Source organism: Podarcis muralis, chromosome 2 (genome assembly GCF_964188315.1).
Source record: "Podarcis muralis chromosome 2, rPodMur119.hap1.1, whole genome shotgun sequence".
Lineage (NCBI taxonomy): Eukaryota > Metazoa > Chordata > Lepidosauria > Squamata > Lacertidae > Podarcis > Podarcis muralis.
This window is the reverse complement of record NC_135656.1, coordinates 120,592,355-120,735,980: the sequence shown is the minus strand read 5'-3', so window position 1 is coordinate 120,735,980 and position 143,626 is coordinate 120,592,355. Positions and strand designations below refer to the sequence as shown.

At 43.4% G+C, this 143,626-nt stretch overlaps 5 protein-coding genes and 2 pseudogenes across 5 annotated transcripts; 2 read left to right on the top strand and 5 right to left on the bottom strand.

Annotated features, from left to right (window-relative positions):
* Nucleotides 1–5,011: 5,011 nt before the first annotated feature.
* On the bottom strand, nucleotides 5,012–16,882 carry LOC114592458 (uncharacterized). The gene is made up of 7 exons (XM_077925278.1): nucleotides 16,739–16,882; nucleotides 10,394–12,044; nucleotides 9,469–9,595; nucleotides 9,246–9,349; nucleotides 9,014–9,140; nucleotides 7,732–7,821; nucleotides 5,012–6,612 (listed from the first exon to the last, which is right to left on the bottom strand). The coding sequence occupies exons 2-7, from the start codon at nucleotides 11,993–11,995 to the stop codon at nucleotides 6,044–6,046; spliced, it is 2,619 nt and encodes an 872-aa protein (XP_077781404.1). The 5' UTR covers nucleotides 11,996–12,044; nucleotides 16,739–16,882; the 3' UTR covers nucleotides 5,012–6,043.
* Nucleotides 16,883–33,692: 16,810 nt separating this feature from the next.
* Nucleotides 33,693–48,241, bottom strand: LOC114589803 (vomeronasal type-2 receptor 26-like). The gene is made up of 6 exons (XM_077925277.1): nucleotides 47,907–48,241; nucleotides 47,223–47,514; nucleotides 41,298–42,110; nucleotides 40,587–40,814; nucleotides 39,896–40,022; nucleotides 33,693–34,591 (listed from the first exon to the last, which is right to left on the bottom strand). The coding sequence occupies exons 1-6, from the start codon at nucleotides 48,239–48,241 to the stop codon at nucleotides 33,693–33,695; spliced, it is 2,694 nt and encodes an 897-aa protein (XP_077781403.1).
* Nucleotides 48,242–62,659: 14,418 nt separating this feature from the next.
* LOC114591169 (vomeronasal type-2 receptor 26-like) lies at nucleotides 62,660–66,165 on the top strand (annotated as a pseudogene).
* Nucleotides 66,166–71,953: 5,788 nt separating this feature from the next.
* LOC144327063 (vomeronasal type-2 receptor 26-like) lies at nucleotides 71,954–82,019 on the bottom strand (annotated as a pseudogene).
* A 537-nt stretch (nucleotides 82,020–82,556) lies between these two features.
* Nucleotides 82,557–97,914, bottom strand: LOC114591152 (vomeronasal type-2 receptor 26-like). The gene is made up of 8 exons (XM_077925276.1): nucleotides 97,691–97,914; nucleotides 97,005–97,296; nucleotides 94,930–95,742; nucleotides 94,143–94,370; nucleotides 93,430–93,556; nucleotides 92,099–92,858; nucleotides 83,276–83,546; nucleotides 82,557–82,583 (listed from the first exon to the last, which is right to left on the bottom strand). The coding sequence occupies exons 1-8, from the start codon at nucleotides 97,912–97,914 to the stop codon at nucleotides 82,557–82,559; spliced, it is 2,742 nt and encodes a 913-aa protein (XP_077781402.1).
* Nucleotides 97,915–101,116: 3,202 nt separating this feature from the next.
* On the bottom strand, nucleotides 101,117–106,895 carry LOC114591167 (vomeronasal type-2 receptor 26-like). Its single transcript, XM_077923409.1, has 3 exons — nucleotides 106,674–106,895; nucleotides 102,596–102,722; nucleotides 101,117–102,015 (listed from the first exon to the last, which is right to left on the bottom strand). The coding sequence occupies exons 1-3, from the start codon at nucleotides 106,857–106,859 to the stop codon at nucleotides 101,117–101,119; spliced, it is 1,212 nt and encodes a 403-aa protein (XP_077779535.1). The 5' UTR covers nucleotides 106,860–106,895.
* A 27,881-nt stretch (nucleotides 106,896–134,776) lies between these two features.
* LOC114589802 (vomeronasal type-2 receptor 26-like) lies at nucleotides 134,777–138,635 on the top strand. The gene is made up of 3 exons (XM_077923361.1): nucleotides 134,777–134,962; nucleotides 135,577–135,703; nucleotides 137,737–138,635. Exons 1-3 carry the CDS (start codon nucleotides 134,777–134,779, stop codon nucleotides 138,633–138,635), a joined length of 1,212 nt encoding a protein of 403 aa, XP_077779487.1.
* The last annotated feature ends 4,991 nt before the right edge of the window (nucleotides 138,636–143,626 follow it).

The following is a 143,626-nucleotide window of genomic DNA, read 5'->3' as shown; positions in this document are numbered from 1 at the left end:
TCTTTATTTATTATTTTATTTTATTTTATTTTATTTTATTTTATTTTATTTTATTTATTTATTTCCTGCCTTTTCCACCAAGAAGCAAAAAAGTTGGCATGCAGGGCTTTTCACATTTAATCACCAACAACAACCCTGTGAAGTAGGTAGGGCTGAGAGTGAGGATTTGAACCCAGGTCCTGCACTACCCCCTGGCTCTTTCAATCATAGAATCGGAAGGGGTCACCAAGGGTCATCTAGTCCAACCCACTGCAATGTAGGAATCTCAGCTGTGGTCTAAAAACCACTGAGGCCAAGGCTTGCCGATCAGAAGGTTGGCAGTTCGAATCCCCGCGACGGGGTGAGCTCCCGTTGCTCGGTCCCTGCTCCTGCCAACCTAGCAGTTCGAAAGCACGTCAAAGTGCAAGTAGATAAATAGGTACCGCTCCGGCGGGAAGGTAAACGGCGTTTCCGTGCGCTGCTCTGGTTCGCCAGAAGCGGCTTAGTCATGCTGGCCACATGACGCAGAAGCTGTACGCCGGCTCCGTCGGCCAGTAAAGTGAGATGAGCGTCGCAACCCCAGAGTCGGTCACGACTGGACCTAACGGTCAGGGGTCCCTTTACCTTTTACCTTTACAGCTGAAGCATCCATGACAGAGGGCCATCCAGCCTCTGCTTATAAACCTCCATGGAAGCAATCCATAACATTCCCAGGTAGTCCGCTGTTGAACTGCTCTTACTAAGAATTGCAGAGTTGGAAGGGACCATTAGGGTCATCTAGTCAAACCCACTGCAATGCAGGAATCTTTTGCCTTAGATGGAGCTTGAACCCAAAACCCTGAGATTAAGAGTCTAGAGCATGGGTAGGCAAACTAAGGCCCGGGGGCTGGATCAGGCCCCATCGCCTTCTAAATCCGGCCTGGGAATCAGCGTGTTTTTACATGAGTAAAATGTGTGCTTTTATTTAAAATGCATCTCTGGGTTATTTGTGGGGCATAGGAATTCATTCATATTTTTTTTCCAAAATATAGTCCGGCCCCCCACAAGGTCTGAGGGACAGTGGACCGGCCCCCTGCTGAAAAAGTTTGCTGACGCCTGGAGCTCTACCAACTAAGCTGAAGTTTAAGTCAGAAGCTTCAGCCACAGTGACTCTGTCACTAAGCATAAAATAGCTCACACAGTGGACAAACCTTAGAATCATATTGTTATTATAGTCATACCTCGGGTTACAGCCGCTTCAGGTTGCGTTTTTTCGGGTTGCAGACCACCGGAACCTGGAAGTACCGGAACAGGTGACTTCCGGGTTTCGGCGGTTGTACATGCGCAGAAGCGCTAAATTGCACTTTGCGCATGCACAGAAGCACCGAAATCAACCCGCGTGTGCACAGATGCTGCTTTGGGAGGTCACTTCAGTGCTGCTATTGCAGCAGTTTGACTTCACCCCTGCAAGGCCACTCCATTGTCTTTCGAGTTAGACGGATGCCAATGACAAACAAACTTAGTTCCTGGTTGCGGGCTTCCACCGTGAAAACTAGATAGGCCACTGGCCTGATCCAGCAGGCATTCCTGCATTGCAGGGTGTTGGGCTAGATGACCCCCTGGGGTCTCTTCCAACTCTACAATTCTATGATTCTTCCTGCCTTCTTATGTGTGTTTGTGCTTCTGATATTTGTTTGTATATTTATTGCCTCTGCTCATACAATTTCTCAGGAAGGTGATTTATTTGCATGAAAAATAAATAATTGCAAATTCCACAAAGAAATAATAATAATAATAATAATAATAATAATAATAATAATAATACATGAATAATGGAATGTCACCATCAGTTCACATTATGGATACAGTAAGCATAAATACAAGCCCTCTAAGATGCCCATATATGCACCTACATGAAATTGACCTCTATATTAAATATTTCCAAATGCAGCCAGGTCAGTGAAAAATGCCATTGTTTATTTAATGTGTGTGTTGAATAAATATTCTCTGTTAACATTCCTTTACAAAACTAAAAGGAAATATTTCATTTCATTTTTAATTTGTATACCTCTACACTGATGTATAAAAGGCAGTCTGTAAGCCCCAGAAATGGCAAAATGATTCATTTCTCCAATTCTCAATTTCTCAATTTATATACTGCTTGTTCGACACAAAAACCTCTCAGAGTGGTTTACAAGAAGAATAAAATAATGTTCTTGTGACTTGTAACACCTGGAGTGTTGAAACTTCAAACACACCCTGCCTTGCAGAGGGTAGAAAGAATCTTCAGTTATATCCAGACACACTCCTGACTAAACTTAAAAGAAAAAAATATTCCTTCCAGTAGGAGCTACTGGAAGGAATATTTTTTTGTTTTGACTATGGCAGACCAACACGGCTACCTATCTGTAAACTTAAAAGGACTCCCAGGTTGGCAAAAGCTGTGAGGCTATGGCTGTGAAACTGAACTAATCCAATTAATCACTAACTTGACCCCTGGGGGTCTGGATGGCAACAAGTCTTTGACTTTGAGGGCAGAAAAGTAGGTCACCAGCCTCACCTTCATCTGCTTATCAATGGGGAATGCCCTGGGCAATTACCTGGCTTGATTGGCTTCATTTGCAAATGTAAAAGGGGTGGGGTGGAGAGGAAAGAAGCCAAGGCTGGCAAAACCTATGTAATCTATATGCATGTATCTACAGTAGCAATTATAATTATTCAACCACCCACTGAAAATCAAGTTGATTATCAACATTTACAGACTTTCAGCTGTTTGCAATGAGGAAATAAACAAAAGCAATGGAAATGGCTCAACACAAGGAATGCTTCAAGTGGTTCCCGCAAATTCAGCTGAAATTGCAATTTATATATGCAATGTCTTATATATATATATATCGCACAGAATTACAGAACTGCAGAGTTGAAAGGGCTGCAAAGGATCGAATTCTGATTCCTGCATTGCAGGAAACTTTATTTCAGAAATCTTATATACCCCTGGATTGTAAACAGCAGAGAAGTCTCTGTCTCATCTTTATCAAATTATATACAAGGGAAAACACCAGGTGTCCTTTCCTAATGTGGAAGCAATCTTGCAGCTATTTCTTAGCCCTATGGTCACTTGCTGCTCAGGAGAGAGGATTTTTTTCAAGACTCAAAAGAATTAAAAATCAATTAAGGGCCACAATGTCTCAAGAAAGGTTGTCCACACTGAGCATTCTGTATACTGAAAGTGACAAACTTAGACAAACAAATTTTGATGAAGATTTTCCTATGAGGAAGGCTAGGAGAGGAAAACATTTTAGCCTTACTGTATTTGATGGTTGTAGTTTACTTCTTAATATGTATTTTAAAACTGACTTTTTAATGACAACGTAAAGTAAGGTGCTACTGGAAGGATTTTTTTTTTGTTTTAACGTAAAGTAAATTCTAGAAGTGCCACACTGTCAGCTAATCATGATCATATTATTTACACTTCCCAGGCAATATAATTTGTAAACTCAAGGTGTGTGGTTTTTTTAAAGAATGACATTGCAACTTCATTTTCCTAAAAAATAATGCTTCTTCCTCAAAAGGTTTACGAAGTTCAGGTACTGCAAAAGTTTTTCAGTGTTAATTTTTTTTCATTTTTAAAAAATCACCATGGCGTTTAACAATAACATCTTATGTCCTTTGGAGGAGAAATTGAGAATTGCAGAATTTTAAATACCCTTGAGCATCCTTGTCTTCATTCAGTACTGTTTATAACACTCTTTCATTATCTTTTAGCTGTGAGGGTGGGGAGGGGCCTCACAAGTGGAGCAGCCCAGGGCCTCTCTTCTTCTAAATCCAGCCCTGATTAACTGATTGCCTTATCTCTAGTAGCTAACCTTTCATCATGTGATGAAAGTATTTCAGACACCAAATGTGTTCCCCCCCCCCCCCAAGCCGGTGCCTTCTATGGTGCTGCTCATCTTTTAATCAGGTGGGTTAGGATTTTTTTTAACCAATTTTATTTTTTATATTTTTCAATTAGATTTATATGCCATCTCTCATCAAAAGATCTCAGGGCAGTTCTGGGATAAAATAAAAATAAAAGCAAACTATAAATACAAGATCCATAAAGAAGGCTGATCGCCGAAGAATGGATGCTTTTGAATTAGGGTGCTGGAGAAGACTCTTGAGAGTCCCATGGACTGCAAGAAGATCAGACCTCTCCATTCTGAAGGAAATCAGCCCTGAGTGCTCACTGGAAGGACAGATCCTGAAGCTGAGGCTCCAATACTTTGGCCACCTCACGAGAAGAGAAGACTCCCTGGAAAAGACCCTGATGTTGGGAAAGATGGAGGGCACAAGGAGAAGCTTGGACAGTGTTCTCGAAGCTACCAGCATGAGTCTGACCAAACTGCGGGAGGCAGTGGAAGACAGGAGTGCCTGGCGTGCTCTGGTCCATGGGGTCACAAAGAGTCCTAATCGACTAAACAACTAAACAACAACAAATAAATACAAGATAAAAGCATGGATGCTGCCGGATGAGCATTTTAGGTGTTTTTAATTATTTAATTAATTATTAGGTGTTTTAGTTTATCTGGTTAGGTTGCTCTGAGACTCTTTTTTTTCCACTAAGAAAAAGTGTCTGACAAATGCAGTAAACATAATAACTCCAAAATAGAGTGATTACATTTAAAATTGTTTTGATCCAGCAACTGAGAGATAGGAGTGTCCGTAATAGGGAATCCTGAAGACCAAGGGCAAGGTTTCCAGGAGATATGGAAGCTCAAAGAGGAAGGGATAGAGAAGGAAGGGATGTCCTTCTCTTCTGAAGGGCAAGAGAATGTGTTGCAAGAGAATCTAGCCTGTGGACCGTTTTGCCAGAGTGGTGCATGCTCTGGTCATCTCCTGCTTGGACTACCGCAATGCGCTCTACGTGGGGCTACCTTTGAAGGTGACCCGGAAACTGCAACTAATCCAGAATTCGGCAGCTAGACTGGTGACTGGGAGTGCCTGCCGAGATCATATAACACAATTCCCCCCCCCCAAAATTTTGTTTCATTTAAAAAAACCGTTTATTTGCAAATTCAACAGATAAAAAATAACCTTATATAACAAATACAAATAGTAACAAAATAAGAATACACATAACACATTATATACATAGTGCTCATCACATTAAGGACTCGGCTAGGCTAGTAAAGAAAAAGTGTTGTGTATGCAATATAACACTGTGCCACCAGATGGCGCTGTGGAGTCCCATCTTTCCCTCCCGGATTTCCCTGTTTAAATTTACAACACATTTAACTGAAACTCTTCTTTGATGTGTTCCAAATCCAGTCTAGATATCCAAAAGGCATCCGCACAAAACTGGCATCTCCAAGACCTATTTTCAAATGTCGCCAAGGCAATGCAAAAGGTTGTTATTTATCAAAATGTGTGTGCTGTGTACAAAACTAAGCAGAAAGAGCTCATTGCATTGCATTTGTGGTTTAGTACGCTCGCCTTTCTGCACTGCTACACCTGAGGCAGCCCAGGAGCCGCAGAAACGATGAAAAACCTCACATCCTACTGCAATGCAATGCCAGTAAGTCATAATGAGGGGGAAACGTGACTCTAGAAATAAACAAGTCAATCAAAGTGCTGTCCAATAGTTCCTTTCAAACACAACGGGACAGTGATAAAAGTATCGTAGCTCCAGGTTGGTGCAAATCCTATGTGGTTGTTCTGTATTTTGGTGGGAAGGTGGATTTTTGCTACAAAATACCAAACACCACCCATGTTCTTTGGGGGAACCCAGTGGCTGTGATGCACGCGGCCGATGAGAATTGTAGTCCAAAACATTTGGAGGGCATCAGATTGTGAAGGTTGCTGTAATTATTCATGTGCTTTCTCCTGAAGGGATACCAGAATATCCACGCTCCACTATCCAGGCATAGGCAAACTTGGCCCCCCAGGTATTTTGGAACTACAACTCCCATCATCCCTAGTTAACAGGACCAGTGGTCAGGGATGATGGGAAGTGTAGTCCCAAAACAGCTGGAGGGCCGTTGAGTTTCTCCCAAGTGCAAGTTTTGTAATGCGAATTAACGTATGTATTCCACCAAAACCTCGATGTTTATAAAGTGCGTTCACCTCCGTGAATTCTCTGGTGAAGTTTAAGGCTTGATCCGTGACGGAAACTCTTCTCACACTGGGAACATTGATACGGCTTCTCCCCTGTGTGGATTCTGTGGTGCCTGTTGAGGTTTCCGCTCCAGCCGAAGCTCTTTCCGCACTCGAAGCATTTGTACGGCTTCTCCCCTGTGTGAATTCTTTTATGCACTCGCAGGTACGTGCTCTGAACAAAGCTCTTTCCACACTCTGAGCATTTATAGGGCTTTGTGCCAACATGGAATCCCTGGTCTGAGCTGCGAGAGAATGGCTTCCTGTTCTCTGAGTATTCATGTGGTTTTTCTCCCATGTGGATTCTCTGATGTTTAGTAAGGTTCTTCCAGCCAATGAAACCCTTTCCACACTCTGAGCACATCAACAGCCTCTCTCCATTCTCAATATTCCTTTTGTTTCCTGCATGACGTTCTGCCAGTATTGGAACTCCACGGAAGCCAGTCCCTACAGACGTCAAGCGCTTCTTCTGCTTCTGCTTTCTTTGAGGACTGTTTTCCTCATCACTATCACTCCCATCACCTGAAAGAATCGAGAGAGAAATCAGGAACAGGTCCTCAAATAAGGAAGGAAACTCAAAGAAATCAAAGAAAGCAGAAAATATTAAGTGGGGAGGCAGATCCCTTTCAATTCCATCAAACAGCCTCTGATGGTGAAAAGGAAATAATAACCGATACTGTTGCACATGCCACATAATATGTTCCGCATTTTGGGGAAATTGATATTTTAGTATGGCAGTCTCTATACTTCGGAACTCCCTGCATATTGTGCCTTCACTGTACTCTTTTTGGGGCCTGCTAAAAACGTTTTTTGCTCAGGCAAGTCTACCCAGATATCTAGAATACTGATGTGTTTGTAGTTTATTACCATTTTTAATGATTTGAATTTACCCTTGGTTTCTGTTTTAACTCTGAAGCACAACCCAAATCCTGCAAGGAAATAGCTGTAGTTCGATGATACAACATGTGCCTTGCTTTGAGGTTTTTCTATAATCAAGTGCTAAGTATTTTTGTGCGTGAAATAAGTAGCATAAATTATTAGCATTAGTAAATCTATTACGCACCCTCTGCCAGCAGGTCCTGGGGTGGTTTACAACAATCTAAAATTTGTAGTTTTAAAAAGAATTTTAAAAATTACAGTCCTGGGAAAGGGGCAGGCTCTCAAAACATGTCTCAGGTCTCAAGGCCAGGGTAGAGAGCTACCTCTTCGGCATTCAGTTACAGGTAAGAGAAAACAGGTAAGCTTTTATAAAGACTTTCTTAAACTGAGGGGAGCCCCTGTTGTATATCTTTTCAGAAATTAATTCCAGAGTGCAGGAGACACTACCAAAAAGGTCCTGCCCAGTGGCGTAGCGTGGGTTGTCAGCACCCGGGGCAAGACAAGTAATTTGCGCCCCCTAACCCGTGGATTTGCGCCCCCTAACCCATGGATTTGCCCTAACCCCAGATGTTGCGCCCGGTGCGGCCGGCCCCCCCTGCACCCCCCACGCTACGCCACTGGTCCTGCCTGCCTCTGGTGCCCACCAGTTGAATTAAGGAGGGCACGGGAGTCTGGTCACACAGAAATAAAAATGTCTGCCAGGTGTTTGCATAGCTTGCTAGGCTAAAAATGCAGGGAGCCTCATGTCAATTCAGCTCCTACCTGCTAATTTCTCCTCTTCTTCACAGCCCTCAGTGAATGCATTTTCCCATTCTTTCTGCAAAGCGATGTCAGATCTGGAAACTGGTAGTCCTTTTTTAAGAGAAAGAAGATATTATTAGGGCGGTGTACAACATTAAAACACATTACGCAGCATCAATGACAAAAACATAATAAAGAGCATTCTAACAGACAACCTAATTATAATAATAGTCCCCACACTTTTACAGATCATAGATTATTTAATAGCCATAGGCCTGGGTAATGGTATAATGCTGTCTTAAATGTATAGCTTGGATGGGGCCAGAGCTTATTTAACTGACTATTTATTTATTTGAATTTTTTTGATTTGCACTTTCATAGCATATATCAAGGCAGCTCGTTAAATCAGTCAATAAATATCTGTAAAATGGTCAGCCAGTAAGCTTATTGGGAAATGATATATAATGAATTGAAGAGGATGTTCAAAATAACCTTTGTAAGAAAGAAAAAAAACCAGAAGCTTCTCTTTTGGAAATTTAGGGACAGAACTACCTAAATTGTATAGAAATTTATTTATGTATGCGACTACAATAGCAAGGATGCAAAAACTTATGGACTATGCAGAAATGGCGAAATTTACCGGAAGAATAAGAAATCAAGATAAACTTTTTATAAAAGAATGGAAATGGCTTAGTGAATATTTACTGATAAATTGCAAACAGATAAAAACATTGGCAGGGTTAGTGCAATAACCTGCAGTTTCATTCGAGTTTATATTTAAAGTAGATAATTAAATGAGCAAATTAAATGTGTTTGTATATGCAGAAGATATTAAAAAAATAAATTTAAGGAACCGTCGAAAGGGGGGGGGGGGCGGAGGAAGCCAAACTTTGAAATGTTAAAACGATTGTGAAATTAATGAAATGTATGAATTTGAAAAGTATAAATAAACTTTAAAATAATGAAAATTAATATCTGTAAAACGTGTTTACAAACATCAGTAAAACAGCAACAGATACTAGCTGGCTGAAGGGGAGGGGAAATCCATATTGTAAAGATGAGACTAAAAAGTAAAGTTTTTAAGAGACGCATAGCTGCCAACGTTTCCCTTTTTTAAAGGGAAATTCCCTTATTCCGAATAGGATTCCTCACAAGAAAAGGGAAAAGTTGACAGCTATGTAGACGTCTGAAAGAAGGCCCTGTCACACGCCGTGACGTTTCCCACAATGCACTGCCGCATACAAAGAGCAGCAACTATTCCTGCTTTCAGGATCTAGCAGCCAAAACCAAGGAGGAGCCTTACCTAGAGATACCAGACTCGCATAATTCTCCTCCATGACTTCTTTGTGCAGCGCTCTCTGCTCCGGATCCAGCAGAGCCCATTCATCCTCTTTGAAATGCACTGCCACCTCCTCAAGGGACACGGGAGCCTGAAAGGAGGATGTCCCATCAAATCCCACACCTCTTGCAGGGTCTGAAAAAGGAACCTGGATGGTCCCCTGCCCATCTCCCCAACTATTCCACCCACCCCATACCTGTTCCAACTGAGCAGAAGCCATTTCCAGTCCACCACAAAGAGGAGGAGGCCTAGAAGGAACCTCTGGGGCCATCTCGCTGTCTCCAAACGTTGTTTGACATCCTACGGAGAAGACAAAGAAAACGGGGAGGCGTTTTAGGCTCCGTAATTTAACCACAGGATCCAGGCATATTCAAGAGAAGGAGAGGCTATGTTGAAGCCTGCTCCGTTATGGTCCTTACCCAGAAAGGTGGTGCCCATGTCAGCCTCCTGCTTGATCTCCCTGAAGAGCGGCCTCTCGGTGGCATCTGGCAGGGTGTTCTCTGCCTCCATGAAACGTGAGGTTGCTTTGGATGACATCTCCTGCGCCTGAGATAGGAACCCATGCAAGAAAGTGTGGGGGGGGGGGGAGAGAGAGAGAGAGAGACAGGAAACAGGTCAGGCAAAGGCCAGGGGTGCCATTAAATAACGCAAGATGAATCAATGTTCAAGTATTAAGTTATTATTACCGTATTGGCCCGTATATAAGCCGCACTTTCCCCCCAAATTCCGACCGTGAAAAGTTAAAAGTGCAGCTTATATTCACGACCTTACAAAAATTATCCAGTATGCAGCCAGGAGCACAGCAAAGTGGTGCCTGTCCCACGCGTAGTCCCATGTCCTCTCCCCCAAGGCCGGGAAGGGAGAAAGCGAGGAAGGGAGCGGCTTATATTCGGGCCAATACGGTATCATCATCATTAATAATTATTATTTACCCTCCCTTTCACTCTAAGGTCCCAGGGCAGGTTGCAGCAGTAAAACACAATACTAAAAACAATTCAAAAATTGGATTCATAGAAGGCGAGTCCTAAAGGCATACACCTCAAAAGCCAGGGCAAAAATGAGCGTCATCAGCATTCGCTGGAAGCCGTATAATGTAGGTACCAGATGTGCCTCTGTGGGGAAGGAGTGCCACAGCTTAGGGGCCACCACAGAGAAGGCCTTCTGCCACCCACCAAACCCCTGAGGGTGCAGGACTACCAAGAGGGCCCCATCTGCAGATCTCAGCACCTGAGAGGGTCTAATTTATCAGCTAGAAGATTGATCAGCACTTCGCGAGGCAGTGAATCCAAATGCAAATAAAGGATTTTAGGGCCTCGGAATTACCAGAGCAAAACAGTCTCTCACCTCAGCCTCCTTCTGGTCTTCCGCTTGGCTCATGAGAAAACCTTCAGCCAGGGCCACTGCCTCGGCGCTGGTCTCCGGCCCACAATCTTTGACCCAGCTCTGCATCTCCGGGGGGAGGGCAGCCAGGAACTGCTCCAGGATCACCAGGTCCAGCATCTGAGCCTTGGTGAGTCTCCTCGGCTTCAGCCACTGTTGGCAGAGGCGGTGGAATTGGCTGCAAACCTCTCGGGGCCCCTCGGCCTCCTGGTAGCGGAAATGCCTGAAACGTTGGCGCCGAGCGTCAGAGCCAAGGACGTCCTCCTCGCCCAGGATCTCCTGTGCGGTTCTCTTTGAGGCTGCCACACTGTCCCTCGCCTGGACAAAGTGAGGAGCCACCCTTGCTCTTTCCCCTGCGTCAGTTGCCACAGAGCCTAGCTCTTCCATCTTTCCTCCACAGAGCCGGTCATTTGCCTTTTCTTTCTGCCTAGGAGGGAAGGAGCGTGTTGTACTGCTGCTTCTTTCGGCCTTGTCAGCCACATCTCTGTGCCATTTCATGAGGTGGCTGTTCATTGTGGTGGCTCCCACCTGCTGGCAGCCGCTGGGCTTCCCAAGACTAACAGTTTGACTGCAACGGGCCGCAAATTTGCTATTGGCATCCTTGGCGAAGAGTTTCCACACAAAAGACGTTTCCCCACGATGGGCTGATGGTTCCATGTTGGCGGCAACCTTTTGAAGTGGGTTCTTTTGGGGCCTTTTGAAGCCAGAGGCTCCTCCTTCCTTGAGTCCTGGTAGTGCCCTTGCCTTTGCACAGTCCTCCGGTACCAGCATAGTGTTGCCATCTCTGGACTCAAAATCTTGGCTGCTGTTGCTCTCTAGCAAAGTGACTTCCATTGGCTGGCATGCCACACAGGTCGGCGGAGTGGACTGCAATCTAGAACTGCCTGACATGGACCGAGTGTGAGGCCTGGAGGGTGTCATCTGGCCACTTCCTGCTACCTCATTAAGAGCGGAGTGAGACCTCAAGGTGCCTGAGACAGACCGGGTTCGAGGCCTGGAAGATGCAGTCTTGCCACTTTCTGACGCCTTGTCAAGGACGTCTCTGTGCTTTCGCATCATGTGACTGTGCATTGCCGTGGTTCCCACCAGTTGGCAACCATCAGGCCTCCCAAGGCGAACGGCCCTATGGCAGACACGGCACTGGACCACAAATTTACTTGTTGTCGTGAAGTATCTCCACACAAAAGAGATCCTCTGCCTTTTTGCTGGTGGCTCCATAGTGGTGGTGTCCTCTGGCTCAAGGGAGGAGGACTGTCTTAGGAGGCGCCTGCTTCTACGCAGCTTTGGGACCTCGCCTGGGGTGCTGTTCAGGGGAACCTGGACACAATGTGCTTCTGCTTGCGCTGGAAGCGGCAAGTTCAGCACGTCAGAACTGGACGGTTCCTTCTCTTCTTCCATGCTGCTCTCCAATGCCAGGACAAAATTCTTATCATCCTCTTGGGAAGGCTCCAGTGGAGATTCTTCCATAGGGTTTTGGGAACCACTCCATGCCTCTTTCATGCTGAACTGTGGTCCCAACCAGTTCCTTTCGTTTGTCCTCTCCATCTTATTCTGCAGGTTGCCCATTCTGCAAGAGGCAGTCACTGTGAAGCAATCCAGCAGAGTCTAGTTTTTTCTGGTGGGAGAGAAAGAGAGAGAAAATCAATCAATCACTGCTTTTCAATAGAAGCACCCATTGAAATTTAATGGAAGGCAATTTGTATGAGCTTAAATGTGCACTGTAGTTTTTGGATTCATCCAAGTTGCTGGAAACTCCTTATTTCCCAAGTCAGAACCTGCAGGTTCTGTACTGATCCCCAAGGTCTTTTGGACCTCATAGTGATTGCAACTCACAACAAGGTGCAGATGATTTGCAGAAAAGTTGATTTTATTCTCTGCAAGTTTGTCACTTACTCTTCTCCAAACCATGTGTTTCCCCCCACACACACACATACAATTTTTTCCTGTTGCTGCACTTTCTTCCACAAGCAAAAGCCTCACATCAGAAATAGGAAACATGTGTGGTCATGGCACTGTTTCAGAAACTATTGGAAATATAGCATTAATTTATTTCATAGAATTTCTATACTGCTTGGGTTTTTTGTGTGTGCTTTTTAAAAGCCTCAAATCAATTTAAAAAAGATAATACTGTAACATCAAGGGAGGGTACCCCATTGCATTTTGAAACATTTTTTCGAAAAAACTAAAACTTATTAAAATTCCCTCAACCGTAAAAGCGCCGTAAAAGCGCTTGATCAGAAGGCAAGTAGAGTAGGTGCTACAACACTAAACAAGGCAGGATCTACATTTCTAACCTTCCTTTCACATTACAGAACAGGCAACTGTGGTGTGATTGAAATTTAGAATGGCGTAACATTATTAAATGTCTGGATGTGAAAAAAAAGAACATTTTTTAAAAACACAGAACTTATAACTCCCATGATCCCTAGTTAGCAGGACCAGTGGTCAGGGATGATGGCTATAATCTGTAAATCTAACCAAATAAACCCAATGTCCAAAACATCTGGAGGGCCGAGTTTGCCTATGCCTGTTCTAGCGATCCCAGTTTGATGTATTACTATGAACCAGGGGCTAGTCAATTACACGGTTCAGGGGCAGTGCGAAAGGATTGCAAAACTTTGGCACCAGTTTGGAGGGGCCCCCAAATTTCAGGGTTTGCAGTTAATGAAGCTCCAGACCATGTTTTGCAGTGAGTCTGCATATAAGCACCTATTTAGCTACTAAGAGGGCAAATAGCACCAGCACTTTGCAGTGGTGAGGCAGAAGTCGCCTTTGGGGTGCTGGGGCTCCTGGGATGCTGTCTTAGGGACCCTGCTCCCCAAAACGTAATGGGTCTACCACCCACTCGCCCCCTGCAACCCCAGACAACTGCACCCCAGATGAGACTGACCAATGGCCCCTCCCAAAAATATACATAGAACAATTTAAATACAGGTGAGCAAAAAGAGGTGCTAAATTGATGCAGGGTGTGGTAACACCTAAACTTTGGAACTGCCTGTCTATTGACACCAAACAGGCATCCTTGCTGAATTATTTTCAGCACCCACTTAAAACATTTTTGTTTAGGCAAGCCTATCCAGACATTTATTTTTTTAATAAAGAAAGATAAAAATGACTGGTTTTTTTGCAGTACATTTCTAGAGCTAATTTAACTTTACCTCAGAGGAAAACCATTTGTTGAACATCTCTTTTTCTCCCTTAACTTTATGTGTAATGCATTTAGCGGGGGGGGGGGGGGCAACAAATTTTTAGAAATTTTCCATTAATTTCTGTAACACACCATGTAATCCTGACATGTAGAAGTGTTTCCTTTCTTACTAACTGCCCTGGATTTTAATCTTCTGAATGTTTTCAATATTTGCTTTTAACTACAGTGGTACCTGGGTTTGCAAACAGTCTGGTTTGCATACGTTTTGGATTACAAACACGTCAAACCCCGAAGTGCGTGTCCCAGTTTGCAACCTTTTTTTGGATTACAACCCTTTTTTTATTATTACGAGAGAAAAAATATTTGGAGGCCCCATTGGCGAAAGCATGCCTTGGGTTACAACCTGTTTTGGTTTACAAACAGACCTCCAGAACACATTATGGTTGTAAACCAAGGTACCACTACAAATTTGTTCGTTTTACACACTTGAGCTGTGTATATATTTTGTGTTTACACTTGCACACACAGTCACACATAACCTCCCATTACACAATAAATAATAATAGTGCCAAAGCAATTTGCAACTAACGTACAAATATGGCGTTGTGCCCAATGCTAGTCCTACTCAGAGTAGGCCCCACAGAAGTTCATAGGTTTCTTAATTTCAGCAGGTTTGCTCAGAGGAGACCTGCTGGAATTAAGAAAGCTATGAACTACTTGTTCTTAGTTGGATACAAACTGGAGTAATAAAAATGGACACTGGCATGTTTAAAAGTCAGGATGGGAATATAGTATCATGAGAAGGGTTCATGCCTTTGATGGAGGGGGAGTTGACTATGAAATAGCTCTAAAGGGGGCTGGGAGCAAAGATCTTCCCTGCTTCTAATTGAAAGTTGCCCATTCAGTTTTCTCCCAACGGGATGCAAAAGGGGTTTCTCAGCATTCAAGGGCAGAACATCTTAAGAGAGGGGTCAGCAAACCTTTTCAGCAGGGGACCGGACCACTGTCCCTCAGACCCTGGGGGGGAGACTATATTTGGGGGGGGGAGGGAATGAACGAATTCCTATGCCCCACAAATAACCCAGAGATGCATTTTAAATAAAACTGCACATTCTACTCATGTAAAAATACGCCGATTCCGCGACCGTCCGGAAGGCAACTGGGCCTTAAGTTTGCCTACCCACGTCTTAAGATTTCAAAGAGCGAGAAACGGAGCCTAGATAGGTCGCGTGCATGAGCGAGGGGGGGCCGAAGGGCTGTCGTTACGCAGAAGTTTCCCTGAAGCATTTCCTTTTCAACCTCACAATCTTTTGCATGCATGGGCGCAGCCGGCGTGGTGGGGGGGGGGGGTGGCAGCTGCCCGAACCCAAGCAAGAAAAACGCATAGCAAACAAAAATCCTGAATAAGCCCATGAGTGCAGACAAATTTTTCCCCAGGGCTTTCGCCTCCCCGCTTTCCAAACACACATTTTTACAGCTTCTTGCTGCTGTGCCGCTTTGCCCGTCTCCTTCCCGTCCTCTCCCCTGCTTGCTTGCTTGCTTGCCTGCCTTCTCCAGCCGGGAGCGCGCAGCAGCAGCAGCTCCCGCCTTCCCCTGGCTGTAGGCGCGGGAGTCACGGGCAGGCGGTGCGCAATTGCCCCGGGCTCAGGGCTGGAAGAGGCAGGCAAGCAAGCAGGGGAGAGAGCGGGAAGGAAGCCGGATTGATGGGTGCGCGCGCGTCTCCTTCCCGTCCTGCTTGCTTGCCTGCCTTCCCCAGCCGGGAGCGCGCAGCAGCAGCAGCTCTCGCCTTCCCCTGACTGTAGGCGCGGGAGTCACGGGCAGGCGGTGCGCAATTGCCCCGCGCTCAGGGCTGGAGGAGGCAGGCAAGCAAGCAGGGGAGAGAGCGGGAAGGAAGCCGGATCGGTGGGTGCGCGCGCGTCTCCTTCCCGTCCTGCTTGCTTGCCTGCCTTCCCCAGCCGGGAGCGCGCAGCAGCAGCAGCTCTCGCCTTCCCCTGGCTGTAGGCGCGGGAGTCACGGGCAGGTGGTGCGCAATTGCCCCGCGCTCAGAGCTGGAGGAGGCAGGCAAGCAAGCAAGGGAGAGAGCGGGAAGGAAGCCGGATCGGTGGGTGCGCGCGCGCGGCTATCCCGCGCCTGGGAGCGCACTCTCCGCGCCCCTCGGAGCGCGCCCCCCGCGCCCCTTGGGAACGCGCCTGCCCTGGGCAGCGACGGCATATGCTGCGCCACTGACCCTTCTTGCAATGCAGTCCGCCCCTGGTTCCCCAACGTGCCAAACATCCCTTTTTGGCGACGGCGGTGTCGGGAGAGAGAGAAAAGAGTTTCTGGTTGCCGGCAAAAGTTTTCAGAAAACTCCCCTCTCTGTCCAGGCCCCCAATCCCGCTACTCCCATCTCTATTTGATTTTTAAAGATCGGATCTATCAATTGGGACAGAGCCACACACACTCCGCTTTTCCCCGGAGCAAATCCCTGCGTCAACGGGAGCGCACGCCAAGTTGCTAGACCTCTGGAGGTTTCGCATTACGAAAGGTAGTCGCAGTCATCGAAAGGGCAAGCCGATGCTGTTATTTGCAGAACATAATTTCAAATAACTGCAACGGCTTGCCCTCTGGATGTTTTGGACTGCCTTTCGTAATGCGAAAATATATAACATTTTACTAGGTTTTATACAGAATAAAAACACACAGTAACAAAAAATGAAAAATACAAAAATATACTAAAGCAATATTAAACCGCCCGCCCCCCCGGGATTCCCTGAATCCCGTGACTTTCCTCCCCCCCTCCTGGTTCCTTTACCATATTTTTTTCCTTCAGATTTTCTATAGTGTCCCTAAAATTACAAGTTACAGGTAGGTAGCCTGTATTTTGATTTTTAATCAAAATCAAAAATTATTTTGCCGTAGTCGAAGCAAAATAATAATAAAAAAATCCTTCCAGTAGCAGCACCTTCGATTCCAACTAAATTTGTTATTACTAAAATTACAAGTGTTCTTAAAATCCTGCCAATGCGTTAACGTGTTTACAGTGCGCAATTGTGTTTTTCAAATCGCCGCTGCAGCCATGTCTCGCTTAAACCCAGTACAACCGAGCGGTTTAAGCTAAATCTGGCTACGTGGGCAATTTGAAGAAAAAAAAGACTTCATAGCAATTGTAAAAAGGAACCAACCTCAGGGTTTTAGGCAGACGATCCTACTCTCTGTAGCCAAAGGGGCGCTGCTGGAAGCTGGACGAAAGATGATTTCCAGTACAGTAATCCACACGTTCCCCAGAGAAGAAAAGACAGCGATCTATCCTCGACCCCGCAAACGCGTGTGAGAAAGCTTTGCAAACTAAGGGTATAAATAGTCACGGCTGCCGAAAAGAAGGGTGGGGTCGTTGCAGGGCAGGAGGCGTGGCGACCTCCCAAGTCGTCGCCCCCTCTCCTACCCCCACCCAACCACGGAATGGAGAGCTTTGACCTTGTTCGGATCAAAGCGGGAGACTTGAGAGAGTTTAACGCCCCAGGCTGGTTTTCAGATCCCGAGCACGCTATTTGAAAAATATGGGCGCTGTTTGTTTATTGCATTTATCTAATTCACTTCTCTATTTTTCCCCCATCCAAGGAGCTTCTTGTAGGGGGGTGAATTAGATGAGCCTTTGGTTCCAACGCTGCAACCCGATGATTCTGTGAATGTCAGTTGCCAGGAATTGCAGATGGGGAGAGGGATGTTGGGCTCAGGTACCATTTGCAGACCGCACTTGGGGGGGGGGGTCTGTCTTTATTTTATTTTATTTTATTTTATTTTATTTATTTCCTGCCTTTTCCACCAAGAAGCAAAAAAGTTGGCATGCAGGGCTTTTCACATTTAATCACCAACAACAACCCTGTGAAGTAGGTAGGGCTGAGAGTGAGGATTTGAACCCAGGTCCTGCACTACCCCCTGGCTCTTTCAATCATAGAATCATAGAGTTCTAAGGGGTCACCAAGGGTCATCTAGTCCAACCCACTGCAATGTAGGAATCTCAGCTGTGGTCTAAAAACCACTGAGGCCAAGGCTTGCCGATCAGAAGGTTGGCAGTTTGAATCCCCGCGACGGGGTGAGCTCCCGTTGCTCGGTCCCTGCTCCTGCCAACCTAGCAGTTCGAAAGCACGTCAAAGTGCAAGTAGATAAATAGGTACCGCTCTGGTGGGAAGGTAAACGGCGTTTCCGTGCGCTGCTCTGGTTCGCCAGAAGCGGCTTAGTCATGCTGGCCACATGACGCAGAAGCTGTACGCCGGCTCCGTCGGCCAGTAAAGTGAGATGAGCGTCGCAACCCCAGAGTCGGTCATGACTGGACCTAACGGTCAGGGGTCCCTTTACCTTTTACCTTTACAGCTGAAGCATCCATGACAGAGGGCCATCCAGCCTCTGCTTATAAACCTCCATGGAAGCAATCCATAACATTCCCAGGTAGTCCGCTGTTGAACTGCTCTTACTAAGAATTGCAGAGTTGGAAGGGACCATTAGGGTCATCTAGTCAAACCCACTGCAATGCAGGAATCTTTTGCCTTAGATGGAGCTTGAACCCAAAACCCTGAGATTAAGAGTCTAGAGCATGGGTAGGCAAACTAAGGCCCGGGGGCTGGATCAGGCCCCATCGCCTTCTAAATCCGGCCTGGGAATCAGCGTGTTTTTACATGAGTAAAATGTGTGCTTTTATTTAAAATGCATCTCTGGGTTATTTGTGGGGCATAGGAATTCGTTCATATTTTTTTTCCAAAATATAGTCCGGCCCCCCACAAGGTCTGAGGGACAGTGGACCGGCCCCCTGCTGAAAAAGTTTGCTGACGCCTGGAGCTCTACCAACTAAGCTGAAGTTTAAGCCAGAAGCTTCAGGCACAGTGACTCTGTCACTAAGCATAAAATAGCTCACACAGTGGACAAACCTTAGAATCATATTGTTATTATAGCCACACCTCGGGTTACAGCCGCTTCAGGTTGCGTTTTTTCGGGTTGCAGACCACCGAAACCTGGAAGTACCAGAACAGGCTACTTCTGGGTTTCGGCAGTTGTACATGCGCAGAAGCGCCGAAATCAACCCGCGCGTGCACAGATGCTGCTTTGGGAGGTCACTTCCGTGCTGCTATTGCAGCAGTTTGACTTCACCCCTGCAAGCACACTCCATTATCTTTCGAGTTAGATGGATGCCAATGACAAACAAACTAGTTCCTGGTTGCGGGCTACCACTGTGAAAACTACTGTATTTTTCACTCTGTAAGACTCACTTTTTCCCTCCTAAAAAGTAAGGGGAAATGTGTGTGCGTCTTATGGGGCGAATGCAGGCTGCTCAGCTATCTCAGAAGCCAGAACAGCAAGAGGGATTGCTGCTTTCACTGCGCAGCGATCCTTCTTGATGTTCTGGCTTCTGAGATTCAGAATATATTTTTTCTTGTTTTCCTCCTCCAAAAACTAGGTGCATCTTGTGGTCTGGTGCGTCTTATAGAGCAAAAAATATGGTAGATGGGCCGCTGGCCTGATCCAGCAGGCATTCCTGCATTGCAGGGGGTTGGACTAGATGACCCTCTGGGGTCTCTTCTAACTCTACAATTCTATGATTCTTCCTACCTTCTTATGTGTGTTTGTGCTTCTGATATTTGTTTGTATATTTATTGCCTCTGTTCATACGATTTCTCAGGAAGGTGATTTATTTGCATGAAAAATAAATAATTGCAAGTTCCACAAAGTAATAATAATAATAATAATAATAATAATAATAATAATAATACATGAATAATCGAATGTCACCATCAGTTCGCATTATGGATACAGTAAACATAAATACAAGCCCTCTAAGATGCACATATATGCACCTACATGAAATTGACCTCTATATTAAATATTTCCAAATGCAGCCAGGTCAGTGAAAAATGCCCTTGTTTATTTAATGTGTGTGTTGAATAAATATTCTCTGTTAACATTCCTTTACAAAACTAAAAGGAAATATTTCATTTCAATTTTTAATTTGTATACCTCTACACTGATGTATAAAAGGCAGTCTGTAAGCCCCAGAAATGGCAAAATGATTTATTTCTCAAAATTTATATACCGCTTGTTTGACACGAAAACCCCACAGAGTGATTTACAAGAAGAATAAAATAATGTTCTTATGACCTGTAACACCTGGAATGTTGAAACGTCTTTTTTTATATATAAAAATTTTATTCATTTTTCTTTTTCATTCATTACATACATCTCAAATTCTTTACATTTACTATGTATTCCTTCCTCCCTCCTCTCCTAGGCTTCCCCCAACTTCCGCTTCCGGTTTGTTTCTCCTTTCACCCACTTTGCTACCTCCTTACAGAAAAAGTTATTAATAACATAACATCAAACCTAAAAACATAAAAGTAAAAGTAAATACGCCATAATATTTCTCTATCTTCTACACGTTTTCTAACACTAATAGTGTGAATGTTTATTTAAATCCTGCCATCAAGTCTTTCGACTTTCTTTGTTTCTGCAAGTATAATATAAATGGTTCCCATTCTTTTTCATAGTCTCTGTTGTCTTTTTCTATTAATCTATCTGTTGATTTTGCCAGTTCTGCATAGTTCATCAACTTCTCTTGCCATTGTTCTTTAGTTGGCATTTCTCCAGTCTTCCAGTTTTGTACAATCAACATTCTTGCTGCTGTAGTGGCATACATAAATAAGGTCCTCTTTTCTTTTGGTATGTCTTGGCCAAAAATACCTAGTAAGAAAGCTTCTGGTTGTTTTTTTACAAAGGTTGTTTTCAATATTTTCATCAGTTCATTATATATCATTTCCCAATAGGAAATATTTCATTTCATTTTTAATTTGTATACCTCTACACTGATGTATGAAAGGCAGTCTATAAGCCCCAGAAATGGCAAAATGATTCATTTCTTAAAATTTATATACTGCTTGTTTGACACAAAAACCTCACAGAGTGGTTTACAAGAAGAATAAAATAATGTTCTTGTGACTTGTAACACCTGGAGTGTTGAAACTTCAAACATACCCTGCCTTGCAGAGGGTAGAAAGAATCTTCACTTATATCCAGACACACTCCTGACTAAATTTAAAAGGACATCCCAGGTTGGCAAAAGCTATGAGGGTGTAGCTGTGAAACTGAACTAATCCAATTAATCACTAACTTGACCCCTGGGGGTCTGGAGGGCAACAAGTCTTTGAGGGCAGAAAAGTAGGTCACCAGCCTCACCTTAAATCTGCTTAACAATGGGGAATGCCCTGGGCAATTACCTGGCTTGATTGGCTTCATTTGCAAATGTAAAAGGGGTGGGGTGGAGAGGAAAGAAGCCAAGGCTGGCAAAACCTATGTAATCTATATGCATGTATCTACAGTAGCAATTATAATTATTCAACCACCCACTGAAAATCAAGTTGATTATCAACATTTACAGACTTTCAGCTGTTTGCAACGAGGAAATAAACAAATGCAATGGAAATGGCTCAACACAAGGGATGCTTCAAGTGGTTCCCACAAATTCAGCTGAAATTGCAATTTATATATGCAATGTCTTATATATATATATCGCACAGAATTACAGAACTGCAGAGTTGAAAGGGCTGCAAAGGATCGCGTTCTGATTCCTGCATTGCAGGAAACTTTATTTCAGAAATCTTATATACCCCTGGATTGTAAACAGCAGAGAAGTCTCTGTCTCATCTTTATCAAATTATATACAAGGGAAAACACCAGGTGTCCTTTCCTAATGTGGAAGCAATCTTGCAGCTATTTCTTAGCCCTATGGTCACTAGCTGCTCAGGAGAGAGGATTTTTTTCAAGACTCAAAAGAATTAAAAATGAATTAAGGGCCACAATGTCTCAAGAAAGGTTGTCCGCACTGAGCATTCTGTACACTGAAAGTGACAAACTTAGACAAACAAATTTTGATGAAGATTTTCCTATGAGGAAGGCTAGGAGAGGAAAACATTTTAGCCTTACTGTATTTGATGGTTGTAGTTTACTTCTTAATATGTATTTTAAAACTGACTTTTTAATGACAACGTAAAGTAAATTCTAGAAGTGCCACACTGTCAGGTAATCATGATCATATTATTTACACTTCCCAGGCAATATAATTTGTAAACTCAAGGTGTGTGGGTTTTTTAAAGAATAACATTGCAACTTCATTTTCCTAAAAAATAATGCTTCTTCCACAAAAGGTTTACGAAGTTCAGGTACTGCAAAAGTTTTTCAGTGTTATTTTTTTTCCCCATTTTTAAAAAATCACCATGGTGTTTAACAATAACATATTATGTCCTTTAGAGGAGAAATTGAGAATTGCAGAATTTTAAATATCCTTGAGCATCCTTGTCTTCATTCAGTTCTGTTTATAACACTCTTTCATTTTCTTCTAGCTGTGAGGGTGGGGGGTGGGGAGGGGCCTCACAAGTGGAGCAGCCCAGGGCCTCTCTTCTGCTAAATCCAGCCCTGATTAACTGATTTCTTTATCTCTAGTAGCTAACTGTCAGGGAACTGCCATCGGAAGGACAGGAGGTGCAAAGGCTCCCTCAGGTTGAAAGAGACGGAGCAGCTGAAGAGGGAACCAGTAGGGGGCGAGCAGGAACTTCCAGGGAAAGTGAGTCGGAGGGGTGGCTCAGAGACGTTTCCAGCGAAAACAGTGGAGAGGTCTCAGGACCTCCTATAGGGACACCCACGCCTCGCCGGAAACTGTCACGCAGAGAGTCCAGAAGACGTGTTTCCGTGAAAGAGCTTTTATGTTGGAAACGTTTCCGAAAGCAACCACTTTCGGATTCTACTAGCGATTGACGCAGCCATGCCGGAGGGGCTCCGTCACAGGCAGAGGTTTGAAAACCTGATCAAACTCTGAGGGACTTGCATTTTACGCACAAGCAGCTAATCATCCCACCACAGCAATCCGAAAGTCCCTGAAAGCCAGCTTGTGCAAGCAGCGGCATCATGAGCGACCCAGCCGGAACCGGAGGAGCAGGAGCAGCTGGAGGAGGTCCAAGCCTGGAAGAAAGGTACAGGGCGTTGGAGATCCAGCTGGCCATGCAAACGGCGAGGCTTGAGGAGAGGAGGGCTCAGGATGCAGAAAAGGGAAAGGAGAAAACCACCTCGATAGCCAGAAAGGTGCCAGGATTGGTGCAGAAATTCGGGGGAGATCCCAGAAACTATCATGCCTTTAGAACTGAGATGCAATACGCTCTCAACCTGCAGTATGATGACTTCCCCGACGAGGAATCGCGAGTGGCTTTTGTAATTGGCCATCTCGAAGGGGGGGCGAAGGATTGGGTTCGACCCCTGATGGCAGTGAATAATGAGATACTAAAGGACACGAGGAAGTTTTTTCGTGCCATGGACCTGATGTTTTCCAGTGACATTGAGCAGGGGGTGGTACGAAGGCAGTTAATGGCTTGCAAACAGGGGAGCCGATCTGTCCGTGAGTACTGGACTGAGTTTACTATGCTGATTCATAAATTGGGGTGGGACCTATCGGCGGAACCCATCCAAATGCTTTTTGAAGAGGGGCTTTCTTCGGCCGTTAAAGATGAACTTTCCCGGGGGCCAAGGGCGGAGTCTATGGATCAGCTGACCAAATCCGCGCTGGCCATAGGAGCGCGCCAGGAAGCGAGAGCTTTGGAAAGGCGGGAAGGGAAAGGAGAACGTTGGAGGGAACTGCGCATTCCGGACATTCCAGAGCCACCTTTCCCGCCGGCAGAGCCGATGGAAGTTGGAACAGCGCGGGCGCGCGCAGTTTCAAATCCCAGTGAAGGGCGGAAGAAGGAGGGAAAGAGCGCCAAGAAATGTTATCTCTGCCAACAGCCAGGGCACTTTGCCAGAGTCTGCCCACAAAGAAAGGAATGGCAAGGGATGGCAGGAGCTGTGGGGGAAAGGGAGGAGGAAAACCAGGAGCAAGTAAAAGCCAACGCCTGGCTGCCACCGTCGGGGCACAGCAGCCAGGCCAAAGAGCAGTGAAAGTGCCCACGCCAGAACCACCCAGACCTGCTTTAGTGATAGAAGTGTCACTAGAGCTGCCAAATGGACACCCCCTACAGGTCAAGGCGCTTTTGGATTCAGGCAGCTCCTGTAATTTTATGAGTAAGGAGTTTGCAGCTGAGCACCAGATACAGACCATCCCTTTAAGTAATCCCTTGCAGGTGACCACGATTGATGGCAGAGAGCTGTTGGGAGGAGAAGTTAGCCAACAGACTGTCCCGATGATAATGAGGGTGGCAAGGCACACCGAACGGATAGCGTTTAATGTGGCCACCTTGGGAGGAGCTCCCATCATTTTGGGGATGAGCTGGCTGGCGCTACACGATCCGCTAGTGGGCTGGCATCAGAGGGTGGTCTCCTTTGGGTCAGCGCATTGCCTAGAACACTGCAAGCAGGGGAAGGTTCAGGGCGGAGACAGAGTCACCCTAGCCGGGATGGAAGTAATGGGCAGAGGGAAGGTGCCCCCGCAATACGCAGATCTGAGCAACGTATTCAGCGAAAGGGAAGCAGACAAACTGCCGCCGCATAGACCCTTTGACTGTCAAATCAACCTACTCCCTGGGGCCCAACTCCCAGTGGGCAAGCTGTACGCCATGTCCGACAGGGAGATGCAGGAGCTGAGGGAGTTCATTGACAAAAACCTGAAGCGAGGTTTCATCAGAGAGTCCCGAGCGGTGGGGGGCAGCCCAGTGTTTTTTGTGGACAAAAAAAACACAGATAAGCCGAGACTTGTGTGTGACTTCAGGGCCTTGAATGCAGTGTCGGAACCCCTGGCTTTCCCTATGCCCCGAATTGATGACATTTTGACCAGGGTAAGGAAGGGAAAGATTTTTACAAAGCTGGACCTGCGGGGGGCGTACAATCTGATACGCATAAGGAAGGGAGATGAATGGAAGACCACCATGTTCACCCCTTTGGGAGCCTTTGAATACCTCGTTATGCCCTTCGGTCTACAAGGAGGCTCCGCGTGCTTTCAAGCGTTTATTAACCACGTTCTGGGGCCTTTGCTCTACAAGAACTGTGTGGCCTTTTTAGACGACGTGTTGGTGTATTCGGAGGATGAGGAGCAGCATGTGAGGGACGTTCGAGAAGTGTTGGGCAGGCTGCAAGCCAACCAGCTGTGGGTGAAACTGGAGAAGTGCCAGTTTCATACCAAGGAGGTGGAATTCCTGGGGTACCGCTTGTCAGACAAGGGATTGGCCATGGATCCAGGCAAGGTCCAAGCGGTACTGGAATGGAAGACACCGAAGACCAAGAAGGATGTGCAAAGATTCTTGGGGTTTGGGAACTTTTATCGGAAGTTCATCAAGAACTTTGCCCACTTGACGGCGCCCATCACCGACTGCCTCAGCAGCAAGAAGAAATTTGTTTGGACGGCGGAGGCGGAGCGAGCATTTGAAGAACTGAAAAGGGCTTTCGCCTCGGAAGAACAACTTCTGCATGTGGATTTACGAAAACCCATGAGAGTGGAAACCGATGCGTCCGACCGGGCGGTAGGGGCGGTACTTCTTCAACCGGGGAGGAGTATGTCAGAGTGGAGACCGTGTGCCTTCTTCTCGCGGAAGCTGAATAAATCCGAGAGGAACTACACGGTGTATGACAGGGAACTACTTGCCATTCACGAAGCGTTCCGGAGGTGGAGACATTTATTAATTGGGGCACAACACAAGGTGCAAGTGTGCACCGACCACAAGAATTTAGAGTATTGGAGAACAGCTCGAGTGCTCAACCAACGACAAGTGAGATGGGCACAGGAATTCTCTAAATTCAACTTTGAAATTTGTTATGTGCCAGGTCCAGAAAACGTCAGGGCGGACGCTCTCTCACGCAAACCAGAGTATTGGGAGGGGGAGGGGGCGATTGAAGAGAGACATGTCATCCCTGAGGACCGCTGGGTGTGTGGGGCGGCGCTGGTGGGGCAACGAGAACTGGTAGAGGAAACGGAAAATGATGAATATGCCCAGGATAAGCTCAGAGGACTCAGGGGGGAGGGCGAGAGCCCCGAAGGTTTTGAGGAAAGAAATGGGGCATTGTATTACAAAGGGGCACTGTATATACCCGAAGGTGAATTGAGGGGGAGAGTACTCAAGCAGTTGCACGATAGCCCCACGGCGGGACATTTTGGGCAACACAAGACCATGTGGTTGGTTACCAGGGAATTCTGGTGGCCCAAGGTGAGGGAAGATGTAAGGGAGTATGTAAGAGGGTGTGACCAATGTCAGCGAGCCAAAGGGGAAAGACGGGCGCCGGCAGGGTTATTAGAACCATTACCCACACCAGAACGGCCTTGGGAAGCGGTATCAATAGATTTTATGACGGATCTGCCGAAGTCCAAGGGGAAAACAGCCATCATGGTAGTAGTAGACCTGTTAACAAAGATGTGCCACTTTGTAGCATGCTCACATGCAGTCACAGCGGAAGAAACAGCGAAGTTGTTTGTAGAACACATCTTTAGGTTGCACGGGGCTCCCTTGAGGGTGATCTCAGACCGCGGCAAACAATTTACTTCCAGGTTTTGGAGGAAGCTCATGAGCTTGCTGCACGTGGAAGTCAATTTTTCAACGGCCCGGCACCCTGAAACCAACGGGCAGGCGGAAAGAGCAAATGGCATTCTTCAACAATATCTGAGGTGTTATGTCAATGACAGAGAGAACGATTGGGTCGAAAAGTTGGCGCTGGCAGAATTTGCCTACAATAATGCGGAGAATGTGTCCACAGGGATGAGCCCCTTTTTGGCTAATTACGGGTGTCACCCCAGGGCATTTCCAGGGGAGGGAGGGGAGAGATGGAGCGTTCCAGCGGCTGAACATTTTGTAGAAGAGATGGAAGCGATCCATCATCAGCTCCAGCTCAACTTAGAAAGGGCCAAGGCACAATATAAGAAGCAGGCAGACAAGAACAGAAGGGAAGGTGAAACCATAAGGGTGGGGGATCAAGTGTGGCTGTCAACCCAAGGGTTGCCGTTCAAAGGGGGTTGTAAGAAATTGAGGCCCAGAAGATTGGGACCCTTTGAGGTCATTCAGCAGGTCAACCCGGTGGCTTTCAAACTCCGGTTACCCAACCACATGAAATTGCACCCAGTGTTCCACAGGTCGTTACTGTCACCATACAGGGGGGGACGTGAAGGGGAGCACGTCAGGGGACCAGCCTTGGAAGAGAGGGAACGCAGCAACCATGTAGCGGAAATCCTCGATTCCAGGTGGAAGGGAAATCAGGTAGAGTATTTGGTGGCGTGGGAAGGGGAACCGGAGTCAGAAAACACCTGGGTGACTGCAGGGGAGGTCAATGACGAGGTTTTAACAGAAACGTTCCACCAAAGATTCCCTAGGAAACCACAGCCGGTAGAAAGGTTTAGGAGGGAGTACTTCGGCACCACCGACGAGGAACAGGAAATGGAAGGATTCACGGAGTCGGAGTTGGAAGAGGGAATAGACTCCGAAGACGAGGAGTATCGAGAGACGAGGGACAGTAGCAGGTGGAGGGAAGTGTTCGAAACTTCGGACGATGAGGAAGGTTCTTTCAGGGGTTTTACTTCCTCCCAGCCCGGAGGGGAGGAGACGGGAGGGGGTGAAGGGGGCCCTGGAGGGGAGGTGGATGTCAGGGAACTGCCATCGGAAGGACAGGAGGTGCAAAGGCTCCCTCAGGTTGAAAGAGACGGAGCAGCTGAAGAGGGAACCAGTAGGGGGCGAGCAGGAACTTCCAGGGAAAGTGAGTCGGAGGGGTGGCTCAGAGACGTTTCCAGCGAAAACAGTGGAGAGGTCTCAGGACCTCCTATAGGGACACCCACGCCTCGCCGGAAACTGTCACGCAGAGAGTCCAGAAGACGTGTTTCCGTGAAAGAGCTTTTATGTTGGAAACGTTTCCGAAAGCAACCACTTTCGGATTCTACTAGCGATTGACGCAGCCATGCCGGAGGGGCTCCGTCACAGGCAGAGGTTTGAAAACCTGATCAAACTCTGAGGGACTTGCATTTTACGCACAAGCAGCTAATCATCCCACCACACTAACCTTTCATCATGTGATGAAAGAATTTTAGGCACCCAAGGACTTTCCCCCCTAAGCCAGTGCCTTCTATGGTACTGCTCATCTTTTAATCAGGTGGGGTAGGATTTTTTTTTAAACCAATTTTATTTTTTATATTTTTCAATTAGATTTATATGCCATCTCTCATCAAAAGATCTCAGGGCAGTTCTGGGATAAAATAAAAATAAAAGCAAACTATAAATACAAGATCCATCAAGAAGGCTGATTGCCGAAGAATTGATGCTTTTGAATTATGGTGCTGGAGGAGACTCTTGAGAGTCCCATGGACTGCAAGAAGATCAAACCTCTCCATTCTGAAGGAAATCAGCCCTGAGTGCTCACTGGAAGGACAGATCCTGAAGCTGAGGCTCCAATACTTTGGCCACCTCATGAGAAGAGAAGACTCCCTGAAATAATAATAATAATAATAATAATAATAATAATAATAATAATAATAATAATAATAATAATTTATTATTTATACCCCGCCCATCTGGCTGAGTTTCCCCAGCCACTCTGGGCGGCTCCCAATCAGTGTTAAAAACAGTACAGCGTTACATATTAAAAACTTCCCTGAACAGGGCTGCCTTAAGATGTCTTCTGAATATCAGGTAATTATTTATCTCTTTGACATCTGAAGGGAGGGCGTTCCACAGGGCGGGCGCCACTACCGAGAAGGCCCTCTGTCTGGTTCCCTGTAGCCTCACTTCTCGCAATGAGGGAACCGCCAGAAGGCCCTCGGAGCTGGACCTCAGTGTCCGGGCTGAATGATGGGGGTGGAGACGCTCCTTCAGGTATACAGGACCGAGGCCGTTTAGGGCTTTAAAGGTCAGCACCAACACTTTGAATTGTGCTCGGAAACGTACTGGGAGCCAATGCAGGTCTCTCAGAACCGGTGTTATGTGGTCTCGGTGGCCGCCCCCAGTCACCAGTCTAGCTGCCGCATTCTGGATTAATTGCAGTTTCCGGGTCACCTTCAAAGGTAGCCCCACGTAGAGCGCGTTGCAGTAGTCCAAGCGTGAGATAACTAGAGCATGCACCACTCTGGCGAGACAGTTCGCGGGTAGGTAGGGTCTTAGCCTGCGTACCAGGTGAAGCTGGTAGACAGCTGCCCTGGACACAGAGTTAACCTGCGCCTCCATGGACAGCTGTGAGTCCAAAATGACTCCCAGGCTACGCACCTGGTCCTTTAGGGGCACAGTTACCCCATTCAAGACCAGGGAATCCCCCACACCAACCCGCTCCCTGTCCCCCAAAAACAGTACTTCTGTCTTGTCAGGATTCAACCTCAGTCTGTTAGCCGCTGAAAAAGACCCTGATGTTGGTAAAGATGGAGGGCACAAGGAGAAGGGGACGACAGAGGACGAGATGGTGGGACAGTGTTCTCGAAGCTACCAGCATGAGTTTGACCAAACTGAGGGAGGCAGTGGAAGACAGGAGTGCCTGGCGTGCTCTGGTCCAGGGGGTCACGAAGAGTCGGACACGACTAAACGACTAAACAACAACAAATAAATACAAGATAAAAGCATGGATGTTGCCGGATGAGCATTTTAGGTGTTTTTAATTATCTGGTTTTATCTGTTTTAGTTTATCTGGTTAGGTTGCTCTGAGACTCTTTTTTTTCCACTGAGAAAAAGTGTCTGACAAATGCAGTAAATATAATAACAACCCCAAAAGAGAGTGATTACATTTAAAATGGTTTTGATCCAGCAACTGAGAGATAGGAGTGTCAGTAACAGGGAATCCTGAAGACCAAGGGCAAGGTTTCCAGGCGATAAGGAAGCTCAAAGGGGAAGGGATGGAGAAGGAAGGGATGTCCTTCTCTTCTGAAGGGCAAGAGAATGTGTTGCAAGAGAATCTAGCCTGTGGACCATTTTGCCAGAGTGGTGCATGCTCTGGTTATCTCCTGCTTGGACTACTGCAATGCGCTCTACGTAGGGCTACCTTTGAAGGTGACCCGGAAACTACAACTAATCCAGAATGTGGCAGCTAGACTGGTGACTGGGAGTGGCTGCCGAGACCATATAACACCAGTCCTGAAAGACCTACATTGGCTCCCAGTACGTTTCCAAGCAGAATTCAAAGTGTTGAAAGCCCTAACTGGCCTCGGCCCAGTATACCTGAAGGAGCATCTCCACCCCCATCATTCAGCCTGGACACTGAGGTCCAGCTCCGAGGGCCTTCTGGCGGTTCCCTCCCTGCAAGAAGTGAGGTCACAGGAAACCAGGCAGAGGGCCTTCTCGGTAGTGGCGCCCGCCCTGTGGAACGCCTTTCCATGTCAAGGAAGTAAAAAACTATCTGACTTTTAGAAGACATCTGAAAGCAGCCCTGCTTAGGGAAGTTTTTAATGTTTGATGGTTTATTGTGCTTTTAATTCTGTTGGGAGTGCCCAGAGTGGGTCCAGTCAGTTGGGTGAGGTAATAATAATAATAATAATAATAATAATAATAATAATAATAATAATAATACTTTATACCCCACAAGGTAATTTTTTAATTGTGGACCGTCTCGCCAGAGTGGTGCATGCTCTGGTTATCTCCCGCTTGGACTACTGCAATGCGCTCTATGTGGGGCTACCTTTGAAGGTGACCTGGAAACTTCAACTAATCCAGAATGCGGCAGCTAGACTGGTGACTGAGAGTGGACTTGGGTGCACAAAGTCATCATTTTCTCTCACTTTAATCCTCTATGTGTTAATGGTCCAAAGAAATGGCCTCATGTTACACCACTTCTTTGCAAAATTGAATAAATCTGCAATTGCAAGTACATTAGAGACTCAGCTATACAGCTGCAAATAAAATGTTTTAAATGCAATATACAATGTGACACTAGATGGTGATGGTGAGCCTTGTGGAAAATTCAATGTATTTTTAAGAACGCTTTTTAAAAAGCATTTTCAGATTGGTTTTTATATGTGTGTAGATTCCACCTAGGTTAAAAAAAAATTAAAATTTTGGTTGTTTATATTTATCTGTATTTATCCTCACGGGGTCTCTGCCATGGGAGCATATTCACCCAGTGCTTTTCAAGCTGTACTGGCTCCCGGTGGAGTACAGGGTCAGATTTAAGGTGCTGCTTTTGACCTTTAAAGCCCTTCACGGCCTAGGACCCTCGTACCTACGGGACCGCCTCTCCTGGTATGCCCCACAGAGAGCCTCAAGGTCCATAAATAACAACACTCTAGTGGTCCCGGGCCCTAAGTAAGTTACCGTATTTTTCGCACCATAGGACGCACCGGACAATAGGACGCACCTTGTTTTAGAGGGGGGAGAACAAGGGGAAAAAATTCTTCCGCTCTCTGCCCAGCGCCCCTTCAGTGAAGCGGCAGGAGGCGCTGCACAGAGAGTGGGAGAATTTTCCCCCTCTTGTTTTCCCGCTCTAAAACAAGGTGCGTTTAAGGTGCGTTCAGGCGGCTACCTTGGAAGCCTGGAGAGCGAGAGGGGTCGGTGCGCACCGACCCCTCTCGCTCTCCAGGCTTCAGGTTCCTTTCGACCTGCTCTTTGGGGCTGGCGGGGGGAAGCCCACCACCAGCCCCAAAGAGCAGGTCAGGGAGCAGCGGAAAGGCGCAGCAGAGAGGCTGCTGCCATAGTCACGCGTCTCCATCTGGGAGAGGGTCGCGGGGCTATGGCTTCTTTAGCCCCGCGCGCGCTCTCCCAGCTGGAGAGGTGACGCGCGCCTATGGAGGCTCCTGCCATAGCCCCGCGTTACCTCTCCAGCCGGGAGAGGGTCGCAGGGCTATGGCGTCTTCACTCCATAGGACGCACACACATTTCCCCTTCATTTTTGAAGGGGAAAAAGTGCATCCTATAGAGCGAAAAATACGGTAGATTGGCTTCAACCAGAGCCAGGGCCTTTTCAACTCTGGCCCCGGCCTGGTGGAACGCTCTGCCTCATGAGACCAGGGCCCTGCAGGATCTGATTTCTTTCCGCAGGGCCTGTAAGACAGAGTTGTTCCGCCTGGCCTTTGGCTTGAAGCCAATTTGATTCCCTCCCTCTCTTTCCTTTTTCTTTTCCTTCTCCTCCTGCAATGAGGCTACATTTTAATATTTTAATGTTCCATTATTTTAATGTTGTATTTTATTTTTGTTTTTAAGTTGTAATCATTCATCTTGTTTTTATTATTGCTTGTAAGCCGCTCTGAGCCCGGCCTTGGCTGGGGAGGGCGGGGTGTAAATAAAAAATTATTATTATTATTATTATTATTATTATTATTATTATTATTTGTTTAAAGCAAAATACAAAACATTTATTTTGCTTTAAACAAATACAGATAAATATAAACAACCAAAATTACAAAAAAAATCCTTAATAATAATAATAATGGAAAAGGCTAAAAAACTACCAAAAATATCAAAGTATGTGGCATAGAATATAAGCCATTATGGGAAAGAAAAAGGGAAGAAGAAGGAGAAAGAAGAAGAAAAAAGAGGGGAGAGGTGGGGGAAAGGAGGGAATGAGGCAAAACACAAGAAGGCTCGTCTCTTTCACGCTTCCGTCAAGGTTACAACAGGTCATTATTCTTATCAATTCTCTCTATCTGCATTCCATTGAATCCCTCATCCTGGTATCAGGGAACATGATGTGGTAGCATTCTAAACATAAGCAGGTCTTTATTGATGAACCCTTATCTCCTAGATAATTATGTAAACATTCCCATTCTTCTTTCACCATCTTTTTAGGTTTATCTCTTATTGCATCTGTCAGCTTCCTGAGCTCCAAGTACTTGCACAATTTGACCACCCATTCATCTTTAGTGGGTGTACTTTTATCTTTCAAGTGTTTTGCCTCTATAACCCTTGCTACTGATGTTGCATAAGTAAATAACCTGGTTTTGTTTTGGGGAATATTCTCTGAAACAATTCCTAGTAAAAATTCTTCCGGTTTCTTGCTAAATTAAATTTTTATAAGTTTCTTTATCTCTTCATAAATCATATTCCAAAATCTTTGTATCACTAGACAGGACCACCACATATGGTAGTATTCCTATCTGTTCCTTACATCTCCATCACTTGTTATTATATGATTTATTTATTTTTGCTAGTTTTACAGGGGTCAAGTACCATCTATAGTACATTTTCATAAGATTTTCCCTTATAAGGAAGCAAGCCGTGAATTTTACATTTTTAGTCCATAATTCATTCCAAATATTGGGTTTGATCGTATGTCCCAGGTCCCTCTCCCACTTTACTCTAATTTCTTTGATATCCTCCTCCTTTCTTTGCCAATTCAAAAATAGTTTGTACATTTTTGAAAGTGTCTTTTGATTATTATATAATATATCCTTCTCCAGGTTAAAACTTAATGTTCTTTAAGCTTTAAACAGAGAGTGTCCTACGTAGTTCTTATAGTTTTTATAGGAGGGAAAAAGAGAACTAATTTAGGTGTAAAATTTTCCAGAATATTTGAGGACATGACTTGTGCACCTATTGTCCATCAATTGCTATATAAATGTTTTTCACCCTGTACCATGTAAACAATATGCAATGGCAACAATAGCAAGTTGACTCTCTTGATAAACATATCAGGAAATAACCAATATACCAATGGGATATATATTTTTTGAAAAAAACAAAGAGTAAGTAATTCACAATACTAAAAAAATTTTATTTTCTTAATGAATGGCATTCATTATTATTGAATTGTGATAAGGATTTCCTATTAGTCCTCAGAAAAGGATTCATAAATAAGGTTTAACAGGTGAAAAATGATCAGTGGTAAGGATGGCATATATTTTAAATTATAATTTTGTGTTCTGATTTCCAAAACAATAGCTTTTAAGGAGCTACATTCCCAACTCATGTGTCCTGCCTTTATTGCTACCATGCTAGCTGTCAATTGCAAAAACCAAAAATGTTATGTACTGAAGTTCTCACCCTGGGCCAGCAGGGGGATACTGTAGATAGTTTTCACTCAGGTCCACGTCAGTTATTTTAGGCGGGAAACCCCGGGTTGTTGTTGCTACAATGTTGACAGCTGGCTGCCTATAAAAGCAGGCCGGCTGAGCTGTTTGCTGTTCAGTTTTCTGTTCCAGCTTACAAAATAAAGAGCTGCTTCGGAGAAATCGCTGTGTCGTCTGCCATGTCTACCCAGTATTTAACAAAAAACATATTTTAGGAATCAGGTGCCATATTAAGTCTTTGCAGTCAGGTGTTCCTTTGTATTCAGACTAGGCCTGAGTACAATAATGTAGCACTTGGGAAGGAAGATGCAGCCCAGAAGCCCAGCACTGGAGGCCAACATAGAGAAGATCTGCACGGCTACCATGTACTTCCCCTTGGTGCTCAGGTAGGTGGGCACAAAGGACACCCAAACACTGCAGAAGACCAGCATGCTGAAGGTGATCAGCTTGGCTTCATTGAAGGCCCCAGGCAGCTTCCTGGCTAGGAAAGCCACCGTGAAGCAGATGGCAGCCAGGAAGCCCATGTAGCCAAGGACAGTGTAAAACATGGCAACAGACCCTTCATTGCATTGTAGGATGATCTCTCCAGCCTGGGAGTGCATGTCAGAGTCTGAGAATGGAGGAGAGGTACCCAGCCAGATGACACAGATGAGAATTTGGATACTGGAACAGGAAATGACAATGGAATTAGCCAGACTCTTCCCCAGCCATCTCCTCACCCTGTTCCCTGGCTTAGTGGCCAGGAAGGCCAGCACAACGGTTATAGTTTTTGCCAACAAAGAAGAGACAGCAACTGAGAAGATGATGCCAAAGGCCGTCTGCCTGAGAAGGCAGGTCACTTTCCTTGGCCGGCCTATAAACAGAAATGAGGACAAAAAGGAAAGGAGGAGGGAGACAAGGAGGATGTAGGAAAGGTCCCTGTTGTTGGCTTTGACTATGGGAGTGTCAAGATATTTAATGAATATTCCTAAAACAAGGCCTGTGATTAAGGCCAAAAACAGGGCAGTGGAAGCCAAGAGGGTCCCCAGATATTCATCATAGGACAGGAAGATGATAATTTTGGGGATGCATTGATCTCTGTCCTTGTTGGAGTATTGATCTTCTGGACATTTGGTGCAATGATCTGCATCTGGAAAAAGAAGAGTGTCCGCTTGAACATTTCCCTGTAGACTAACAAAAAAAGCAGGTCAATTTTGAATCCAGCCAACCCCCTACAAATAGAAACAGTGATGGGACTGTCGCGTATTCCACGCGGCGTTTTCAGCAAAGCATTAAGAGTTCCAGGTTTTTCAGTGCAGTCCTTTTTAATGTGAGCTATATACAGGCATTTACAAAAGAAACAGTCCATACAGAGTACTTACAAACGAATACTCTCCACCACAGCACCACCACACTACAGCACAACCACCAACACCCACTGTTAAACAGGCTTTCCTTTTAAAACAGGTGATAGCCAATCACACTAATCACACTCCTGCTGAGTCACTCTGACCCAGCAGAGTATTGCATCATCCTGTTGAAGCCTGCAGACTTATCCAGTATCCTGCGAATCCCAACACTCCTCCTTAAGTCAAAGGCTTGAGACCTAATAATTCTCTTAAGTCTCGAAATTTAGGAGCATCCAAACATTTTGTATACAAATCTGCCACATTACATTTTGTGTTACAGTGCTGTACCTTTAACACATTTCTTTCCAAAGCATTTTTCACATTTCCGTATCTTATAGCAATATGTTTACTCTTGCTTTTAAAGTTCTGTTGGTTGGCAAGCTGTTGTGCAGCCATGTTGTCACTTAGCACAGTGATTGGCATTTCAGAAGGTATTCCAAGCTCTTTTGTTAGGCAAGCAAACCATTCTATTTGTGATACACATTCGCTTATGGCTGAGTACTCTGCTTCACAAGTACTTGTGGCAACAAATGTTTGTTTCTGGGATTTCCACTGAACCAGGGCATTTCCAATATATATGGCATAGCCAGTGGTAGACTTTCCATTTTCTCTGTCCCCCCAGCTGGCATCAGCGTATGCATACACTTGCTGATCATATCCTGTATCCAGCACCAGTTTGTAATCTTTTGTGCCTTTCAGATACCTTAGGATTCTTTTAAGTGCTACCCAATCTCTCTGAGCCGGGTCTGCACTTCTTTGGCTTAACATGTGCACTGCCAATGTTATGTCGGGTCTTGTCCAACAACTTAAATATAACAGAGAACCCAACAGAGAATGAAACGCTGTTGCATTCTCACATTTTTGCCCTTCTGGTTCATTTTTGTACTGGGTAGTTATGGGAGTGTCAACCTCATTTGCCCTCTCCATTCCATATGTCTTCAGTAACTTTTCGATTTTTTCCTTCTGACTCAGAGAGTAGATGCCCTCTGCATTTCTCTGAACCTCTACTCCTAAGTAATTCTGAATCTCTCCCAAATACTTCAGTTTGTATTTGTTACCTAGGCTGTTTATAAACCAAGACACTTGCTTTTGTGCAGTTGTTATTAGACAGATATCATCAACATACAAAAGTAAATAACAAACACTTCCTTGCACCATTGCTGAATATAAACAGGAATCAGCCAGGCTTTGTTTGAATCCCATCTTTTTCAAAGTTGTGTCTATGCATTCATGCCATAGACGTGCACTTTGGTGTAAACCGTATAGTGCCCTTTGCAGTTTTAACACCATGCTGTCTTTTTCCAGCTCATAACCTGGTATTTGCTGTAAATACACCTCGGCATCAATAGGAGCATTTAAATATGCTGAGGCAACATCAAAATGATTAACTTTTAACCCTCTCAGACTTGCCATTGCTAAAACTGATTTTACTGTTTCAGCCTTTGCTGTTGGGGCAAACACTTCATCATAATGTATCATTTTCCTTTGTGTAAAGCCCCTTGCAACCAACCTGGCTTTCCTCTGACAACTACCATCAGCCAGTTTTTTCACTTTAAAAACCCACTTACAGCTTATGGGCTTTTTACCTTCAGGCAATTCTGTAGGTACAAAGACATTGTTGTTTAGCAGAGAGTTATACTCTGCCTGCATTGCCTTTAACCACGCCTCTTTCTCTAGAGTAGGTAACTCTTGCACTTCTTCAAAGTTTTCTGGCTCAGTTACACAAACCTGGTTTATGGTGGCTGGGAACCCATAACGGTCTGGAGGTTGACCTTTATTACTTCTTGCAGACCTCCTTGGCTCATTAATCTCACCCCCTGGGCTACCTTCAGGACTGCTTTTGGGGTGGATTGACCCTGGAGATTTACCTCCTCCTGTCCCTGTTGCACTTTCTTCTCTCCCCTGCTCCATGCTAGCAGCTGGAGAAAAATGCTCAACCTTTACCTCCTCCCTTTCAGTTTCTCTGGGAGAGCTGCCAATTCTTAGCTTTGTTTCAACTGCCTTATCAGGTATGCTCGGCAGTAAAACCTTTTCTGGCAGCAGGTTTGCATGTATCTTGGGCCAATTTCTTTGCTCGTTAAAGCTGGCTGATCGACTATGACTCAAAAGATTTTTATCATCTTCAAACCTATAGGCTTTCGTACCACTTTCATACCCAAGAAACAGCAACTGCTGTGCCCTTTTCCCACCTTTTCTTCGGTTCTTTACAGGTATGTCAACCCATGCCTTTGTCCCAAAGATTCTCAAATGTTGCAAACTGGGACTTTTGTTATAGAGAATTTTATAGGGTATGTCATCTAGTACCCTTGACCACAAGCGATTCCCAATATAATTTGCGGTCTTAATACTCTCAGCCCAGTACTTAATTGGAAGATTTGCATCTGCTAACAATGCTTTCATTTGTGTCTGCAAGACACCTCCCCTACGCTCTGCTACCCCGTTCTGAGGCGTCGCCACATTGGTAAGCCTATGTTTAATTCCTTGGGAACGCAACCAGTTTCTTAGGGAGCTTGCCATAAACTCTCCTCCCCTGTCTGTCTGAATAGAGCACACCTTTTTGCCAAGTTGCCTTTCTACCCTTCTTACCCAGAACTTCAAAGTTTGGGCAACGTCAGACTTTTGCTTTAATGGATAGACCCAGCCAAATCTAGAATAGTCATCCACTAGGATCAAACAGTACTTGTTACGGGAGACACTTGGTGGGAAAGGACCAGTTACATCAGCATGAATCAACTCCAGTGGTTTTTTGGTTTCTCTCTGGCTTGCTCTTGCTACTGGGAAAGCTCTGCTTTTAACCTCCTTGCAGATATTGCAGTCTAAGTAATTATCACAACTTTTAATGTTTTTCATCCCCCCACACAACTCCAATGTTTTGTTCAGCACCTTATAGCTTGCATGAGCCAGACGCCTGTGCAGGAGATGAATACACATATCATGGGTTGGGACATTTTGCACATTTGCAACCTTAGACTCACACTGCAGTACATACATATTAGCTCTAAGGTTAGCATTTGCCAACACTGCCCCATTTTGCTTTATCTGGCACTGATCTCCCACAAAGTTTACTTCAAAGCCTGCTTTTGCCAAGTCAGGAATGCTCAGGAGATTGTTTTGCAAACTAGGCACACACAACACATTCCTGAATGTGTGTCCCAGCTGTGGGAACACAACCTCCCCCTCACAAACCACATTAGCTTTCTGGCCCGTAGCAAGACTTACATGTTTTTTGTTTGAAGCCCTAGCATCAGTTAGCAGTCCTTTTCTTTTACAAAAGGTTTGAGAAGCGCCACTGTCCAGAACCCACAGCTCTTCATTTTCTTGACCATCTGCAGACACCCAAGCGGTAGACTCTCTCTGCTGCCTCCTGTGCTTCTGCTGTTTTTGTTGTTTTCTCGGGCAGTCCCGCAGCAGATGTCCACTGGACTTGCAGCAAAAACACCTTCTTACTTTGTTGACCACCGGCTGGTCTGCAGCAGCTCCTCCTGGCTGTTTCTCTGGCTCCCAACACCTTTGCTCTTCCCGGCTGTTGTTCCTTCTGGGATGTTCCAACAGCTGGGCTGAGGTCATCTTTCGCTCTGCACGCCTGTCCTCCTCTGCATACAACCGTCTGGTAACGTATTCCAGAGTCAGCTTATCAGTCTCTACAGACTCGAGGGAGTTGACCAGCATATCATAGCTGTCATCAAGGGAACTCAGGACTATAAAGACTTTGTCCTCTTCCCCCACAGGCCTCCCTCTTAAGGCTAGCTCTTGGAAACAGCCTGTTAGGAATTTTAGGTGGTTTACCAGGGAGTCCCCCGGTTTCTTCCGACACCGGTACAGTCTCCTGGTCAGTGTTATCAGTGAGCCAGCTGTCTCTCGCACATGGACAGCCTTGAGCGCATTCCACGCCTCACTTGCCGTCACCTTATCAGCTACGTAGACTAGCTGGCTGTCGTCCACTCCAAGGATGATCGTAGCCAAAGCTTTCTCATCCTTTTCAAGCTGGGCCTCTGCTAGTGCCAGCTTTTCATCGTCGTCCTCATCCTCCTCAGGGGGCTGCGGTGGAGTTTCCACCACCTTCCACAGGCCCTCACGCTTGAGGAAGTGTTGCATGCGGACCGACCAGGTGCTGTAGTTCGTGGCCGTCAGCTTCTCCAGCAACACGCCAGTTCTGGACTGCTCCATCCCTGCAGCTCACCTCCAGCACCCACGGCTAGATAACTGCCACCTGTACTCTTGCGCAGCGGAAGCGTACTGGGCCCATAACCCTGTCGCGTATTCCACGCGGCGTTTTCAGCAAAGCATTAAGAGTTCCAGGTTTTTCAGTGCAGTCCTTTTTAATGTGAGCTATATACAGGCATTTACAAAAGAAACAGTCCATACAGAGTACTTACAAACGAATACTCTCCACCACAGCACCACCACACTACAGCACAACCACCAACACCCACTGTTAAACAGGCTTTCCTTTTAAAACAGGTGATAGCCAATCACACTAATCACACTCCTGCTGAGTCACTCTGACCCAGCAGAGTATTGCATCATCCTGTTGAAGCCTGCAGACTTATCCAGTATTCTGCGAATCCCAGCTATTTCTGCTAATCAACACAGAGAGTTGGTCCATTCTGTGTAGGTCCCTAGTGCTGATAACCTCTTATTCCCCTCCAAAGGAAGAGCTTGGAGTGATCTTGAAGTTCCAAGTTGTTAATTGCAGCTACATCTGATCTCACCCCTAACACCAGGTGTTGTCAGATGGGCGTAATTTACAGAAAAAAGTTCCTTGGAGGAGCATGGACTGGAACTCTGGTCTTCCCAGTACAAACCAAACACCCCAGCTACTTTGCCACACTGACTGGTTCAAGGGAGCCTACCAGACGCAGCAACACTGCCTAATTCTTACATACTCAAGGCTGTCTCAGTGATACCTGGAAAGCTTTATTAATATTATGTACATTGCTATTGAACCTTTATTAAATTCAACCATAAGACTATACTTGAATATTCATCAACAAAGGACATAAATTATTGTACTTTTTGCTGCACATTTCTCTGAAGTCTCCTACCTTCCTGAGTGGAGATCATCCCTTCCGCGCATGGGGCACAACCATGGCAGCAAATGGGTTCCCCTTCCTGAACCTTTTTGGCATATCCAGGGCGACAGCTTTTGGTACACCTGGACTGAGGAAGGGTCTGACCAAAAAGAGAGAACAGTGTCAATGAAAGACTGTTAGCAAGTAACTTCTGGGCCAGTGTCTATGTGGAATAAAGACGGCTTTGTTGTGGGTGCTTTTTTTGATCCATGGCACAAAACAGAGGGTCATAGTCCTTGGGACACAGTTGGGGCAGAAAGAGATAATCAAGAAGAAAGAATTACATGGAAACTGTATTGCCCTTGGATTTAGGAGTCAGAGCCGTCTGCCATTATTACAAAGGTCTAGTAAACACGCTACAAATTTTCAGTCGTGGAAACTGTTTAAAAATATCAAAATCCAGAGAAACAAACAAGCTGAAACAGAAACATATTTGGAGCAGCCGTGTTTCCTGAGCACTGCAAAAGCCATGCCTCAGTTGTAGTCCAAACTGCTTCTCCATTTTAATGTTTCTTATTTTGACTTTCCTCCATTCATCCCTCACCTCCTGCCTAGTGTTAGCTCATTAATTGTATAGGCAGAAGTTTTATTGTTGTGTTCCCCAACAGAATATCACATCTTATCTCTAAAAGGGAATACAATGCAATGAATTGGTTTTCCAAACCTGGTTGAGCAGTCTGGCCCACACAAGAGCCTCTTGGTCGATGGTGAATTTTGTGCTTGAGGATCCCTGACTGCCTACGCTCCCAAATTTCATGGCACCAAAGGACTTGTTGGGAAATGGCACCCAGTTCACAACGTCAGATTCAACTGTCAGCTGCCCATTCTCATCCAAATACACTCCTTCCATGGAAGTATTGTAAAACTGAGAGCTGCCCAGGAAATGGTGAAACTAGAGTAGCAAAGAAAACATGCACATTTTTAAAAAAAGAAAAGCATCTGGTTAACTTGGCCTAATTGCTGGAGATCTTTGTACAGACTGACACTGTGTGTGTGTTTGGGCAATGGATCTGTGGCCCATTGTTTTGCTTCAGCCTTTTGGGACAGACTAAAGCCATGAGATCCATAAGCCTCATCCCTCACCCTGGGAAGAATTCTGCAAGCACAAGCTTCCTATTTGTCAAAGCAAATTTGTTGGAAGTGGTGTGTAGACTTTAGATTCCTTGGCTAGTATAGCAGGAAGCCTTGCTGAGGGATCAGGTGGTAAAGTGGAGGCAGACTGTCTTCTTAGCAGCAAAATGAGGATGTGGGTAACAGTACAGTAAATGGAGGCAAAGTAAAGCCAGTGTTGAGGCAAGCCTGGTTTCACCTGAGAATGGAATTCACAGCACTGATTCCTGTTCAGCAAAGATATCTGTGAGGGAAACAGGAATACCTGCCAAGAATGTATCCTTTGATATTTCAGCCTCTTTTTACCCTTCGCCACCATCCGAGTGGATTTGGAGGAAAGTGCAGCCCTTAAGGCCCGTGCCAGAGCCAGGACAAGGTTGTAAATACTGTAACTATCCAGAGACAGGATTTTCTCAATCACTTCATCACGCAGGGACTCCAGAGTGTTATCTTCCCTGCACCTTCTCCTTCCCTTTACAGACAACATGTGCTTTGAATATGAACACTTAAATGATTTCTCCCCAAACTGCAACATAGGATAGTAAAATGTTTCATAATTATCATAGTTTGGCCTTCTTTTAATACGAGTTAAGAAAGAGAAAAACCCATGGATGTGCAGGGGAGAAAGCAGTTCATAAGACAAATTCAAGGTGAGATCCCACAAAGCTGTTGTGATCCAGACTTTCCCCACAATGGGTCTTATATAGTTTTCAACCACATTTTGCAAAATACGTATTATATTAAAGAAGTAGCGCATCTCTCCATAGTAGACTAATACATTGACTTTCTTCCACATGAAAGATATTTTAGAAAGTGACTGTAATTTCGAATTCTGTATTGGGATGCTAAGAGAGAAGGCAGCACAAATTGTGTTCCTGGTTAGCAGGGGCTTCAAGGTCCTCATGAACCTCTCTCCATTGTTGGTGTCTGGAGCAACGAGGCCAATCCAAGTCCACTTGAAGTGCAGGAGCAGTTGGACTATCCCCAGATACTGATGCTCTTCTTTGGGGACCATTCGGTAGATAAAAGGGAACTGAGTTTTGTCATTAAGAGCATCAGAAACAAAACCATAACTGACCTGGTAAAGAACAGACGAGATTAGTGTTGTCACCCCCAACAAAATCCCAAATGTAGTACTTTGTACTTGCCTGAATTATAACTTTTCTCTGACATGGGAAACAGAGAAAAGACACAATTTCACGGGGCAAAGGAGCTTTACTCCAGGGAGTTTATGAACACACAATATTTAGTTGTTTGCTTTCAAAAAATGGTGACAGAGTCTTTGGAATGGGTTGTGTTTGCTTTATGTTATGCCCTGATTGCATTTATTTAACCACTTTTAGAATATGTATCTTGTAGCAGTTTTATTTAATTGTATATGATCTCATCCTTATTTCTTCATTAAAGTGTCACATTTAAGAAGAAAGAACAGATTTTGTTAAAAAGAAACGAGCTCACACAAAATTACAATGAACATTTTTAGCTCACATTAGACCTATAATAGCCATCAGTTCTTCTATATAAAATTAAGCTCTAAAATTAGTTGCTATAAACCCTACAGATGTCTAAATAGATTGCTGAGGTATTTGTAGTAGAAGAAACCTGCCTTCTGTAATAAACTGTGATCCCCCTCCTAATATCATCCGCTCACTTTTCTTTAGTGAGAAATGTGTGCAGATTTATCCCAAATAAATGTACAATCTTTGGAGAATAAATATAGCTTGACAACAACAACACATTTCATTTTGTGTTTATGATGGCACAATGCAAAATCATAAATATTTACTGACTTATTTCTGTGTTCCATTTTTAAATATTAGAATTATATTATTATTATTATTATTATTATTATTATTATTATTATTATTATTATTATATTAGAATATTAGAATTCATTTGCGTTCTCCTCCCAGTTGTTTCTCCTCTAGTTGGTTCTGCATTTTTATACTGCATTCCCTGTATTTCATCATGGTCTAAACCACTAACCCTCTTGGGATTTCTGATCTGAAGGTCGACGATGTGAATCCCCATGATGGAGCGAGCTCCTGTTGCTCTGTCCCAGCTTCTGCCAACCTAACAGTTCAAAAGCATACCAGTGCAAGTAGAAAAATAGGTACTGCTGCAGTGGGAAGGTGCGTGGAAATGGTGTTCTGTTGTGCCAGAAGTGGTTTAGGCATGCTGGACACATGACGCAGAAAGCTGTCTGTGGACAAACGCCGGCTCCCTCAGCCTGAAAGTGAGAGGAGTGCTGCACCCCATAGTCACCTTTGACTGGACTTAACAATCCAGGGGTCCTTTACCTTTACCTTCCTAGATACAATACTAGTGAATCACAGAATCGTCAAATTGGAAGGGACCACAAGGGCCATCTAGTCCAACCCCCTGAAATGCAGAATCTTATGTGGCTAGAGTTCTGATTAAGACTGAAAGCATATATTTGACCTTGAAATTCCTGAGCAACTATGAGTGTGGACAAAGCAGATAAGGGAGCAGTAAGATGAGGCTCTAGAAGTATAGCTTTTGAGGATAATGTGATGCAACTTGAATAAAATTTTTGAAGACTTGAAAGTGGAACTGAAAGAGGTGAAGACTGAGGTCACAAGCCATGAGACAGGATTGACACAGCTTGAGACAGAGTGACTGATTTAGAAAGATTACAGTATGAAAATTCAAATTCGATTGCATTTCTTCAAATGAGGGAACGGGAATCTCATTTAAGAGGTGTGCCTCAACAGGAAGAGGATCGGCTCAGGGAGCGGATGATAGATCAACAGGTGGTGTGGTGGGATTTGAAAAAAGATGAAGTTGACTCTTGGATAAAAAAGGCCTACAGATTTGGTCCCAAAAAAGATTCAAAAATCACCTATGACTGCATAGTGGTCTTTAAGACTAAAGAACAAAGAGATACCATTTTGGGCCTGCATTATAAAAAAAGGTTTAAAAATACAGGATAAAGCCATCGTCCTTTTCAAAGAGATTCCTTAACACTTTTTGAGCTTGAGATCCAACTATACAGACCTGACAACCATTTTGAGGAGGAAAAATATTTTCTTCAAGTGGGAATTCCCAGAGGGCCTTTCCTTCAAATTTGAAGGAAGAAAACAAAGAAATAAGACTGTTGGAGAGAAAGATAGATTTCTGCAAAAGCATTCAGTCAAACTTGGATTGGAAAGCCCGCAGCTTCCAGGGGTGGGAGCAGCGACCCCGTAACTTATCACGATGGCTTTAAGAATTTATTCTTTGAACGTGAATGGTTTAAATTCTCCTCAGAGAAGGAGGAAGGTTCATCATGTTTTAGCAAAACAGAATTTGGATGTAATTTGTTTACAGGAAACACTCATTACAAGACTACATAGAAAAATTGTATTGAATAAGAAACTTGGTCAAGAATTTATTTCTTCAGACAAAGTGAAAAAAAGCGTGATTTTCTACGTTAAAGAAAAATGGAATCCAAAATTGATTTTTAAAGATGAGGCAGGAAGATACATAGCAGTGGAAATTACAGCACAAGGCGAAAAATACTTGCTATTGGGAATCTATGCACCCAATGATGGTAAGGCAGATTTTTTTAAAAAAACTGGAAACAAGCCTCTTGGAACACTTAGGTTATAAATTAATCTTAATGGGAGATCTGAATGGAGTGGCATCCACTTTAATGGATAGAACTCAGAGACAAAAAATATTGAATGCTGGCAGACTACCTAAGACTTTTTTTATATATAACTGTTGGAATCTCAAGCACTATCAGAGGAATTTGGCCACTCTCCAGGCACCCAGCTTGAGTTCCTTGTTGACCTCCCCGGTCTGCGTCTCCCGGCAGGATACAGGCAAGGTCACAAATCGGCGATCCCACTCAGCGTGAGAGGGACACACCCTCCTCCCTGCTACCCTCAGCGAGGGGAAAGAGACAGACAGAAATCTATTTACATGTCTTTATTTCTGTCATTCCAGCAGTACAGAGAAACGTGTCTGCACTTCCCAGTCTCCAGCAGTAGAGACTCAACTCCACCCCTGTACTTCCAGTACAGGTCAGATGACACTCTGAGCTAACATCCGGTGCTCAGTACACTGAATAGACTGCCCCTTTTTTCCAATAGTACAGTCCCACACATCAACATCCTGTTTTGCATTCCAGACACCTGCAGCTTGCTCTTGCATTGCTGCTTTTTCCTGACATATTTATGGCTATCCAGAGACTTGGTTCCCAGAGTAACATAAACAGAAATTTGCCCTAAAACTTGCTCAGATCATAATGCAGTATTTATGGAAGTGAAATTATCTGTACAGGGATCTTTCAGATGGAGAATAAATGATGACTTGCTGAGGAGTGAGCAAATTGTAAATAAGGCCCCAAAAACCTTAAAGGGCTATTTTGAGATTAATATGAACCAGGGCGTGGAAACAAGGGTTATTTGGGACCCCAGTAAAGCTGTAATGAGAGGATTCCTCATTCAACAAAATTCAATTAGGAGAAAGATACAGAATGAAAAGAAAGATAAAATTTTGGACCAACTAAAAGATAAAGAGAAGATCCTTAGAGGCAATCCAAAGAATTTGCAGGTACAAAAGGAAATTAAAGCTTTACAGACTCACTATTCACAGATTATTAATCAAGAAATAGAATGGGCATTAAGAATGATGAGACAAAGGAACTTTGAATCTGCAAATAAATGTGGGAAACTTTTAGCTCAGCAATTAAAAAAGAGGCAAGAACAAAGTACTATTACAAATATTGTATCAGATGGAAAGTCTGTAGAGAACCCTGTGGACATAAGAAAATGCTTTCAGAAATATTACAAACAACTGTATAAAAAGAGTAAAGAAGATAAAGTTAAAATTGAGCAATTTATTAGAACTAATGGTTTGCAGAAGATTCCTGAAGGTAAAAGGATCCTACTAAATGGATTAATTACAAGACAGGAGGTTGAAAATGCAATAAATTCAATGCAACTTGGCAAGGCCCCGGAACCAGATGGTTTGTCAGCAAAATATTATAAGATCCTGAAAGACTGGCTCATTCAGCCATTGTTAGAAGTTTGCAACAAGATTATAGGACGGGACAAAGCACCCGAAACCTGGAAGGAAGCTTACATTACTCTGATTCCAAAACAAGATCAAGATAGATCTAATGTTAAAAATTATAGACCAGTCTCCTTACTCAATGTGGATTACAATTTTTTTGCCAATATATTGGCCAATAGGCTGAAGTAGGTCTTCTCAGAATATATTCATAAGGACCAGGCAGGTTTTCTGCCTGGAAGACACATGAAAGATAATATTAGGAATATAGTAGATATTTTGGAAAAATTGGAAGCAAGAAAAAATTGTAAAGCAATGTTTATTGATGCAGAGAAGGCCTTTGACAATGTATCTTGGAGTTTTATGACACAAAATTTAGAAAGCATTGGGGTTGGTCAGGAGTTTTTCAATGGTATTAATGCGATCTATCATGAACAAAAGCTAAAATTATATAAATAATGTGGTATCGGAGGAAATAAGAATTGAGAAGGGTACCAGGCAAGGGTGCCCACTTTCCCCTCTGATTTTTATTTCCGTTCTCGAGGTCTTGTTAAGCATGATAAGGAAAGATGAACAAATTAAAGGTATATCAGTAGGATCAAAACAATATAAATTAAATGCCTTTGCTGTTGATTTGGTGCTGACACTTCAAGACCCAGACTCCAGTTCAGTAAAAGCACTGGAGATGATACAGGAGTGTGGACAGGTAGCAGGATTTAAGTTAAATAAGAGCAAAACCAAAGTGCTAGAGAAAAATTTGGACAATGAGGAAAGGAGATTATTACAAGAAAAGACGGGCCTAGTCTTTGTGGAAAAAGTAAAATATCTGGGGGTTAATTTGTCGGTGAAAAAATTGAATTTATATAAAGACAACTATGAGAAATTGTGGAATGAGATTAAGCAAGATCTTGAGAGTTGGTCAAATTTAAAATTATCATTAATGGGTCGGATCTCAGTATTTAAGATGAATGTATTGCCAAAGACCCCTGCTTTCTAGCCATGGGATGGGAGGAAGTGTGGACAAACCCAGAATCTCCTGAGTCATCTTTGTAAAGATGCGGTTGAGGGCAAATTCTCCTTCTGTCTTAGAATCATAAATGACATTTTCACATCTATCCAAAGAAATTGCAATAACATTCTGGGATTTTTCCTTCCCTCCTGACATTCATACCTGTGGGGTTTTGTAGATGCTTGACATGGTGGAAATACCTTTGGATGTGTCAGAGTCAGCCCCTTCAATAACAGCCAATACTTTATTCCATGGTCCACAATAATAGTTTGGGATGTTTGGCTGCCCAGGGCAGAGCAGGTCCACCATGGCACCAGAAGTCATTCTGGCGTCGTAAAAGTTGTCATAGACGTCATAGCCCAGGGTGAGGTTAGGGAAAAGCCTGTGGTTCTCATTGACCTCCCGAATGGCAAACAAGAAGGACAGGATATACCAGTATGTCAGGGGTCCCATCCTGGAAAAAAGGGTGTGTCATCTTGACATTCTCTCCACACAAAGACCAGATTGTGTCATCTTTACCTGTGATGGGGGGCTTAAATCATGAGATGCGTCTGCAGCATCTGTACACCTGAGATCCAAAAACCACTTCCTGTTCAAATATTAGAAGAACGGGCTATTCTAAAGCAAAGGGTGGGTGAAAGCACACAGTTTGCAGTAGATCACTTTCTGATATTCAGAATAAATCCAACCATTTCCCTCCAAAGGGACAAAAATAGAAGACATGATTGACCAAGCAAAGGTACCAGAAATGAGGAGACATGCCCGGGAGACAACAACATTTGGTCTCCATGAGGTCACATTCAGTTTGCATAAAGCTTTTACAACAGTTGGCACATAAGGACTTACCCATAAACTCTGGTAAAGGGAGGCTCATTGAAGACACTTAGTTTGAACACAGGAGATGCCGCGGATATAATCCCACTAATATGGTAGTCTCCTCGCCTGTACCAATTCAAGGGTGCATTGGGATCCTTTATCAAAGCCAATGGGCATTTTGAGCTCAGCATCTCTGGTGTTGCTTCAGGTAGTAGCAATAGCAACAGCAGAAGGTGAGTTATGATGCACCTGTCATTTACTCCAATCTCCTTCTTGAGTGCTATCAGCAGCACAGCCAGCAGATTACCAGCAGTCAAAATCTGCTTGGACGACCCAGGCTGCAGTGACTTAATCACAGAGAACATGCCTAGCATACATGGCTTGAGAGCCAAAGAGGATTCACTTCAGCCCCACGTGGGCAGCATAACCCCACCCCACCCTCAGTGGCAAAGTGGAGAAGTATTTATGTACCAGTCTCTTCTGGCTGAGTCTGAAGAAGTTACATCATGTTGTTGTTCAATGCTGGACGCAAATATGATTTTATTCCTCTTGAGCTTTGGCAAGACGATGACAAAGAAATCACCATTATTTTTAATAATTACATTTGCCCTCGCACCATGTTGAACTCCCTTTATAGCGCCAGGTGTAGGCCTGAAGGAATACATGTTCCATCGAATCATAGAGCTATAGAACTGCAGAATGAGAAGGGACCCTGAAGGAGATTTACATTGTTGAGCAGCTGTCAGAAAGTTCTTCCTAAGGTTTAGTCTGAATCTCTTTTCTTGTCACTTGATCCACTGTTTCAGGTCCCACCCTCCAGAGCAGAAGAAAACAAGCTTGCTTCATCTTCCATGTGACGATCCTTTAGATATCTGAAGAACTTCCCACTGCATTGTGGTTCTACTTGTGACATGGGTCAGAGAGGGGCACGGGAGGTTGGCATGACCTTTCCTAGCACTTCTGAAAGACTGGCCCATGGTCCAGCAGTGGGCCTCAGGGCCACAGCCCACCCAGTGCCTCCTAATTTACCCATCCTGCCCCTGGGCCACACATAGCTCTTTGGTTGGAGCAAGGGCATTACTTGACAGTTTAAAGGGGCATAAAGGTGTCCAGGGGACAGAGAGGCTGAAGGAGGGCAAGGGTTTAAAGAAGGAAGGGAAATCTCTCTGCTCTGAGGGAAAAGGCAAGAGGATGTGTTGTGGGAAATTAGGATGAGTGATAAAGGGTTAATATCTAGAATTACAACAACTTGGGAAAAGAAAGAAAAGGAATAAGAGAGGGGGAAAGGAAGAAAAAGTGAATATAAAATGAGCAGGGCAGAAAGATGACAGTTTTTGGAGGAATATGATACAAGCTGTGAAAAGAAGATGGAAGACAAAACAAGAGTAGACAAGTAAAATGTGAGGAATGCCGGGTGTTATGAAATAAAAAGCCTTTTCCGCTTAGTGCTTTTGAATGCAAAGATTCTGCTTAACTTGTGGAGACTAAGTCACAAAACTAGTCCCTGAGTCATTAATTGCTGTTTGATTATGCCAAACTCTGCCTTCATCTGCCACAGTTTTGTCACTGGCTCATCCGGCGGACCCGCCATTTTGTGACTAGTGGACCTTATTAAGTTTCAGCCCTGTGATTTGGCCCCTACATGAAAGTCAGGATGGACGACTGTTTCTGGAGCTAAGCTGTGGAATGCTCCCCACCCCCAAATGTGCTTGCTGCCATCATTCTCCATTTTAGGTGGCAGGTTAAGACACTTCCATCTATACAGGCCTTTGGTAAATAAGCTGGCCTTGACCGTGGTGCTGAACTTTTAGTGGGATGGGGTAGGATTTCTTCTTATTATAACTGTGCTCTTGGGTTGAGCATTTTAGGAATTCTTTTTTGTCACTGGCAACGGGAGCTCACCCCATCGTGTGGATTTGCACCGCCCATGTTGCGATCGACAAGCCCAAGAGGCTCAGTGGTTTAGACCACATCTCCATCAACTGTTTCAGAATCCATTGACCAGACTGATTGACCAGGGCAGGGCGATCTGAGCATGTAACACCAATTCTGTCATGACTGCAATGGCTACCGATTAGTTGACAGGCTCTATTCAAAGTGCTAGTTTTTACTTTAAAAGCCTTATGAGGGTCAGGAGTCCACCACCTCAAGAACTACCTCTCCTCACATGAATAGACCCAGGCCCCGGATCATCACCAGAGGGTCTTCTTCAAGTTTTCCCTTTGCCGCTGTGGAATGCTCTCCTCAGCGAGTCTCTCCTGGTGCCATCTTTATTTATCTTTAGCCACCAGGAAATGACTATTCTTCTATCTGGGCTTTTGGCCTTTGATTTGAAAGGCAGCACTGAAGCACCTTTTAGTGGGGCAGGATTTCTCAGTCCCACCTTCTAACTGGATAGCTGTGTTTTTAGGTTGTAATAATAACAATAATAATATGCACAGCTCTCTGGTCTTTTTCGGCGAACACTCATAGCCAAGTAAGATTGTCTTCCATAAACAGGGTTTTAACAATGAGTCCATAAGTGACTGTGTAGGCCAATAGCAGCCCTATACCATATTTTTCGCTCTATAGGACGCACTTTTCCCCCTCCAAAAATTAAGGGGAAATGTGTGTGCGTCCTATGGAGCAAATGCAGGCTCCTTGGCTTCAGCGATAGCAACGCAAAGCCTCCAAAGCGCAGAGCAAGACTCTCCTGGCTTCAGCAGAGAGGGAAAGCTGCGTAGCGCGCCTTCAGCGAAGTGGGAGGAGAAATGGAAGGGGCTCCGTTTCTCCTGCCGCTTCGCTGAAGGGGCGCTGAGCAGAGAGGGGGAGATTTCCCCCCCCCCCTTGTTCTCCCCCTCTAAAACAAGGTGCGTCCTATGGTCGGGTGCGTCCTATAGAGCGAAAAATACGGTAGTCAACAGAACCATTGCAGTACAGTGCCTTCTTCTCCCAACACACACAGCCTTCATATGATTAACTACCAATAGGTCCTGGAGAATGAACAGGGCAGAACCCTTTCCAGAAAATGGTGATCAAAGTGGCCAGGTTTTTCCCAATCTTCTATCCAGGTCTAAAGCCAGACTGCAATGGGTCCAGACTGGGAATGGGGAACCTTTGAACTCCCAGTCTAACTGAATGTTGGGAGATTCAGAATAGATAAGAGAAAATATTTATCCAGGCATTGCTCAGCTAAACTATAGAACCCGCTCCCACAGGAGGCAGTGATGGCCATCAGACCAAGATGGCTTCAAATGAAGATCAGACAATTTCATGGAGCAGCAAGAAGCTGTTGGTGGCTGCTGGTGGGTCTTCTCTGTCTCCACAGTCGAGGCAGCAATGCCTCTGAACACCAGTTGCTGGAAACCACAGGAGGTTGAGAGGCCTCTTGTGCTTGAGCCCCGCTTGTGCGTTTCCCGTAGGCTTCTGGTTGGCCACTGTGAGAACAGGATGCTGTGCTTGATGCGCCATTGGTCTGATCCAGCAGGCTCTTCTTATGTTCAGGTGTTGCTGAACTACAACTCCCATCAGCCCCAGCAAGCATGAGCAATGGCCTGGGGATGATGGGAGCTGTAGTGCAGCAACAGTTGGAGGACCACAGGTTCCCCATGCCTGGTCTAGATAAATTTGCTTCATCCATTTGGCCACTGTGGAAAATGGGATGCTGGGCCACATTGGCCTTTGGCCTTGAAGCAGAGCACCTCTGATGAGTTCTTGAGAAGTTACTTTTTCATTTAGGCCTTGGTTCTGACTTTACATTATCGGTTGCAAAGGCAATCTTTGCAGAGAAATCCCTGGAGATTTGGCGAGAAGACTGTAATTACATAATTAGGTACATAATTAAACATCTCTTCCTGTATTCTCCTGGATTGATCAAGGAGCAGGTGCAGAACTGGGGGGGAAACATGTTTGTGAGAAATCACCACTGTGTCCCATAGCCTGACATTTGACAAAACTTGCTAAAGAAACAGTTTTTAGAGGATCAACAGATATATCATTTATTAATGAATATATTTGAATATATCTGCACACCATGGATGACCAGATGGGGGCTGCCCATCCTCCTCTCCTTTTTTTGTAGGTGACCCCACCTTCTCTGCCCTACCAGTAAACCTAAGATCACCAACTTTGATATTAGGGAGGGGCGGACTAGGATTAACAGTCACAAAATATGGATTTGTTACACCTGTACACTTGAACATTTACACATCTAGGAAAGGTCAGTGGTAGAGGGGTTTTTTTATGGATAAGGTCCCAGGTTCAATCAGACATGATTCTTCTCCTCCCCAGTTTAGCTTCATGGCAACCCTATTACATTGAGAGGCAGTGACCGCTCAAGGTTACTCAGTGAGCTTCATGGCTAAGCGAGGATTTGAACCCTGGTCTACCAGGTCCTGGGGGACACGGGTGGCGCTGTGGGTAAAACCTCAGTGCCTAGGACTTGCTGATCGTAAGTTCGGCGGTTCGAATCCCCGCGGCGGGGTGAGCTCCTGTCGTTCGGTCCCAGCTCCTGCCCACCTAGCAGTTCGAAAGCACCTCTAAGTGCAAGTAGATAAATAGGTACTGCTTTATAGAGGGAAGGTAAACGGCATGCACTCCTGTCTTCCACCTCCTCCCGCAATTTGGTCAGGCTCATGTTTGTAGCTTCGAGAACACTATCCAACCATCTCATCCTCTGTCGTCCCCTTCTCCTTGTGCCCTCCATCTTTCCCAACATCAGGGTCTTTTCCAGGGAGTCTTCTCTTCTCATGAGGTGGCCAAAGTATTGGAGCCTCAACTTCACGATCTGTCCTTCCAGTGAGCACTCAGGTCTGATTTCCTTAAGAATGGATGCGTTTGATCTTCTTGCAGTCCATGGGACTCTCAAGAGTCTCCTCCAGCACCATAATTCAAAAGCATCAATTCTTCGGCGATCAGCCTTCTTTATGGTCCAGCTCTCACTTCCATACATCACTATTGGGAAAACCATGGCTTTAACTATACGGACCTTTGTTGGTAAGGTGATGTCTCTACTTTTTAAGATGTTGTCTAGATTTGCCATCGCCTTTCTCCCAAGGAGCAGGCGTCTTTTAATTTCGTGACTGCTGTCACTATCTGCAGTGATCCATGGAGCCCAAGAAAATAAAATCTCTCACTGCCTCCATTTCTTCCCCTTCTATTTGCCAGGAGGTGATGGGACCAGTGGCCATGATCTTCGTTTTTTTGATGTTGAGCTTCAGACCATATTTTGCGCTCTCCTCTTTCACCCTCATTAAAAGGTTCTTTAATTCCTCCTCACTTTCTGCCATCAAGGTTGTGTCATCTGCATATCTGAGGTTGTTGATATTTCTTCCGGCGATCTTAATTCCGGCTTGGGATTCATCCAGCCCAGCCTTTCGCATGATGAATTCTGCATATAAGTTAAATAAGCAGGGGGACAATATACAGCCTTGTCGTACTCCTTTCCCAATTTTGAACCAATCAGTTGTTCCATATCCAGTTCTAACTGTAGCTTCTTGTCCCACATAGAGATTTCTCAGGAGACAGATGAGGTGATCAGGCACTCCCATTTCTTTAAGAACTTGCCATAGTTTGCTGTGGTCGACACAGTCAAAGGCTTTTGCATAGTCAATGAAGCAGAAGTAGATGTCTTTGTGGAACTCTCTAGCTTTCTCCATAATCCAGCGCATGTTTGCAATTTGGTCTCTGGTTCCTCTGCCTCTTCTAAATCCAGCTTGCACTTCTGGGAGTTCTCGGTCCGCATACTGCTTAAGCCTGCCTTGTAGAATTTTAAGCATAACCTTGCTAGCGTGTGAAATGAGTGCAATTGTGCGGTAGTTGGAGCATTCTTTGGCACTGCCCTTCTTTGGGATTGGGATGTAGACTGATCTTCTCTAATCCTCTGGCCACTGCTGAGTTTTCCAAATTTGCTGGCATATTGAGTGTAGCACCTTAACAGCATCATCGTTTAAAATTTTAAATAATTCAGCTGGAATATCATCACTTCCACTGGCCTTGTTATTAGCGATGCTTTCTAAGGCCCATTTGACTTCACTTTCCAGGATGTCTGGCTCAAGGTCAGCAACCACACTACCTGGGGTATATGAGACATCAATTTCTTTCTGGTATAGTATAAGAATTAGAGACCCCATTAAAACCTTATTTTAATCATGTTTCAATGCTTCACTTTAATTGTATCTAACCTTTCAGAATGTATTTTGGAATATTTTAGAATGTATTAGGCTTGATTTTTGTGTGTTCTGCACTTGTGAGTCTCCCTCCTCTTCTGCTCTCTCCTCTCTCCTGATCTTCCTCTGAAAGTGGTACAAATGGCAGGATGTTTTAGCACCAGAGTGTAAATCAGCTATCCCTGAAGCTATCTGAGACCCAGGAAGAGGATTTTATCATGCTCTTCCCTCACTGAAGGCTAGGTTGCCAGGATAATGCCAGACACCCAAGACATAAAATGGTCCAATGGCCTGGGCACACAAGGACCACTCCAAGGTGATGTGGGGGTGAAGATACCAGGATGGAGCCATGTGTGCTTTACTTCTCATGACCTGTAACCTTTCCTGATCTATGTGAAGATTTTTTAATGATTATTTGCTATGTTTGAACTACTATATGAGCTTTTCTTCTGAAGTGCCTCAGGGCAGATGTTCTCAACTGGCACGTTGAGTTGGGCGAGCTCTGTCCTATTGCAATAGCTATAATAAACGCTGGGTTCCCAAATCCGGATGCTGGACTCGGAAATAGTTCCCTTGGTTCTGTGGTTTATTCAAAAGGTTCCTCACCTGGGTAACAAACAAGGGGGTGTAGAGGTGAATTTTTACAAAACTGAGATTCCCTTTCAACCAAAAAAATGTGCACACACAAAGTTATGTGTGTTAAAAGCAGACTAGAAGGGCCGTGTGTGTTTGTGTGTGTTTGTGTGTGTGTGTGTGTGTGTGTGTAAACAAGGGTGGGTGTTAGAGAACCTGCACTTAGGTGCTGAAATGTTCTGCACTTAGGCAGGAAGGGCCAGACACACAAATATAGGATGGAGGACACCTGGCTTACTAGCAGTTCATGTGAAAAGGATTTAGGGATCTTAGTGGGCCACAAGCTTAACATGAGCCAACAGTGTGATGCAGCAGCAAGAAAAAGCTAATGCTATTCTAGGCTGCATCAACAGATGTATAGTGTCCAGATCAAGGGAAGTAAAAGTACCACTCTATTCTGCCTTCGTCAGACCACACCTGGAATACTGTGTCCAGTTCTGAGCATCACAATTTAAGAAGCATGTTGACAAGCTGGAACCTGTGTTATGGAGGGCAACCAAGGTGATCATGGGTCTGGAAACCAAGCCTTATGAAGAATGGTGGAGAGAGCTGAGTATCTTTAACCAGGAAAAGAGGAGACTGAGAGAAGATATGATAGTCATCTTCAAATACCTCAAGGGCTGTCGCATGGAAGAGGGAACAAATTAGTTTTCTCCTGCTCTGGAGCATGGGACTTGAACCAACGGCTTCAAGTTACAAGAAAGGAGATTCTGACTAAGCATCGGGGGAAACTTTGGCAGTAAGAGGTGTTTGACAATGGAACCATTTCCCTCAGCAGACTGTGGACTGTCCTTTCTTGGACGGTTTTAAGCAGAGCTTGGGTGGCTATCTGTCATGGATACTGTAGTTGAGATGTCTACATTGCAGGGAGTTTGACTAGATGACCCTGGAGGTTTCCAACAACTCTACAATTCTATGATTCTATATGGCCAAGATGAAGTTGTGTGTAGGTGCTCTGAAACCCAGAAGGTGTCTGCTTCAGGTCAGCATCTCCAAGGACATTCAGTGACCTTAGATTGTAGCTGGAAAAGTTGGGAGCAATGCTGGTAAGGTCAAGGCAACCTCCCCTTCCCCTCTCTGACCCATGCCACAATGTAGAAGCACATTGCAGTGGCAAATTCTTCAACTATCTAAAGGGCTGTTGCATAAAAGATGGAGGAAGCTTTGTGGAGACTAAACACTGGGAAGAACTTTCTGATGGTAAGAACAGTTTGAAAGTGGAATGAATTCCCTCAGGATGTTGTGGACTCTCCGTTCTTGGAGATATTTAAGCAGAGTTTGGATGGCTTCCTGTCATGGATGCATAACTGAGATTCCTGAATTGCAGGGGGTTGGACTAGATGACACTTGAGGTGCCTTCCAGTTCTACGATTCTATGGCTCTATTATGCTTTTCTTCAGCTTTACACCTGGAGCCATGAAGGCAGCAAGGTGCGAGGGAAATATAATTATTAAAAACAGTGGTGATTTCTTTGTCATCATCTTGCCAAGGCTCAAGAGGAATAAAATCATATTTGAGTTCAACAGTGAACAACAACATGATGCAACCTCATCAGACTCAGCCAGAAGAGACTGGTACATAAATACTGGTACATAAATACTTCTCCACTGTGCCACTGAGGGTGGGGTGGGGTTATGCTGCCTACGTGGGGCTGGATTGAATCCTCTTTGGCTCTCAAGCCATGTACGCCAGGCATGTTCCCTGTGATTAAGTCAATACAGCCTGGGTCTTCCAAGCAGATTTTAGCTGCTGGTAATCTGATGGTTGTGCTGCTGATAGCACTCAAGAAGGAGGTGGGGGTTAAAGGCAAGCATATAATAAGTACGCTTCTGCTGTTGCTATTGCTACTACCTGAAGCAACTCCAGAGATGCTGAACTCAAAATGCCCATTGACTTTGATAAGGGATCCCAATCAACCCTTGAATTGGTACAGGCGAGGAGACTACCATATTAGTGGGGTCATATCCGCTACACCTGTTGGGTTCAAACTAAGCGTCTTCAATGAGCCTCCCTTAACCAGAGTTAATGGGTAAGTCCTTATGTGCCTACTGTTGTAAAAGCTTTATGCAAACTGAATAAGACCTCATGGACACCTAAGACCTTGTCTACCAGGCATGAGCATAGCCAGGATTTTTGTTTGAGTGGGCAGAGGCTCAGATAGTTAATTATTTTTATTGATGGGGGGGGGCAGCTACCCTTCCTGTCTCCCCTTGGCTAGGGCTGCTACCAGACACATCTCCTCATTGCTGGTACTTTTGTTTGGTAAATCATGTCTTCTATTTTCTTCCCTTTGGAGGAAAATGTTCAGATTCATTCTGAATGTTAGATACTCATCTACTGCAAACGGTGTGCTTTCACCCACACTATTATGACATTTGCATTGGAATACCCCATTCTTCTAATATTTGGACAGGAAGGGGTTTATGGATCTCAGGTGCGCAGACCCATTTCATGATTTCTGCCCCCCCGGCATAACAGGTAAGGATGACACAATATTGTCTCTGTGTGGAAAGAAACAGGATGTCAATTTGACATACAGTTTTTCCCCAGGATGGGACCCCTGACATACTGGCATATCCTTTCCTTCTTGTTTGCCGTTCGGGAGGTCAATCAGAACCACAGGCTTTCCCCCAACCTCACCCTGGGCTATGACATCTATGACAACTTTTATGATGCCAGAATGACTTGTGGTGCCATGGTGGACCTGCTCTGCCCTGGGCAGGCAAATATCCCAAACTATTACTGTGGACCATGGAATAAAGCATTGGCTGTTATTGAGGGGGCTGACTCTGACACATCCAAAGATATTTCAATCATGTCAAGCATCTACAAAACCCCACAGGTATGAATGTCAGGAGGGAAGGAAAAGTCCCAAATATTCTTTGCTGTTTCTTTGGAGTGATGTGAAAATGTCATCCATGATTCTAAGGCATAAGGAGAGTTTGCCTTCAACCCCTTCTTAACAAAGATGACTCAGGGGATTCTGGACTCATCCACACTTCCTCTCATCCCATGGCTAGAAAGCATGGGTCTGAGCAGCTTTCCATTTGCCCTCTGCTTTTTAGGCATGAGTAGTCCAAGCAATTCCTTCCTTACCCTACTCTGAAGGTGAGGGTTTCAGGAGTACAGGGAGGAGAGCAATTCTTAAACATCTTCACAAATTTTGGCATCCAGGAATGGGAGCTTTGTTCTAAGTTTTTCTGTCTGGCCACAAACACCCTGAAATGATATATTCTTGTTACATGCTTTCAGTCTTAATCAGAACTCTAGCCACATAAGATTCCTGCATCCCAGGGGGTTGAACTAGATGGCCCTTGTGGTCCCTTCCAATTTGACGATTCTGTGATTCACTAGTATTGTATCTAGTCTTGGTGAAATTCAGGGGATGCGGTGTAAAAATGCAGAACCACACTTTTGTGGTTCTGTGGAAAGCATTTAAATGTTCATATTCAAAGCACAGTAATCAGATCTTGATAGCGAATGGAGGAAGGATTTGTCTATCTCCACAGGAGCTCAATGCAGTGTCATCTAGAGGAGAAACAACTGGGATGAGAACCCAAATGAGTTCTAATATTTCAAAATGGAACATAAATAAGGCAGGAAAAAGTTACGATTTTGCATTGTGCCATTGTAAACCCAAAATGAAATGTGTTGTTGTCAAACTATATTTATTCTCCAAAGATTAGTAGTACGCTTTGTACATTTATTTGGGATAAATCTTAAGAAAATTGAGCTGATGGTATCAAGAGGAGGATTTCATCTTCCAGATATGAGTTTATGCCACAAAGCATATCTTTTTTCATGGACAAGCAACAGGAAATTTTCTTCTACTACCTCAGCAATCTAGTATTGATGCCCATTTAGATAGATACCCATGTAGTGTTTATAGCAAATAATTTTAGGATTTAATTTTATATAGAAGAACTGATGGCTATTATTAGCCACCCAGAGTGGCTGGAGAAACCCAGCCAAATGGGTGGGGTATAAATAATAAATTATTATTATTATTATTATTATTATTATTATTATTATTATTATTATTCTAATGTGAGCTAAACATGTTAGATAGATAGATGACAGATATATTCCAAAACCAAAAAAAGAAAAATGACAAACATAAAATTCAACATCCATATTCATTTTAAACATAAACCTATTAAATAATTAACTAAATTAAGATATACCTAATTACTCTAAACTTCTCTTTGCTGTATAGAAATACAACACAGTTGGAAATATATTAAAACTTTTATATTATAAATAATATTTCAAATTCCACTGTACCCCCTACACTCCCCATTCCCCTTCACCCATGTGTGATCTCAATTCATTTATTTATTTTACTTCTTCCATCTTGTTGTATTGTTGTAATTTAATCATTCTTCAGCTGATTCTTTTACTATTTCCTTGCTTACCCCTGCACGTTTTACCCGTTATCTATTAATATTCCAGTTCTGGAACCATATTTTTTCATATATGCCTTCACTCCCTCCCACTCTTTAATTATTCTCTGATTTGAATGGCCTCTAATAGTTGCCGTCAATTTTGCCATTTCCAAAAACTCACAGGGTTTACTTTGCCATTCTAATAATGATGGGATTTTCTCCCCCTTCCAGTTCTTTGCAATCAGTATTCTGGCTGCTGCTGCTGTCGCCTAAAGGAATACATTCTGCTTATCTCTGGGAATGTCGTTTAATATTAGGCCTAACAAAAATGCCTCTGGCTTTTTGGCAAACAAAATCTTGATTGATTTTTTCAGCACCTCATATACCTCGTTCTAAAATTTTCTTACAATTTTACATCCCCGCCATGAGTGATAAAAGGTTCCCACCTCCTTCTTACATCTCCAGCATTGGTTTGACTACTTTTTGCAAATCCTTGCCAATTTTTCCGGAGTGAGGTACCAGCGGCAAAACATTTTCATCGTGTTCTCTTTTCATAGAATCATAGAATCATAGAGTTGGAAGAGACCACAAGGGCCATCGAGTCCAACCCTCTGCCAAGCAGGAAACACCATCAGAGCACTCCTGACATATGGTTGTCAAGCCTCTGCTTAAAGACCTCCAAAGAAGGAGACTCCACCACACTCCTTGGCAGCAAATTCCACTGTCGAACAGCTCTTACTGTCAGGAAGTTCTTCCTAATGTTTAGGTGGAATCTTCTTTCTTGTAGTTTGGATCCATTGCTCCGTGTCCGCTTCTCTGGAGCAGCAGAAAACAACCTTTCTCCCTCCTCTATGTGACATCCTTTTATATATTTGAACATGGCTATCATATCACCCCTTAACCTCCTCTTCTCCAGGCTAAACATGCCCAGCTCCCTTAGCCGTTCCTCATAAGGCATTGTTTCCAGGCCTTTGACCATTTTGGTTGCCCTCCTCTGGACACGTTCCAGTTTGTCAGTGTCCTTCTTGAACTGTGGTGCCCAGAACTGGACACAGTACTCCAGGTGAGGTCTGACCAGAGCAGAATACAGTGGCACTATTACTTCCCTTGATCTAGATGCTATACTCCTATTGATGAGGCCCAGAATTGCATTGGCTTTTTTAGCTGCCGCGTCACACTGTTGGCTCATGTCAAGTTTGTGCTCATGTCAAGTTTGTGGATTATTTTATCGTATTACAGGTTGTGAAATTGATATCCACCTTCCACAACCTTTCCCAATTTTCCAATTGGATTGTATGACAAAAATCCTTTGCCCACGTTATCATTACTTCTTAAGTTGTTTCATCCTTCAATTCCCACTCTAACAGCAGGGGTATAAATAATAAATTATTGTTATTATTATTAGTCTAACGTGAGCTAAAAATGTTCATTGTAATTTTGTGTGAGCTTTTTCCTTTTTAACAAAATCTGTCCTTTTTTCTTAAATGTGACACTTTAATGAATAAATAAGGATGAAATAATATACAATTAAATAATACTGCTACAAAATACATGTTCTAAAAGGGGTAAAAAAAATGCAGTCAGGGCATAACATAAAGCAAAAGCAAACCATTCCAAAGACTGTCACCTGTTTTTTGAAAGCAAACAACAAAATATGGGATATTGTGAAGCTCCCTGGGGTAAAGCTCCTTAGCCCCCATGAAACTGTGCTGTTTCTCTGTTTCCTGTGTCAGAGAAAAGTTATAATCTAGGCAAGTACAAAGTACTGGATTTGGGATTTTATTGGGAGTGACAACACTAATCTCTTCTCTTCTTTACTAGGTCAGTTATGGTTTTGTTTCTGACACTCTTAATGACAAAACTCAGTTCCCTTTTATCTACCGAATGGTCCCCAAAGAAGAACATCAGTATCTGGGGATAATCCAACTGCTCCTGCACTTCACCTGGACTTGGATTGGCCTCATTGCTCCAGACACCAACAATGGAGAGAGGTTCATGAGGACCTTGAAGCCGCTGCTAACCAGGAACACAATTTGTGCTGCCTTCTCACTTAGCACCTCAGTAGCGGATGCAAAAGTAATAGTGCCTCTCAAAACATTTTTCATGTGGAACGAAGTCAATGTATTAGTCTACTATGGGGAGAATCGTTACTTCTTTAGTATAATACTTGTTTTGCAAAAAGTGGTTGAAAAGCATATAAGACCCATTGTGGGGAAAGTCTGGATCACAACAGCTTTGTGGGATCTCACCTTGAATTTGTCTTATGATCTGCTTTCTCCCCTGCAAATCCATGGGTTTTTCTCTTTCTTAGCTCGTATTAAAAGAAGGCCAAACTATGACGATTATAGAACATTTTTCAGTTCTATGTGGAAGTTTGGGGATAAATCATTTAAGTGTTCATATTCAAAGCACATGTTCTCTGTAAAAGGAAGGAGAAGGTGCAGGGAAGGCGACACTCTGGAGTCCCCGCCTGACGAAGTGATTGAGAAAACCCTGTCTCTGGATAGTTACAGTATTTACAACCTTGTCCTTGCTCTGGCACGGGCCTTGAGGGCTGCACTTTCCTCCAAATCCAATCAGATGGTGGCGAAGGGTAAAAAGAGGCTGAAATATCAAAGGATACAGTCTTGGCAGGTATTGCTGTTTTCCTCACAGGCTGAACAGGCATCGGTGCTGTGAATTCCATTCAGGCTTGACTTTACTTTGCCTCCATTTACAGTGGTACCTCTGGTTGATAACTTAATTCGTTCTGGAGGTCCGTTCTTAACCTGAACCTGCTCTTAACCTGACGTACCACTTTAGCTAATGGGGGCTCCAGCTGCTGCTGTGCTACCACCGCACGATTTCTGTTCTCATCCTGAAGAAAAGTTCTTAACCTGAGGTACTATTTCTGGGTTAGCGGAGTCTGTAACCTGAAGCGTCTGTAACCCGAGGTACCACTGTACTGTACTGTTACCCATATCTTAATTTTACTGCTGAGAAAACAATCTGCCTCCACTTTACCACCTGATTCCCTAGCAAGGCTTCATGCTATTACTAGCCAAGGAAACTCATCCTTGCAGAATTCTTCCAAGGGTATGTATCTCGCGGCTTTAGTCTGTCCCAAAAGGCTGAAGCAGAAACAATGGGCTAAAGATCCCATTGTCAGTCTGTACAAAGATCTTCAGCAATTAGGCCAAGTTATCTAGATGGTTTTCTTCTTTTCTAAATGTGCATGCTTTCTTTCCTGTTCTAGCTTCACCCTTTCCTGGGAAGCTCCCAGTTTTACAATACTTCCATGGAAGGAGTCTATTTGGATGAGAATGGGCAGCTGACAGTTGAATCTGACATTGTGAACTGGGTGCCATTTCCCAACAAGTCCTTTGGTGCCGTGAAATTTGGGAGCATAAGCAGACAGGGATCCTCAAGCACAAAATTCACCATTGACGAAGGGGCTCTTGCGTGGTCCAGAATGTTCAACCAGGTCTGCAAAACCCATTCATTGCGTTGTATTCCCTTTTAGAGATATGTTAAGCTCTGATACTCTGTTGGGAGAAACAATATAATTTATGCCTATCCAAGTAATGGGCTAAAACTATACGGGGGAGGAGATGAATGGAGGAAAGTCAAAATAAGAAACATGAAAATGGAGAAGCAGGTTAGAATATGACTGTGGCATGGCTTTTGCAGCAGTCAGGAAGCATGCCAGACTTCAGAATTGAGCACAACACAGCTGCTCCAAATACCTTTCTGTTTCAGCTTGTTTCTTTCTCTGGATTTTGATATTTGTAAATGGTTTCCATGATTGCAGATTTGTAGTGTGTTTACTAGACCTTTGTAATGATGGCAGACAGCTCTGACTCCTAAATCCAAGGGCAATACAGTCTCCATGTAATTCTTTCTTTCTTTTTTTAATTTTTTTTTTTATTGCTTTGTTTTCCAAGGTCAAAGTACATCGTCAATACAGCGTCAATAACACAACAAAAGCTATTTTACAGAAAAAAGAAAAGATTAAACAAAAGTAAATTCATTTTTCCAAACCTTTTTTTCATCATCAACTGGACTTCCCCACATCCTCCATCCCTGCGTTCTTTACAATGAAAATAAACAGCAAATTAATACCTTGTTTCATGTGTTTTTGTGTTATCATCTAATTATTTATTCTAAAAATTAAACTTTTCTCAGTCGTAACTTAGTTTCAATCATTTCCGAATCTCCATACTGAAGCATGTTTTTCTCAAAACTTAGCAAATTCTCAACATTCATATAACTTATAATGTTTTTGTAAATATTCCTTAAATTTTTTCCAGTCCTCTTCCACTGCCTCTTCTCCCAGGTCTCGGATTCTGCCAGTCATTTCAGCCAGTTCCATATAGTCCATCAGTTGCGTGTGCCACTCTTCCAGTGTGGGTAGCTCCTGTGCCTTCCAGTATTTGGCTATAAGAATTCTTGCTGCTGTAGTTGCATATAGAAAGAAAGTTCTATCTTTCTTTGGCACTCTCTGGCCTACAATGCCCAGGAGGAAGGCCTCTGGTTTCTTATGAAAGGTATACTTAAATACCTTTTTCAACTCGTTATAAATCATTTCCCAAAAAGCCTTCACCCTCGGGCATGTCCACCAAAGGTGAAAGAATGTTCCTTCAGCCTCCTTACATTTCCAACATTTATTGTCAGACAAATGATATATCTTTGCAAGTTTGACTGGGGTCATGTACCACCTGTACATCATTTTCATAATGTTTTCTTTTAAGGCACTACATGCCGTGAATTTCATACCGGTGGTCCATAACCTTTCCCAGTCTTCAAACATAATGTTGTACCCAATATCTTGTGCCCATTTTATCATGGCTGATTTAACTGTCTCGTCTTGAGTGTTCCATTTAAGCAACAAGTTATACATTCTTGAAAGCACTTTCGTCTTAGGTTCAAGTAGTTCTGACTCTAATTTTGATTTTTCCACCTGGAAACCAATTTTTTTGTCCTTTTTAAAGATCTCTAAAATTTGGGCATAATGAAACCAGTCTCGCACCTTTCCTTTCAGTTTTTCAAAACTCTGCAACCTCCAAGTGTCACCCACTTTTTCTATTATTTCACAGTATTTTGCCCAGCCACCCCCCATATTAAGTATTTTTGTGGCCTTAGCCTCCATCGGTGACAGCCACCTCGGAGTCTTGTTTTCGAGTAAGTCCTTGTATTTAATCCAGACAGTAAACAAAGATTTCCTGACAATATGGTTTTTAAATAACTTATGAGACTTTACCTTGTCGTACCACAAATATGCATGCCACCCAAAAGCATTGTTAAACCCTTCCAGATCTAGGACATCAGTGTTTTCTAACATCTCCATGTAATTCTTTCTTCTTGATTATCTCTTTCTGCCCCAACTGTGACCCAAGGTCTATGACCCTTTGTTTTGTCCCATGGATCATCCACAACAAAGCCGTGCCTATTCCACATAGACTGAGACTGAGACTGCACTGACCCAGAAGTTACTTGCTAACAGTCTTTCATTGATGCTTTCTCTCTTTTTGGTCAGACCCTTCCTCATGCCAGGTGTACCGAAAGCTGTCGCCTTGGATATGCCAAGAAGGTTCAGAAAGGGAAACCTATTTGCTGCCATGACTGTGCTCCATGCGTGGAAGGGATGATCTCCACTCAGCAAGGTAGGAGACTTCAGAGAAATGTGCAGCAAAAAGTACAATAATTCATGTCCTTTGTTGATGAATATTCAAGTATAGTCTTATGGTTGAATTTAATAAAGGTTCAATAGTAAGGTACATAATCTTAATAAAGCTTTCCAGGTACCACTGAGACAGCCTTGAGTATGTAAGAATTAGGGAGTGTTGCTGCATCTGGTAGGCTCCCTTGAACCAGTCAGTTTGGCAAAGTAGCTGGGGTGTTTGGTTTGTACTGGGAAGACCAGAGTTCAAGTCCATTCTCCTCCAAGGAACTTTTTTCTGTAAATTACACCCATCTGACAACACCTGGTGTTGGGGTGAGATCAGATGTAGCTGCAATTAACAACTTGGAGCTTCTAGAACACTCCAAGCGCTTCCTTGGGAGATGAATAAGGGGGTATCTGCACTAGGGACCTACATGGAAAGGGCCAACTCTCTGTGTAGATTAGCAGAAACATCAAGCCCTATCACTGTCTCTGTATGAAGGGGGTTGGCTGGATTCAAAACTGACCTGCTTTTTTTGCTAGTCTGCAGGAAAATGTTCAAGCAGACACTCTTCTTTTTCCAGATGCAGATCATTGCACCAAATGTCCAGAAGATCAATACTCCAACAAGGACAGAGATCAATGCATCCCCAAGATTATCACCTTCCTGTCCTATGATGAATATCTGGGGACCCTCTTGGCTTCCACTGCCCTGCTTTTTGGCCTTAATCACAGGCCTTGTTTTAGGAATATTCATTAAATATCTTGACACTCCCATAGTCAAAGCCAACAACAGGGACCTTTCCTACATCCTCCTTGTCTCCCTCCTCCTTTCCTTTTTGTCCTCCTTTCTGTTTATAGGCCGGCCAAGGAAAGTGACCTGCCTTCTCAGGCAGACAGCCTTTGGCATCATCTTCTCAGTTGCTGTCTCTTCTTTGTTGGCAAAAACTATAACCGTTGTGCTGGCCTTCCTGGCCACTAAGCCAGGAAACAGGGTGAGGAGATGGCTGGGAAAGAGTCTGGCCAACTCCATTGTCATTTCCTGTTCCAGTATCCAAATTCTTATCTGTGTCATCTGGCTGGGTACCTCTCCTCCATTCTCAGACTCTGACATGCACTCCCAGGCCGGAGAGATCATCCTGCAATGCAATGAAGGATCTGTTGCCATGTTTTACACTGTCCTTGGCTACATGGGCTTCCTGGCTGCCATCTGCTTCACAGTGGCTTTCCTAGCCAGGAAATTGCCTGGGGCCTTCAATGAAGCCAAGCTGATCACCTTCAGCATGCTAGTCTTCTGCAGTGTTTGGGTGTCCTTTGTGCCCACCTACCTGAGCACCAAGGGGAAGTACATGGTAGCCGTGCAGATCTTCTCTATGTTGGCCTCCAGTGCTGGGCTTCTGGGCTGCATCTTCCTTCCCAAGTGCTACATTATTGTACTCAGGCCTAGTCTGAATACAAAGGAGCACCTGACTACAAAGACCTAATATGGCACCTTATTCCTGAAATATGTTTTTGGTTTTTGCAATTGATAACCAGCATGGTAGCAATAAAGCCAGGACACATGAGTTGGGAATGTAGCTCCTTAGAAGCTATTGTTTTGGAAATCAGAGCACCATATTATCATTTGAATCATATTCCATCCTTACCACTGTTCATTTTTCTCCTGCTAAACCTTATTTATGAATTCTTTTCTGAAGACTGTTTGTATAGTTTGCCTAAGAAAATAAAAATTTATTAGATAGTATTACAAATAAATTGCTTGTGCATTGTTTTTCAAAATAAAAAGAAACACATTCCATTGGTATCTCTTTATTTCCTTCTGTGCATATCAGGAGAGTCACCTTGAATATTGGTGCCATGGGTGTTCTTTACGTGGTACAAGGTGCAAAACATTTTTAAAGCAGTTGACACACAATAGTTTATACCAAGAACAAACTTAGTTGGTCTCTAAGGTGCTACTAGACATTTATTTTTATTTTATTTTTTATTTCGACTGTGTCAGACCAACACGGCTACATACCTACTTCCCTGTCAGCCCAAATTTATTACATCATAATTTTTCATAGACTACATGGATTAGAATTTTGTTATATTTGCTGCAACAGAATTTGATAAGTACATATAGGATATGAGTAACAAATGTGTTGAGACAACATTATTTGCTACAAAATAAAACTGCAAATTCAATCAGGGTAGCTGTAGGTGCTCCATAAGGCTGGTATTATCATGTATGCATTTTCGCTCTGAGGCTCCAAGACCCCTCCCCCCATAAATAATTTCACACAGACACACATTTTAGTTTAAGTTATTGGGCAAATTTTAGGCCACAACTTTATTGATTACAGAAAAAGTGAGTGGTATTGGCTTAGGCATTGGCAATGGACTATAACTGACTCCCTGCCTCTCTGGCTGGTATTCTGAAAACACCAAACTAGGGAGCAACATCGATGAAGACCGACCGAAGCTCACCCCGGGGTTCCTGTTGCCCTGGCATGGCCCTAGCCCCTCAAGCGGACTTCGGACGAGATCCAGGACCCCCAGATTCCTTTACTGGAATACCCTATTCCTGGAGGGGCAGGTGATGGCCGCACCTCCCCTCCCCCACATTCCAATAAGCCAATGCCTAACCACCAAACCTTACAAGTTGTGACGATTGCTGAGGGGGTAGGAAAAACTAAGTGGCTAAAGCCAGGGGACAGGAGGCGGGCAGGTGTGGAGGATTCCCTGGTCCTGAATGGGGTTACTGTGCCCCTGAAGGACCAGGTGCGCAGCCTGGGAGTCATTTTGGACTCACAGCTGTCCATGGAGGCACAGGTCAAATCTGTGTCCAGGGCAGCTGTTTACCAGCTCCATCTGGTACGTAGGCTGAGACCCTATCTGCCTGCGGACTGTCTCGCCAGAGTGGTGCATGCTCTGGTTATCTCCTGCTTGGACTACTGCAATGCGCTCTACGTGGGGCTACCTTTGAAGGTGACTCGGAAACTACAACTAATCCAGAATGCGGCAGCTAGACTGGTGACTGGGGGTGGCCGCCGAGACCATATAACACCGGTTTTGAAAGACCTACATTGGCTCCCAGTACGTTTCCAAGCACAATTCAAAGTGTTGGTGCTGACCTTTAAAGCCCTAAACGGCCTCGGTCCAGTATACCTGAAGGAGCGTCTCCACCCCCATCGTTCTGCCCGGACGCTGAGGTCTAGCGCCGAGGGCCTTCTGGCGGTTCCCTCATTGCGAGAAGCAAAGCTACCAGGAACCAGGCAGAGGGCCTTCTCGGTAGTGGCGCCCGCCCTGTGGAACGCCCTCCCACGAGATGTCAAAGAGAAAAACAGCTACCTGACATTCAGAAGACATCTTAAGGCAGCCCTGTTCAGGGAAGTTTTTAACGTGTGATATTTTAGTGTATTTTTGGTTTCTATGGAAGCCGCCCAGAGTGGCTGGGGAGGCCCAGCCAGATGGGCGGGGTATAAATAATAAATTATTAAATTATTATTATTATAGTCTGCCAAATGGGAAAAAAAATCCTACCCAGCCCCTGATCCAAAACAGGTGACCCAATCCAAAGCAAGGCCAAAGCATCACTGCCTGACATCAGGGAGGGAGGGCAGGTGTCCGGCAGCACGAGGCAAGTGCCTAAATTACGTCAAGCTGCCGCATTTACAGAGCGGAGGAATCACGCCACCTCACGCAATTGGCCCAAACAGCCTGGCGCCATCCCTGGGTATGGAGCTAAGGCTAGCTACGCCCCTGACAATATTTAACCCTGCGGGGTTGTCCTTGGGACCCGCGCACAGCCAGTACCCTCAAAAAGGAGGATCCCATTTAAACAGACCTATAGGTAGAATCAGAAATGGGTGAGATATTTGCAAATCACCAAATCAACGCAACAGGGGCCATTTCAGTGTAATTATGCATGCTTTTCAGCCATCCATGACTACTTACTAATAATATTTAGGAGACAGGAAGAGAGATTTGTTATGACAGCAGCATCTAAGGTGGGTCTTGACCCAAGTGTTTGCTCTTCCAGGCACCAGGTGAAAACCTACCATTTTTCTCCAAGCTTTTAGTGGGTTTGGGCTAAATCATTCTCTTAATATTTTAAGTGGCTCTCTTTATATAAAATAGGATAATTATTTAATGTTTTTGTTCATAAGGTATTGTTGTGCATTTGGGTGGGTGGGTGTCCAGCTTGACAATGCCTTGAGTTACTTCCAATTCTTGGGGTCCTCTATATGAGCAGATAGACATGAGCAAGTTTGCCAAACCAGTCCCTTTAATCTAGGCAATGGCTCTGGCTGATACCACAAGCATAGTGAAAGAAGCTGCTCTGCCATAGGAAAAAAAAAAATAAGTGGACCTTCCTTCACTTGTGTAGTTGCTAGGAAGGAGAACAGTAGACAGAGCAGTATGTGTGAGTTGCACCGGAAGCCAAATACGTATTTTTCGCTGCATAAGATGTACCTGACCATAAGACGCACCTAGTTTTTAGAGGAGGAAAACAAGGAAAAAAATATTCTGAACGAAACAGTGGATGTATGATTTTTGTGGTTCATGCTGTGGCCACAGACATGTGATCTGATGGTGAATTTGGGGTGACCCAATGCAAAAATCCCGAGGATCCATGTGGATCCATGCTTTGTAACCACATTTTTGCACCATTGCAGCCCCAGGAAACAGTGGATGCGTAATTTTTTTGGTGCAGGCTGTAGCCATAGACATGCTATGTGATCTGATGGTGAATTTGGGAGATTTTGGGGTGACCCAATGAAAAAATCCTGAGGATCCATGGGCTTTTACCTCCCCCGCCCAGGCAGCCTCCGCTAACATCCCTTATCTCTCTTCCGATCCCACCGATCAGCTGTTTCCTTTCAACACTCCCTTCCCTCTTGTTTGCCTTAGTGTCTTTTCCTTAGCTGGAGCAGTTTTTTGCTCCTCCTTTTCTTCTAATTTCTCTCCTTATTGCTTTAGTCTTCCTGTTTCCCCCCTTTGCAAGTTTGCTGTCTTTATCTCCCCACTCCCAGGCAGCCTCCTTTATCTCTAGCATCCTTTATCTCTTTTCCCAGGTCGGCAAATGATCAGCGGCTTTGTTTCAACACCCACTTCCCTCTTTCAAAAAAATAACATGATCTGCTTTTTGCCCCTGGGCAATTCGGCTCCAGGGACCACGCATTCGCTTCATAAGATGCACAGACATTCCCCCTTACATTTTAGGAAGAAAAAAGTGCGTCTTATGGAGTGAAAAATACGGTACATACAGTAGTTACATGCTTGCTCTGTACAGTGGTACCTTGGGTTACATATGCTTCAGGTTACATACGCTTCAGTTTACAGACTCCGCTAACCCAGAAATAGTACCTCGGGTTAAGAACTTTGCTTCAGGATGAGAACAGAAATCGTGCTCCGGCGGCGCGGTGGCAGCAGGAGGCCCCATTAGCTAAAGTGGTGCTTCAGGTTAAGAAGTGTTTCAGGTTAAGAACGGACCTCTGGAACGAATTAAGTACGTAACCAGAGGTACCACTATACTGGATTCATAGCTGTGACCAGTACAATTTTTCTAGGAAAAGAGGTGACAGAGCTCACCATGAGCACCTCCCGTGTTCTCTAATAATGGCAATGACACCCACATGAGAGGTGTCAGAATACCAGCTGATTCATTCCAAACTGGGGCCAACAATTTGATTCAACAGGACCTGAACAAATTGCAGAGGTTTGCCAACACACCCGAGAAGCAGGAGAAGAGATGGTCAGCTGTTCTCTAGATGCTGCCTTTGTAAATTAAACTGGAGCCAGAAAAAGGAAAGGGTTCAGAATTAACCTCCCAATTTGTAGGATACCAAGAGGTCGGTGGGCACCGAGATGATGACTCCCAATCCCCAAAACTTCTTTCAAAGTCAAAAGATGGGCAAAGGAGGGAGAAAGGATTTTTAGGGGTGGCCAGAAATTAGGTGCTTTCTTTAGCTAATAGCAGTGTAGGGTGAGTAACATACAGTCACTTATCGTATGCCATTGTTTATGGGGCGCTGGGAAAAGTCGGGTTTGTAAATTACAACACCACCTTGATATATGACCCCACTAATGAGGTGGTCTCCTGGCGTGTAATAATTCAGTGGATCATGATCCTTTTTCATATTTAATGGACATTTTGCTTTTAGGATCCCACTGACTCCATGGGGCAATAGCAACAGAAATAGCAGCAGAAGTACTGTATTTTTTCGTGTATAACACGCACACACCCATTTTTTTGACTCCAAATTGAGGAAATGGGGGGAGATTGCCAGGAGTTGTTAAGCTTATTGGGGGGGGGGATTGCCCAGAGTTGTCCAATTAAATATAGCAGACCCACCTCACAGTATACCAGTTAAATGAATAACTACTGTTTCCCACAGGCTATCCTATAGTGGAGTTTTGTTCATGAAAATTTAGTGATTTAGAGTCTAAGGAAGGAGTTCATGAAACAAGAAAAATTTTATTTGCAGAAAGAGTTTGTGAAACCATGTTAGGTCTGGAGATGTGTTCTTTTAGGTAGAAGTTGGCTTATTATTTAAACAAAATATAAGAATGTCATAGGCTTAAAGAGAGTAGTATATACACAGCTTTTCTTGAACTTCAGTAGCTAAAAATCAGTGGTACACTTCAGGCAGATGTTCAAGTTTCTAGAACAGGCGGTAAAATGCTTAACTTAGTATCTCTTACTTCACTTTCATTGCTTTACTTAATTATGACAGGTGTTACAATTAAAATACTATTGACAAAGCACAGCTTAATTATTGATCCAAAGAAGAGGGTAGTTAGTAGTACAGTGGTACCTCGGGTTACATACACTTCAGGTTACATATGCTTCAGGTTAAGAACTTTGCTTCAGGATGAGAACAGAAATCGTGCTCTGGCAGCGCAGCAGGAGGAGGAGGCCCCATTAGCTAAAGTGGTGCTTCAGGTTAAGAACAGTTTCAGGTTAAGAAGGGACCTCCAGAATGAATAAAGTACTTAACCCGAGGTACCACTGTAGTTGTCTTGAAAGATGTGATTTGACCACTTCTGAAAATTTCCAACCTGAACTTATTATTTTAGCATTGCTACTATCTTGTTGCTAAAACCGGTTGTTTGGGAAGTGCAGATGATGGGGAAGTGTGTGGCAAGACAATTGGAAATACTCAGGTCATCTATGATTCTATGACTTAATAGTGTTTCCAATTGTCCTGACACAAACCAGTGTAGTGTCCACCTTAACAACGTTATATTTTGTATGAAGCTAAGAATCTTTAAAGGAGCTAAGAATCAAACACCACCTTCACTTTTTGTAGTTAGATGTGCTTTTGTGTTCAGATTGGGCCTGAATATGATAATGTAGCATTTGGGAATGAAGATGCAGCCCAGAAGCCCAGCACTGGAGGCCAACATAGAGAAGACCTGCACAGCTACCATGAACTTCCCCTTGGTGCTCAGGTAGGTGGGCACAAAGGACACCCAAACACTGCAGAAGACCAACATGCTGAAGGTGATCAACTTGGCCTCATTGAAGGCCCCAGGCAGCTTCCTGGCTAGAAAAGCCACCGTGAAGCAGATGGCAGCCAGGAAGCCCATGTAGCCAAGGGCAATGTAAAACATGGCAACATATCCTTCATTGCATAGAATGATGATCTCTCCAGCTTGGGAGTGCATGTCGGAGTCTGGGAAGGGTGGGGAGATTCCCAGCCAGATGGTGCAGATGACAACTTGCACACCACAACAGGAAAGGACAGTGAAGTTGGTCAGGCTCTTCCCTAGCCATCTCCTCACCTTGTTCCCTGGCTTTGTGGCCAGGAAGGCCAGCACCACAGTGATGGTTTTTGCCAACACAGAAGAGACCGCAACTGAGAAGATGATGCTGAATGCTGTTTGTCGGAGAAGGCAGGTCACTTTCCTTGGCCGGCCGATGAACAGGAAGGAGGACCAAAAGGAAAGCAGGAGAGAGATGAGGAGGATATAGGATAAGTCCCGATTGTTAGCTTTGACTATGGGAGTTTCCTTGTATTTAATGAAGATTCCTAGGACAACACCAGCGGTCAAGGACAAGAAGAGGGCAAAGGAAACCAGGACAAACCCCAAGGGTTCTTCATAAGTGAGAAATGTTATGATCTTTGGGACGCATTTGTCTCGTGCTTGATTTGCATGCTGATCTTCTGGGCATTTGGTGCAATGCTTTGCATCTGAGGAGAAGGAAAAGAACTTCAGTACCACTAACAACATTCATACATCCAAAACTCACTGTGCCCCCATATGTTAGGATAATTTGGGGATGTTGGAGATGTCAGGAATGGTAATAAGGATGGAGAGAGGCAGCAGTTCACAAGCATTAGGTGATTTTTAAAAATATATTTATATGTATATATTTTTTAAAATTTTATTTATTCATTTTCCATTTTACACATTACATCCATACAAGACTTGCATTAGTCTTACATAGACTTCCCAACTTACCTTCCATTGACATCCTATTTCAAATTCTTAGTTTGCCACAACTCCTTACATTTTCTCCCCCCCCCCTTTATTATTTTCCTTTTCTTTTCCTTCGACTTGTCTACTGCTGCTCATAGGCTTATCCTACTTGCCAGTAAACCTTGATATCACTTTTTAAAAAGTATTACTCAAAAAGCTCCCACTTGCCTCTTGTTTTCTTTGCACCATAATTTCTCATTTTGGCCATCAAGCTCGCTAACTCAACAAACACTATTAACTTTTGCAAGTTCTCTTTGTCGGAACAATCCTTTCTTTCAATTTTTCTACGTACGTTATCCTTGCAGCTACAGTTGCGTATAAAAATAGGTTCCTTGTGTTCTTAGGTATATCTTCTCCTATTATTGCCACCAATAAGGCTTCTGGTCTATTAGGGAATGTGAATTTAAACATCTTTTTGAGTTCCTCAGATATCACCCCCCCTTTTTTGCATACTTTCATTGCCACCACATATGACATAAAGAGCCTTTCTTCCTAAACATTTCCAACATACATTGGAAATTCTATTGCACATTTTGGCGAGTTTACTTGATGTCAGATACCATCTATATACCATCTTGACGACATCCTCTTGACTTCAGTGTCACTAACCAAACTCTTACATCCATAACGGTCTGTGTTGCAATACATTTGAGAATAAGTGACAATCCAAAAAGGAAGTACAGAACCACAGCATCCACATTCAGGAGAACATGTAGCTCCATAATGAAAACGAAAGCCACCAATAGCAGGTGTCAGGATGACGTCACTGCTGGCTACAGGAGAGTATTCATGGGGAAGGGCATTCCATTGCAGGCTGCCACAGCCAAAGAGGTTCACGTTCCAGTCACTATCCCTCTAATTTTAGAAAGTGTGGATATCTGGAAGAAAGCCTTCAGTTACGAACGTTGGTTTAAATATCTGCTCCCTTCCCTTGACGCCTCTTGTGCTCAGGCCCTGTTTGTGGGCTTTCCATAGGTATATGGTTCAACACTGTGAACCCAGAGTGGCTGGGGATACCCAGCCAGATGGGTGGGGTACAAATAATAAATTATTATTATTATTATTATTATTATTATTATTATTATTATTATGTGAGAACAGGATGTTGGACTAGATGGGCCTTTGGCCTGATACAGCAGGCCTCTTCCTTTCCTATGGGGTCACCCACCTTCCTCAATGGAGATGGTCCCTTCCGCACAAGGAGCACAATCGTAGCAGCAAACGGGCTCCCCTTCCTTAGCCACTTTGGCATATCCTGGGCGACAGCTTTCAGTGCATCTTGAACGAGGCACGGCCTACAAAAAAAGGGAGAAGGAACATCAAAGGAGACCAGCATAGGGGGCCGCTAGGGGCGCCTTGGAAGATGGCGGATATTAACATCTATCCAGCTCGCACGAGGTAATTAGAGGCTGATTATGGGGAGTAAATCAGTCTCCCTTCATCTCTCCGGGGGGGGGGGGGGGATGCTGTTTTCACCCGCTGTTGCCATAAATCACCCCCGAGTTCGGAAGAAGGAGGGGGTGAGGCACTGGGTGCACAACCCTTGGCGGGCCTCGGAACTCCTCCGAAGCTGCTTCCAGGTGCGAAACTAGTTGCGTTACTTAAAAGGGGAAAAAAATGGTGAAAGATAACGCACATGCTTCAAGAGAGGCAGGAGGTTTTTATCTGCTAACAATTTTGCCACTGAAAGGAAGAAGACTGAGACGGAAGATTACATCAAAGTACTACAGATATGGTATGTGGATTGGAATGCAACGGAACTGAAAGGGGGGGATGGCTTTTTATTTCTTTTGCTCTATGTGATTAACTAATAACCCTCCCTCTGAAGATCCATCACAGCAATTAATTGCAAATGGGACTAAAAATGAATTGTGTGGGAATAATATGAATTTAAAGGTTTTACTCTGTGAAGGATTTGGAAAGAAGAAGGGCTCTCTCTTGTGACGCAGTAAGAATGGAGATTTGATATGAGACCTGTGTTGCTGAGTTTGGTCTTGGGGAGGGCGAGCCGAAGATATATTATTTTCGACGAGATTGCGAACTGGAAGGGGCAGCCCTCCTGGAAAAAGACTAATTTACGATGCGACAGGTTGGGAAAGCTAAAGAGCGAGCTTTTAGACTGTATTTTATCGGACGACAAAATGGCAATTGCTCGCTCGAGCGGAAAGGACTGTTGGATGAGAGTGATTTACGAGAGAGCAGTACAAAGCCCACACAGAAACACAAATAAGACTGTTTTTTTCAACCCACTTGCGGAGCAACTCGGAGGTGAATGAAAAGGAAAATGAGTAATGACAAGGATTGAGAAGAAGAGACTGGAAACATCATTCTTAATATGAAAGCAGAACAAATATTCGAGGATTGGACTCCTGCCAATCAAGAAGCATGGGTACCCCCCACAAAAATTTATAATTTGGAAAATAATTGGATTATATGATATGTATTGTTATAATTTGGACTAATTGGTTGGATATGTTTAATTTGGTAATATGAAACTTAATAAAAATTATTTTTTAAAAAAACACAAAGGAGACCAGCATAAATTACAGACATCATTTGAAGGCCCCAACTAAAGAAAGGCTCAATTAAAGATTCCTTTAAAAAAAATGTGGCCAGATTTAAAAGCTTAAAAATGAGAATGTGACACTTCCAAATTTTGTGAGATTGTGGAAAAACCATCTTTTTTCCAACAAAAAGATTCATTTTTAAAACATATAATGTGATTTATACATTGTGGAAGGTAAAGGGTTATCTAATTAAATGATGTGTGGCCTTTTAAACTGTAGGTTTAAGATGTAAGAGGGAGGTGGGAACTTTTTACCATACATGGTGGGGATGTAAAATTGTAAAAGGATTCTGGAACGAGGTATATGAGGAGCTGAAAAAATTATTTAAGAGTTCCTTTACCAAAAAGCATGAGGCATTTTTGTTAGGTCTAATATCTAATGACATCCCCAGAGATAAGAAAAATGTATTCCTTTACGCAACTGCAGCGGCCAGAATACTGATCGCAAAGAACTCGAAGTGGGGGGGGGGAACCCATCATTATTTGACTGGCAAAACAAACTCTGTGAGTTTGTAGAAATGGTAAAATTGACAGCAATTATTAGAGGCCACTCAAATCAGGGAATAATCAAAGAGTGGGATGGAGTGAAGGAATACATGATAAAATATGGTTCCGGAATTGAAATATTAATAGACAATGCATAAAACGTGCAGGGGTAAGCAAGAAAATAAAAATAGAATCAACTGAATAATTATTAAATTATAGTAATCATGTTTATTTTAATTTAGGGAATTTATGTAATAGGCTTATGTGAGAAAATGAATATGGATTTTGAATTTGAAGCTTGTAACTTTGTCTTTATTTTTGGGTTTTGGAAAAATAAAAAATAAACTGTAGGTTTCCTGTTTTCATCACGAGTCAATGGTGGTCGCTTCTCATGGCCCTCCATGGGCTGCAAGGAGGTTCAGGCAGGGGGAAAGCCAGGATTTAAGAGGCTGTGCCACTTAAGCCCGTGTCTGCCAACTTGAAAGGCCGAATGGGTGTGGCCTGGGAGTGTGTCCCTGCCATGGATGACCCTCCGTCTCTGGAATGATTTGTGTTTGTTTTCTGTATAATTTGGTATATTGGCATTAATCAAGAGGTGCTCCTTGACGGACATATGGCAATGGGCTGCAATTAATCAGTGGTTGAAAGGACAGGGCTTGGTTCTTTGAAGGCATCTGAAGGGTTTTTTTGGTGGTTTTTTAAGCTTGAGAATCTTTACAACAGCTGAGAAAGGAAGGGGGATGATAAGGTGCTTTGTGCTTTCATATGGATTTCAAATGGTCTTCTTTCTTCTTGTCCTCCCCTGCAAAGTGAAAGAGACATGTGTAGCCGCTGCTATGTCAGGAACGTGGCCCCCCTGAGTGCAGGGGAAGAGTTAGACTCAGAAAGGGAGCTAAGTGAATGAGTATTGGAAGACACAAGACCTACCCACCTTGGAAGAATGGCAAATGAAGGTGATAGACTATATGGGACTGGCAGAGATGACTGGCAGAATCCGAGACCAGGGAAGAGAGACAGCGGAAGAAGATTGGAAGAAATTCAAGGACTATCTTAAGAAATATTGTAAAATTAATGAATGTTAGAATGACGCTGGTTTAGAAAATATGTGGTTTCCAGCCGTAATGGATAAGTTAAAAAGAAAAGAAATGTTAAAAATCAAATGAAAAACAAGGGAAAGGATTTGCTGAATAAAAAATTAGAAATTGGAATACAGAAAGGGGAGGTATGAGGAAGTCGGGGAAGTAAGTTATATGAAAATAAGGGTTGAAATTATACTTGTTTTTATTCTTTCTTTTGTTTGTTTGTATTACTGTATTGTTTTGTTTTGTCGTTATAAAAATTTTGAAACTTTAATAAAAAATTTATTTAAAAAAAAAGTGAATGAGGGATCTGCAGATGGGAGCTGGCTGACAGAGTCAAGAAAGGGCAGTTCGACCCGCCTTCCCAGAGAAGAATCTATTAGCTCTCAAGGAGAGGAAGAGGTTTTTTATTTATATTCATCCAAATTTTTATAGGTGCTTTAATATTATCCTATTATCCTGGAGACTATTAAAGCACCTATAAAAATTTGGGTGAATATAAATAAAAATAATAAGGATGACCCCTATCAGCATGAGAAATTAACAATATGGGCCAACCCAAAATTTAATATTGGAAATCAAATAATAATTTGGCAAAATTGGATGAAAAAAGGTATTTTGACATTGAATCAATTAATTGATGAAAATTACAAATTTGTGGAACAAGTAAAGTATGGATTAACCAGTGAAACACAATGGCAATACATCTAATTGAAACGTATGTTGGAAAGGCAGTTTGGCCCTGACGCTATTGCAGCCTCGGAAACACCCTTGCTACTACAAGAATTAATTTCTGCAACAAAAACAAAAAACTCTACACTTGCAGTATATAAAACCCTACTCAACGGAAAGAAATATGAGAGACAAAAATGGAGTGAAGAGTTAGGGGTACAGATAACAAATGATATATGGGAGTCTAGTATAAAATCAACAGAAATAGCCTCTATGGATCTAAGACTAAGACTTATTCAACAGAAAATAATATTTAGAGTCCACTGGACTCCAGCAAAACTTTACCAGAAGAAAATAACAAATGCAGACAACTGCTGGAGATGTGGAAGTCAAAATGCAAGTATATATGAAGATCGGCTGCCCGATGATAAGATCATTTTGGTGCAAGGTGATGATATATATAGCAAGAGTAATAAAAAAAAAATGTTATTTGGGGGATTCGACTTTATTTCTAAATTATATACCAGAAACGTGGGAGATTACAAGGGGTCAAAAAAAAGAGGATGTACCGTGCCATATTAGAAGCAAAAAAAACTTGTTCTGATGAATTGGAAAAGCCGCAAAAAGATCCCATTGAGCACATGGATTGACTAGTTACAGACGAACGAATTGCATGTCGACGCAAATGAAGAATGGATAAATATGAAGAAATCTGGAAGGATAAGGCGGAAAGTAGGGGGAAGCAGGGGGAGGAGAGGTGGGGAAATATTGTTAAAAAGGTGTAGTTATAGGTATATCAGCACTCAAATCTGAATTGTTAAATTCTGTTATTGTGGTTTTTGTTGTATGTGTTTTTTGTGGTTGCTGTTTGTATTGATAAAATTATTATTATTATTATTATTATTATTATTATTATTATTATTATTAAAAGGAGAGGAAGAGTTGGAAGGCAGCCAAAGCAAGTGAAGTTGGTGTTTGATTCTTAGCTCCTTTAAAGATTCTTGTTGGGGGAGGTGACCGCCAACTTGGCCCATCTAGTCCACCATCCTGTTCTCACTGTGGTCTCCCGGATGCTTATCACTCTCTCCACCAGCAATTCCTAGCAACTGACGACGGAGCTAGAACATGGCCCTTGCGGGTAGCAGCCACTAATAACCCCTCCATGCAAAGGAAATATTGTATAGAAAGGGGAGGATGAACAGGATTGTGAGCAATGGATGAGTGATATAACACAATTATACCTGTCCCACATGTCTTGTTCTGCAGCAGCAGTTTCACCCAGCAGTTGGCATTATGGGCAGATGCTAAAGTCCCCATGCCAGCTAGGGCCACACTACCATGCTTGGGTACCTTCTCACTGCTGCTGCTTCTCCTGCCTGTTGATGCATTTTCATCTATGAGTAGGTGAGCAATTACAATAATAATAATAATAATAATAATAATAATAATAATAATAATAATAATAATAATTTTATTATTTATACCCCACCCATCTGGCTGGGCTTCCCCAGCCACTCTGGGCGGCTTCCAAAAAAAATATATTAAAATACTATAATACATCAAACATTAAAAGCTTCCCGAAACAGGGCTGCCTTCAGATGTCTTCTAAAAGTCTGGTAGTTGTTGTTCTCTTTGACATCTGGTGGGAGGGCGTTCCACAGGGAGGGCCCCACTACCCACAGGGCACTACCCACAGGGCAAGTGTAAAGGCAGCCTCTCCTCTCTTTGCCCCTCTCCATCTGAGTATCTGTGTGTATCAGTTCAAAACAGAGAGGGCAAGGAAAATAGCAGCGGTGTACACAGCCACCCTGGGAGGGGCCAGCTGAGGGTTAACCTGAAATGGGCCCACTCAGCAAATTATCAGAATTTAACAGATGTCTCAGCAAGGGAACCAGAGCCAGTGTGGTGTAGTGGTTAGAGGGTTGGATGAGAACCTGGGAGGCCCACTCAGCCATGAAGCTTCCTGGGTGACCTTGGGCCAATCACTTCCTCCCAACCTAACTTACTTCACAGAGATGCTTCAGGGAATAAAGGAAGAGGCAGAAAACCATATATAGTATTTTGAGCTCAAAAGAGAAAAAGTGAGATATAAATGCAATAAACAAATGAATGAATGAATGCAATGACCTTGCTGAAGTTCCCCGGCCACACAATGGCTTCTGGTTTAATGGAGAATTTTATGCCGGAGGATGCCTGTCCCTCGATGCTCCCGACTTTCTTTCTGCTGTGAGATCTATTAGGAAATACGACCCAGTTCATGATATCAAAGTTGGCAGTCAGCTCCCCATTCTGATCAGAATACATCCCTCTTATGGATGAATTGGAAAGCCAAATTTCTTTCAAGAAAGTGTGAAGCTAGAATGGCAGAGAAAACACCAGTGTTTAGGAAACATGATATAAGGGTTGCCTATGAGAACTGAAGGTTTATATGCAAACTCAATAATGGATCAAAGTAATCAGATATATGCTTAATCAAAATGCTTATTCTGAGCATATGATTGAGCAAATCTTTTCATGAAGTTGGGTATTTTGTGTCATGTAATATTATTTTCCTTTGATAATTGAGGAAGGTACCAGACCTCTTAAGGGACGCGGGTGGCGCTGTGGGTAAAACCTCAGCGCCTAGGACTTGCCGATCGCATGGTCGGCGGTTCGAATCCACGCGGCGGGGTGCGCTCCCGTCGTTCGGTCCCAGCGCCTGCCAACCTAGCAGTTCGAAAGCCCCCCCGGGTGCAAGTAGATAAATAGGGACCGCTTACTAGCGGGAAAGTAAACGGCGTTCCGTGTGCTGTGCTGCGCTGCCTTGCCAGATGCAGCTTGTCACGCTGGCCACGTGACCCGGAAGTGTCTGCGGACAGCGCTGGCTCCCTGCCTATAGAGTGAGATGAGCGCACAACCCTAGAGTCTGTCAAGACTGGCCCGTACGGGCAGGGGTACCTTTACCTTTACCTTTTACCAGACCTCTTACCATTTTTGAGCGAACTATTCTAAATCAGGGACATAGAGGTAGAGGCCTCACATCAGCTAAATATTATGGCCTTTTGGTTATTACAACAGGTCCTTTATTTCAAATTAGGGTTTAAAAAATGTTAATGATCATTTTTTGTAAACAGATTTGAGTTGTTTCAACAATATAGCAGTATATAAATTTTATAAAATAAATATATTAATTAATTAATTAATTAAGCTGCATGTGAGAGAATGCTCCTTAAAGACAAGGCATACAAAACCTAAACCTATTAAACAATTACAATGTGATAAACTGCAAAAGATATAGACTCTAAAACAATTCCACAGATGGACAACGTATTTGCAAAAAGGGGAGAAGACAGACCTGCCATGGCTGCAGCCTTTCAAGTTCCAATCTGTCTCCTCTCCCTACCATTAACATCCATTTGGATCTGGATGAATATGCAGCATTTAAGACCTGAGCCACAAGTTGGACAATGTAGTAAATGCTATAGCGGTCTTGGGCCCAGATTGCCTCAATCACCTCCTGGGGCAAAGTCTCCTGGTGTTCCTTTTCTGTGCATCTTGTCCAACCTTCCATGGACAACACATCATTTGTGCATGAACAATTAAATGCTCTCCACCAAAACTGTTCAGATGTAGCTGCAGATGAAAGTAGAGTATGGTAGGCATGTTCTGTTCTTTTTTGGGTATTCATTAAGAAGGACAAAGAGCCTTGAGCAGGCTGGTAGGAAGACACATCACCAAACAACATCTCATCAACGCTCGGAAGATCTGTTGTGATCCAGACTAACCCATGAGAATTCCTCAGTTCATGAATTCTTTGTACATATTTGATTATATAAATTCCATGATCAGAGTCCCCATAGTAAATGAATACCTTGACTTGTATTAGGACAGATGGCTTGCAATGTAAGGATGACATTTCGTGTGCCTGCAAAAACGGAATTTTTTTCAAGAAAGCAACACAAACCCCACTACGGATCATCAGAGGTGTAAAAGCAGCCAGGAACTTTTCTCCATTGTCATTGTCTGGTACGAAGAGACCGACCCATGTCCATCCAAAATGGAGCAGCAACTTGACAATCCCCATGTACTGAGTTGCTTCCCTTGGGACTATCCGGTAGATAAAAGGAAACTGAGTTTTGTCCTTAAGATTATGAGCGCTGGAGTCATAAGTGATCTAGTAAAAAAGGATTGGTGTCTTGTTTTCGGTGATGCACAAGAGGGGACCTGTCACATTATCAGGTCAGAACGCATCTTGTCCAGTGGCTAACCAAATGCCTCTGGGAAGCATGCCCTGTCTTGGTTAGGGAGATGCTGTTCAGAGGAGGATCTGGAGCTTAAAGAGTAGGAAGTGGCTCCAACAACCAACACATCCTTCTGTCTTCCACAACTGTATATTTGAATACTGTCTAGCAGGGCATCGGCAGCTGTTCTGGCATCAAAAGCGGCCTCATAGATGCTATAGCCCAGGGAGTGAGCTGGAGTGAGGCATCTGGGGCCTTCAGGGGTCATGGCACCCCACCCTCTTGCTTGATGCAGAATGGGCTATTGCACAGAATGAGAGGCAGAAGCTAAGCAGCTACACAATCCAGAGGAGTGAAGGCACATAAACCTCCATGCTCAGTTAGCTGCCAGACTGCCGCAGGTCTGCCTGAGAAACAAGAAGTGCATAGGAGCAGTGGCGTAGCATGGGGGGTGCAGGGGGGGCCGGCCACACCGGGCGCAACATCTGGGGGTTAGGGTTAGGGGGCGCAAATCCACGGGTTAGGGGGCGCAAATTACTTGCCTTGCCCCGGGTGCTGACAACCCACGCTACGCCACTGCATAGGAGCAAGGGGCTACTTTTAAATAAGACACTACTTAATGGCATAGTGGTTTGATTGTTGGACTAGGACCTTGGAGAACAGGGTTTGCATCCCCACCTTGCCATGAAGCTCAATGGGTAACCCTGGGACAGTCACAATCTCTTAGACTAACCTACCTAAGATACTTTTTATTGCCTGTCCGAGAAGGGGGAGAGGAAGAGGCTGAGGTCTTTCTAAATCAGTTTCAGCTTTCTTAAAATGTGACGTTTGTTCTATGGTCTCACTCGGGCTCAGGATGTTGCTGAACTACAACTCCCATCAGTAACAACAACAACAACAACAACAACAACAATAATTTGTACCCTGCCCATCTGTCTGAGTTTCCCCAGCCACTCTGGGCGGCTTCCAACAAAGATTAAAAATACATTAAAAAATGACTGATGGTCAGGAATGGTTGGCTTTGTAACTGAGAAACATCTGGAGAGACAGCAAAGAGGAATGAAATATAGCTGGTCTCCTCTCCCCATGAAAGTCCTACCTGGGGCATTTTGTAGATGCCCAACATGCTTGAAATCTGGCTGGAGATTTCAGAAGAAGTTGCTTCAAAAACAACCAACACGTCCTTCTGTCTTCCACAACTGTATATTTGAATACTGTCTAGCAGGGCATCGGCAGCTGTTCTGGCATCAAAAGCGGCCTCATAGATGCTATAGCCCAGGGTGACATTGGGTAAAAGCTTAGGATGCTGGTTGATCTCCTGGATGGCAAACAAGGTGGACAGGATTGGCGAGGTGTTAATTGGTGATGGACTGCAAATAAATGAATAAACAAACAATTGTTTCAGCCTCCCACTATCCATTAAATGAAAAAAAAAATAACGTACTCCTTGTTCTATAAGAACATAACAAGATCCTGTTAGTTTTGCATCTAAGGGGTCAAAGTCTGCATCTAGGAAGGAGCAGAGTCTTGTCCAGGTGCTCCAACAAGGAAAGAAGTAGCATTTAGGTGAATTAGGTGAATGTAGCTTAGATGGATTAGATTGGAATAACTATGTACAGGATGAGAAGATATGAAAGAGAGAGATAGCAGTCAATTTGTCTGAAGAGAACTGGCAACAAAATTACAGAGTTTTTAAGGACAGAGTCAACTAAGACCCATAGAATGCAAACAACTGCTAGGTAGTTAGATAAGCAGTGTCCTTGTGTGACACCTGTGCATTAACTAGAAGCTCAGAATAAGGGAATGCATACCCCCCAACATTTCTCAGATGAAAATAAGGATGCTTCTTATTTTCCTTACAACTGAACCTCAGTAAACCCCCCCCCCCAATATTTTCCTCCTTCTACCCCAAAGCATTTTCCATCTGAAGTAGGGCAAGTTCCACCACCACCACAGTAGGACCATTCAAGAGAGTTTGGAGGGAAAGAGGTGGTCTCCTTACTTGCACCCTGATTTTTAAACTCCCATTAAACCCAAAAAATAATAATTGCACAGTGGATTTAGTACATGCAAAACCTTTAGGAGACTTAAGTTAGGCAGATCTGTTGGGAATAGGTATGTGGGGGTGACGTTGTGCAATGGCATTTAATTTAAAAATGCCCTTTCTTCATAAAAATATTTTTAGAAACCAAATTGCCCCATAATGTGTTATCATTAAATGGAGCTATTCAGAATGGGTGTGAGCCGATCAACTGTGCTCTGGGTGCTGCCTTTGTATTAATTAAACTGAAGGTCAAAACAGGGAAAGGGTTCAGAATTAACCTCCCTGTTTGCGGGACACCAGGGGGTCACTAGGTACTTGGGTGCTGATTCTCAATTCCCAAATCTTTTCCCAAAGGCAATAAAGGGGCAAAGGAGGCAGAAGATTTTATATGAGATGGCCAGAAATTAGGCGCTGTCTCTCGCAAATAACAACTATTGTGAATGCAGGATAGGTAATTTAAAAGCCAATTACCGCACAAAATTGTTTCTGGGGCGCCGGGAAAAGTCAGAATAGGAAATTCCAACACCTAGTCTGATTATGACCCCACTAATGAGGTGGTCTCCTGGCCTGTAATAATTCAGTGGATCATGATCCTTTTTCAGATTTAATGGACACTTTGCTTTCAGCATCCCACTGGCTCCATGGGGAATAAGCAGCAGAAATAGCAGCATCAGTAATAGCATCCTGGCTATGCGTGCAGAAGTCAAACACTCTTGTGGCAGCAGTGACATTAGTAGTGCAGCTGGTCTGCTACAGTCGCTTCAGAAGCAAAGGTGGAAAAAGGAAACCTGCCACAGATAGGAGCCCTGCCTGCCCCAAATCTCAAGTCAGGTTTCTGATATTTATGACCCAGTCCTTCTTACAGGCTTGTGACAAGAAGCCACCTCATTCTGCCTGTTCTGATGTTTATGTTATTTGTGGAGTCAAAGGCCATCGTTGGGGAAATCCCTGGACTAGATACATAAATCACCATGATTTTGATAATTATAATGTTAAGAAGTTTCAGCTCCTGTGCTACTCCCTGAAATCAGTGCGTGACTCAATGGGCAGCTGCAGAGCCAGAGCAAAGCATGTTTGTGAGAACTAACAGATGGGGCTGCCATTTTGGGCCCTACTAAACTTGAGCGAACACCAACTTCAATCAAGTCCAAGAAAGTATAGAACAGCTATGATGAATCAAGACTAGCAAGGCAGGGCATGATAGGTAAAGGGACCCCTGACCGTTAGGTCCAGTCGTGGCCGACTCTGGGGTTGTGCCGCTCATCTCGCTTTATTGGCCAAGGGAGCCGGCGTACAGCTTCCAGGTCATGTGGCCAGCAGGACTAAGCCACTTCTGGCGAACCAGAGCAGCGCACGGAAACGCCGTTTACCTTCCCGCCAGAGCTATTTACCTACTTGCACTTTGATGTGCTTTCGAACTGCTAGGTTGGCAGGAGCAGGGACCGAGCCATGGGAGCTTACCCTTTCGCGGGGTTTCGAACCATTGACCTTCTGATCAGCAAGTCCTAGGCTCTGTGGTTTAACCCACAGCGCCACCCGCGTCCCAACTCATGTCCCAAAGGACATGATACAGGTTTATAAATCCATGAATGGTGTGGATAATATGGATAGGAAAAAGTTTTTCTCCCTCCCAGTAATAATACTAGAAGTTTGGACTTCAAGTGGGAACTTAAAACCTGGTCTCCTTGGCCCTCATACCCTGATCCCTACACCACACTGCCTCATAACTATGGAACTCATGGAAGTCCCATGAAGATGAATGTTGGAAGAGTCAGGACAGAGAAAAGGAAGTACTTTTCCACACAGTGCATAGTTAACCTGTAGAATTCATTCCTGCAGGATTCAGTGATGACCATGATCTAGGATAGCTTTGAAAATGGATTGGCCACATTTATTGAGAACAAGGTTATCAATGGCTTGTAGCTTGAGGGCTGTTTTCTTGCCTCCCCTGTCACAGGCAGGATGCCTCTGAATACCCGTTGCTGTGAAACTCAGTGGGAGAGCCTGTTGTTGCGCTTGGGTCTTGCTTGTTGCTTCTCATTGGGGTATCTGGCTGGATTTTGTGAGAGCAGGTAGCTTAAGTAGATGAGCCTTTGATCTGATCCACTGGGGCTCCTTCTATGTCTTTATGGAGGCCTTTGAAAAAAAGCTTATAGAAATTGGTCGTTTCGGTTCTTTCAAGGGTTTTCCACAGGCATAAGGGGATATTTCCATGCAGTGGGAAGTATCCGTGAGCAAGGAAAGCAAGTTGTGTTGGGTGTTCCTTAATACCCATAGCTGAAGTAAAACACTCAGACTCTTTAGGAATGTTCATTGACCAAAGATGAGAGGAAGAAGGAGGATGGATAGCAGCAATGTTCAATATAGGTGACTGGAGATAGTCCTAATCCCTAGGAAGGAGAGGAAGTGATTGTGTCTCTTTCTCACACTTGGATATAAGGCAGAGCACGCAATAGCATGTGAATGAGTCACCACCTGACCAGTGAAATATGGCCATCACCACAACTTCCTGCTGCTGCTGGGGATGCTCCTGTCAATATTTTCATCCCTCCCATTGCAAGGATCACCAGATCATGTTTGCTTTGCTTTCTGTCTGTGAGAAAGGAGGGGGAGGAACTACTCTTACAGACTTCTGTCCCTAGTACATGTGTTGGGTTTTCTTTGATCTGTCTAGAAACAAGATGGCAGCATGAGAGAGCTGTATCTCTCGTACATGTTTGTTATGTCCTTTTATTTGTTTAATCCAGGGGTCTGCAACCTGCGGCTCCGGAGCCGCATGTGGCTCTTTTACACCTTTGCCGCGGCTCCGGGGCGGATACTAGTGAGGGGAGGAGGTGCATTGTGCGCCCCGACACTCCCCACTGTGGCGGGCGCTGTACTGGCTGTGACGTTGTATGGGGGTGGTGCGTGCGTTAGTCACGCACAGTCCCGACGTCACCTTCCCGCCCGCCCGCCCGCCCGCTACATTGTAAGGGGCATGTACGCTGGTCACTGTTTTGAAGGGGAGTGAAGAACACACGCACACACAAAGGTAACTTGTTAATTTAACGTTTATTTCTATGAGGAAGAGTAATTCTGAGGGGTCAAACAAAGAAATAATAAAAGAGTGACAAAAAAGTTATTTTTATAATGACGAGTTTTGCGGCTCCCAGTTTTTTTTTCCTTCGGAAACGGGTCCAAGTGGCTCTTTTTGTCTTAAAGGTTGCAGACCCCTGGTTTAATCAGTAGAAATAAATTAGGTATGCAACAAAACCTCCACGGCTTTGCTTCCGTCCCTCTGCTGCTTTTGAGGTGCTCACAATAGCAAATGTGAGTCGACTGCACCAGGACCTATTCCTCGGGAATGCTGTGCTGCTGTTCCTGTGTTCCTGTAATCGGAAGGTCGGAAAAGGTGCTCCCGACACCCAGCCCATAGAGGCGCTGAAGATGTGGGCTGTACATGGGTGTATGGAAAGCTCCTTCCCTGAGTTGGGTTAGTTGTGAGGCTATAGACACCTGCATTTCCACATAATTTTCCTTGACCATTTGGCTACATGACATGAGTGCATACAGTCAGGATGGGGGTGGGGGTGGGGCAAGATTTGACCAAAGAAAGCAAGTTGCTTGCTCTCCAGGGAAGGACAGTGTTATTTTACATGCTCCATCATACCCAAAGCTGAAGTTAAACATTCTGAATCTTGGGGGGGGGGGTGTTTCTTGACCTAAGATCAGAGGCAAAAGGCAGATGCTGAGCAGCAACGTTCAAGTTTAGATGGCTAGAGATACTCCTGGTCCCTCGGAAGGAGAGGAAGGGATTGCACATCTTTCTGACACCAGGATGTATAGCATAGAACATAACCATGCACTGGCATGTGATTCAGTCACCGCCTGACCAGAGCAATATGGCCATCACCACACCTTCCTCCTGCTGCTGTGGATGGTGGGGTGGGGTGGGCAAGTTGGGAGGCTTTAGACACCCAACTTGTCACTTCTTTCTAAGAAGGAGGATGTTGCAGGGACCTATGCTTGGCTGGAGAACCACATTGCAAATCTCAGATAAGGTTGAATTTTGAAAGATGGTGCATTTTGGTTCATGCATTGCTCCTGAAAGACCATGTGATGATGATGATGACTAAGCTAAGTCTAGGTATTATTGCTACTGTATACAGTGGTGCCTCGGAAGACGAAATTAATTCGTTCTGCAGGTTTTGTCGTCTTGCGATTTTTTCCGTCTTGCGAAGCACGATGTCGGGAAAGTTTTGGAAAAGCTTCAAAAATCACCAAAGTCTTTAAAAACCTCAAACAAGGCAACCACACTGCGTTCTATGAGTTGCACCTCGAAGTCAAGTCGCAACTGTATTAACGGTGTTAAGAAAAAGGAAACAAACTTGCAAGACGTTTCCGTCTTGCGAAGCAAGCCCATAGGGAAAATCGTCTTGCGAAGCAGCTCAAAAAACAAAAAACCCTTTCGTCTAGCGAGTTTTTTGTCTTGCGAGGCATTCGTCTTGCGAGGTACCATCCAATTGGTTGGGTTGTATCCTAAACCTGAACTTCTATTAGCACATGTGTGTATCCCATGGCTTATCTCTGTGTTAGAGACTTTGAACAGAGGGGGCTCCTAAACAAGCAACAATCTATATATCCCAGGACTCTTTGGAGGGAGTTATGAATATTAAAGAGGTATACATTTATGGAGTGGAGATGACCCCAGGAGATTGCTCCTTCCCTGGAAGAATTTCCATCATACAGAATTGGGCAGAGAAAGACAGTTATTATATATGTTATTCATAGGGTCCAGTATATCATGATTCATCAAACATTTAAGAAGAGTGTGTTCAACTGCAGCTGTTTGTGGACTTTGAAGCAAATTCTTGAAAATGCAGGACCTTCTGAAGGGACCCTCATTTCTTGCAAATGAGGTTTCAGCTGCTGAGGTTCTATTGCTCTTTGAACCACATTAAGCCTTGAAAGACAAGGTTGATTTACACCAGTCCATGTCAGTGAAATGGAGATCTTCATTAACAAGTCCATCAAATTATAAGCGAGATATGGCTGTGTAGGGCTTCTCTGAAAGGCTATTCCAGCATCTTTATGCATTCACTTTCATCATTTATCACAATTTTACAATTTTATCTTTTATTTATACTTATTTGATTCCATGCATGGAATGAACAAGTTATGGAATGAACAAGGTCTGAGCCCAAATTGAGATGGAACGTACGACGCGACGGCGCATCTGCGCGTGCGTGGGTCACGTTTTGCCACTTCTGCGCATGTGCGTGACATCATTTTGAGCGTCTGCGCATGCGCGCGCGGCAAAACCTGGAAGTAATACGCTCTGTTACTTCCGGGTTGCCATGGAGCACAACCTGAAAGCACTCAACCTGAAGCACATTCAACTCAAGGTATGTATTAGGATGCTAAGTGAGAAGGCAGCACAAATGATGTTTCTGGTTAGCAGAAGCCTAAAGGTCCTCATGAACCTCTCTCCATTGTTGATATCTGGAGCAACGAGGCCAATCCACATCCAACTGAAATGCAGGAGCAGTTGGACTATCCCCAGATACTGATGTTTTTCTTTGGGGACCATTAGGTAGACAAAAGGGAACTGAGTTTTATCCTTAAAAGCATCAGAAACAAAACCATAACTGACCTACTAAAGAACAGAAGAGATTAGTGCCATTTCCCCCAACAAAATCCCGAATGCAAAACTTTGTCCTTTCTTGAAAGAGAACTTTTCTGTTATATGGGAGAGAATAAATGGCCGTTTGATGAAGCTAGGCATCCTTCCTCTACTGAGCTTAGCTGAATCTCTGTTAGCTGTTTGGTCGCAGTAACCTGCTTGTCGTGGGTTGTTTTTGTTTTGTGCTATGTACTGTTGGCAATTTTGATTTTTCTGTTATACTGTGTTCATTGAAGTAGTTGTACTACTAGGTACATCACTTGTATAAATATTTCCCCAGCCCCATGGAACATTTCTTTCATTCATTCATTCATTCATTCATTCATTCATTTATTGTTGTTGTTGTTTTAAAGTTTTACTCCAGTTACAAAAGTACACACATCGTCTTTCTTCATATCATACATTACTTTCTATAGATCAGTTATATTTGATGAAGGTTTTAATGTTGTCTATTATATAAGGTTGGGGGAGAAGAGAGGTAGGGAGAGAGAGAAGGGAGGAGAGAAGTGGGGTAGTAAACTTCCATTCTTCTACATAGTGTATGTGTGAGGTTTTGTATCAGCATCACATGGGTACTACACAACACAGACCTTAACACCACCATACACTTACAACTGAGCTTTGCAAGGACATCTGCAATATTCAGGCAATTGAGCATCATGTGTAGACACATCTGTGGCTGAGAGACCCTACTGTCCACTTCAAGCTAAATTATCCAGTTATTTTTCACAAAACTAATGATCTTTTGAGTATTTATATAGCAAATAAGGATACATTAGGCATGTAAACCTCAAGTCTTGCCTTTACTGTAAATTTCACGTACTCTTTTCTCTTGTGTTTCTTTATCCTGAGCTCCCAGAGTTTGTCTCAAAGCTTATGACACTTCACTGCTCTATCATGTACCCTTTTAATTTCACCACTTTAGTCTTTCATATTTACATTATATCTCATGTGGCACTAGCTTTTATCACTTCATTATTTGTAATTTCTGTTTGCAATCTCCTACATGAATGTTGACAAGTTCCTCAAAGACCGTTCTCCATGATCCACACCATTTATACCTGTGGGATCTTGTAGAATTAGCTAAAGCTCATCCACACTTCTCCTTGTCTCACTGCTTTCCACTGGGGAACAGCACAAATTGCTGTTTTTCCGATATAGAAGGAGAGAACAGGTTTTCTGTGGGAAAGGAGGAGGGCATGGGGGAAATGGTTCAGATCCGTGCCTAAAAAGGGTAGATCAAGTGAGAAACAGCTCCGACTCATGGACAAGCCCAGAATCTCCTGAATCAACTTTGTTAAGAGAAGGTTGAGGGCTCTTCCTATCTTAGAAGCAGGAATGACATTTTCACATCTCTCCAAAGAAACTGCAAGAATATTCAGGATTTTTCCTTCCCTCCTGATATTCATACCTCTGGGGATTTTGTAGATGCTTGACGGTTGAAATATCCTTGGATTATTTCCAAATAACCCGGCAAAGCAAAATAAGGACTAGACAAACTGATTTGAAAGGTGCAAATCTATTTTAATAACTTGCTAATATCTCCTTGCATATTTTTAAATTATCCAGTATATTTCGGGCATGACTCATGCCTATTGTGTGGCAACTACTTTAAAAATGTTTTGCACCTTGTGCCACATGAAGAATACCCATGGCACCAATAATCAATGTGACTCTCCTGATATGCACAGCAGGAAATAAAGAGAAACCAATGGAATGTGTTTCTTTTAAAAAAAATTTGAAAAACAACGCACAAGCAATTTATTTGTAATACTATCTAATAAATTTTTATTTTCTTAATGAACAGCATTCATTATTATTAAATTGCGGTAAGGATTTCTTATTAGGCAAAATATACAAACCGTCTTCAGAAAAGAATTCATAAATAAGGTTAACAGGAGAAAAATGAACAGTGGTAAGGATGGAATATGATTCAAAAAACAATTTTGTATTCTGATTTCCACAACAATAGCTTTTAAGGAGCTACATTCCCAACTCATGTGTCCTGCCTTTATTGCTACCATGCTGGCTATCAATTGCAAAAACCAAAAACATATTTTAGGAATCAGGTGCCATATTAAGTCTTTGTAGTCAGGTGCTCCTTTGTATTCAGAGTAGGCTGGAGTACAATAATGTAGCACTTGGGAAGGAAGATGCAGCCCAGAAGCCCAGCACTGGAGGCCAGCATAGAGAAGACCTGCAAGGCCACCATGTACTTCCCCTTGGTGCTCAGGTAGGTGGGCACAAAGGACACCCAAACACTGCAGAAGACCAACATGCTGAAGGTGATCAGCTTGGCTTCATTGAAGGCCCCGGGCAGATTCCTAGCTAGGAAAGCCACTGTGAAGCAGATGGCAGCCAGGAAGCCCATGTAGCCAAGGACAGTGTAAAACATGGCAACAGATCCTTCATTGCATTGCAGGATGATCTCTCCAGCCTGGGAGTGCATGTCAGAGTCTGAGAATGGAGGAAAGGTACCCAGCCAGATGACACAGATGAGAATTTGGATACTGGAACAGGAAATGACAATGGAATTAGCCAGCCTCTTTCCCAGCCATCTCCTCACCCTGTTTCCTGGCTTAGTGGCCAGGAAGGCCAACACAACGGTAATAGTTTTTGCCAACAAAGAAGAGACAGCAACTGAGAAGATGATGCCAAAGGCCGTCTGCCTGACAAGGCAGGTCACTTTCCTTGGCCGGCCTATAAACAGAAAGGAGGACAAAAAGGAAAGGAGGAGGGAGACAAGGAGGATGTAGGAAAGGTCCCTGTTGTTGGCTTTGACTAGGGGAGTGTCAAGATATTTAATGAATATTCCTAAAACAAGGCCTGTGATTAAGGCCAAAAGCAGGGCAGTGGAAGCCAAGAGGGTCCCCAGATATTCATCATAGGACAGGAAGGTGATAATCTTGGGGATGCATTGATCTCTGTCTTTGTTGGAGTATTGATCTTCTGGACATTTGGTGCAGTGGTCTGCATCTGGAAAAAGAAGAGTGTCTGCATGAACATTTTCCTGTAGACTAGCAAAAAAAGCAGGTCAGTTTTGAATCCAGCCAACTCCCACAAATGGAAACAGTGATGGGACTTACTATTTCTGCTAATCAACACAGAGAGTTGGTCCTTTCTGTGTAGGTCCCTCGTGCTGATAACCTCTTATTTACCTCCCAAGGAAGAGCTTCAAGAAGTTCCAAGTTCTTAATTGCAGCTACATCTGATCTCACCCCTAACACCAGGTGTTGTCAAATGGGTGTAATTTACAGGAAAAAAGTTCATTAGAGGAACATGGACTGAAACTCTGGTCTTCCCAGTACAAACCAAACATCCTAGTTACTTTGTCAGCCACACTGACTGGTTCAAGGGAGCCTACCAGATGTAGCAACACGGCCTAATTCATACATACTCAAGGCTGTCTCAATGGTACCTGGAAAGCTTTTTAAGACTATGTAAATCACTGTTGAAACTTTATTAAGTTCAGCCATAAGATTATACTTGAATATTCCTCAACCAAGGACATATATTATTGTACTTTTTGCTACACAAAGTCTCCTACCTTCCTGAGTGGAGATCATCCCTTCTGCACATGGAGCACAACCATGGCAGCAAATTGGTTTCCCTTCCTGAACCTTCTTGGCATATCCAGGGCAACAGCTTTTGGTACACCTGGACTGAGGAAGGGTCTGACCAAAAAGAGAGAAAGCATCAATGAAACACTGTTGACAAGTGACTTCTGGGCCAGTGTACAGTCTCAGTCTATGTGGAATAGACACGGCTTTAGTGTATGTGCTTTTTTGACCCATGGGACAAAACAGAGGGTCATAGTCCTTGGGACACAGTTGAAGCAGAAATAGACAATAACAGAGAATTACATGGAGACTGTATTGGCCTTGGGTTTAGGAGTCAGAGCTATCTATCATTATTACAAAGTTCTAGGAAACACAGTACAAATCTGCAGTCATGGAAACCGTTTACAATAACAAAATCCAGAGAAACAAACAAGCTGAAACAGAAAGGTATTTGGAGCAGCCGTCTTGTGCTCAATTCTGAAGTCTGGCATGCTTCCTGCCCACTGCAAACGCCATGCCCCAGTCATAAGCCAACCTGCTTCTCCATTTTCATGTTTCTTATTTTGACTTTCCTCCATTCATCTCCTCCCCCGTTTTGTGTTAGCCCATTAATTGGATAGGCATAAGTTATACTGTTGTTTCCCCCAACAGAGAATCAGAGCTCAACATATCTCTAAAAGGGAATGGAATGCAACCAAACCTGGTTGAAAAGCCTGGACCACACAAGAGCCTCTTGGTCAATGGTGAATTTTGGGCCTGAGGATCCCTGACTGCTTATGCTCCCAAATTTCATGGCACCAAAGGACTTGTTGGGAAATGGCACCCAGTTCACAACGTCAGATTTGACTGTCAACTGCCCATTCTCATCCAAATACACTCCTTCCATGGAAGTATTGTAAAACTGAGAGCTGCCCAGGAAATGGTGAAACTAGAGTAGCAAAGAAAACATGCACATTTTTTAAAATAGAAAACCATCTGAATAACTTGGCCTAATTAATGAAGGTGTTAGTAAAGACTGACACAGGATGTGTTTTTGGGCAATGGATCTGTGGCCCATTGTTTCTGCTCCATCCTTTTGGGACAGATTAAAGCCATGAGATGCGTAAGTTTCATTCCACACTCAAGGAAGAATTCTGCATGCATAACCTTCCTATTTGTCAAAGTAAGGTTGTTGGGAGTGGTGCGTAGACATTAGCTTCCTTGCTACTAACTGCAGGAAGCCTTGCTGAGGGATCATGTGTCAAAGCGGAGGCAGATTGTCTTCTCAACAGCAAAATTAGGATGTGGCTAACAGTACAGTTAATGGAGGAAGCTGAGCCAGTGTTGAGGAGAACCCGATTTAACCCGATAGTGGACTTCATGGTACTGATCCCTGTTATCAGCAGATCGGTTGAGACCACTGCAGTAATCAACAACAAAAACAAAAGCAACTGGCTTTGAACAGCTGTCCTGGTCAGCAGAGATATTGGTGAGGTAAAAAGGAATACCTGCCCAGACTGTATCCTTTGATATTTCAGCCTGTTTTTAACCTTCGCCACCATTTGATTTGATGTGGATGACAGCGCAGCCCTTATGGCCCGTGCCAGAGCAAGGACAAGGTAGTATATACTGTAGTTATCCAGAGACAGGGTGTTCTCAATTACTTTGTCAGGCAAGGACTCCAGAATGTCGTTTTCCCTGCACCTTTTCCTTCCTTTGACAGACAGTATGTGCTTTGAATATGAACACTTAAATGATTTCTCCCCAAACTGCAATATAGGATATAAAAACGTGCCATCATTATCATAGTTTGGCCTTCTTTTAATACGAGTTAAGAAAGAGAAAAACCCATGGATGTGCAGGGGAGAGAGAATATTGTAAGACAAGTTCCCAGTGATGTTCCACAAAGCTGTTGTGATCCAGATTTTCCCCACAATGGGTCTTACATGCTTTTCAACTATGAATTGCAAAATAGATATTGAACTATAGAAGTAACGATTCTCCCCATAGTAGACTAATACATTGACTTTGTTCCACATGAAAAATGTTTTGGAAGGTGACGGTATTTCCATATTCTGTACTGGGATGCTTAGTGAGAAGGCAGCACAAATTGTGTTCCTGGTTAGCAGGGGCTTCAAGGTCCTCATGAACCTCTCTCCATTGTTGGTGTCTGGAGCAACAACGCCAATCCAAGTCCACTTGAAGTGCAGGAGAAGTTGGATTATCCCCAGATACTGATGCTCTTCTTTGGGGACCATTCGGTAGACAAAAGGGAACTGAGTTTTATCATTAAGAGTATCAGAAACAAAACCGTAACTGACCTAGTAAAGAACAGAAGAGATTATTGCCTACAGAATCCCAAACATAGTACTTTATATTGGCCTGAATGATAACTTTTCTCTGACATTGAAAACAATATCCCAGGGGAGCTTAACAATATACCATATTTCATTGTTTGCTTTCAAAAAAAGGTGACAGAGTCTTTGCAATGGGTTGTGTTTGCCCTGATGGCATTTTTGTTATTGCTGTTACAACATGTTTCTTGTAGCAAATTTATCTAATTGTATTATATGATTTAATCATTATTTATTCATTAAATTATCAAAATGTATGAAAAATGTTGTTGTTGTTTAGTCGTTTAGTCGTGTCCGACTCTTCGTGACCCCATGGACCAGAGCACGCCAGGCACCTCTGTCCTCCACTACCTCCCGCAGTTTGGTCAAACTAATGCTGGTAACCTCGAAAACATGAAAAAGGAAAAAGCTCACACAAAATCACAATGAACATTTGTAGCTCACATTAGACCTATAATAGCTAAAGTATCGATTCTCCACACGAGTCAGTTTCGTGTTTGGAAACTGGTCAAATTTATTTTTACTAGACATTATATTTCAGATCTTTCTAGGCATTCCTTGAAGTATTGCAAAACTCAACAGTTATCCCATGGCCCCAGGACTGGCTCCGTTTAACTTGTATAGACACAATAGGTAGCAAATTAGGTAGCAAACCAAGTATTTTGCCTCATGTTTATTGAATGATTCCTTTTGCATAATTGTTCTTGTATATCACACATGGCACTAGCTTTTATTACTTATTTATTGTTATTTCAGTTTTGATGGCTAGGAATCCACATAACTGAAATATTCCATTATCCTGCATGAATTTTGACAATTTCCTCCAAGACCCTTCTCCATGATTCACACCATTTATACCTGTGGGATCTTGAAGACTCAACTAAGGGCTTATCCACACTTCCCCATGTCCCATTGCTTTCCTTGGGCAAAATCACAGATTGGTGCTTTTTTCTGGTTTAGAGGGGAAGAACAGATTTTCTGTGGGAAAGGAGTAGGATAAGGGGGAAATTCTCAGATCCATGCCAAAAAACCACAGGGCAAATGGAAAGCCACTCAAACCTTTGCTTTCGAAGTGTAGATGGGTCCAGAGTCTCCTGAGTCATCTTTGCTAACAGGTGGTTGAGGGCAAATTCTCCTTCTGCCTTAGAATCATGAACAACATTTTCACATCTTTCCAAAGAAATTGCAACAACATTCTGGGACTTTTCCTTCCCTCCTGACATTCATACCTGTGGGGTTTTGTAGATGCTTGACATGGTGGAAATATATTTGGATGTGTCAGTGTCAGTCCCTTCAGTAACAGCCAATACCTTATTCCATGGACCACAATAATAGTTTGGGATGTTTGCCTGCCCAGGGCAGAGCAGGTCCACCATGGCACCAGAAGTCATTCTGGCATCATAATAGTTGTCATAGATGTCATAGCCCAGGGTGAGGTTGGCGGAAAGCCTGTGGTTCTGATTTACCTCCCGAACGGCAAACAAGAAGGACAGGATATGCCAGTAGGCCCGGACTCCTCTCCTGGAAAAAAGTGTGTTATCATCTTGACATTCTTTCCACACAAAGACCAGATTGTGTCATCCTTACCTGTGACAGGGGGCAAAAATCATGAGATGCTTCTGCAGCATCTGTACACCTGAGATCCATAAACCGCTTCCTGCCCAAATCTTAGAAGAACGGGCTATTCTAAAGCAAAGGTCTCACTAGTGTGGGTGAAAGCACACAGTTTGCAGTAGATGACTTTCTGACATTCAAAACAAATCTGACCATTTCCCTCCAAAAGGATGAAATGGAAGACATGATTTACCAAGCAAAAGTACCAGAAATGAGGATAGCAGACATCAACATTTGGTCTCGATGAGGTCACATTCAGTTTGCATAAAGCTTTTACAACAGTAGGCACAAAAGGACTTACCCATAAACTCTGGTAAAGGGAGGCTCATTGAAGACGCTTGGCTTGAACACAACAGGTACTGCAGATACAACCCCGCTGATGTGGTAGTCTCCTGGCCTGAACCAGTTCAAGGGTTCATTTGGATCCCTTATCAAAGTCAATGGGCATTTTGCTTTTGGCACCCCAGATTTTACTTCAGGTAGTAGCAACTGCAACCACAGCAGAAGCGGAAGAAGTCGACACATTCTGGGTCTGCTTGCTACCCCTCCCTTCCTATAGGCTGCTATCGGCAACAGATCTATCAAAGTACAAGCCACCAAAAGCCCAGCTGCCATGATGTAATCAAAGAGAGTATACGTGGCTTGAGAGACAGCAAGGGTTCATTTGAGCCTCACAAAGGCAGCATAGGTTGCCCACTCTTGGGGACCCAGGAGAGAGGTATTTATGTCCACGTTCCTTCAGGCAAAGTTTGTAGAACTTACATTACGTTTCTTGTGATTGGACTCTAATATGACCTTATTTCAAGGGTGCTGGTGGGGAGTCTCTTGAGCTTTGGTAAGAAGAGGAGTAAATCACCATTATTTTAAATAATTGTGAGGGAGAGGATTGCCTCTGCAGCCTCCTGGACTCTCCTGGTGGCTCCAGGTGCAGAGCAGGAGAAAAACATGTTTCTGTGAACTTGTCGTTGTAGTTCTACATTGTGACATGGGTCAGAAATCGGGCAGTGGAGCTTGGCACGACCTATCCCAGTGTCTCTGAAAGAGTCAGCCAAGGACCATCAGTGGACATCAGTTCCACAGCCCAACCAGTACCTCCTGACTCCCCCATCTGTGACCATGCATAGTCCCTTTGCCTAGACCAGTGGCAGTACTGCCAGTTTAAAGTATGCCGAATACAGGTTTCTAGGAGATAAGGAAGTTGAAGGGGGAGGGATAGAGAAGGAAGGGATGTTCCACTCTTCTGAAGGCCTAGGGCAAGAGAATGTGTTGCGTGAAATTAGGCTGAGTGATGTAAGGTTAATATCTTAAATCGTCATCCTTAGAACCTGGCAATAGAGAGGAAAGAGATAAGAGAGGAGAACTGTTATAGGAGGAGAAAGTGAATGTAAAAGGAGTGGGGAGGAAGGATGGCAGTTTTTGGAGGAATATGATAGAAGCTGTGATGGGAGGAGGGAAGATGAAATGAGAGAAGACAAGTAAAATGAGAAGTTTGGGGGTATATAGAATAAAAAGCAGGATATCAATCTCTGCATTCACGGCATTTGAAAGGAGAAATGAAGAGAAATGAAGTACTGAATGAACATTTGGGGAGGGACCATGGCTCTGGGCTTAGACTCTTAGAGTGCATGATTTGCATGCAGAACACTCCGTGTCTCATCCCCATAATTTCCAGGTACGGCTGGAAAAGGGCTCCTGCCTGGAAGTCTGGAGAGCCACTCCCAATCATTGTGGACCAGGGATCTCCAATGCTCCTGATGTTTTTGGACTTGGGTGCAGAGACCCATGGTTGGACAGTGTTCTCGAAGCTACCATAATGAGTCTGACCAAACTGCGGGAGGCAGTGGAAGACAGGAGTGCCTGGCGTGCTCTGGTCCAGGGGGTCACGAAGAGTCGGACATGACTAAACGACTAAACAACAACAAGCAGAGACCCAACATTTCCCACACTTTGATCCTCTGTGTGTAAATGGTCCAAAGAAATGGCCTCATGTTTCATCAGTTCATTGTAAAATTGCATATCATTATATATACCGTATTTTTTGCTCTATAAGACTCACTTTTTCCCTCCTAAAAAGTAAGGGGAAATGTGTGTGCGTCTTATGGAGCGAATGCAGGCTGCGCAGCTATCCCAGAAGCCAGAACAGCAAGAGGGATTGTTGCTTTCACTGCGCAGCGATCCCTCTTGCTGTTCTGGCTTCTGAGATTCAGAATATTTCCCCCCCTTATTTTCCTCCTCCAAAAACTAGGTGCGTCTTGTGGTCTGGTGAGTCTTATAGAGCGAAAAATACGGTATATAATTGCTCCCTTCTGTTGTTGTTGTGTTGTTGTTGTTGTTGTTTTATTATTATCATATATATATTATTCAAAGGGACGTTGGTGGCGCTGTGGGTTAAACAACAGTGTCTAGGACTTGCCAATAGAAGGTCGGGGGTTCGAATCCCTGCAACGGGGTGAGCTCTTGTTGCTCGGTCCCAGCTCCTGCCAACCTTGCAGTTTGAAATCACATCAAAGTGCAAGTAGATAAATAGGAACCACTCCAGCGGGAAGGTAAATGGCATTTCCGTGCGCTGCTCTGGTTCCCCAGAAGCAGCTTTGTCATGCTGGCCACATGACCTGGAAGCTGTACGCCGGCTCCCTCTGCCAATAAAGCGAGATGAGCGCCACAACCCCAGAGTCGGTCACGACTGGACCTAATGGTCAGGTGTCCCTTTACCTTTATATTATTCAAAAGTTACAATACAGTTCTCTCCACTGCCATAATATCACATAATGACTCACCAGATAACCTCACGGGGAACCCAAACCCAAATCTGGTTGGCTCCCTTCTCAGCATGATTGGTTCAGAAAAGACCAGTGCAATAGGAAGCTGCTGTGGGCCCTGCTGGGCTGCAAGGGCTGGATGTCCCTGTTGTCGGACATTTTAAATGTGTTCTAACATGGTGACACTAGATGGTGCTGTGGAGTTCCAGCTTTGGCCAAGGTGTTTTCCCATTTTGATGTTTACAACATGTTTTCCTGAAACATTTTTTTGATGTGTCTAGATCCAGTCTGGAGGGGATATAATGCTTAGTTATGCTCAAACTGCAAGGATTATGTTGTGTAAAATGTTCTAACAGGGGTATCCACAGACAGCCGGCAAAGCAAAAAAAGTACTAGACAAACTGATTTGAAAGGTACAAACCAATTTTAATAACTTCCTAATATCTCTTTGCATATTTTGAAATTATCCAGCATATCTTGGGCATGACTCATACCTTTTCTGTGTCAACTGCTTTAAAAAATGTTTTGCACCTTGCACCACATGAAGAACACCCATGGCACCAAATTTCAAGGTGACTCTCCTGATATGCACAGCAGGAAATAAAGAGATACCAATGGAATATGGTTCTTTTCATTTTGAAAAACAACGCATAAGCAATTTGTTTGTAATACTATCTAAGAAAATTTTATTTTCTTAATGAACAGCATTGATTATTATTGAACTGCGATATTGATTTCTTATTAGGAAAAATATAAAACAGTCTTCAGAAAAGAATTCATAAATAAGGTTTAGCAGGAGAAAAATGAACAGTAGTAAGGATGGAATATGATTCAAATGATAATTTTGTGTTCTGATTCCAAAAACAATAGCTTTTAAGGAGCTACATTCCCAACTCATGTGTTTATTGCTACCATGCTGGCTATCAATTGCAAAAACCAAAAACATATTTTAGGAATCAGGTGCCATATTAAGCCTTTGTAGCCAGGTGCTCCTTTGTATTCAGACTAGGCCTGAGTACAATAATGTAGCACTTGGGAAGGAAGATGCAGCCCAGGAGCCCAGCACTGGAGGCCAGCATAGAAAAGATCTGCACAGCCACCATGTATTTTCCCTTGGTGCTCAGGTAGGTGGGCACAAAGGACACCCAAACACTGCAGAAGACCAGCATGCTGAAGGTGATCAGCTTGGCCTCATTGAAGGCCCCAGGTAGCTTCCTGGCTAGGAAAGCCACCGTGAAGCAGATGGTAGCCAGGAAGCCCATGTAGCCAAGGACAGTGTAAAACATGGCAACAGATCCTTCATTGCATTGCAGGATGATCTCTCCAGCCTGGGAGTTCATGTCAGAGTCTGAGAATGGAGGAGAGGTACCCAGCCAGATGACACAGATGAGAATTTGGAGACTGGAACAGGAAATAACAATGGAATTAGCCAGACTCTTTCCCAGCCATCTCCTCACCCTGTTTCCTGGCTTAGTGGCCAGGAAGGCCAGCACGACAGTAATAGTTTTTGCCAACAAAGAAGAGACAGCAACTGAGAAGATGATGCCAAAGGCTGTCTGCCTGAGAAGGCAGGTCACTTTCCTTGGCCGGCCTATAAACAGAAAGGAGGACAAAAAGCAAAGGAGGAGGGAGACAAGGAGGATGTAGGAAAGGTCCCTGTTGTTGGCTTTGACTATGGGAGTGTCAAGATATTTAATGAATATTCCTAAAACAAGGCCTGTGATTAAGGACAAAAACAGGGCAGTAGAAGCCAAGAGGGTCCCCAGATATTCATCATAGGACAGGAAGGTGATAATCTTGGGGATGCATTGATCTCTGTCCTTGTTAGGGTGTTGATCTTCTGGACATTTAGTGCAGTGGTCTGCATCTGGGGGGAAAAGAGTGTCTGCTTGAACATTTTCCTGTAGACTAGCAAAAAAAAGCAGATCAATTTTGAATCCAGCCAACTCCCACAAATGGAAACAGTGATGGGACTTGCTGTTTCTGCTAATCTACACAGAGAGTTGGTCTTCTCTGTGTAGGTCCCTAGTGCTGATACCCCCTTATTCACCTCCCAAGGAAGAGCTTGGACTGTTCTCGAAGCTCCAAGTTTAATTGCAACTACAACTGATCTCACCCCAACACCAGGTATTGTCAGATGGGTGTGATTTACAGATAAAAAAGTTCCATGGAGGAGCATGGACTGGAATTCTGGTCTTCCCAGTACAAACCAAACCCCCTAGCTACTTTGCCAAACTGGCTGGTTCACGGGACCTACCAGATGCAGCAACACTGCCTAATTCTTACATACTCAAGGATGTTTCAATGGTACCTGCAAAGCTTTTTAAGACTATGTTAATCACTGTTGAAACTTTATTAAATTCAAAATAAGATTGTACCGGAGTATTCATCAGCAAAGGACATCTTTTATTGATCTTTTTGCTACACATTCCTCTGAAGTCTCCTACCTTCCTGAGTGGAGATCATCCCTTCTGCGCATGGAGCACAAGCATGGCAGCAAATGGGTTTCCCTTCCTGAACCTTCTTGGCATATCCAGGGCGACAGCTTTTGGTACACCTGGAATGAGGAAGGGTCTGACCAAAAAGACAGAAAACATCAATGAAAGTAACTTCTGTCCCAGTGTACAGTCTCAGTCTATGTGGAATGGACACAGCTTTGGTTTTTTTGTGCTTTCTCCCCTTTTTGATAACATTTTATTTTCCAAAAATAAAAAATAAAAAACCCAATAATAATATTCACATTTAACAATTTAAACCATAAATCTTAACTGACTTCCCTCCGCTCCCCCTCCTGGTTCCATTATTTTACTCTTATTCATGCACGTCATTAAAATCTTATATTCTCAAGAATCAAATTTTTAAACTTTGTTCATCTTATTACAAGTGACTTTCAAAAGTTCAACTAATGTAAAAACCTATACACAAAGCTTACAAGGTTATGCTTTAAACATTTCCCTTATTTAAAAAAAGAAGAAAGAAAAGAAAAAATCAATGTCCTTTTGGGTTTCAAATTGTCTATTATGTCCTTGTTCTAAGTTCACTAAGTTATTATACAAATCTTATTTGGCGGTGGCTTTTTCCTTCTATAGGGACGGGCTGGTCTTGGCCTGGTGTCCACTCTCAGGTGCAGGGACAGAGTCTTTCTCCCATTAAGTCCTATACCTTTCAGAATGATAGCTTCTTCTTCTTTTTTTGACAAAAGTCATTTTCAACATTCTCATCAAGTCTTTATATATTACCTCCCAGGCCTTCTTAATAACTTTACATTGCCACCACATATAGTAGCCCTTCATGCCTTTTGCCCTCCCTTCCCATTTTGTCTCCATCAAAGTCAAAGCCCCCTAAATCAATTCACACAAAGCACCATTTTTACCATGAACCACCTTAACTTCTTATCCAACATCATTCTAACATTCATTAATTTTACAGTATTTTGGTAAGTAGACTTTAAACTTTTTCCAATCTTCTTCCACCGACTCTTCTCCCTGGTCTCGGATTCTGCCAGTCATTTCCGCCAGTTCCATATAGTCCATCACCTTCATCTGCCATTCTTCCCGGGTGGGTAGATCTTGTGTCTTCCAATACTTTGCAATAAGTATTCTTGCTGCTGTTGTGGCGTACAAAAAGAAAGTTCTGTCCTTCTTTGGCACCAATTGGCCGACCATGCCCAGGAGAAAGGCCTCTGGTTTCTTCAGGAAGGTATATTTAAATACCTTTTTCATTTCATTATAGATCATCTCCCAGAAAGCCTTAATCCTTGGGCACGTCCACCAAAGGTGAAAGAATGTACCTTCTGTTTCTTTACACTTCCAACATTTATTATCGTGCAAATGATATGGTATTTTCCCGAATTTGAGAAGCTGCCTTATCAACATTTTCCTTTATCTCGGACAGTTCTCTTTTCAATTCTGAAAGCAAATTTCTAATTTAAGATGGAAAGGAGGGGGTCAAATCTCTCCCTGTTTCCCAGCTTCCTCTCTGAGATTAAATTCCAAAACAAAAAGTCCTTTTCCACCAGGGAAGATATTGTTTTGGCTTTCTCAGTACTTTGTCAAGGCTATTTCACTAAACCCAGTAAAGAAACCAGTACTTCCAGGCTCTTCCTTCCCCTTTTCCACTTGACTCACAAAAACAAATTCTAACAGTTATATATTCCCATCCTAACATCCATTCACAACAAAATAAATTTTAATTACCAATATGAATAAAGCTATAATACTAATATTTTTAAAAATCTCATTTAGTCCTCTTCTTTCCCCTTTTTTTTAAATCTTGATTTTTAACCAGCTGGTATCTTTTGATGAAATAAGTCCACAACTGCAATTCCTTTTAATTAGATATCTTCAATACTCTGAAAAGTCAAAGATTTCTTTCCCAAAAATAACACAAGATCAGAGAATCAGTCCCAACTTTCTTATAGAGAGGCATTTTTAGTATTCTCCCATTAAATAACATTGCATTCCTTCTCCAGTTTAGCCTCCATTTTAAGTCAAGTTCAATCACAACATAGCTGTGTCAGGTTCAAATTGATCAGGTCAAGTTCAATGCAAAAGAAACATCCAAATTTGAAAAAGAGTTAACCCACAATAAAGGAAAACACATTTCACGAATTTATGATTACTTATTAGAATGGGAGGGACGCGGGTGGCGCAGGGACGCGGGTGACGCTGTGGGTAAAAGCCTCGGCGCCTAGGGCTTGCCGATTGAAAGGTTGGCGGTTCGAACCCCGGTGGCGGGGTGCGCTCCCGCTGCTCGGTCCCAGCGCCTGCCAACCTAGCAGTTCGAAAGCACCCCCGGGTGCAAGTAGATAAATAGGGACCGCTTACTGGCAGGAAGGTAAACGGCGTTTCCATGTGCTGCGCTGGCTCGCCAGATGCAGCTTTGTCACGCTGGCCATGTGACCCGGAAGGGTCTTCAGACAGCGCTGGCCCTCGGCCTCTTAAGTGAGATGGGCGCACAACCCTAGAGTCTGTCAAGACTGGCCCGTACGGGCAGGGGTACCTTTACCTTTATTAGAATGGGAAGTAAACGAGGAATAAGTTGAAGTAGTAAAGGTAAGGTGAACACAGGACCTTGGATACAATATCTACATGGAACAATGGGAAGGATTGTGGAGGACAGATATTAAATTCACGGCATGCTACAACTTAAGGGAAACACTATGAAGATGTTATACAGATGGCATCATACCCCTTTAAAACTCACTAAAATATATAAAGGCAGGTCGCGAACATGCTGGAGATGCAAAAAGGACATAAGTGCATACTTTCATATGTGGTGGAACTGTGTAGTTATCCGCGAATTTTGGAACAACATCTACAGTGAACATAAAATATTATTTACATTTACATTTTTAAAAAGACCAGAGATCTTTCTATTAGGTGTACTACCAATAGAATTTCTAAGAAGTATAAGGCCATTGTTTATGTATGCAATCACGGCAGCTAGAATAATAGTGGCGAGAAACTGGAAAAATGAAACACTACCAACAATAACAGAGAGGCAGACCCTTATGATAGAGTACCTGCAACTAGAAAAACTGACGGGAAGAGTCAGAAGAGTTTCAAACCAGAAAGTATATGGAGAATGGGAAATATTGAAGGAATATTTAAAATTGTATTGTACAAACAACAATAAACTTGCAGAACTAAATTGATACTTGTGAGCAAAAAGTGTATTAGATATTAATATCGGGCTATATAAAAATAATGTGAAATAATATAAATCTGTGCGAGAAAACATGGACAATATAAGCAGTATAATGAGAATGATTGGAAGTTTTACATTTTAACTTTTTATTTAATCGTAATATACTGTATTTTCCTTTCCTTTTTTCTTTTCTTCCTTTCTTATTTTTCCTTTTGCTTTGTATGACTTGTTATCTATGTGTATATGTTTATGTGGGAAACTAATAAAGATTATTTTAAAAAGAAAAGAAAAGCTGTGTGTAATCTTTTAATCCTTATTGTTCATGAGTTAACTTACCTCCCAAAGTAAACTTCATCAGAACTTCACTTGTATGTACTGTATTTCGTGCTCATAGCACCAGGAACGGGAGCGGATTTCCTTTTAACACTCCCATTTTTGCCGACTCAGTCAAATTAGACCTTTACAATCGGCTTCAATATTTTGGAATGGTACCCGCTTGTGGCTGGATCTGAGGCTTTGCTTCATGGAGCTGCGTTGGTGCCTAGTTTGCCAGAGCTTTCACTTGGCTTCCTCCTCACTCTCCACACCTCTCAGGATGGAGAGCGGAGACTGGCAATGCCGAACCGCCGTCCGTGAAACAGCAGGACCCAAAGACACCCCAATGCTCCTCTTGGGGATTTTGGGGGAGACGCATGGCCCTTGCGCCTTCCCCAACAGCTCTGTGAAGCCATTCATCCTCCATTCATCTCCTCCACTGTATAGTTTTAGCCCATTACTTGGATAGGTATAAGTTATATTGTTGTTTCTCCCAACAGAGTCTCAGAGGTTAACTTATTTCTAAAAGGGAATACAATGCAATGAATGGGTTTTCCAAACCTGGTTGAACAGTCTGGACCACGCAAGAGCCTCTTCGTCAATGGTGAATTTTGTGCTTGAGGATCCCTGTCTGCTTATGCTCCCAAATTTCACGGCACCAAAGGATTTGTTGGGAAATGGCACCCAGTTCACAATGTCAGATTCGACTGACAGCTGCCCATTCTCATCCAAATAGACTCCTTCCATGGAAGTATTATAAAACTGGGAACTTCTCAGGAAAGGGTGAAGCTAGAACAGGAAAGAAAGCATGCACATTTAGAAAAGAAAACCATCTAGATAACTTGGTCTAATCTATGAAGGTGTTTGTACAGACTGACATTTTGTGTGTGTGTGTTTGGGAAATGGATCTGTGGCCCATTCTTTCTGCTTCAGCCTTTTGGGACAGATTAAAGCCATGAGATCCATAAGCTTCATTCCTCACCCTGGGAAGAATTCTGCAAGCACAAGCTTCCTATTTGTTAAAGTAAGGTTGTTGGAAGTGGTGTGTAGACATGAGCTTCCTTGGCTGGTAATGAAGAAATGAACCTATGCTGCCAATAGTCATAGTAGACCAGTATGAAGTAAGCAGCAAAAAGCATGAAGTAAATACACCAAAATCTTGAGGAAGAATTTCCTGAAGAAAGGAATTAAATATTGTAGCTTAAACCAAGAAGGAATGTAACACATGTACTGTAAGTAGAGACTTTTGTACCTGTCTGTTCAGATATTATTTAGAAATTTTATTTAAACACTAATAAGTTTTGGTTTGTGCCACCAGTGAATGTTTATAAATATATCAAAACCATGAGAGAGAATTTACTGAAGAAGCCTGAGACTCTTCATGGGCGAAACAGGTAACAAATGCCGGCACCCTGTCTATCTCTCATGCGTAACATCACAGACACTTCGTTTGATCAAACTTATCTTCGTTGATATCTACAGGTGCCTGACTAAAGGAACTTTAAGGACTGAATGTTCCTTTTGAACACAATTTGAATGAGTTTTCTGTTTGTGGCTTCTGTGGTAGATCTTGTACCTTGCTCTCTCGATTTTTGGATTATTAATATAACATTTAGAACATAGGATGGTTTGGTAGTGTTTTGTGTGCCGCTTATGTGCTGCTTACTTCTTACTGGTCCTTGGCTGCTGTTAGCAGGAAGCCTTGCTGAGGGAGCAGGTGCTAAAGCGGAGGTAGATTGTCTTCTCAGCAGCTAAATAGGCTGTGGGTAACAGTACAGTAAATGGAGGCAAAGTAAAGCCAGCATTGAGGCAAGCCTGATTTCACCTGAGAATGGAATTCACGGCACTGATTCCTGTTGAGCAAAGATTTTTGTCAGGGAAACAGGAATACCTGCCAAGACTGTATCAGGTGGTAAAGTGGAGGCAGATTGTTTTCTCAGCAGCAAAATTAAGATGTGGCTAACAGTACAGTAAATGGAGGCAAAGTAAAGTCAAGCCTGAATGGAATTCACACCACCGATGCCTGTTCAGCCTTTGAGGAAAACAGCAATACCTGCCAAGACTGTATCCTTTGATATTTCATCCTCTTTTTACCCTTCGCCACCATCTGATTGGATGTGGAGGAAAGCGCAGCCCGTAAGGCTCCTGCCAGAGCAAGGACAAGGTTGTAAATACGGTAACTATCCAGAGACAGGATTTTCTCAATCACTTTGTCAGGCGGGGACTCCAGAGTGTCATCTTCCCTGCACCTTTTCCTTCCCTTCACAGACAATATGTGCTTTGAATATGAACATTGAAATGTTTTACGCCCAAACAGAATCATAGAATCGAGCAATGTGTCAAAATCGTCATCATTTGCCCTTTTTTTAATACGAGTTAAGAAAGAAAAAAACCCATGAACGTGCAGGGGAGAAAGGATATTGTAAGACAAGTTCCCGGTGATGTCCCACAAAGCTGTTGTGATCCAGACTTTCCCCACAATGGGTCTTATAATCATTTTAGCTATCTTTTGCAAATTATATATTGCAAAATAGAAGTAGCGCATCTCTCCATAGTAGATTAATACATTGACTGTCTTCCACATGAAATATATTTTAGAATGCGCCAGTATTTCCGTATTCTGTACTGGGATGCTAAGTGAGAAGGGAGCACAAATTGTGTTCCTGGTTAGCAGGGGCTTCAAGGTCCTCATGAACCTCTCTCCATTGTTGTTGTCTGGAGCAATGAGGCCAATCCAAGTCCAGTTGAAGTGGAGGAGCAGTTGGACTATCCCCAGATACTGATGTTCTTCTTTGGGGACCATTCGGTAGATAAAAGGGAACTGAGTTTTATCATTAAGAGCATCAGAAACAAAACCATAACTGACCTAGTAAAGAAGAGAAGAGAAGAGTGTTGTCACCTACAACAAAATCCCAAATCTAGTACTTTTAACTTGCCTGAATGATAACTTTTCTCTGACATGGAAAACAGAGAAAAGACAAAGTTTCATGGGGGAAAACAATATCCCAGGGAAGCTTAACAATATACCATATTTCGTTGTTTGCTGTTAAAAAAAATGTGACAGAGTCTTTGCAATGGGTTGTGTTTGCTTTATGTTATGCCCTGATTGTGTTTTTGTTATTGCTTTTACATGTTTCTTGTAGCAAATTTATCTAATTGTATTATATGATTTAATCATTATTTATTCATTAAATTATCAGAATTTACAGGGACATATCAACACGTGTGTTTGGAGTGTCCCAAAATGAAAAGTTGTGGGAAAATGTGTTTACCGAATTAACCTTTATTCTAAGGCAGACAGTACTCATGGACCCAGGACTGGCTCCGCTTAACTTGTATAGACACAATAGGTGGCAAATTACAAACCAAGTATTTTGCTTCTTGTTTATTGAATGTTTCCTTTTGCATAATTGCTCATGTATATCACACATGGCACTAGCTTTTATTACTTATTTATTGTTATTTCAGTTTTGATGGCTAGGAATCCACATAACTGAAAGATTCCATTCTACTGCATGGATTTTGACAATTTCCTCAAATACCCTTCTCCATGATTTATACCTGTGGAATCTTCAAGACTCAACTAAGGGCTTATCCACACTTCCCCATGTCCCATTGCTTTCCTTGGGCAAAATCACAAATTGGTGTTTTTTTCTGATTTAGAATGAAAGAACAGATTTTCTGTGGGAAAGGAGTAGGGTAAGGGGGAAATTCTCAGATCCATGCCAAAAAACCACAGGGCAAATGGAAAGCCACTCAGACCTTTGCTTTCTAACTATGGGATAAGTGTAGATGAGTCCATAATCTCCTTAGCCATCTTTGTTAACAGGGGGTTGAGGCTAAACTCTCCTTCTGCCTTAGAAGCAGGAATGACATTTTCACATCTCTCCAAAGAAATTGCAATAACATTCTGGGATTTTTTTCCTTCCCTCCTGACATTCATACCTGTGGGGTTTTGTAGATGCTTGACATGGTGGAAATATCTTTGGATTTGTCAGAGTCAGCCCCTTCAATAACTGCCAATACTTTATTCCATGGTCCACAGTAATAGTTTGGGATGTTTGCCTGCCCAGGGCAGAGCAGGTCCACCATGGCACCACAAGTCATTCTGGCATCATAATAGTTGTCATAGATGTCATAGCCCAGGGTGAGGTTGGGAAAAAGCCTGTGGTTCTTATTGACCTCCCGGACAGCAAACAAGAAGGACAGGATATGCCAGTAGACCAGGACTGCTTCCCTGGAAAAAAGTGTGTCTCACCTTGACATTCTTTCCACACAAAGACCAGATTGTGTCATACTTATCTGTGACTGGGGGCAAAAATCATGAAAGGTGTCTGCAGCATCTTTACACCTGAGGTCCATCAACCCCTTCCTGCCCAAATCCTAGAAGAATGGACTATTCTAATGCTAGGAAATTCCCAGTTTTACAATACTTCCATGGAAGGAGTGTATTTGGATGAGAATGTCTCACTAGAGTCGTGAAAGCACACAGTTTGCAGTAGATCAATTTCTGACATTCAGAATGAATCCTACCAATTTCCCACCAAATGGACAAAAATACAAGACATAATTGACCAAGCAAAAGTACCAGAAATGAGGAGACATGCCTGGCAGACAACAACATTTGGTCTCCATGTGGTCACATTCAGTTTGCATAAAGCTTTTACAACAGTAGGCACATAAGGACTTACCAATCAGTTCTGGTAAAGGGAGGCTCATTGAAGACGCTTGGCTTGAAAATAGGAGATGCTACGGCTATGACCCCACTAATATGGTAGTCTCCTCGCCTGTACCAATTCAAGGGTGCCTTGGGATCCCTTATCAAAGTCAATGGGCATTTTGAGTTCAGCATCTCTGGTGTTGCTTCAGGTAGTAGCAATATTAACAGCAGAAGGCGAGTTATGATGCACCTGCCTTTTACTCCAATCTCCTTCTTGAGTGCTATCAGCAACAGAGCTAGCAAATTACCAGCAGTCAAAATCTGCTTGGAAGACCCAGGCTGCAGTGACTTAATCACAGAGAACATGCCTGGCGTACATGGCTTGAGAGCCAAAAAGTATTCAATTCAGCCCCATGTAGGCAGCATAACCCCACCCCACCCTCAGTGGCACAGTGGAGAAGTATTTATGTACCAGTCTCTTCTGGCTGAGTCTGAAGAAGTTACATCATGTTGTTGTTCAATGTTGGACGCAAATATGATTTTATTCCTCTTGAGCTTTGGCAAGACGATGACAAAGAAATCACCATTATTTTTAATAATTACATTTGCCTTCACCCCTTGCTGCCTTCACGGCTCCATGTGTAGAGCTGAAGAAAAACATGTTTCATAGAACCACAGAGCCATAGAATTGTAGAACGGGAAGGGGTTTCAAGGGTCATCTAGTCTAGGCAAAGGGACCCCTGACAATTAAGTCCAGTTATGAACAACTCTGGGGTTGCAGCCCTCATCTCGCTTTAAAGGCTGAGGGAGCCGGCATATGTCCACTTCTGCAGACAGTTTTTCTGGGCCACGTGGCCAGCATGACTAAGCTGCTTCTGGCAAAACTAGGACAGGACACAGAAATGCCATTTACCTTCCTGCCGGAGCGGTATCTATTTATCTACTCGCACCATGTGCTTTCGAACTACTGGGTTGGAAGGAGCTGGGACCGAGCAACAGGAGCTCACCCTGTCACAGGGATTCAACTGCTGATCTTTCGATCAGCAAGCCCAAGCAACACAGTAGTTTAATCCACTGTGCCACCTGCAATTAAGGAAACTCAGTTTAGCATCCATTACACATGGCGATCCAACCCCTGCTTCAATGCCTCTAAAAATAAGAGTCTACAACCTCCTGAGGGAATTCATTCCACTTTCAAACAGTTCTTACTGTCAGAAAGTTTTTCCCAATGTTTAGTCTGAATCATCAGTACGGGCCACATGATCTCCTGCAATAATTTTGCAAAGTTTTTTGCAGATAAAGTCGCTCAGATTCGGGAAGAGGTAGACTCCACCGTGGGAGCAGGGCCAGGGCGGGAGAGTGCTAGAGTCCTGTCTAGTCAAGTTGCATGGGATCAATTCCAATCTGTTACCTCCGAGGATGTGGACAGGCTGCTTGGACGAGTGAAACCAACCACCTGTCTCCTTGATCCTTGCCCATCCTGGCTTATAAAAGCTAGCCGGGAAGGACTGGGCGATGAGCTTCGTGGGGTGGTGAATGCTTCCCTCCGTGAGGGAGCCTTCCCAGACCCGCTGAAAGAGGTGGTTATTAAACCGCTTCTTAAAAACCCATCTTTAGATGTGGCCACGATGGCCAACTATCTCCCAGTCTCAAATCTTCCATTCTTGGGCAAGGTGATTGAGCGAGTGGTTGCTGAACAACTCCAGGCACGCCTGGAAGAAGCGGACCATTGGATCCCTTCCAGTTGGTATTCAGGCCTCGGTTGCACTGGTCGATGATCTCCGGCGGGCTAGGAACAAAGGTGAGAGCTGTTTCCTAGTTCTGCTGGATCTCTCAGCGGTGTTTGATACCATCGACCATAACATCCTTCTGGACCGTCTGGAGGGGCTGGGAGCTGGGGGCACTGTCATACAGTGGTTCCGCTCCTTCCTCCTGGGCCGTGTTCAGAAAGTGGGGGGGGATGAGTGTTCAGACCCCTGGGCTCTCACTTGTGGGGTGCCTCAGGGTTCTGTCCTCTCCCCCATGCTTTTCAACATCTACATGCAGCCGCTGGGAGAGAACATCAGGGGCTTTGGGCTGGGTGTTCATCAGTATGCAGATGATACCCAGCTCTTCCTCTCTTTTAAATCAGAACCAGTGAAGGCGGTGAAGGTCCTGTGTGAGTGGAGGCGGTTGGAAGTTGGATGGTGGCTAACAGCTTGAGGTTGAATCCTGACAAGACAGAAGTACTGTTTTGGGGGGACAGGAGGTGGGCAGGTGTGGAGGATTCCCTGGTCCTGAATGGGGTTACTGTGCCCCTGAAGGACCAGGTGTGCAGCCTGGGAGTCATTTTGGACTCACAGCTGTCCATGGAGGCACAGGTCAAATCTGTGTCCAGGGCAGCTGTTTACCAGCTCCATCTGGTACGTAGGCTGAGACCCTATCTGCCTGTGGACTGCCTCGCCAGAGTGGTGCATGCTCTGGTTATCTCCCGCTTGGACTACTGCAATGCGCTCTACGTGGGGCTACCTTTGAAGGTGACCCGGAAACTACAACTAATCCAGAATGCGGCAGCCAGACTGGTGACTGGGAGCGGCCGCCGAGACCATATAACACTGGTCTTGAAAGACCTACACTGGCTCCCAGTACGTTTCCGAGCACAATTCAAAGTATTGGTGCTGACCTTTAAAGCCCTAAACGGCCTCGGTCCAGTATATCTGAAGGAGCGTCTCCACCCCCATCGTTCTACCCGGACACTGGGGTCCAGCACCAAGGGCCTTCTGGTGGTTCCCTCACTGCGAGAAGCCACGTTACAGGGAACCAGGCAGAGGACCTTCTCGGTAGTGGCGCCCTCCCTGTGGAACGCCCTCCCACCAGATGTCAAAGAGAACAACAACTACCAGACTTTTAGAAGACATCTGAAGGCAGGCCTGTTTAGGGAAGCTTTTAATGTTTGATGTATTACAGTGTTTTAATATTTTTTTGGAAGCCGCCCAGAGTGGCTGGGGAAGCCCAGCAAGATGGTTGGGGTATAAATTTACTATTATTATTATTATTATTATTATTATTATTATTATTATTATTATTATATCTTTCCTGTATCTTGAATCCATTGTTTCAGGACCTACCTACCCTCCAGAGCAGGAGACACAAAGCTTCCTTCATCTTTATGCAACAGCCCTTTAGGTATTTGAAGAATTTGCCACTGCAATGTGCTTCTACATTGTGGCATGGGTCAGAGAGGGGAAGGGGAGGTTGCCTTGACCTATACCAGCATTGTTCCCAACTTTTCCAGCTACAAGCTAAGGTCACTGAATGTCCTTGGAGAAGCAGACACCTTCTGGGTTTCAGAGCACCTACACACAACTTCATCTTGGTCTTATAGAATTGTAGAATTGTTGGAAACTTCCAGGGTCATCTAGTCAAACTCCCTGCAATGCAGGCGTCTCAACTAAAGTATCCCTGACAGATGGCCATCCAAGCTCCGCTTGAAACCCTCCAAGGAAGGACAGCCCACAGTCTCCTGAGGGAAACAGTTCCAATGCCAAACAACTCTTACTGTCAGAAAGTTCTTCCTAATGATTAGTCGGAATCTCCTTTCTAGTAACTTGAAGCCATTGGTTCAAGTCCCATGCTCCAGAGCAGGAGAAAACAAGTTTGTTCCCTCTTCCATCTGACAGCCCTTGAGATATTTGAAGATGGCTATCATATCTCCTCTCAGTCTCCTCTTTTCCTGGCTAAAGATACTCAACTCTATCCACCATTCTTCATAAGGCTTGGTTTCCAGACCCTTGGTCACCTTTGTTGCCTTCCATAACACAGGTTCCAGCTTGTCAACATGCTTCTTAAATTGTGATGCACAGAACTGGACACAGGATTCCAGGTGTGTTCTGACGAAGGCAGAATAGAGTGGTACTATTACTTTCCTTGGGACACGGGTGGCGCTGTGCGTTAAACCACAGAGCCTAGGACTTGCCGATCAGAAGGCCAGCAGTTCGAATCCCCGCAAGGGGGTGAGCTCCCGTTGCTTGGTCCCTGCTCCTGCCAACCTAGCAGTTCAAAAGCCCGTCAAAGTGCAAGTAGATAAATAGGTACCGCTCCGGCGGGAAGGTAAATGGCCTTTCCGTGCGCTGCTCTGGTCCACCAGAAGCGGCTTAGTCATGCTGGCCACATGACCCGGAAGCTGTACGCCGGCTCCCTCGGCCAATAAAGCAAGATGAGCGCCGCAACCCCACAGTCGGTCATGACTGGACCTAATGGTCAGGGCTCCCTTTACCCTTTACCGTTATTACTTTCCTGGCGTGTCTGGTGTGCTCTGGTCCATGAGGTCACGAAGAGTCGGACACAACTAAACAACTAAACAGCAACAATTACTTCCCTTGATCTGGGCACTGTTGATGCAGCCTAAAATAGCATTAGCTTTCCCCCTTTTTTTCTTTTCTTTTTTTGCTGCTGTTGCATCACACTGTTGACTCATGTTAAGCTTGTGGTCCACTAAGATCCCTAAATCCTTTTCACATGTACTGCTAGTAAGCCAAGTGTCCCACCTCCTACTGAAATTCATTTTGTTAACTTGGGCCCAGTTCTCCACTCTCTTAAGATCATTTTGAATTCTGATTCTCTCTTCTGCGGCATTAGCTACCCCACCCAGTTTGGTGTCATCTGCAAATTTGATTAGCATCCCCTCAATTCCTTCATCCAAGTTGTTTATAAATACATTGAACAGCAAGGGGCCCACTTGTCACTTTTTGCCAGGATGACGAGGAACCATTAATGAACACTCTTTGGATTTACTCAGCCAACCAGCTAGAAATCCACCTAACAGTAATCTCATCCAGCCCACATTTTATCAGCTCCTCAGAAGAATATCATGGGGAACTTTGTCAAAAGCCTTACTGAAATCAAGATAGGCTATGTCCACAGCATTCCCCTGACAAAGCCATGCTACCTCTCCTAGGCAGGTTGGGGAAGGGACAACATATGGGGACTTACAATATCTTAAGAGGTTTCCAGATGTGGAGAGAACAGACGGACAAGAAATCCTCCAAAATATTTAATAGATTTTCCCTAGCTTCTCTAACACCCACCCTTATTTTTTCACAAACACAAATGCTAGTCTGCTTTTAGCATACACACCCTTGTGTGCGCACACTTTTTTTGGGTGGAAGGGGAATCTCAGTGTGGTAAGAATTCACCTCTACACCACCTTGTTTGTTACCCAGGCGAGGAACCTTTTGAATAAACCACAGAACCAAGGGAACTTTTTTGAGTCCAGCATCTGGATTTAGGGACCCAGCGTTTATTATAGCTATTGTAATAGGACAGAGCTCACTCAACTCAACATGCCAGTTGAGAAGGTCTGCCTCCAGGCACTTCAGAAGAAAAGTAGTTCAAACACAGCAAACAGTCATAAAACATCTTCACATACATCAGGAAAGTTTACAGTTCATGAGAAGTAAAGCACACATGGCTCCATCCTGGTATCTTCACCCCCCCACATCACCTTGAAGTGGTCCTCGTGTGCCCAGGCCATTGGACCATTTTATGTCTTGGGTGTCTGGCATTATCCTGGCAACCTAGCCTTCAGTGAGGGAAGAGCATGATCAAATCCTCTTCCTGGGTCTCAGATAGCTTCAAGGATAGCTGAGTTACACTCTGGTGCTAAAACATCCTGCCATTTGTACCACTTTCAGAGGTAGATCAGGAGAGAGGAGAGAGCAGCATAGGAGGGAGACTCACAAGTGCAGAACACACAAAAATCAAGCCTAATACATTCTAAAATGTTCCAAAATACATTCTGAAAGGTTAGATACAATTAAAGTGAAGCATTGAAACATGATTAAAATAAGGTTTTAATGGGGTCTCTAATTCTTATAACATCAGGGAGATAGCGGGAGAGGAAGTGAGGGAAAGCAGGATGGAGAAGGAGATACACTGGCGGAGAAACGGGAGGGTGGGGGGAGCACACCACCCCCGGCACTATCGGGGATCGGGGTACCATCACGCCTGCCCCCGGACACGCGCCGCGCATCCGCCACAGCAACGGGTGCCACGCCCCCGCGGGTGCTGCACCATGCCCCCAGGATGCACACCATGCCCTGCGGCTGGCGCGGCATGTCCCTGGGATGCATGCTGTGGTGTAGTGGTTAGACTGTTGGACTAGGACCTGGTAGACCAGGGTTCAAATCCCCGCTTAGCCATGAAGCTCACTGAGTAACCTTGGGTGGTCACTGCCTCTCAGTGTAACAGGGTTGCCATGAAGCTAAACTGGGGAGGAGAAGAATCATGTCTGATTGAAACTGGGACCTTATCCATAAAAAAAAACCTCTACCACTGACCTTTCCTAGATGTGTAAATGTTCAAGTGTACAGGTGTAACAAATCCATATTTTGTGACTGTTAATCCTAGTCCGCCCCTCCCTAATATCAAAGCTGGTGATCTTAGGTTTACTGGTAGGGCAGAGAAGGTGGGGTCACCTACAAAAAAAGGAGAGGAGGATGGGCAGTCCCCATCCAGCCATCCATGGGGTGCAGATATTTGATAGTTCAAATATTCATTAATAAATGATATATCTATTGATCCTCTAAAAACTGTTTCTTTAGCAAGTTTTGTCAAATGTCAGGCTATGGGACACAGTGGTGATTTCTCACAAACATGTCCCCCCCCCCCCCAGTTCTGCACCTGCTCCTTGATCAATCCAGGAGAAGACAGGAGGAGATGTTTAATTATGTACCTAATTATGTAATTATAGTCTTCTTGCCAAATCTCCAGGGATTTCTCTGCAAAGATTGCCTTTGCAACCGATAATGTAAAGTCAGAACCAAGGCCTAAATGAAAAAGTAACTTCTCAAGAACTCATCAGAGGTGCTCTGCTTCAAGGCCAAAGGCCAATGTGGCCCAGCATCCCATTTTCCACAGTGGCCAAATGGATGAAGCAAATTTATCTAGACCAGGCATGGGGAACCTGTGACCCTCCACCTGTTGCTGCACTACAGTTCCCATCATCCCCAGGCCATTGCTCATTCTTGCTGGGGCTGATGGGAGTTGTAGTTCAGCAACACCTGAACATAAGAAGAGCCTGCTGGATCAAGCCAACGGCCCATCAAGCACAGCATCCTGTCCTCACAGTGGCCAACCAGAAGCCTACGGGAGACGCACATGCAGGGCTCAAGCACAAGAGGCCTCTCGACCTCCTGTGGTTTCCAGCAACTGGTGTTCAGAGGCATTGCTGCCTCAACTGTGGAGACAGAGAAGACCCACCAGCAGCCACCAGCAGCTTCTTGCTGCTCCATGAAATTGTCTAATCTTCTTTTAAAGCCATCTTGGTCTGATGGGCATCACTGCCTCCTGTGGGAGCGGGTTCTATAGTTTAGCTAAGCAATGCCTGGATAAATATTTTCTCTTATCTATTCTGAATCTCCCAACATTCAGTTAGAATGGGAGTTCAAAGGTTCCCCATTCCCAGTCTGGACCCATTGCAGTCTGGCTTTAGACCTGGATAGCAGATTGGGAAAAACCTGGTCACTTTGATCACCATTTTCTGGAGAGGGTTCTGCCCTGTTCATTCTCCAGGACCTATTGGTAGTTAATCATATGAAGGCTGTGTAGTTGGGAAAAGAAGGCACTGTACTGCAATGGTTCTGTTAACTTTGTTGTTGTTGTTTAGTCATTTAGTCGTGTCTGAATCTTCATGACCCCATGGACCAGAGAACGCCAGGCACTTCTGTCTTCCACTGCCTCCCGCAGTTTGGTCAGGCTCATGCTGGTAGCTTCGAGAACACTATCCAACCATCTCGTCCTCTGTCGTCCCCTTCTCCTTATGCCCTCCATCTTTCTGTTAACTATAGGGCTGCTATTGGCCTCCACAGTCACTTCTGGGCTCATTGTTAAAACCGTGTTTATGGAAGGCAATCTTACTCAGCTACGAGTGATCGCCAAAGAAGAAGACCAGAGAGCTGTGCATATTATTATTATTATTATTATTATTATTATTATTATTCACTTTTCTCAGAGTTTTCCACAGAGTTAACCAAAGCAATTTACAGCCTAAAAACACAGCTATCCAATTAGAAGGTGGGACTGAGAAATCCTGCCCCACTAAAAGGTGCTTCAGTGCTGCCTTTCAAATCAAAGGCCAAAAGCCCAGGTAGAAGAATAGTCTTTTCCTGGTGGCTAAAGATAAATAAAGATGGCACCAGGTGAGACTCGCTGAGGAGAGCATTCCATAGCAGCAAAGGGAAAACTTGAAGAAGGCCCTCTGGTGATGATCCTGGGCCTGGGTCTATTCATGTGGGGAGAGGTAGTTCTTGAGGTGGTGGACTCCTGACCCTCATAAGGCTTTTAAAGTCAAAACTAGGACTTTGAATAGAGCCCGTCAACTAATCGGTAGCCATTGCAGTCATGACAGAATTGGTGTTACATGCCCAGATCGCTCTGCCCTGGTCATCAGTCTGGCCAATGGATTCTGAAACAGCTGATGGAGCTGTGGTCTAAACCACTGAGCCTCTTGGGCTTGCAACATTGCGATCGCAACATTGGCGGTTCAAATCCACACAATGGGGTGAGCTCCCGTTGCCAGTGACAAAAAAGAATTCCTAAAATGCTCAACCCAAGAGCACAGTTATAATAATAAGAAATCCTACCCCATCCCACTAAAAGTTCAGCACCACGGTCAAGGCCAGCTTATTTACCAAAGGCATGTATAGATGGAAGTGTCTTAGCCGGCCACCTAAAATGGAGAATGATGGCAGCAAGAACATTTGGGGTGGGGAGTATTCCACAGTTTAGCTCCAGAAACAGTCGTCCTTCCTGACTTTCATGTAGGAGCCAAATCAAAGGGCTGAAACTTAATAAGGTCCACTAGTCACAAAATGGCAGTCCACAGGAGGAGCCAGGGAGAAAACTGTGGCCGATGGAGGCCGAGTTTGGCATAATCAAGCAGCAATTAATGACTCAGGGACTAGTTTTGTGACTCAGCCTCCCCAAGTTAAGCAGAATCTCTGCATTCAAAAGCACGAAGTGGAAAAAGCTTTTTATTTCATAACACCCGGCATTCCTCACATTTTACTTGTCTACTCTTGTTTCGTCTTCCCATTTCTTTTCACAGTTTGTATCATATTCCTCTGAAAACTGTCATCTTTCTTCCCTGCTCATTTGATATTCACTTTTTCTCTCTTACTCCTTTACTCTTTTTTCCCAGGTTGTTGTAATTCTAGATATTAACCCTTTATCACTCATCCTAATTTCCCACAACACATCCTCTTGCCTTTTCCCTCAGAGCAGAGAGATCTCCCTTCCTTCTTTAAACCCTTGCCTTCCTTCAGCTGCTCTGTCTCCTGGACACCTTTATGCCCCTTTAAACTGCCAGTGATGCCCTTGGTACAACCAAAGAGCTATGTGTGGCCCAGGGGCAGGATGGGTGAATTAGGAGGCACTGGGTGGGCTGTGGCACTGAGGCCCACTGCTGGACCATGGCCCAGTCTTTCAGAAGTGCTAGGGAAGGTCATGCCAGCCTCCCGTGCCCCTCTCTGGCCCATGTCACAAGTAGAACCACAATGCAGTGGGAAGTTCTTCAGATATCTAAAGGGTCGTCACATGGAAGATGAAGCAAGGTTGTTTTCTTCTGCTCTGGAGGGTGGGACCTGAAACAGTGGATAAAGTGACAAGAAAAGAGATTCAGACTAAACTTTAGGAAGAACTTTCTGACAGCTGTTCAACAATGTAAATCTCCTTCAGGGTCCCTTCTCATTCTGCAATTCTATAGCTCTATGATTCGATGGAACATGTATTCCTTCAGGCCTACACCTGGCGCCATAAAGGGAGTTCAACATGGTGCGAGGGCAAATGTAATTATTAAAAATAATGGTGATTTCTTTGTCATCATCTTGCCAAAGCTCAAGAGGAATAAAATCATATTTGCGTCCAACATTGAACAACAACATGATGCAACTTCATCAAACTCAGCCAAAAGAGACTGGTACATAAATACTTCTCCACTGTGCCACTGAGGGAGGGGTGGAGTTATGCTGCCCACATGGGCCTGAATTGAATCCTCTTTGGCTCTCAAGTCATGTATGCCAGGCATGTTCTCTGTGATTAAGTCACTGCTGCCTGGGTCTTCCAAGCAGATTTTGACTGCTGGTAATTTACTAGCTGTGTTGCTGATAGCACTCAAGAAGGAGATTGGAGTAAAAGGGAGGTGCATCATAACTCACCTTCTGCTGTTGCTATTGCTACTACCTGAAGCAACACCAGAGATGCTGAACTCAAAATGCCCATTGACTTTGATAAGGGATCCAAATGAACCTTTGAATTGGTACAGGCGAGGAGACTACCATATTAGTGGGATCATATCCGCTACACCTGTTGGGTTCAACCCAAGCGTCTTCACTGAGCCTCCCTTTACCAGAACTTATGGGTAAGTCCTTATGTGCCTACTGTTGTAAAAGCTTTATGCAAACTGAATGTGACCTCATGGAGACCAAATGTTGTTGTCTCCTGGGCACGTCTCCTCATTTCTGGTACTTTTGCTTGGTAAATTATGTCTTCTATTTTCCTCCCTTTGGAGGGAAATGGTCAGATCTGTTCTGAATGTCAGAAAGTCATCTACTGCAATCTGTGCGCTTTCACCCACACTAGTGAGACCTTTGCTTTAGAATAGCCCGTTCTTCTAAGATTTGAACAGGAAGCGGTTTATGGATCTCAGGTGTACAGATTCTGCAGACGCATCTCATGATTTTTACACACACATCCCCGTCACAGGTAAGGATGACACAATCTGGTCTTTGTGTGGAAAGAATGCCAAGATGACACACACTTTTTTCCAGGCGTCATATCCGGGCCTACTGGTATATCCTGTCCTTCTTGTTTGCTGTTCGGGAGGTCAATCAGAACCACAGGCTTTTCCCCAATCTCACCCTCGGCTATGACGTCTATGACAACTTTTACGATGCCAGAATGACTTCTGGTGCCATGGTGGACCTTCTCTGCCCTGGGCAGCCAAACATCCCAAACTATTATTGTGGACCATGGAATAAAGTATTGGCTGTTATTGAAGGGGCTGACACTGACAAATCCAAAGATATTTCCACCATGTCAAGCATCTACAAAACCCCACAGGTATGAATGTCAGGAGGGAAGGAGAAATCCCAGAATGTTATTGTAATCTCTTTGGAAAGACATGAAAATGTCATTTATGATTCTAAGGCAGAAGGAGCATTTGCCCCCAACCCCCTCTTGAGAAAGATGACTCAGGAGATTCTGGACTCATCCACACTCATCCCATGGTTAGAAAGCTTTCCATTTGCCCTGTGGTTTTTTTGACATGGGTCCGAGCAGTTTCCCCCTTACCCTACTTCTTTCCCACAGAATACCCACTCTTTCACTCTAAATTGGAAAAACAACGGGACAAGGGATGTGTGGATAAGCCCTTAGTTAATCATCACCATCAGCATCACCATCAATTTATTTATACCCCGTCCTCCTTGGCCAGGACCGGGCTCAGGGCACCAAACATCAAAATATATAATATATTAAAAACATAAAATCAAACAATTGATTAAAATACTTCTTAAAATCAAATTAAGATCAGAATAAAATCAAATGACAACCCACAAATTATAACCATAGGGGCCCAACCAATGGCCTGGCAGAACAGTTCTGTCTTGCAGGCTCTGCAGAAAGATGTCAAATCCCTCAGGGCCCTGGTCTCTTGTGGCAGAGCATTCCACCAGGCCAGGGCCAGGGCCAGGGCCAAAAAAGCCCTGGCCCTGGTAGAGACCAGTCTAATTTCCTTGAGGCCCAGGGCTTCCAAGAAGTTATTGTTTGTGGACCGTAAGGTCCTCCGTGGGCCATACCAGGAGAGGCAGTCCCGTAGGTACAAGGGTACTAGGCCGTATAGGGCTTTAAAGGTTAAAACCAGCACCTTAAACCTGACCGTGTACTCCACCAGGAGCCAGTGCAGCTGGTATAGCACTGGGTGTGTATGATCCAGTGGCAAGAACCCCATAAGGAGCCTCGCCGCAGTTGTTCTGCACCTGCTGGAGTTTCTGGTACAGCTTCAGGGGCAGCCCCACGTAGTTAAATCTATAAGACCCCACAGGTGTAAATGCTGTATTTTATGGAGAAGGGTCTTTGAGGAAATGGTCAAATTTAATGCAGAAGAATGGAATAGGTAATGAAAGCTAGTGCCGTGTGAGATGCAAATGAACAAATATGCAAAAGGAAACATTAAAGAAACAAGAGGCAAAATACAAAAAAAGTGCATGACAAGGCAATGGAGCACCATCCTCTTTGAAACAAACTCTGTGAGCTCAGGCTGAGCAAACCTTAGATAAACCTGTAAAAGTAAGAACAATTTACAGTAAAGGCAAGAGATTTACATTCCCAATGTGGTCCTGCTTGTTGTTTAGTCGTTTAGTCGTGTCCGACTCTTCGTGACCCCCTGGACCAGAGCACGCCAGGCACCTCTGTCCTCCACTACTTCCCGCAGTTTGGTCAAACTCATGCTGGTAACCTCGAAAACACTGTCCCACCATCTCGTCCTCTGTCGCCCCCTTCTCCTTGTGCCCTCCATCTTTCCCAGCATCAGTGTCTTCTCCAGGGAGTCTTCTCTTCTCATGAGGTGGCCAAAGTACAGGAGCCTCAGCTTCACGATCTGTCCTTCCAGTGAGCACTCAGGGCTGATTTCCTTAAGAATGGATGCGTTTGATCTTCTTGCAGTCCATGGGACTCTCAAGAGTCTTCTCCAGCACCATAATTCAAAAGCATCAATTCTTCGGCGATCAGCCTTCTTTATGGTCCAGCTCTCACTTCCATACATCACTACTGGGAAAACCATGGCTTTAACTATACAGACCTTTGTTGGCAAGGTGACGTCTCTACTTCTCAAGATGCTGTCTAGGCCTGTCATTGCCCTTCTCCCAAGAAGCAGGCGTCTTTTAATTTCGTGGCTGCTGTCACCATCTGCAGTGACTGCTCATCGTGGCTGCTGTCACCCTCTGCAGTCCCGCTTAGTATTTACTTATTTATATGCTACCTTGACTCATGAAAGATAATTAGTTTCATGGAAAATAACTGGATCACTTAGCTTTAATGGCTTCTCTATGCTTCCCCTCTATGGCCCTCTTTAATCAAACATAGAAGACATGGCAACTCTTAGAGTCACAGAATGATAGAATATTAGAGTTGGAAGAAACCCAAGGGTCATCTAGTCCAACCCCCTGCAATGCTGGAATCTCAGCTAAAGCATCCATGACAGATGGCCATCCAACCTCTGCTTAAAAACCTCTGAGGAAGGAGAGTCGACAACCTCCAAGAGAGACCGTTCCACTGTCAAACAGCACTTACGGTCAAAAAGGTTTTCCGTTATGTTTTATTGGACTCTCCTTTCCTTCAACTTGAAGCCATTGGTTCAAGTCCTACTCTCCAGAGCAGGAGAAAACAAACACGTTGCCTCTTCTATGTGAAAGCCCTTAAGATACAGCTAGCATATCTCCTCTCAGTCTCCTCTTTCCAGGCTAAACATACTCAGGTCCTTCAACCATTCCTCATAAGGCTTGTCTCCTAGACCCTCGATCATTCTTGATCTTCTGCCCATTGTAAGGGGTTGGTGCTGCCAAAGCTAGCAGAGATAAAACTTTGCCAGTTTCTGTCTTGAAGTTTTATTTACAAAGTTCAAACGGTCACAAGAGCTTCAAAGGCATGTCCGTGCCTGTCTCACTCAGATGCCTCGAATGGCTTTTTTTTACTCCTCCTCCCCCAGCAGGCCAATCGTCGAAAGACCCGCCTCTTACTTCCTCTGTTCAGTGAATAGCTATTTCCGGGCTCTGAATCCCCCCTCCCTGTTTCTTCTTCCGAGTCAGATGAGAAGCTGCTAATAAGCTCTTTCGGCGCTCTATAAGTGCTAGTCTCCCCCCTCAGCTCTCTAGCCGTTTGCACTTCCCTGACACCCATGTGAAATATATTTGAATACAGCTATCATATCTCCTCTCAGTCTCCTCTTTTCCAGGCTAAACACACCCAGCTCCTTCAACCATTCCTCATAAGGCTTGGCTCCTAGACCGTTGATCATCCAAGTTGACCTCTTCTGCCCACGTTCCAGCTTTTCAACATGCTTCTTAAACTGTGGTGCCCAGAATAGAACACAGTATTCCAGGTGTGGTCTGATCAAGGCAGAATAGAGTAGTACTATTACTTCCCTTGATCTGGACACTATGCAACATAAGAACACATAGCTTATAGACCTTGACTGTTTATGGACATATATTATGATGTTTGAAAAGCATTCATAAAAAATATAGTATAAACAACTGTGTGTGTGTGTGTGTGTATCAGAATCATCATTTATATACCAATGTATTATATAAGTATGTATAGAATTATAGTTTTCCCTTTTTTAGGAACCCTTTTCCCCCATTTTGTTTAACTGAAATATTTTCAAAAAATAAATCAACTAAAAAGTAAGGAAAAAATTGTTTTAAAAGGCAGTCTCTCCTCATATGAACCAACACTTCTATAATTTCTCCTTCCTTATGTTTTCCCTCTGCTTCCTTCATAGTTGATATTTGTGTTGTGATTAGATTAAAAAAAAACATTTTTGAAGCTGAGATTTTGAAGAGTACAGGGAGGAGAACAACACTTAAATGTCTTCACAAATTTTAGCACCCAGGAGTGGGAGCTTTGTTCTAAGTGGCCATTTTGGTTTCTATCGCACCTCACACACCTTGATATATTATTGTTATATGCTTTCAGTCTTAATCAGAACTCTAGCCACATAAGATTCCTGCATTTCAGGGAATTGGACTAGATGGCCCTTGTGGCCCTTTCAATTTGACGATTCTAAGATTCAATGGTATTGTTTCTAGTGTTGATGAAATACAGGAAATGTAGTATAAAAATGCAGAACCACACTTTTGTGGTTCTGTGGAAAGCATTTAAATGTTCATATTCAAAGCACAGTAATCAGTTCTTGATAGAGAATGGAGGAAGGAGTTGTCTACCTCCACAAGAGCTCAATGCAGTGTCATCTAGAGGAGAAACAACTGGGATGAGAACCCAAATGAATACTAATATTTAAAAATGAAACATATAAATAAGGCAGGAAAAAGTTGTTATTTTGCATTGCGCCATTTTAAACCCAAAATGAAATGTGTTGTTGTTGTCAAACTATATTTATTCTCCAAAGACTGTACATTCGTTTGGGATAAATCTGCACTCATTTCTCACTTAAGTGAGCTGATGGTATCAGGAGAAAGATCACATCTTCAAGATGCCACAAAGCATATCTTTTATCATGTACAAGCAACGGGGAATTTTCTTCTACTACAAATACCTCAGCAATCTAGTATAGATACCCATTTAGACATATGTATGGTTTATAGCAACTAATTTTAGGGTTTAATTTTATATAGAAGAACTGGTGGCTATTAAACGCCTAATGTAAGCTAAAAATGTTCATTGTGTGTGAGCTTTTTCCTTTTTAACAAAATTTGTTCTTCTTTCTTAAATGTGACACTTTAATGAATAAATAACGATGAGGTCATATACAATTAAATGAAACTGCTACAAGAAACATGTTGTAAAAGCAGTAACAAAAATGCAATCAGGGCATAACCTAAAGCAAACACAATCCATTCCAAAGACTCTGTCACCGTTTTTTGAAAGCAAACAACGAAACATGTTGTTAAGCTCCCTGGAGTAAAGCTCTTTAGCCCCCATGAAACTTTGTCTTTTCTCTGTTTTCCATGTCAGAGAAAAGTTATCAGTCAGGCAAGTAAAAAGTACTAGATTTGGGATTTTGTTGGGGGTGACAACACTAATCTCTTCTGTTCTTTACTAGGTCAGTTATGGTTTTGTTTCTGACACACTTAGTGACAAAACTCAGTTCCCTTTTGTCTACCGAATGGTCCCCAAAGAAGAGCATCAGTATCTGGGGATAGTCCAACTGCTCCTGCACTTCAACTGGACTTGGATTGGCCTCGTTGCTCCAGAAACCAACAATGGAGAGAGGTTCATAAGGACCTTTAGGCCTCTGCTAACCAGGAACACAATTTGTGCTGCCTTCTCACTTAGCATCCCAATACAGAATATGGAAATACCGTCACTTTTAAAAATAATTTCCACGTGGAACATAGTCAATGTATTAGTCTACTATGGAGAGATGCGCTTCTTCTTTCAAACAATAAATACATTGCAAAATGCTGTTAAAAAGCATATAAGACCCATTGTGGGGAAAGTCTGGATCACAACAGCTTTGTGGGACCTCACCTGGAACTTGTCTTATAATATTCTTTCTCCCCTGCACATTTATGGTTTTTTTTCTTTCTTAACTCATATTAAAAAAAGGGCAGACGATGACACTGAAGACTTATTGTCCAAGTCTATGTTTCTGTTTGGGATGAAAACATTTCAGTGTTCATATTCAAAGCACATATTGTCTGTGAAGGGAAGGAAAAGGTGCATGGAAGTTGATACTTTGGAGTTCCCGCGTGACGAAGTGATTGAGAAAACCCTGTCTCTGGATAGCTACAGTATTTACAACCTTGTCCTTGCTCTGGCACGGGCCTTGAGGGCTGCGCTTTCCTCCAAATCCAATCGGATGGTGGCGAAGGGTAAAAAGAGGCTGAAATATCAAAGGATACAGTCTTGGCAGGTATTGCTGTTTTTCTCACAGATATCTTTGTTGAACAGGAATCGGTGCTATGCATTCCATTCTCAGGTGAATTCAGGCTTGCCTCAAAACTGTCTTAACTTTGCCTCCATTTACTTTACTGTTAAAGGTAAAGGTACCCCCGACCATTAAGTCCAGTCACAGACAACTCTGGCGTTGTGCGCTTTACTAGCTGAGGGAGCTGGCATTTGTCCACAGACAGCTTCCGGGTCATGTGGCCAGCATGAGTAAGCCACTTCTGGCGAACCAGAGCAGTGCACAGAAACAGTGTTTACCTTCCCGCAGGAGCCGTACCTATTTATCTACTTGCACTTTGACCTGCCTTCGAACTGCTAGGTTGGCAGGAGCTGGGACCGAGCAAAGGGAGCTCACTCCATTGCGGGGATTTGAACCACCAACCTTCTGATCGGCAAGCCCAAGGCTCAGTGGTTTAGACCACAGCACCACTTTACTGTTACCCACATCCTAATTTTGCTTGTGAGAAGACAATCTGCCTCCACTTCACCACCTAATCCCTCAATAAGGCTTCCTGCTATTACTAGCCAAGGAAGCTGATTTCTACACACCACTTCCAGCAACCTTACTTTGACAAATAGGAGGCCAATGTTTGCACAATTCTTCCAAGGGTGTGGAATGTAGCTTATGGATCTCATGGCTTTAATCTGTCCCAAAAGGCTGAAGCAGAAAGAATGGGCCACAGATCCATTTCCCAAACACACACACACAAAGTGTCAGTCTGTACAAATGCCTTCATAGATTAGGCCAAGTTATCTATTTTTTTATTTTTATTTTTTTATTTTTGCGTTTTAAAAACAGTTTATTGATGTTCCATCTATATACATTATATCCATATATCGTACATCTCATATTTTTGGACTTCCTTCAACGTCCTTGACATTCATTCGCGTTTGTATCTTTATCGCGCAATCCACTCTTTCATATTGCCATTAATACCCCCTTTCGTACATTATTTCCCATAAGCAATACTTATTAGTGCTTTACAGTGCCTCTTTGAAACCTACTAGCGTTATATTTACTGAACATTTGTTCTCCAGGTAATCCGCAAACTTTCCCCAGTCATCTATAAATTTTTGATCCTTAATATATCTGATTTTCCCTGTTAATCTATCTAACTCCGCATATTCCGTCAGTTTTAACCTCCACTCTGCAGACGTTGGGCCTTCTTCCTGCTTCCATTTCTGCGCTACCACAATTCTGGCTGCTGTTACCGCATACTGGAAGATTTTACAATCCTTTCTTTTGATATCTTTTCCCACCATACCTAATAAAAAGGCTTCGGGCTTCTTTACAAAGGTGTAGCATAATATCTTTTTGATTTCATTATAAACTTCCTCCCAGAAGCTTTTAACTTTCTCGCATTCCCACCATAGGTGATAAAACGTCCCTTCTTTCTGTCTGCATTTCCAACATTTGTTGTCTGTTTTATACATCTTGGCTAGTTTTGCGGGTGTTATGTACCATCTATATAACATTTTTAACATATTCTCCCTTAATAACACACATGCTGTAAATTTTATATTCACTCTCCACAGTTTTTCCCAATTTTCTAGTTGTATGTCATAGCCGAAGTCTTTTGTCCACTGAGTCATCACCGTTTTAACTTTCTCATCTTTCATGTTCCATTCTAACAATATTTTATACATATTTGACAGATTTTTCCAATCATTATCTATAATCTCTCTCTGAAATTTCGATGCCTTTTCTTCATAGCCCCTCTCTTTCACCTCATTTTTAAATATTTCATTTATCTGAAAGTAGCTCAACCAATCATATGTATATGTTTTTACCTGCTCGTATGGTTTAACTTTCCACTTCCCTCCTTCCTTCGATACCATTTCTTCATACCTACCCCATTTTTTCCCCATATTTACTTTCTTTACACTTATCAACTCCACCGGGGCTAACCAGTGTGGGGTTTTTGGTTCTAGTATGTTCTTATATCTATTCCAAACTTCTATCAGAGGTCCTTTAAAGATATGGCTACAGAATCCCTTATGTACTCTTATCTTATCCCTCCACAAGTACGCATGCCATCCAAATTTGTTCGTATACCCTTCCAGATCTAACAGTTCTGTATCTTCCAACTTTATCCACTCTTTTATCCAACTGAGGCATGCGGCCTCGTAGTACAATCTCATGTCTGGTAGGGCGAAGCCCCCTCTTTCAGTAATATCTGTTAATACCTTAAACTTAATTCTGGGCTTCTTTCCTTCCCAGACATATCTAGAGATCGCCCTTTGCCATTCTTTAAAATTTTTTGTGCCTTTTATTATGGGGATCGTTTGAAATAGAAATAACATTTTAGGGAGTATCATCATTTTGACCATGGATATTCTTCCCCATAATGATAATTTCATCCTGGCCCAGACCTCCAAATTTTTCTTAATTCCATTCCACACCGGGGTGTAGTTATTTTGGTATAGGTCGATATTTTTGTTGGTGAGCCAGAGTCCTAAATATTTTACTTTTTTGACTACTTCGATTCCTGTTTGTTGCTGTAATAATTCTATCTTGTCATGATCCAGGTTTTTAACTATCATTTTTGTCTTACTCTTATTCAGTTTGAATCCTGCTAACTTTCCAAATTCCTCCATCTCCTCCAAAATTCCCTTTATACTGTCTATGGGTTCTTCCACCGTTAAGACCACGTCATCAGCATATGCTTTAACTTTATATTCATTTGAGCCTAACGATACTCCCTTAATTTGTTTATTATTCCTTATTGCATTTAGTAGTACCTCCAGAACAGCTATGAATAGCAGCGGCGAAAGCGGACAACCCTGCCTTGTCCCTTTGGATATTTTTATGTCTTCTGTTATAACGTTGTTTATTATCAGCTTCGCCTTCTGTTCTGTGTAAATTGCCTTTATACCATTCCAGAATTCTTGACCCACTTCCATGATTTCCAAGTTTCTCAACATAAAATCCCAGGCCACGTTATCGAAAGCCTTCTCCGCATCTACGAAGATTAGGCTAGCTGGTTTATCATATCTATCCGATAGATATTCTATTATATTAATTATACTTCTTGTGTTGTTTTTTATTTGCCTTCCCGGTAGGAAGCCCGCTTGGTCCTCATGAATTATCTTTACTAATATCTTTTTAAACCTTTTTGCTAGGATACCGGCAAATATCTTATAATCTGTATTTAATAAAGAAATGGGCCTATAATTTTTTACTTGAGTTGGATCAGCATCTTGTTTGGGAATTATTGTGATAAAAGCCTCCTTCCAGGTACTTGGTATCTCTTTTTCCTTTAGGGTATTATTCATCACCTCAACTAAAGGGCCCGTCAATATATCTTTCATTTCTTTATAATAGCTCGAAGTAAACCCGTCTGGGCCCGGGGCTTTCCCTCTTTTTAGTTCCCTTATCACTTCTTCCACCTCTTCTCTGGAGATGGGGGCATTTAACCTTTCTCTCTGCTCTGTCGAAATCTTCCTCACCGTTTTCCCTTTTAAATATCTTTCTATTTTCCTATTGTTGTTCCTATCCTTACTCCTATATAGTTGCTCATAAAAATCCACAAATCCTCTTCTAATTCCTTTTGGTTCAGTTATCTCTTCTCCATTTACTTGTATTTTATTAATTGTATTTTGTTCCTTTCTTCTTTTGACTTGCCATGCTAGCCATTTTCCTGACTTATTCGCAAATTCGAAGCTTTTCTGCCTTAATCTTTTAATATTCCACTCAACCTCCTTGTTTATTAACATGGCAAATTGAGTTTGGAGGGACTTTATTTCCTGGAGTATCGTCTCATTATTTGGGTTTTTAATTAATTTTTTTTCATAATCCATAATCTGTCTCGAAATCTCCTTAGTTCTTTTTTCTTTGTTATTTCTTTTCCATACGTTTTGTTGAATAAGCAGGCCCCTCATGACGGCCTTACTCGCATCCCATACCACATTTATTTTTACCCCTTTGTCTAAATTATCTGTAAAGTATTCAAATAATTTCGTCCGAATCTTTTCCACAAATTTTTGATCATCCCATAGGTTATCATTTAGTCTCCATCTAAAAGATCGTCCTTCTCCTCCCTTCATTTCCATTATTATGGGATTATGGTCGGAGATAACTTTAGCCTGTATTTCAATTTTTGTAATTCTAATTGTTAACTCGTTTGATATCCAAATTTGATCTAACCTAGACATCGATTGGTTCGGTTCAGAATGGAATGTGAATTGTTTCTCCAAGGGGTGTCTCAACCTCCATATATCTACCAAGTTCAAGTTCTTGACCATTTCAAAAAATGTCTTGGGTAATTTCCCTCCCTCTGACTTAGTTTTCCTTAATCTGTCTATCTCCGTTGAGACCACCCCATTCATATCCCCCATTATTATAATTTTTTGATCCACATAATCAAATAATCTCTCTTCCAATAGTCTGAAAAATTCTGTTTTATTTCCGTTTGGAGCATAGACTCCCACTATTATCAACGTTTCGCCTTGCCATTTAATACGAGCTGCAGTTATTCTCCCTTCCTCATCCTTAAATAATTGGTGTGATTCAATGTTGTTTTTAATATATAGTACCACTCCTCTTTTTTTCTTTTTATCCGAAGAGATAAACTCATTCCCTAACCTCTTATTAATCAGAATTTTCTTGTGTTTGCTAGCCACGTGGGTTTCTTGGAGGCATATGATGTCTAGGTTTTTCTTTTTTAAGACACGTTCAATTCCATTACGTTTTTTCTTATCATTCATTCCGTTAACATTCCAGTTCCATAATTTTAAAGACATGTTATTTTAAGTGTTTCTCTAAATTAAGTGTTGCTCTATAGTTTTTCTATCTCTTCTCTTTCTTCCTCCTCTTCGTCTTCTTCTATTTCTCCTCTACTCTGGTCTTCCTCTTCGCCCAATTCTGATTCTAATTCTTCCCTCAATTTAATTCCCCCTTCTGCACCTTTCGACTCTTCCTCCCCCGACTGAAGCTCTTTATATCTTCTTGTGAACTTTCCTATTTCCTCAGGGCTAGTCAGTCTTCTTTTAACTCCTTTATAAAAGAAAGAGACCCCTTCGGGAAATTCCCATCGGAAGTCTATCCTGTTTTTTTTAAGTAATTGCACTAGTGGTTTATAGGATTCTCTCCGCTTTAGCAGCCTTATGGGAATGTCTTTAAATATGATTATGTAATGTCCGTCAATATACAATCTTTTTTCCCTGTTTCTTTGCAGGACCAGGTTCCTCATCTCCCTGTCTTTAAAAGTAACTAAACAGTCCCCTGGAAATTTCCTGGCTTTATTTGTTTTTATTTTCATTCTGTACGCATTTATAATTGTCCTTGCCACGTCTTCTTCTTCCACTTCCATCCACTGTGCTATTTCCTTTACTAATCTTTCTTTTATATTCTCATTTTGGACTTCTGGGATTTGCCTCAGTCTTAAGTTAGTCTCTCTCTGTTTTAGATCATTCATTGCGATGGAATCTTTAATTTCTTCCTGTATTTTATTTAACTCTACTATCTCATTCCTCATTCTTTCTTCCTCTCGCTTCATTTCTTTCATTTCCTGTTTTGTCTTTTTTAATCCCTCATCCACTCTTTTTGAAACCTCTTTAATCTGTCCTTTTAGCTCCTTTACTGTCTCTTCCATCTTTCTATCCATTTTTCCAATTTTATTGTCTACCTGTTCCAGTTTTGTTTCCAGGTTTTTTTCGCTTTGTCTTATTTCTGCAAACATCTTTAATATTTCTGTTTTAAATTCTGATTCTTACTTTGAAGCTCTTCTGTCAGTTGGGGTACCTCCCTCCGCCCCTTTCTTTTGAGTATGTGACATTGTCTTTAAACTTCAGAAGGTCCCTTATACCGTTAAGTGTATTCCTTATAGTTAGACTATTCCCCTTTCAGTTGACCCCCAATGGGTGTTGACCTCCCGGGATATCATACAGCTTCTTATATATTAACAGTCTATGATGACAGATATCACTTTACCCAAAAATAAAAGAAGACCACCATACCCCACTTCTTTACAATTCTCACAATACTTGATCTTATACAGTATACTTCAATGTTTCCCCCTCCTATCAGAGGTATTTAAGTGAATTAGTTGGGTTCCCTTCAAAATGATATCCTAATTACCCTCTTCTTACCACCATTCGACTCTTTAACAACCACTTAACCTATGAAAGTCTGGGTTCTGAGTAGTCTTTTCCAAAGTTAAGGTGCACTAGTTATTTCAGTCCACCAGGAGGAGTCAGTCCTTTCGCTTTGCCAAACAGAGTTCTTAGGAAATTGGAAAATTGGTAAGTTAGTCACTCCCAATTACCTAGATTACCGTTGTTCTTCCCCCGCTCCTACCTCTTGCCTTGGCCCCAATGTTATATCCGGAAAGGAAAAATAAATGACTTAACGAACGTCACAGGTAAAGGGGGCTCCGAAACGGCGATACCATAATTCAAAATGTCCGGAGAGTGTCCAGAGTATCCAGCGTGTGGTTTTCTTCCCTTTCCCCCGGAGTTTTTCTTAATAGCCGCTAAGTCTATCGTCTCTCAAAAGTCTTAGTAGGAATCCCCTTAACAGAATTCTCCTGTGTCCTCTTTATAGTTTAATTTCTATAGCTCACTGTCTCCGTTGCAATAACGACTGGGTTTCTTCCTTATGCCGCACTTCTCTGCCCTCCCTCGATTGTATCCCCTTCCCCTCTGTAATCGGGGAGAGGTTTTGGTTTCTGAATGAAACAATGTAGGGGACGGACACTGTAACCGCTAGCAGCAACTTACTTTCTCCTTCGGCTCTGCAAATCCCTTTGCGTTTTATCCCGCTGAAGACAAACTGACGCTGAATTCGACTGTTTTTCTTTCTGCTCAGATACTTCCTTATCTCTCCCCTCCGTTGTTTCCAGCACTCCTTCTCCGTATCTGAGTTTCTTTGTATCGAAAGCAAGGCGCTTAGCCTGCAGGCTCGGGGCTTCGCTAATTCGCCGCTGTAATGGCTGCCCAATTAACCGCCGCCCGTTCCGTCGCTCTCTTCGCCTTTATACAAAGGCTACCTGACGACCAGACGAATGGCACCTCGGCACTGCTGGGCACCTAGACCTCTGGATACCCTCCAGAGGGTTGTCGGGAATTTTGTCGCCCTCAAAAATTCCCAAAATCGGTCGAAAAGCTAGAGCTCTCTCCGGAGAGACAAACCCTCACCTGCATCCGGATCCGCGCCCTGCCGGAAGTCCAATTCTAGGCCAAGTTATCTAGATGGTTTTCCCACTGTCAGTCTGTACAAAGATCTTCGGCAATTAGGCTATGTTATCTAGATGATTTTATTCTTTTCTAAATGTACATGATTTCTTTCCTGTTCTAGCTTCACCCTTTCCTGGGAAGCTCCCAGTTTTACAATACTTCCATGGAAGGAGTCTATTTGAATGAGAATGGGCAGCTGACAGTCGAATCCAATGTTGTGAACTGGGTGCCATTTCCCAACAAATCCTTTGGTGCAGTGAAATTTGGGAGCATAAGCAGACAGGAATTCTCAGGCCCAAAATTCACCATTGACCAAGAAGCTCTTGTGTGGTCCAGGCTATTCAAACAGGTTTGGAAAACCAATTCATTGCATTGTATTCCCTTTTAGAGGTATGTTGCCTATCCAACATAATAATGATCCAAGGATTAGGGAAATCCTACCTTTTTCTTTTTTTTCTATGGCTACGACTTGTGTTTAAATGTAAACTTTACTTTAAAAAACAAATACAAAATCTATAAAAGGAAACATGAAAATGGAGAAGCATGTTGGACTATGACTGGGGCATGGGCTTTTCAGTGGTCAGAAAGCAGGCCAGACTTAAGAATTGAGCACAACACGGCTCCTCCAAATACTTTTCCGTTTCAGCTTGTTTGTTTCTCTGGTTTTGATATTTTTAACTGACTGCAGATTGGTACTGTGTTTACTAGAGCTTTGCTATAATCGCAGAGAGCTCTGACTCCTAAATCCAAGGGCAATACAGTCTCCATGTAATTCTTTCTTCTTGATAATCTCTTTCTACCCCAACTGTGTCCCAAGGACTATGACCCTCTGTTTTGTCCCATGGATCAAAAAAACCATCTACACCAAAGCCGTGTCTATGCCACATAGATTGAAATTGTACAATGCCCCAGAAATTACTTGGCAACAGTCTTTCATTGATGCTTTTTCCTCTTTTTGGTCAGACCCTTCCTCAGTCCAGGTGTACCCAAAGTTGTCGCCCTGGAAATGACAAGAAGGTTCAGGAAGGGAAACCCATTTGCTGCCATGCTTGTGCTCCATGTGCAGAAGGGATGATCTCCACTCAGGAAGGTAGGAGACTTCAGAGGAATGTGCAGCAAAAAGAATATATGTCCTTTTTTGATGAATATTCAAATATAATCTTATGGTTGAATTTAATAAAAGTTCAATGGTGATTTACATAGTCTTAATAAAGCTTTCCAGGTACCACTGAAACAGCCTTGAGTATGTAAGAATTAGGCAGTGTTGCTGCATCTGGTAGGCTCCCTTGACCAGTCAGTGTGGCAAAGTAGCTAGGGGGTTTGGTTTGTACTGGGAAGACCAGAATTCCAGTCTATGCTCCTCCGAGAATTGGCTAGTCTCCAATCCGGTTGCCACCACTAGGGGGGTAAGACAGGGCTGTTTGCTTGCCCCTGCTCTGTTTAATTTCTATATTAATTCGCTAGTGGTCCATATGGCAAATGCTGATTTCCATCCACCAAAACTGGCAGGACGAGCCTTAAATGTCCTACTGTATGCCGACGATGCCGCCCTATTAGCTACCTCCCCCATGAGATTAAGGAGGATGCTTCGAGCTCTCCATGAATATGAGACCCAACACGAGCTCCAACTAAATTATGCCAAGACCAAAATAATGGTCTTTGCTGCTCGACTGAAACCTAATTTATGGTCAGTTAATGGTATTCCTTTAGAGCAAGTTAGTTGCTTCAAATACCTGGGTCAGGTTGTAAGATCAAATAGGTCCTTCTTGGCGCACAGAGAATACATAGCCTCGAACGCATCCAAAGCAGCCCTGGCGATTAGAACCCTGTACTCCAAGAAACAGGCACAAACTGTCAAAGTTGCTTTGCGACTCTTTAAAACGAAAGTCCTCCCTCTTCTGCTGGTGGGCATTGCCTTGGGCTCACGTAGGGACTTTGAAAAATTGGAATCTATCCAAACCCAATTCCTCAGGGCCATACTCAGGATCCCCCCCTCCGTGGCAGGTGCGATCATGAGATTGGAAACCGGTTGTCAAGCCTTTAGGTATGTGGCCCTGAAAGCGAAGTTATGGCTATGGCTCAAGCTTTGTTTCAGACCGGTGGGTTTGGCCCCCTTGATTCTGAGGGATAACTTTAAATCTCCATGGGAAGGGGAGATAGCGGAGGAAGTGCAGAAGTGCGGGTTGTCCTCCCTTTATATAGAGTCCATGACGTATAGCCACGCAAAGGCGGTGATCGCTCAAAGATTAAGGGATATTGCCAGACAGGAGGACACAGCCCGTGTGAAACCTGGGTTGTTTCTGGGGGAGCAGTTGTATCGGGCTGCTCCAGCTCGCTACCTGGCGGATATCCACTACCTGGAATACCGCAGACTATTTACTGCAGCTAGGCTGAATGTTCTTGACTCGGCGGTTCTGAAGGGAAGATATGGAGGAGTCCCATATGACCAGAGATTATGCCACTGTGCATTGGGTGAGGTAGAATCCACAGAGCACATTTTACTGAGCTGTCCCTTCTACAACGATTTAAGACAGTATCTTATAAATCCATACTTACCCCAGCTCAGTTCCTGACAAAGAGGAAAGCAGACAGCATATCTGCTAAATAAGTCTTCTGGGAAAACAACTTTGTCAGTGGCTAAATTCCTTTTCCTGGCACTCAAGTGTCGGAAACGTATAACTGAATGCTTTGATGTGCGTTATCTGTGAGAGGTCTAGTACTGTGGCCCTACCTTTTTATGTACCCCCTATGATGTTTTAGTTTATAATTCTGTATTGTGTAATGTTTATTTCTGACCATCGGTCGAATAAAGAAATTGATTGATTGATTTTTTTCTGTAAATTACACCCATCTGACAACACCTGGTGTTAGGGGTGAGATCAGATGTAGCTGCAATTAAGAACTTGGAGCTTTGAGATCACTCCAAGCTCTTCCTTGGAAGGTGAATAAAAAGTTATCAGCACGAGGGACCTACATTGAAAGGACCAACTCTTTGGGTGGATTAGCAGAAATAGCAAGTCCCATCACTGTTTCCATTTGTAGGGGCTGGCTGGATTCAAAATTGACCAGCTTTTTTTGCTAGTCTGCAGGAAAATGTTCATGCAGATGCTCTTCTTTTTCCAGATGCAGACCACTGCACCAAATGTCCAGAAGATCAACATCCAAACAAAGACAGAGATCAATGCATCCCCAAGATTATCACCTTCCTGTCCTATGATGAATATCTGGGGACCCTCTTGGCTTCCACTGCCCTGTTTTTGGCCTTAATCACAGGCCTTGTTTTAGGAATATTCATTAAATATCTTGACACTCCCCTAGTCAAAGCCAACAACAGGGACCTTTCCTACATCCTCCTTGTCTCCCTCCTCCTTTCCTTTTTGTCCTCCTTTCTGTTTATAGGCCGGCCAAGGAAAGTGACCTGCCTTCTCAGGCAGACGGCCTTTGGCATCATCTTCTCAGTTGCTGTCTCTTCTTTGTTGGCAAAAACTATTACCGTTGTGTTGGCCTTCCTGGCCACTAAGCCAGGAAACAGAGTGAGGAGATGGCTGGGAAAGAGTCTGGCTAATTCCATTGTCATTTCCTGTTCCAGTATCCAAATTCTCATCTGTGCCATCTGGCTGGGTACCTCTCCTCCATTCTCAGACTCTGACATGCACTCCCAGGCTGGAGAGATCATCCTACAATGCAATGAAGGGTCTGTTGCCATGTTTTACACTGTCCTTGGCTACATGGGCTTCCTGGCTGCCATCTGCTTCACAGTGGCTTTCCTAGCCAGGAAGCTGCCTGGGGCCTTCAATGAAGCCAAGCTGATCACCTTCAGCATGCTGGTCTTCTGCAGTGTTTGGGTGTCCTTTGTGCCCACCTACCTGAGCACCAAGGGGAAGTACATGGTGGCTGTGCAGATCTTCTCTATGTTGGCCTCCAGTGCTGGGCTTCTGGGCTGCATCTTCCTTCCCAAGTGCTACATTATTGTACTCAGGCCTAGTCTGAATACAAAGGAGCACCTGACTACAAAGGCTTAATATGGCACCTTATTCCTAAAATATGTTTTTGGTTTTTGCAATTGATAGCCAGCATGGTAGCAATAAAACCAGGACACATGAGTTGGGAATGTAGCTCCTTAAAAGCTATTGTTTTGGAAATCAGAACGCAAAATAATCATTTAAATCATATTCCATCCTTAGTACTGTTCATTTTTTACCTGATTTAGGAATTCTTTTCTGAATACTGTTTATATATTTTGCCTAATAAGAAATCCTTATCACAATTCAATAATAATGAATGCTGTTCATTAAGAGAATCTTTTTTAAAGTTAGCATTACAAATAAATTGCTTATGCATTGTTTTTCAAAATGAAAAGAAACATATTCCATTGGTATCTCTTCATTTTCTGCTGTGCATATCAAGAGAGTCAGCTTGAATATTGCTGCCCTGGGTGTTCTGATGCCACCTGGAGGCAGCCCACAGAAGTCCTGTTGTGCTGAAGGTGGCGGGCGAGAAAAAAGACGACTGGAAATGAGCAGGTCGCGAAGGGAGGGATGCAATGGGAGCTGCAGGGGACATGGCAGCTCAGGAGTGTTGCAGATATTAATATTGCACAGTTTGAAGTGACTGGAAGCACAAGAACTGACTCCCTCTGGAAGAAATCAGTGTGCAGGCCCATAAAAATATTATTCAAAGTTTTAGTGGCAGAACTCTTCAAAAACAGAGCACAATAATCAAATATACTACCAAAATATCCATAAAATGTCTTGTGCTATCCAGCACAGGCTCAGCATCTTAGGAAAATATGGAATAATCCATGCACACCTAGAAGCAGAAGTCTGTCTCTCCTCCACAGCCTGTTAACTTTTTAATATGTTTACAGTATGTCTCCAGATAATCTGTAAGCATTTTCAATCTTTCTCAAATAGTTTTTTTATCCAGATCTCTTATTCTATTTGTCAGTCTTGCCATTTCTATTTATTCTATTAACATCATCTGCCATTCTTCCCTTGGCGTTGTATCTTCCCTCCACTTCTGAGCATTAGGTCTAATTTGATCCAAGTGGTTTGGAATCAGGATCACTTATGGACCACCTCGTGGTCTAATAGTGGAAAACTTTCCCAACTAATCCTGTCTCCTCCCACTCTACCCTACATAGAATCATAGATTTGTATAATCGGAAGGGACCCTGAGCACCTTGTTTGTTACCCAGGTGAGGAACCTTTTGAATAAATCACAGAACCAAGGGAACTTCTTGGATTTAGGGACCAAACATTTATTATAGCTATTGTAATAGGACAGAGCTCACTCAACTCAACATGCCAGTTGAGAAGGTCTGCCTCCAGGCACTTCAGAAGAAAAGCTCATATAGTAGTTCAAACATAGCAAATAATCATTAAAAAATCTTCACATATGTCAGGAAAGGTTACAAGTCATGAGAAGTAAAGCACACATGGCTCCATCCTGGTATCTTCACCCCCCACATCACCTTGGGGTGGTCCTCGTGTGACCAGGCCATTGGACCATTTTATGTCTTGGGTGTCTGGCATTATCCTGGCAACCTGGCCTTCAGTGAGGGAAGAGCATGATAAAATCCTCTTCCTGGGTCTCAGATAGCTTCAGGGATAGCTGAGTTACACTCTGGTGCTAAAACATCCTGCCATTTGTACCACTTTCAGAGGAAGATCAGGAGAGAGGAGAGAGCAGCATAGGAGGAAGACTCACAAGTGCAGAACACACGAAAATCAAGCCTAATGCATTCTAAAATGTTCCAAAATACATTCTGAAAGGTTAAATACAATCAAAGTCAAACGTGATTAAAATAAGTTTTTAATGGGATCTCTAATTCTTATATCATCAGCGATATAGAGGGAGAGGAAGTGAAGGAAAGCAAGAACTGCCCAGAGGGGAAGGAGAGAAGTCCAGCTAAGGCAGAAAGGGAGGCAGCTGCTGGTTGCCCAGAATGAGACAGGCTGTGCTGCTGAGCCTTCCATCATAAGAGAAGACTGTTGGATCAGTCCAGTGTCCCATCTAGTTCAGCATCCTGTTCTCACAGTGGCCAGTTACGCAGCCTCCAACATTCCTCAGATGAAGCCCACTGGGTAACCTTGAGCGCTCACTGCCTCTCAGTGTAACAGGGTTGCCATGAAAATACACTGGGGAAGAGAAGACCCATGTATTATTGAACCTGGGACCTTATCCATGAAAAAAAAAATGCTTTACCACTGATTCTCTAAAAAGGGGTTTCTTTAGCAAGTTTTGTCAAGTGTTAGGCTTTGGGACACAGTGGCAATATCTCACAAACATGTTTTTCCTCAAGTTCTGCACCTGTTCCTTGATCAACCCAGGAGGTTGCAGGAGGAGATGTTTAATTATGTAATTATAGTCTTGCAAAATCTTCAGGGATTTCTCCTTAAAGATTGCCTTTGCAACTGATAACGTAAAGTCAGAACCAAGGCCAAAACAAAAAAAAGTAACTTCTCAAGAACTCATCAGATGTGCTCTGCTTCAAGGCCAAAGGCCAATGTGGCCCAGCATTTCCATGCACTCTCGCACTTGTCATGGTGTCCTGTTGCATCAGAAGTGTTTTAGTCATGCTGGCCACATGACCAAGAAAACTGTCTGTGAATAAACACTGGCTCCCTCAGTCTGAAAGGAGCACAGCACCCCAGGTCAAATTTGACTGGACTTAACTGTTCAGGGGTCCTTTCCCTTAACCTTGACCTGCAGTTTCCGAACCATCCTCAAAGGCACTCCAACATATAACTCATTGCAGTAGTCCAACCAAGAACAGAAGTTGGGCTATTGCAGTTGTGCCTTGGGGTCCTGCAAGGTTCTGCATCATTTGGTTGGAGAAGTTATCTGTTCTTGCACAAGGTGGTGGGGAGGTTGTGTCTCCCTTTTTGTCTGGTTTTTTATTTTATTGTACTTATTTTGCCTTTGTGGGCGAACATTGCCCGTTTTTCCTCCATGAAATTGCTATTTTGTGGTGCCCACAACAGTGTCTTACTTTTCCAAATGTGCACATAACCAAGCCCAAAAATGTTGGTGGACCCCAAGCGCCAGGAAAGACTATTTGTTTTCTCTTCACTTCACTATGAAACATTCACATCCCACTTCTCTCTCAGCGGAAAAATGTTCAAAAGATGTTCAAGGCTAGCTAGATAAATCTTGATTTTGACTCACATAAAGGTATAGCAGAGCTAAGGTAGAGAACTCTAGAAAGGGCGGGGAATTACTGGGGCTCACCAGTCACAAAATGGCACTGCAGGGGTGAAGCCAGTGACAAAGAAGAATTCCTAAAATGCCAACCAATAGTACAGAAATAATAATAAGAAATCCTACTCCATCCCACTAAAAGTTCAGCACCATAGTCAAGGCCAGCTTAACTGCCAAAGGCATGTATAGATGGAGGTGTCTTAGTCGGCCACCTAAAATGGAGAATGATGACACCAAGCACATTTGGGGAGGGGGAGCATTCCACAGCTTAGCTCCAGAAACAGTCGTCCTTCCTGACTTTCATGTAGGGGCCAAATCACAGGGCTGAAACTTAATGAGGTCACAAAATGGCAGGTCTGCTGGAAGAGCCAGGGAGAAAACTGTGGCAGATGAAGGCCGAGTTTGGCATAATCAAGCAGCAATTAATGACTCAGGGACTAGTTTTGTGACTCAGCCTCCCCAAGTTAAGCAGAATCTTTGCATTCCAAAGCACTAAATGGAAAAGGCTTTTTATTTCATATCACCCGGCATGCCTCACATGTTACTTGTCTACTCTTGTTTCGTCTTCCCATTTCTTTTCACAGTTTGTATCATATTCCTCCGAAAACTATCATCTTTCTTCCCTGCTCATTTTATATTCACTTTTTCTTCTTTCCCCCTCTCTTATTCCTTTACTCTTTTTTCCCAAGTTGTTGTAATTTTAGATATTAACCCTTTATCACTCATCCTAATGTGGCATCTGAATATAGACTGCATTTTTAATCAAGACTTATATTGGCTTATATTTTGATCAGGTTCCTAAAATTCTAAAAATAATGTTTCTTCCAAGGTAGAAAACCAGCAAGCGGCTCCAGCAAGCAGCTGGCAAGCAAAGGGCCCCCTGGTTTATTGCGGTCATAAAAAGGCTGAGAAGCAGGTCACTGACCTGCTTGCTGTAGAGTACAACTAAGTTGTAAAAGTGGTAGGTAAATAGTAAGGTTTTGCCATTCGGCCTCTCAATATACAAAGAGTCATTTGCCTAAAGGTCAAAAAGGCTAAGCATCTGGCTGGCTGGTATTTTGGGAAGCGTTTTAAAAGCTGTTCCTTGTTTCTTTTTAAATTGAGATCCTTTTACTCTGCAAAGATTTCTTTTCCTTTTAAAAAGCTATATATATTATGTATTAAATATATTGGCTTAAATGTAATTATGCAAAGGATTTAAGAAATGCTAGATTCTTATTTCATATAGTTGTAAGAGTTGTATTTATCCTGAAATTAAGTCAGCCACCAGCCTAGCCCCCCTGCCGGACAGGAAGACGCCATCTGGGCGGTCCTGATATATAGTTGCCAGGCATTTGTTTAGAAACCTTCAAATGAAGGAGATCTTTCAATGTTGATGTGAAACTCAAGATCCTTGACATATGTTTAAGATAAAAATTTAAGATTAACCATTTGTTTTAGAAGGCAATAGGGCAAGGAGGGCAAGAGGTGAGCTGGTAATTAAGATTCCTTGTTGAGACACATGTAAGATATATTACTACTTATTTGTCATTTATAGATGTAACAATATATAGCTCTTTGTGTTCCATATAAGGACAGGAGGATATGGGTGTATCTTTTGTGATTGGATATAGCAGGCAGCCAATAGGAATTTCAACCAGGCTGATTGGACAGATGCAGCCACAGGAGGAGCAAAGGGGGCTGGATTAAGGGAATATAAGTGCTGGCCATAATGGCAGGAGGCCAGGCCAGAGCTTGGTAACCATATACCACTGTGCCTCTCATTTATTTGTCTGACAAATAAATTATTATTTTAATTTCTCTATTGCTG

Coding starts and splice junctions, on each gene's coding strand:
- LOC114592458 (XM_077925278.1), bottom strand. CDS start 11,995: ATGGGCAACCTGCAGAATAAGATGGAGAGGACAAACGAAAGGAACTGG. Junction 9,596..10,393: donor AAGACCAGAAGGAGGCTGAG/GTGAGAGACTGT, acceptor TTCCTATCTCAG/GCGCAGGAGATGTCATCCAA. Junction 7,822..9,013: donor TGCGAGTCTGGTATCTCTAG/GTAAGGCTCCTC, acceptor CTCTTAAAAAAG/GACTACCAGTTTCCAGATCT.
- LOC114591152 (XM_077925276.1), bottom strand. CDS start 97,914: ATGTGTCGACTTCTTCCGCTTCTGCTGTGGTTGCAGTTGCTACTACCT. Junction 94,371..94,929: donor AAAGGATACAGTCTGGGCAG/GTATTCCTTTTT, acceptor TTGCTACTCTAG/TTTCACCATTTCCTGGGCAG. Junction 93,557..94,142: donor GGTCCAGGCTTTTCAACCAG/GTTTGGTTGCAT, acceptor CTTTTTGGTCAG/ACCCTTCCTCAGTCCAGGTG.
- LOC114589803 (XM_077925277.1), bottom strand. CDS start 48,241: ATGTTCTCTGTGATTAAGTCACTGCAGCCTGGGTCGTCCAAGCAGATT. Junction 47,515..47,906: donor CCCTTTACCAGAGTTTATGG/GTAAGTCCTTAT, acceptor CCTTTTTTCCAG/GATGGGACCCCTGACATACT. Junction 40,023..40,586: donor GGGCCAGACTGCTCAACCAG/GTTTGGAAAACC, acceptor CTTTTTGGTCAG/ACCCTTCCTCAGTCCAGGTG.
- LOC114591167 (XM_077923409.1), bottom strand. CDS start 106,859: ATGGAAGGAGTCTATTTGGATGAGAATGGGCAGCTGTCAGTCGAATCT. Junction 102,723..106,673: donor GGTCCAGACTGTTCAACCAG/GTTTGGAAAACC, acceptor CTTTTTGGTCAG/ACCCTTCCTCATTCCAGGTG. Junction 102,016..102,595: donor GATGATCTCCACTCAGGAAG/GTAGGAGACTTC, acceptor TTTTCCCCCCAG/ATGCAGACCACTGCACTAAA.
- LOC114589802 (XM_077923361.1), top strand. CDS start 134,777: ATGGAAGGAGTCTATTTGAATGAGAATGGGCAGCTGACAGTCGAATCC. Junction 134,963..135,576: donor GGTCCAGGCTATTCAAACAG/GTTTGGAAAACC, acceptor CTTTTTGGTCAG/ACCCTTCCTCAGTCCAGGTG. Junction 135,704..137,736: donor GATGATCTCCACTCAGGAAG/GTAGGAGACTTC, acceptor TTCTTTTTCCAG/ATGCAGACCACTGCACCAAA.